Genomic DNA, 132,298 nt, shown 5'->3' with positions numbered 1-132,298 from the left:
TAAGTGGCACATGACTGCGTAGGCCTGGTTAGAGAGAAAACACATCCATACCTCACTAGATGTAAACATATTTGGATCACTGTGACAAAGCGGTGCCAAGCCATGTGTGTATTCAACATCTGCAAAATCATTCCTGCAATTTGGTCTGAGCTTCATCTGAAACCTCTAGCTAGGACTTTTCTCTCTGCAGATGCAGAGGCACTTTGCAAGGCACAAAAGTCCAACAACTGAAAGGAAGATTGACCAGGCAGCAGAGCCCAAGCGTCAAAGCTAGGATCCTGACGAACACCTCCAGCTCGTCCACATGCTGACAGTGGAGTCATCTAGGGCAATGTTTAAGCAAGCCTCTGTCACCTCAGTGCTCTTGTAGAAGCATCTGCCTCTGGGGGATGGTATTATGTCATAACAGTGTATTTTGGGCACTTATTCTGAATGATTCTAATTTGCTTTTGTAAGTATACAATTGAGTTACTACAAGTCTAGAAAGTAGAGCTTGGCATTGCCTGACTTTTGAGAACGGAGCTGTATCATATCTTCCCAGTATTGCATTTCATACATTGGCCAAATTCTGACAGTGGCAGTCTTTGTGCTTTCCTCAGTGGGACCATGGACATCATTAAGGCTGAAGTCTATCTCTGGATCCCAACATTTACAGGTTTAAACGCATGTATTTGTTAAGAAGTGCACTGATTCACCGTTGGAATAGTTTCGGTGCAGCCTATTCAATTTCAGCTTTACTGAAAGTTAAGCTGGTTGTTCAGCTCCTAGGAGGGCTGAGATGTTTTGGCCAAAATTCTGTGTTTCAGAGTTTTCCTGAAGACGTTTTGGGGGTGGCTCCTCTGTACAACCAGAGAAAAGAAGAACTGGCAATGTGGGAAGTGTTCCAACCCTTAAAAGCCACTGCACTAATTACCTTCTTTTCTTACCCAGTTCCCGTAGAAGAAAGCACCTCATCTTAGCTCTTAACTGACGTAAGCTCTTCTCCAATTGCTGCCCATAAAGATATAATTGACTACAACCCTTGTGCAAAGCCGTCACTACCAAACACCAAAGCAATCAGCTCCTGGCACCCAGAGCACCACCGGCACATTCCCCACATAGCCCAGGCTACGGATTAGGAACACAAACGTACATCTGGAGGTCGTCTGCTTCCAGCCAAGTCTCTCATCACAGTAAGAGACAGATGTGCTAAATCATCTCACATCACACCTGAATAAGTGCAACTAGAATAAACTTTGGTGACCTTGGGAATGCCTCTGTAACCCTGCAAGAGCCCCAGGATATCTAGCCTTGTGGTCCAGATTCTTTCATGGCTAGTATTTCCTGGATAAACATGTAGAAACAAGTTTATTTTATTTTTAATTCTGAAACTACCCAGAATGGCAGAACACACTTTCCCTTCACACACAGTGTTTCCCTTCTCTAAGCACTTGCTGATCCCAGAAAACACTTAACGGTGATCTCTGCAAAGCATCCATCTCACCTAGAGCTGCAGTTTTGCCTTTAAAAAGTAAACATTTACTTCATTGCACTGAGATACCACAGTATTTTAGAGCAGGAAATACTATTTTCTAACTGTGCTGTCCATTAGCTCCCAGGGACTGATTTCTGTTCTTTCAGATGACATACCTGAATTTGTTGATGCGTACTTCAGCAGTGACTGACTTCATGCCAAAGTCTGCACTTTTATTGCTTATTTTGGGATCTTTGCCAGTACGTGCACAGTAGTTCGATGGTAATTAATGGAAAATATTGACTTCTGTGGTTTCTGTGGTGTAGCTCTCACCTGTCACATTCTAAACATATTTTGCCTGCCTCTTTACCAGGCTGCAAGATCTGTGCCACAGTGCGTCTCTGACATTAGACAAGAATGAATTTATAAACTTGTGTTTGTAACTGATTAAATAGAAAAACAGAAACACCACCTCAACTCAAGAAACACTTGCAAAGTGGTAACCAAAAAAAAAAAAAATCTGTTGGAGTATACTTTGCAACCAGTGGAGACTAAGTTCCCATAGCCCTAGAGGAGCAGGAAAGGGAGCTGCAGAAACAAGGCATATTTGAGTAGAACTGAACGTGAGACAGAAGTCAGGAGGCTGTTTCTGCTCCTTTGTAAGGCCATGCTAACTTTGTATTTAGGAATGCTCATGAAATCAAATTCCAAATTTCCCTGCTTGCTAATATTTGGGATTTGATAGAAATTCAAAACACTGCATTCAAGACAGTTGGGTGAATATCTTAGTAGATACACCATACAGCAAGGGGACCAAAAGTCTGACCTAATTCACATAATAGCAAAAGCAATACGAGTCATAAGCAACACAAGAGAAATTGGCATCGAAACAAGGAGTAGAATTCCAGCCTAATGGTTGTTAGCAATGTTTTAACAATGTTTTTCAGATTAGCCTAATTGTGAAATTCATTTTAGCAGATAAAGGCCACATCTACACAGGCATGTCACACAGCTCTTGATCTTGCTTGCTGCTTTCAAGAAAATAGTCCATGTCTACCTATAGCAGCTTACCGTGCACTGAAAGCACTGTGTGACAAGTAGTTTTATGCTGCTAACAACCATTTTGTGTCGAGACAGCGTGTATAAAGCTGTACAAAGTCCAGCCAACCAGTATTGCCTTCAACAAGAAGCAAGACAAAAATCCACGTGACTATTTTGCTCGGTGGGTTTTCCTGGCTACTGTAGGCCACCAGTTCTGAGAACTCTGTGACATCTTTATTTTCCTTATGTGCCCTTTGCACGTAGAGATTACTGGTGATGTACTGTGATGGGTATTGGAAAGGACATTACACTGACAGCTGTCACTCTGGGAAGGCAGCAAGACCCTCATTTCTCTGGTCTCCTTCAGTGTACTTCCATACCAGTATGATGGCGGGAGGTTGGGGGAATCAACATGTCACTGTCTATTACAGAGATGATTGGGGCCACTCAACAGAGTTAGGCTGGGAGAAGACGACAGCGTTTTCAATCGTAAGGTTCTTCTTAGTATCTCTTAGAGTAAATATAAGCAAGGTAAACTAAGAAATGAAGTTGGCACTTTGGGCCATTTAAAGCATATTACAATGCTGAGGATAAGACTTCAATTACACTGCAAACATTGACTAGTAGACAGATTAGATAGCTTTGGTTTTGACACAGTAAAATTCATATACCTACAAGAAACGGGCAGGTGTTTGGCAGGAGGCCACGCTGATGCTGTGCTAGCACAACTGTACAGGCATTCTCCAGAAGACAGACAGTAATTAATCATGCCAACAGATATGCCTACGTTATTTCTGATCCCTGCCTACAAGTAGTAATGCTCTCTTGTGACGCTATAAGCCCACACTGTTATGTGAAGCAGTGTTCAATTTGTTGCCTTCAGCTCCCAAAGCATGTTTACCTCCTAACTTGTGATACTGAAAGGAGGCTCTAACTAGGGCCAAAGGAAATTTTAGGAGGAGGCTTTTAGTTAGGACAAAGTTTGCTATTGAACAAACAGAAGGAGACTTGCCTGCGGATGCAACGGCAGAATAGCTTTCCATTTTTCATCAGCACTACTAGCAAACTGACATGATGTTTTAGCAGTGAGGCTAAATCTGGTAACAGAGCTGCAGATGGAAAGAGGGAACATTAGTGGGGGTTTCCTCCCACTAGCACAAGGGAACAGGAACACCAGATCCCTTTTAATGCCAGAAGAGATTTCCAAGCCGAAGCCCGGCGCAGCACGCAGGTCAAGCTAGCCCACACGTCCCACAACAGCGTCTCCAGCTCCGTCGTTAGCCTTCGCCGCTAGCAATATTCTTCCCAGGCAACGTCAAGCCGTCCCTATGCTGCAACTTAACTAAACTTCAGACCAACACTTCTTGGTTTACATTATTGAGAGAAAACTTTGACTAAGCTGCGGACAGACTCAGCTCTCCCTCCGGTGAGGGGGCACGCGGGAGCAACGCGCCCTGAGCGACGTCACGCTGCGCCCTGTTCGAAAATCAATGAGTAAAGTGGGGGGAAGCATTGGGATTGCTGCACACAGACTAGTTTTACAGGCTAGTAAACCAGTGTTTCCACTGTATTTATTGTGATACGCTTGGAAACTCGGCCTTTTCTCTGAAAGGCAAGATCCATGAGTGTATTGGGAAGCAGTGTGAGGACAGAGGTTCACAATTAGCCGGGAGGAAATGATTTGCAAGCGACATGACGCTGCAACCCATCTGGGAAGCCCAGCCTGCTGCAGAGGCTATGACGCCCTCAGGTATGTGTGATTATTTGCCTGTGCCTACTTTTAGCAAAGGTGCTAAGCTGAGCTTTGAACGTTTTTTTTCTGAGCTATGCTGTAGCTCATGCAAAATGTTGGTGCTGTCTCGCCCACTCAGCAGCACTCTGAGTGGATTAAAATATAATATTGGATTTCCAGTATTTTACTGGAAAAATGTCATGCAAGTAACTACACAGTATGAACAATATATATCCAGCATTCTGATGCTGGAGAACATGAAAGAGGTTAAATGAACAAAAGTAATAAAAGGAATCTCTCCCCTGACCCCAGCAGAGCAGGTGCTGCAGACGAGCAGTGAGCAACAACGCTGCACTGTGCTAAATTCTTCTGGGTTTAGTGTAGGATCCTTCAAGTACGCTTTAGGATGCACCATCATATTAGTATTAATCGACAAAACGAGGAACCGTAATTGTTTGGACAACCCCGTCTGTGTTACTGACACAATTACTTAGTAATAAGGTATCAAAAAAGTAGGCACAGAGAAAAAACTCAAAATTCAAACTCGAGAATTCAAGGGAAAGGAAGAATTAGAGGCAATACAACGTTTGAAAATGAATCCTGGTTGGCTGCCAAATGTAATTTTCAAAACAATTCCTAATTGCCTCCGGAAACACATTAATCAAAGGATCCCAGAGGCCTAAAGACCATTTGCTCCAATCCACTGAGACAGAGCAGTGATAGAGACCTGAGCAACACAAGGAGCTACATTCGTCCCTGAGACAAAATACATACGTGAGACCTAGGAAAGGATACCTAACTAAAAGCTCTTAAACCAATTCCTCGAGCAGCTTACTGATGTCACTCTTGGGAGAAATCAAGTAAGAAAAAACCCCCAACCCTCTGACCATGAAACCGGCAATAGGAGTCAGAGCTGTTCGTGAGCCTGCCTGTCTAAACGGTTATGCAGAAGGTGGCATCCGGCAAAAATATCTCTGCAGCGTAGCCCAGATCTCAGAGAGAGCGAAACAGGGCAGGGTTAAGAGACAGTCAGACTGCAGAAGGGCTCTGGAAGAAGGTACAGTCTGAAATCCCCACGATCCCAAGGCAGCCTGTGCCTTGGCTAGTGGAAGCTGAGCAGCGAAACCATTAAACTCCCATTTCAGTTTTAACTTTCTCTACAAACCAAAGCAAGTTGGGTCTGGGACGCGAATATTGCCGCAAACAGCGCACGATCCCACCTCCTCTGCTCTCAGAGAGGGAGAGGCGGCCGAGCCGGTGGGAAGCGGGGCGCACCACGGCACTCGCCGCCGGGCCGACTTCCCTCCTCGTCTCTGGGCTCCGTCGGGGCCACGGGCAGAAAACCCCTGAACACCCCCGGGTCAGCCACAGGCTGCGCCTGCCTGCGGCTCAGGAACAAGGCACGGGTTCGCTAAGAACCGAGGAAGAATTACACCATTTGATACGTATATACAGCTTCTGGTCCGCACTTGAGCACAGAGCGGCCAAATTTCGTTCATCACAAAATTAGCAGCGCTAACGAACACAGCGCTGGGGAGAGCGGAGCCTGCGCTTCCCCCAGGCCCCCCAGCAGCCAGCGCCGTGCCCCGCGTTTCGCGGCTGCGCTCTCAGGCACATCCCTGCTGCTGCTGCTGCTGCTCTCCTACGCTCCCGGGAGCACGTGACCGAAGCACAACCAGCTCTCGCCTTACATGGTTTGCTCAGTAATCACTGCGACCCACTACGTACAGCCTAACCCTCGTTCTCTTACATTACATAAGCTTTCTAGGTCTGATGGGCAGTTGCTAAGCAGTAATTTTGCGTGACTAAAAAAGAAATCCATGATTGCTAGGTTCGCTAGATGATTTTTTTTTCCTCGTTGCAATATAATTATAGCTATAATAAAAACATTTCGGACTGTTCATCAGCATGCAAAAACTGGGCCAGAAACCGAGAGGAGATATCGTATATACCTTTTAGAGCTTTTACTTTGTCTTTTGTGGGGGGTGGGGGGAAGGAAAGGGGTGAACAGGACAAATTTGGTAGTGCACCAAGTCATACATAACAGGGTTTCCCTCCTACCAGCTTAATCTGACATAAGCAGAAGCTCACGGTCTTGTTTCAGAAGGCAGCTTGCCTGAGTTTTTCTTGGTGTAATGCTGTCTCTCCCCTCTCCTGAACCGGGCTGCGACCAAACGACCTTTTTACTACCATGCTGGCGGTGAGGTGGTGCCGGTGTCTCCGCACGGCCACGTGCCGGGCTGCAGACAGACACCCGGGGCACTGGAAACTATAGGGTTAATTCATAAACTACAGATAACTCTTACGAGAGATCAGTTAGTTTAGAAAACAAATCAGTTTAGCGATGGCATTTACTTCTTACAGACCTAGGATATTTGTTGTACTTTCATTTTACTCATGCAAATATTAAGAATACTAGCTTTCTGCACTCAATTAAAAAAATCTAATAAATGTAGATCAAGTCATGTAATTATTATAGGGGTAATTGCTTCCCAGTTAACAAAAAGTAGTGTTGAATTTACTATAAATACAACATCTATTTGTGTGCTACTTGCTTTAACGGTTACCAAGCAGAAAAGATCCAAATTTCATTAGAATAGTAACTAAAATGAAAACAAGGTTAAACTAGAGGCTTTGAGTACACAACTCTTAACGTAAAAATCACAGAGATATTTAAAAGGAAAAGTCTCCTGATATAGGACTCTGAGGATTTAGAGTCCAGGAAGTATTTAACTGGCTGTTGTGGTGTTTTGTCCCATGTACCCTGTCTCTAGCGTAAAAGACGACCTGAGTAGTTCAATCTGAGATGCAGATTTCTAAATGAAATACTACAGAGATGTGAGAAGCCGGGCAGCGTCCAGTTTGTGTGCACATAATACATTCTGACAAAGCTTAACAGTAAGTTATCACCTCTATGAGTGATTTTAGTTTTATTATTAAAACACAGGCAAACACTCTAAACTAAGGAACGAATCAGATAAAACTAAATCAAATACCCCCGGCTTCACTAGAGAGCACTGTGCATTCTGCAGCGGGCAGTTTTTGTCCCTATTAGGGCAAGTGGCACAGTTATCAGACACTTTCAGACGGTCTTAATTATTCAAATACGATCACTGAGATCATTTGGTGTTAAACATGTTTTGAAATTTTATCATCACTACTTGGCATGCAGTTTTCTTCATATCTCATCGGAATTTGTGACCCAGGGAAAATAAAGTGTGCTTATTATAGCAGAGACTCAGCTACCTGACCTCCAGGCTCCCATGCCTAGTGGTTGCAGTAACCGCTCGTTAGCTTGCTCTCAGGGGAGGAGGGCATGTATCGGCATTAAGGAAAAGTTACGTTTCTTCAGCAGTTTTTCCAGAGTTGATCAGCAAACTGACGGCTCTGCTCTCAGCAGTGGGTCCCCATTTAGCTTTTCTCCTTTTCTGCAGGAACTTTCACGATCATAAGTTACTTACTAAACTTTGCTATGGGCTGTGGAACAAGTTGCACTGAAATAAATTTAACCGTACCTGTGATGCTGCGAGATAGCCCCGGCAGCGCAGCCTTTGGAGACTGTCCGTTTCTAATCGTGCTACCAGAGAAGAGGCATCTCCAGCAGGACGCAGGGGCTCAGTAGCAGCTAACAAACCTTGCATGCATTGGGAATACTGACTATCTCCAGAGCGAGCCTAGGCTTGCTATTTTGGGTGCTTTTTCCCTGACTCACTTTGGACTTGATCCAATTTTGCACCTGTCAGTGGCCATCGTTGCTCCTAGAGGCAGTCAAAAGCATCTGCAAGGTGAGCTGAGCGGCCCCTCTCTGGAGGAGCTGGGTATTTCATACAGTAAAACACTGATTATCCTAATTACTTCCGTCTACCAGTTTACTACATGCTTCCTGCTATACGCTTTAAAAGAGCGTTTTTGACTACGCGATTCAGGTTTGCTCACACAGGAATGAAGGACAGTGGATGCTTTTTGCTGTGTGCTCCTAAAACAGGGCCAAGTGCTACTCAAACTTATTCTGGCTGCCAAAGGATGTAACGTGTCATCCCAGCGGCCTGAACTGCTAATGCAAAGCCGTCCCCTTTTCTGGCTGTGCCCCCATACCAGCTGCAAAGTGCTACTGAAAGGTGCTTTGACAAAAGGATGCTTTTGCCATGGCTGGCTGCGATGGTGTTAGGTGTCAAGGACAGGGACGCAACAAGTAATGCAAACTCTAACAGCATATAAACGTGGCAGTGTAACAAGTGGGTCAAACACGTGCATGCAAAATCCTGTAAGCATTTTTAGAAAACAAACAAACAAAAACCCACACAGCTGCTGATCACAGCCCTGATGACGTAGGAGCACAACTGTGGGAGAGTGCCACATCAAGGAGTTGAGAGCAGAGCACTTGGCAGAGCACCGTGCGAGCAGCATGTTAGGACATTTGCAAAGGGCCAACCAGAGCCACAGAGTAATTGCAAGATAACCTGGAGGGACTCAGGATACACAGGGCCACTAGGCAGTACAAAACCAAGGAAATGCATCACATGCTGTTGAGACAGCCCGGGGAAATGCAGCGCACCTAGAAACTGGCTTGGAAACAGGGTAGCTGTGAACATATATGGTTGCTGGAGAGCACAAGACAGATGTGACTTGGGAGCATATGGGCCGTTGCTCTTGGGCTGGGGAGGCAGTTCTCCAGCTGTGTCAGCTCATCAGGGTAAATAAGGTAATAAACATGTACTAATTAATACATGAGTTGTAGCAGTAAGTCATTTTTAGTACTGCAGAAGATTAAAAAAAAAATCATGCTTTAGATCCCTCCAAACCTCTCCCAGTGCAGCCTCCCCATCAGCCCCCACCCCAGCCTCCTAGCCTGCAGCAACTCTCCCCACGTGCTTACTGCTTGTGTGCCCCCAGCTTCACTCCTTTTCTTCCTGGGCTTCTTTATTCCCCATGTCCCGGGCAGCTGCAGTAGAGCAGCCTTCCCCTCTCACCTCCTGTCCCTGGCTGGGCAGGCAAGGGAAGAGGTGGGATGCACGGCAGCACCTTATTGCTCACAAAAAGGAGGAGCAGCTGGTTATAATTGCCAGGTAATTCCTCCTCCTCCTCCCCCTTCTCTGGGTGGTGTTGGCTCCCTGATGTGGGAATGGTGACACCTCCTAGCTGCCTGACCAACCTGCTGTCCCTCAGGGCAGGTGTTTTGAACAGGTGCCCAATCGAAGGGATGTTGCTGTTTCCCCTCTCTTTGGGCCCACAGGAGGTTTCGTACTACAACTTTCCAATGGCTACAGGCCCTGCTGGAGTCTCATTCCCTGGCAAGGAAGCTGAGTAGAAACGTTGCATTTACAGAGAATGACACCCCATTCCTGGCTGCAGTGACTGTGCCCATACCTATTGTGTGCGATACACAAATACAAAGACAGCGCAAGTTCTTCAAGGGACCATGATTTTTGAGTGCTCTCATTCATGGTGTTCACCGAATATACCAGGGCTCCCTGCAACCATGTTTCCTCTGCCTCTTCTGTGGTGCTGGCCATTTCCCTCTGTATTTTGGGAACAACTTGCAAAGCCTCTAATCTCCTCCATTACATCAAGAGAGTTTATATCTCTGTGACTGCTGTTGCACCTTCACAGTGCTGCCCCGTGTCCTCCTCATCAGCATGAGACATTACCTTTCTGGTATCTCCCTTAGCCGTTCTTCCCTGCAGGTCTCTGCTTATGTGCCCCACACTCAATGACTCCTTTCCCTCTTCTTCTTTCTTTTGTTAATAAACCTTGAAGCTGGGCCTTATGTCAGTCCTCAGTTCCCCTACTGCAGCTACACCATTTTTGTAGGACCCGCTGCTTCGTTCTCACACCTAATCTTCCAATGGGGTTTACCCCACTTCCTCCATTCTAGCTTGTGTTACGGGTTTCCACACCATCTTGTTTTATAGGTGTCTACTTTCCTTGATGATTAGACATTTCCAGTATTTCACTGTTTATCAACAGGCTCCTAAACATTCCTTGAAAGTTTTGAATTGAATCAATGTGCCCCTTGCAATTGAGCTGACATTTTCACATATACAAGGCAATGAAGAATCAGAGCTGGGTGGGTAAAATGGAAAGCTAATCCAGTTACAGGGAATGCAACTGTCTTGCCTACCATTCCCAGCTGCAGCAGTGGAGCCAGAAACCCTAACATGAGATGGTTTAGAGCTAGGATGAGTACAGCACAACATATTCTAATAATGCCAAACAAAATTCAGCAGTAATACTATTTTTGTCAGAAATGGTAGAAACCGAGAAATTAACATTTGTAAGGGCTGCAGACCATGCCAGTATAGCACTCCATATGAGCCCACAAAGCAACGTCTACTATACTTGAGTAGATGTTTCTGCCACACTAAGAAGCATTTCTGAAAATACAGTGACTGTATGGCATGTCTAGATCACAGAGGCTGCAGAAAGGTTGAGAAGTGATTTGTATGCATTGCTTTATCAGAGAGAATGAGTACATTATTATTTTTGGTCATTTTCCTTTCATTTGGAGGATACAGCTTTGCAAGGCAGGCAAAAGTGCTTGGGTTAGTGTTGAACAATTTAAGCACGAAGTAGTCCGTGAAATATTTGCATTTGCAATTCAGTGGTGTGTTCATCTACTCTGGGCATCTGCAACTGTGCAATGGTAAACTGCAATACTAGTTTGTATATAAGTAATTATAACTACATATGTCATTTATGGAGTAGTGGATGCCCTGACAGTATTTTTTTGTTTTATTTAAGAGTTTGAGCTATTCTTGAGAAGCATTCTGGAGAATGACAAAAATTTTCAAATAAAATAAGGAGAAATTAATGAGAACCTTAATAAAGCTGTCAGGCCCCAAAGTACTTAGCTTAGAACGGTCTCGTCAGAAAACACTAAAACTCTTCCACTTTCTGTTTCGGCTGAGGCTGTCCAGTATTAAGAAATTACCAATGTAAACAATGAAACAAACAGTATTTTAAAAACATTAAGTAAAAAGTAACTTCACGGTAGAGTTCTAAAGCAAATTTTAATAAATTAATATATGCATGCCAGATAAAAATACAAAATTACAATTGAAATAGCAATAATAATAAAGGAACACTGCTCAGCATTGCAGATTCACTGCAACCACCATAAACATCATGGAGAATTACTTAAAATAACATTTAAAATACACATTTTGTTTCTGTTAAAAACAAATTACTATATGATGAAAAAACAGAAGAAACCCAAGAAGAAATCAGCCAAAAAAGTGGCAGAGAATGATATGAAACGTCAATGAGCTGCCAGAGGCTCCATTTCACGTAAGTCGGTGTTCTTTTTAGTATCAGAAACCAATTACATAGAACGTAAAAGCAAATTCACAACAGGTTTACACGGAGAAACATGCTGTATTACAACCACAAACTATCCAGAACAAAGATGCTGCACCAGTTCAGTTGTTTCCTTCATGGAATGATTCTCACCAGAACAGGGAGAACAGGGAGCCAATCATGCAATAGCTTTAGTTTTTTTTGTTTTATATTTTAACATGATAAACACCCAGGATTACTAGTACTGGAAAGTATGTGTTAACCTTTTTTCAACATCAGCTGAATGGCACTACAGAAACGACAAAGAGTTCCTTCATTTTTATCCTGAATACATCAAAAGCTCTAGCAAATATGGAATTCAGCTACAAGAGCCATTAAATTACTTTAAAATATTCCTTCATCCATAGAACACTGTTGCTTCCTTTTTTATTACAAAACCCCCAAAATATTCAAAATAAAATGTCTTCATTTTTTATAAGCATCTCCACCACAAGTCTCTGATAACGGATGTCATTCAATGCAGCCATCGCATCCAGTTCTGGCGCTCTCATAAGAGTTGGTCCGAAAACTATGCCCAGATTCTCTGCACTCATGAGATTTTCCTTTTCATGAAGCGTTACTCTGCAAAAAAGGACAGTTTTTCACTGACTGCAAGATTCCTTCCATGCCAAACAATGCCAGCATATGCTGAAAAAAAAAAAAATCTAGGGAAGGAAGAACTAGAAACCAATTTTTGCCTTTCCCAAAAGCCTCGGAGAGGCTGCCCTTTGTAATAAGATATATACTGAGGTGTTCTGTGAAACATCCAAACGCTAGCGAGTGCGGCAGCTTACGGTGAGTCAGATGTCTCTGTCCTCCTACCACGCACACAGGCTAGGTTTACTTCCAGAAGGAGAAATATGTTGTAAGGGAAGGGACTGATGATTTGATTTGGACAAATTAGAACAATTTTGCTTTTGCACCACTTGAAGGCTACTTCTATGGGAAAACCAGACTGTACTCCCAATATCCTCTGCAAGTTTGTTACTACATTAGTAGTTTTGCAGTCCCCAGACATGTACCTGCATACACAGGATTCTGCTTAGACTCCCTTGATTACATGACTCTGCATGGTCAAACTATTTCTCGCATGCATGCTACAGCTATGCAGGGGAAGCGTATGTGAAATCACTGGCTTTACACATTACCAACTAACCATGATAAGTTGGACTGAACGTCCCTGATTCCTCTTTGATACAAATTACATCCTGTGGCATATACTAAAGCAGCTCAAAAACTGTAACTTTGGGGCAGCTTTGAAATCATCAGGATCTCATCGGAACCTCATTTTCAAGGCAATCTGAGCAGGTTATTAAACCTGTGCTCTGACGGACCTACTTCGACCCTGTCTTCTTCCACGGTCCTCAGCAGCTGCTGAACCCCTGCACTCCCGACTCACGGCAGCCTTCCACTGCTGGGAACCTGGAACCTGCTTTCCATCTGCAGGGATCAGGGAGCAAGGGAGGCCACGTTTTGTTTCACCACAGCACTCCAACCTTTTCAAAGCTGTGGGGTGAGGCTCTGTCTTGGGGCATGTTTGCGGGCTACCTGCAGAAATATAACTCTTGGCCAAGAATTACACCCACAGCAAAAACATCCTCTGCTGGGGCTATTGCGGAAACACTGTCTGCTCCGCAAATAGCGGAACAGTCACTGTTGCCCAACCACAACAGTATCCAGGGTCACAGGATGGTATTATTTCTTATGTGGGTACGCAGCAACTTGTGCTGTCCTATGCTCCTCTGTCACCACATACATGGGCAACAGAGTATGCAGTGCTACACGGGGAGCAGATGGAGGGACTTTGCACAGACAGATAGCATGGCTGGGGTGTCATGACACTGGCTGTGCCCATTACTGCTGCCTATTGCAGTGAATAGGAAATACAAATGCGTCTCAAAGCCTAAGCTTCTGCTTTGATTATGAATTGCCTCACTCAAGGAAAAAAATTTAAATTATGCAAAAGTTTCAATACACACTATTACTTTACCAAGAGAAACAAATCCCCAGTCTCCCTAAGGATTCTCAGAAATAAAGTATCCAGGGACTGTAACTGCTAGAGTTAGGTTATTTCTGTTTGCACCACTGTAATCTTGTGTTGCATAAAAAACAACCTTTGACATTAAAAAAAGTTGTCGAGATTCTTCTTTTTTCCTTCTGCCTTCATTTTTATTTTTAAAGCAAGTTGAACTGCTGCTTTTTTAATTTATAACTATTCCAGATAAGGGAGCAGTGTCTGATTACCCAAAGTCAGCAGCAAGACAATAGCTCATCCTGCACTAGAGACCTTTCTAGCAAGCATATTAAAATCACGTTTAAAAATGAGTGAATTATGCCACTCTCATCATTCACCTATACCAGAAATAAGATGCATAAAAGGAACTTGCTAATTAAGTCACCCATGGTAACTCCTGAACAACAGTAAAAACCGAAAGACCAAAACCCTAACGTCCACTGACACTTCACAAACAGTAAGGTTTCTTCACTGTTTATTTTTTTCTCCTTTAAGTACTTTGTCACCAAGTCTCTCATCCCTGCATCTGTTCTAAAACCATCAACTAGAAACATCACTGAAATAAATGAACAAATCAGACAGAAACCCTGTGGCTGAATTTTGCCACAGCAAATCAACCCAATTTTGCCCAGCAGAATCAACATATTTCTACTGTAGAACTACAAAAGGGAAAAAAAAGAAAGAGAGAGCTTAAAATAAAGCCTTTTTTCTAAAGAAAAGTAGTGATTCTCATCTATTGACAACAGGCTTATATCACTTAAGAAACTAAAACGGATACACTAGCAAGTCACATTAATTTTTCCCCCTACTTTCCTAAAGTAAATAGAACTTGGGTAGTTGTGCTCAGTACTCATCTGTCAGTCTACCTCTAGTAACTTTTTTAGCCTACTGACCAATTTCAGTCATATCCGAGGGAGAAGGAGAAGCCTCAGACAGATGTTATGTTCCTCTGGTTTTGAGGAAGTGGCAGGTGGAACAAGGGGATCCAAGTTAATGCAGAATGGCTGGCAGACTATACGGCAGGTGTGACTGAATGGCCACACACTGTGGCTAACCAGCATCAGCTGAAGTCTAGGCATCTTTTTTAGGGTGTCAGAGATGATCAGGGTTGAGGAAGCTTAGAAGGAAAAGGCATACAGCAATTGCCTATAGCAATTAAGTTTTATTAGTTCCTTGGTCAGGTAATAATTTGCTGCTCCTGGAAGTACTAAAGGCAATTCCTATTTACTGTAAATATTTTACAGTGCAAATTTGTTAGGCAGATAACTTTTGCTTCAGAATTGTGGGTTTTAGCTTATATTCTTCAAGTAATTTGTGAGTGCTCTAAGTGGGAGGAAAAAACATGTCTATGCATCCATTATAATGCATCTATTATAGTGCAGTCTAACATTCGCCTTTGTAGTCTCCAGAAGCAACTCAGAATTTGCTGTGCAGAATTTTGTGGGTCTTGCCTAGACTTTTCTGGAGGTCCTAACGTGGATTTTGTTAAAAATAAGTTCAGCTCAGTTCTTTCCAGATAGTCCACCTACCTCTTCAGATGTGCCATGAGATACCTTAAAGTTTCACAGTGTGCAGGTGGCAGTAGTTTCAGTGCCTCATGGAGAATTTCCAGCTGTTCATCCGGATCGGTGGTTTCTGAAACACAGACGTTTAATTGGTGCCACATACACAGCCAGAGCTCAGAAAGAGAAAGCCAAGAACGGTGGCCCATAGAGGAGATGGAGACCTCCTAGATCAACTGGACTATTTATTTCCAGAACCTATCCAAACCTCATTTTGGAAAATTTACCCACCTAAAGAGGTGCCCAGAGCAGTCAGGAACGGCACGATGGGTTTTTGGACAGAGAAAACTCCCCACTACAAAGCACACTCTAACAAAAGGTTCCCTACAGCCTACTTAAGCAAAAAAAAAAAAAAAAAAACACACCCCTGGTAGCCATTGCTGGCAGTTTTGCACATATAATCTACAGGTGCAATCCTGGAACAGCAGAAAATACTGGGAATTTTGCCACTAACTTCTTTGGCTGTGTCTGTATTACTTGGAAAGAACCTTCTCCAGAGCAGCAGGAAGCCTAGCATGCAACCCATCTTTTGTACCCATGGCTACCTCACACCTTTCCAGGTGTGGCTGATGTGTGCTAAATGGCAGGGCATGGTTCAGGCTGATGTGATGTTTGGGAGAGAAGTGCCAGCTGGGTGTACAGTCATGCTTGGTGGCTGACTGTCTACAAGGCTAGTCTTGAGGGTGGCCTTATGATGAGTGCTTCTCAGCATGTAAAGATACAGGCAATGGGACACTGAGAATGGTTATCTCTAGAAACAAATCACTTTTTATCTTATTTTTAAACGCTTGCATAAATGACCTTGTTTCTGGCCGCACAAAAATAAGAGACTTTAAATATCACTGTCAAGTACTAGGGATTAATGCAACACATGCAAAGCAGTATGTTCCACAACATGTGACAAAAAGGAAGCGTTCTTGATGATAAAGCAGAAAAAAAATGTGACTGTGATCATAGAGTGCCACAGAGTTATGTCAGAATGTGCACTGCATATTTAGTCCTGCACTACTCAGTAAATAGGGCATGCAGGGCAAAAGCTGATGGAACAGCTATTAAATCCATAGGCACGTCATGCACAAAAAGGAAAGGAAAAGGACCAGGATGAAGAACAGGAGGAAAATGCTTTATACATACTTGCAGACTCTATAAACTTTGGGTAGGCGTCATACGTGATAAGTGGAATTGGCAAATCCCTGAAGTACAGTTTAAGTGCACCAGTGATAATATTGATATCTTCATACATATTCACAGAAATATCTGCTTTTTCCCCATCTGTGTGGAGAAGATACTGACATTAAAGCCTTGGAAACATAAACAGATGTAAAATAGCATTCAAACGGAAGACTGTAAGTTGCTTAGGCATTAAAATGGGCACAACTACAGATTTGGGCTTTTATATGCAAAACACATAACGACATTTGGCTGTGGAGTTCATTGTTTCAGGATGAAGAAAGACCTCAAGCCTTTTACACAGAAACCTACCCTTCCTTCATTTCAAATGATTACAAAAAATGCTGTGGAAAAAACCTGCCTGCCTGTTCTAACAGTATCTATGTTGGAGAAATGTGTGGAAGTTCAGCTATTTCTGTACACATCATGTTGCCAAACAACACATTTGTCAGCAGTGAATGAGAAATTAGGGGAGTCTGGGAAAAAAAGAAAAAGGAAAGGAAACCAGCTTAGTACATAGCCTCCTCATTTTATAGGAAAAACGTGTGTTCACCATTTAGCCTACCCACTCCTGACCGCAGTGGACACAGCTCCAGAGCTTGGCTTCTGCAGCACCTCCCGCCCTGCTCGTACTGCAGAGGGGCAGATGTTCTGTGAAGAGGTCCTGTCCTCCACAGCAACGGAAAAGGGCTAGTTTCCAGCATAGATTTTGGCCTTAATTTCTACTGGGATGGGGGAACTGCAGCTGGAAAGCCTTTGCTTTTCCCACTGCCTTTTGTCAGGGAGGAGATGTTTGCTCTCATTGACTTTTTTTTTTTTTTTTAAACTGTAAATATTCACAGTAACTACAAATAATTCAAACTTTGTTTGCACTCTTGCATTTATCTTAACTGTTTTGGAGCTTTTATCTAGAAAGCCGAGATTTAAACTGCACAACTCTTTTCAGGCACTTAACCCATTGCCCTATCCTTCCCTCACCTCTGAGCGTAGTTTTACTTGTAAAAGTAGGGCAATAATTGAGAAAGCTTTGTTCTTTCTTATGTATAACATCATTATTGAAATACGGATCCTGACGGAAGGAAAGCAGATTTTGACAATACGGGCCACAGTGGGGTTCACATACTGCTCTGATGTGGCGCTCTCCTTACCCCCTTCCAGACCACCAAGCCAGCTCCTTCAGAAGGGTGATGCAGCGGAGCACGAGGCAGATGGGAGCTGTGCGGAAAAACGGGGTATACAGACTACACCAACATACAGTTAGAGCACATAGTAAAGAACCTACCTCTGTCAAATGCCATTTTGACATCTTCAATAAGATCACTGAATCCTGAGACTCTGTATAGTCCTTCAGAATTAAGACCTGCAATGAACATTTTAACAAGATTAAAATAAGTATCAATGTTACATTTTCCTTCAAACCATTCTTTCTTTACCATGTTCTTCTTTTAAAGGAGAAAAAGCAGACTGGTTTTAAAAGTCTTATCAGGCTTTACTTTCAGAGTGAAATCTTCTCCTGGCCCTTTTAACCCTGACCCCTGCATTAGCTGCCTTGTTATATCAGCACTAAATTATGTTCATGCAAACAATTGCAGAGCTGAAGAAACATATGAAACCCATTACAACCTATTTAAAAATAGATAACTGAGGTTAGCATACTCCACGTTCAGTCATTATTTCAGAATGAAAATAAATATTCTAATCCTAGAAAAGAATACTCAGTGTGGGCTAGGGGAACTACCAGGAGGAAACATCACTAGTTAACATGCATTTCACTTAGTTTTTTAAAATAAAAATACTATTGGCAAGATAGCTGCTGGTATGGAACTACAAGGCAATAATTGTCCAAAATGCTTTCTTGGGTACTGGGCATTATAAAACATACATGACATATGTCCCTGCTTGCTCTGTGCTTTAGTTAAGATCACATTAAGCAACTTCTAACAGCGTTTGTAAAAATTATAAAAGGGTATATGAACCATAAAATAATACAAAGTATGATATTAGCTCTGCAGGGTAATTGGCAGTCAGAAAATGGCTTGTGCAAATCTGTTTTGCGCCATCATATGCTCAGCAGAAACCCAGATGACCCAGATCAATCTAAACGGATTATCAGTAAAGTAATCAAAGGCCATTAACTACGCCTTACCTCTAGATTCAATTTCTCTAATGCACATGTCTACTACCATTGGTCTCTTAGTGAAGTGTGCTTTTACTAGCGTCGTAAGGTCACAGCTGTACACTTTTTTGACGTGCTTCAGGTCTGGCTTGCAGTCATTTGGGACCATCTTGGAACATTGCTTGTGCACATTTAAACCACAATCTGAGAGAAAAATGAAAAGATGATCGGGCTACTGTCTTGTGAAAATGTGTAATGAAGTCAGTATGTGCGGCTCCAGCAGGATCTGATCTGATCTTGCAACTGCTACTCCTGTACAGACCTTGCAGTCATCAAATGCATGAGGCTGGAGCAGACCTGAAGTAGCATGTAGTAGTTGTCCATAGATTTTCTATCCAAAACATTTCTTTTAGCCCTAGGAGATTTCACGTAAAGTGATAAGCTCTCCATAGGGTTTTTTGAATCAAGACGTAATGCTCAGTGATGCTCCCCTCTAGTATTTTATGTGTCTCTGTCATGATCTGAAGTTTCTTTCCAAGTCGTTACAGATATCCTAGCATTTACACTTTTAATGCAGTGCTAAACTGCGGCATTTAGACACATTCTTGAGTAAGCTTGGGGGAGATGAAGGTACAACCCCTTTGCACTGTACATTGGCAACACAATGCTGAAATCTTAAGCAGTTCAGGAAACTCTACTGTCTTGCCAGGTGAGGTGGTCCATGTTTAACGTTGTTAGTGACATGGCCCATTCTCCAGCTTGGAGGAGAGCTGCTAAACAGATGCAGAGATCGCTGAACTGGCTGTTTTTTGCTACTGAGCAGTTGACAAAGGAATTTATTACGTCACAGTAGTAGCGGTTCTGAGGCAGTTTCATAGGGTTTTTGAAACAAAGTGTTGGCAGTCACTAAACCAATTCTATTTACTTTAAAAATGACTTACAGAATATTTGTTGCTCTAAACTTAAACAAACAAATCTGCAGCTTTATTGTGAATATACTAAGAATGAGATTTAGTTTAAGTAAAATTTAATTGAAATCAGATTACAGAAAAATGTTTGTTCTGTCCACAACCATGCAAAACATAATAATCAGGGTTTTGGAAAAAAACCTAGGAAAACAACACCAATTATACAGTAAATATGGGTAGAACATTAGAGTCCCTTTCAAGCTAAGCAAACATTGCAATCTATGACACCAGTCACTAGGTCTTGTGCAACGAGCCAGCCTTCTGCATTGCTTGGAGCCCAACGCAGTTCCAAATGACTTGATTTGCACTGAAATTGCTCGTATTTCGCAGTGGAGACTCCCAAGTGTTTCCAAGGAAATAGCAACCAGCAAGAAGTGTGGCCCTGTGCAGACACAGCTCTTGCCATGATCTATCAGGCATATTGCATTCACTGAGGTTCCAGTTCTGCAAGCATTTCTCTACACAGCTTCATTGTCATAAGTAATCCTGTGAATTTCAACAATAACAGAATCAAGGAATGGAGGAGCTTGGACGATCAATGCCTTGACGAAAATCTGCACTTTCTTCTCCCACTGTCGTATTGAATATCTCTCTGTATATATTCCTTTTCTTTTTAAGCTGCTATTAAGCAAGTATCAGCCATTTGATTCCTGTTGATTTTGGTGATACTTGCATTTTCACTAATGCCCTGTATATTATTTGACTTTGGTCTTTATGAAATAGTAAAACTATTTCACAGCCAAGATTCCCGCTAGTCGCCACAGCCTGCTGCTAAAAGCACTTGTTTACTTAACAGGCCTGTAAAGCAACCAGCTTTGTCACTTAGACTTCTCTGTAAAACACTCAATCTCATGGCAGCAATTAGAGTTCGGCATGTCACCTTCAATCAGTCAAAACTAACACAAATCCTGCTCCAGATGAAAAGGCTAATTAAAATTCTCTTTAGCTATTTCTGTGCAGGAACGACTCCGTTCCTGGAGAAGAGTGATTAACGCGCAAGACTGGGAGCTGCAAATTCTGAATTTAACACCTGTTTGTGATTTTTGTTTTGCAGACAGAACCCTGGCCAAGTCACGCAATCTGAAACCCTTCCCCCTTCAAACGAGGCAGTGGTGGGGGTGCTGCTTAGGCCGCTCTGCTCCACCTCCGTGCCCCAGCTCTGGTGCTGGCCGTGCTCCACGGTCCCTTCCAGGCTTGGCCACGGAAGCCACATCTCGCAACTGCTTGCAGAGAAGTTCAGTTTGGCCACTTAGGCTCTTTAATACTTGTTCTGTTTCTCCATTTGTGACATGGAGGAAATAACAACAGCAAACACATGTGCTTTCCCCTGGCTGTTCAGTTAAATCCCACTTTTACTCAAATGCTCTAAAACCCTTACTTGGAAGGTGCATGATTAGAGTTAATAAAGCCAAGCCTTTCAAATGCAGTCACTACCTTACTTACGGTTCTGGTGTGTGGAATGAAGAAACTCTGAGCATAGCAATCAGTGAAGTCAACAGGAGCTTTAAATATGACCAGTATTATATTTTGTCTACCAATATTATATTTTATCTGAACCCTGAAAAATCAGGTCTCTCAGTGCTTTTAAAGTGAGAACTCGAATTGATTGGAAACATTTGACCTGAATCATTAGTTCATCAGTTGTAAAACGGGAAGGGGAGTATGGTCTTCCCTCCTCTGGGTGTTGTAGAAACAAATTCATTACAAAGGAGAAATTTCTCATCCTTCAGAGTAAAGTTGGAATATTGTGACATTAGTAAGACCCATGGTCACACATTTAGCAAGGAGAAAACAAAATACTGAATAGCTGCTATTAAGCAAGTACCATCCATTCTGCATTCAGAATGCGCATGAGGTCGTGGAGTAAAAAATAGTAGTCAAATAATTAGAGGCAGTATCTTAAACCACACACAGAAGGGAGGCAAATGAAGAAATTTGTGAAAGTAAATATCATTATTATAGGTAGAATTTCTATAATTGCTGCAAGAAGCACCTATTCCAACATGTATGAAAAGTTTTAAATATTAAAACATTATACAGGAATATTCTCATCTGTATGTCAGAAATGATATGCAGAAGAATGCAATGGCTGGGTCTCACTTACAAGAACTCACCAGCAATTTTGCGAGTGCAAATTAGTTACTTCACGCAGATAGCAACACACAGATAGCTGAGAGTTATGTTTATGGGAATCCAAGAATAATTAAGATTAAACTACATTAAAAGAGGAAAAATATGCTTCCAAGTATCTTATACTTGACTTAAAACTATCACTGGATTCACTGAGATCATCCTAATGGTATTTGTATACAAGAAAGGTTTATTTCATTAAAGTATTTCCCTTACAGAGACATTTTCAAACTGAAAACCTTCTTTCTGAAAACAGTTATGTTACTGCTAATCCCAAAAATTCAAAGGGGTTTTGGATGTGACCCCATTAATACCAGAATAATAATTACTAAAGGAAAAGTCGACTTTCCTCCTCTTTTGTTCTTCCTTTACACTTGATTGAATTTTACACATCAACCTCCTCCCTATGGGGAGGACACAACACTCCTGAGAAATATTTAATACCTATAAATATTTCAGACACTCAATCCTTACAAAATGCAAGAACACTATTTTCAATAATAGCATTGGGCTGTGCAGCATCGTTACAATAATCAAAGCTCTTTTTTACCTCTTACATAAATGTAGAAGACCACCCTACTTCCTTTAGCAATTCCAAATCAATAAATAATTCTTGAAGATTTCAGGGAATTTGTAACAAGAAGTTTTTATTTGTTTCAATAAAGAAGCTGAAACTCACCAGCGCTGTGCTTTTTAACAGGTGGATCCTTCTCCTGAGCTGACAATACTTTGCCAAAGGTAGAATAGTCACGTTTCACTCACTAGTCTCTGATTTAAGTTGATAACCACAGTGACACACTCTGATAGAAGGGGGAGCATCTGCCTTGCAGGAGGTCAACCCTCTTTTCCCGTTCAATATTGTGGAGTCCAACAGAACGTGCCAACCTTCTACTGTAACTGTACTCAGCTTACTTGTCTGTACTACACAACAGGAATTATACTGCAAATTGCATATTTTTAAATGAAAATGCCTTCTGCTCTCATTGCAGATGTTTCACGACATCTTAGAAACCCACTATTTTAGAATCAACTAAGAAGGAACAAGAACGCTTAGTCCTGAATCTCTCTGAATGCTTCCACGTGGACAGGCCTTAAAACTGCTTGCCTTACTCACACACGAGCGTCATTATTTGGCTCAGTTCCTAGAGTAAGACCAACAGGATTCATGTTATTTCAAATTTAGAGTCTACGTATTTTCAGGTACATCAAAATAAATCCGCAATAGCTGAGTTGACTTCAGCAGCTCTACTCCTGATCTACTCTCTAAAATAACCAAGGGTCTTATCCATTTCATAAGGAAGTTCATCAGAGCTTATCCACTGACTCTTTATAGGATTGGAGAGGAGCTAAACCAAAATCTCCCTGAAGTGTCATACCTGCTGATAAATCCCATAGTGATACAGAACTGATTTAAAAGATGCAGTCATGGCCCATGGCAGGTCAATAGGAAAACTTCTGCTGACGTTGGTTAATCAGAATTTCACTCTACACAGAGATGAATTCACAGGACTAGACTTGCATACTACTATTTTTTATAGTACCAACAAACTGTGGCTTTTACCAAAAAATACAGCCAGACCTACAGCATGTAGGAAGTTTGGAAATTTAGGAAAAGAGGAGTAATTTTGGATGACAGTTTTAAAAGTGTCATATAAGCTACCCTGGCTTTAATAGCATATTGATCTAGGAGTTCAGGTGGGCTGTGACATTACTTCTATGAGAGATAATAAATTTAAAACCAGCCTGACAATCCTTTCTTATGATACCTGGAAAAAGGTTTTGTAATGTCTTAGAAACAGCTAATATTGATGTTAGTCCACTGAGCCGAAAGAACACATAACGTGTTCATATTAATGCATGAGCAGAGCCAAAAGATGTATGTACATTAATAGCACCCCATAAGCACACATTATAAATATTTGCAGAGACTAAAATATACTTACTTAGTTGTCACTTTTTGTTATACTGCCAATTTGATTTAAGTCAGTTTTAGATTTCCCTTGGTTTATGATTTACTGGTTAATGTGGCCACTGATCACGCTCCATAGGAATGACATCATATGCTATAAACATCACTCTAATTATAATTTTTGCATTATGCTAAAGGAAATTTATGCATTTTGTCACTCTGAAGAGCAGCTTTACGAGCTAAAAGGTATATTTAAATTATCTGCAAAAAGTTCCAAAAGACTATTCAGAGGTTTATGCTAAAGAGTGTGGGAGTGGTGTGAAGCATGGATCTGAAGACTCTGGTTCCCCTCCTAATTCTGGCACAGTTTGGCATCCTGGGCGAGCCACTTGAGAGTTGTGGCTCCGGAGCAGTACCTGACAAATGGGGTAATACTGTTACCTTTGGAAAGCAATCTTCGTTGTGAAGGTGATAGGTTCTACACAAGTACAAATTGTCAGCATTATTACTTTCGCAACGCTGAAAAGGTTAGAAAACAATTTCTCCCTCATAAATCAATCATAAACTAGTAGCTTTCCTTTAACAATCAAAGGTCCTTTTCCGTAGTAAAGAAAGCAAAGCTTATTATCCTCTCAGACACACTGTGTGTGGACAGGGACATGAACGTAGGAGCCCCACCGACACTGCGTGCTGCATTTTGTGCTTCCAAGCTCGTGGCAGGGGCATGCGACGAAGGTTTGCTTTTTCTTCTTGCCAGAGCTCTCCCAACCCCAGTGACACCCAACCATTTTGGAATGGCCACACTGCATTACACTGTTAATGTGCAACGCACATCTGGAGGCAACCTTGGCACCACCAGCATCTCCAGCCACTTTGTTAAGCCGTGTCATGGCAAAACTGCTTGCAGACATAAGCAGTAAGCTTCCACAAACCTGCCATCATCCATATCACTTTATCATGCGCTCCAGGGTGCGTTATTCTTTAAGAAGGAATTTGTGGAGGGCAGCTAGTTATTCAGCAACAGAATTACCTAATACTACATAAAAATCTAGGCTTATTAAATGCAAAAAAAAACCAAACTAAAAAGCCAGTACCCCCTTATCCCAAATCAAAATAACATGTATGCCTGTGCTTCCAAAAACTGGTTGGAAAACACAAGTGAAATGCTCTTTCAGTAGAATTTGTTTGGTGGAGTTGGTTTGATTTTAGGAAAGTTCTGAGAGATCCCAGGCAGTTTGGTCCAAAGCTTCCACAGCTTCCTGCCATGACGGCTGCCGGCCTCCTTGACAGTCCCCCGATGGGCTGCTGCCTTGGTCATGGCATCCAGGTCCACGCAGGCCTGGAGCTAAAGCTATTTCTGGGGCTCACAGTTTCAAGACGATATGGTTCCAGAATAGCCTCCCTGGGGGAACTTTGCCGAGGCAATGTTGCAAGAGCATCAGCCTTTTGTCCCATCACTAAAAACACGGGCACTGTGCCTGCAGAAGTAATGCCTGAGGAAGGGCAGGCTCCTCTGTAGTCTTCTTCATCCGTACACACCAGCGGGGCAATGATGAACTGTCCAACACAAAGGATTTAATAACAAAACAAAACAAAACAGCAAAGGAAATGGAGCAATTGTGCATTTTGCAATTGCTGGCGAGAGAAACTGATGAAATGGGGAAATTAAATATTTAAGTAAGTCACAAAACAATGCTGCTTTGAGGCCATTACTTTAACTTTTCTGAAAATGAGCTCCTGGGGTTCACTGCAGCCAGTGCTGGCAGCAATACTGCTGGGGCTCAGTCAGTGCCAGCTGGTTACCCCCACAGTGACAGGTGACCTGCAAGTTTATTTCTATCAGCTCTTCAGAGACAGGTCACCTACTCCAAGGAAAGCAAAGACAAGCAACTGGCTACATCGGTGGCAGGCTGAGACACTTCATAGCAAATGTATCAAGGCAGCATTAATAGTGTTTTATATACAGCCTCAGAGAGCGGTGCTGCCTCATATTAAAAGGAGCAATTTATTCATTAAGAGCAATAAGCAAAAGGATACTGAAGAAGCTGATTATACAGTACCTTGAACAGTTGTGATGGGATGGGGAGGGGGAAAGGACAAGTCTAGCTGGGTAGTACACTGACGCTGTTGTTAATGCCATGCTCTAGTTTCTAATAATACACACTAGTCTCCATTAATGTTACTGGGCATTACATGTATGTGTCATTCATAAAATGAACTTCCTGATCTTTATCTGCAAGTTTTCTTTGGATTTGTTATCGTTTCTCTCCTGCATACATTTTGGGCAATGGAACAAGCCTTGTAATCACAGAAGAGCCTTGCCTAGGTGGAATGTAATTAAGAATACATTTTTTAGGTTTATGAATCTTGAACTGGGATAAACTCTTATGTCTTCATTAGCTTCTGCTGAGCTTCAATATTTAAACAAGCTGGTGGCACAGTAACTTCAAACACGTCTTCAGTCATTTCTGCTTGTGGCAAAGGCCCCAAGGAAAGCACCCTGGAGATGGAGCACTCCCTCAGAAAAGGCAGATTGCTTGCATACAGATGAGTCTTCATTTGATAAAAATTTTAAGCACCTGTGGTTAGGATGCAAAAATTGGAAGCATGACCGCCAGAGGCAGGTGCCCATTATAATGATTCACTCTATGAAAACAAATCTTTCTTTAAACAAGCTGATGAAATAAAGATAAAATTTCAGGGAATAAAATGTAACAAACAAGGAATGATTTCTGTTTTGCTCTGGATATGCATCCAGCAGAAATCAGACTAAGTCCATTGATTCACTTCCTACAGGATTCAAATCCTAGACAGGAGCCTAAGTCTTAATTTTGGAAGACAAGAAAATCTTCCCGTGTTTTATATCCTGCATTAATCCCGAAACGTCTGTACTTAGGATGGCCAACATCTTTCGTCAGCCAGTAACACTAACATTCCGATGCCATTCAGATGGCAGTGGCTACCATTATCTCTGGTCTTCATGGTAGGGAAGAGACATGGAAGAAAAAAGCTCTTCTTTGTCTGCCATACGATCTGCATATGGTTAAGCTAGGGATAACCTATCTTCCAGAGGATACCTGTATGCAACTGTATCTGAAAAGATCCTGAACATACCCATATTTTGGCTGAGGAGGACACACTCAGTCATGCTGCACTGAAATAAAGAATAGTTCAAGTTGCTAAGACATTCTAGCTGGTTGCTATGGCCTGATATGTATTGCTACAAATGTTTGGCTCTGGTTTATTATTTTTCAAAGGATCAGCTTGTTTGTATAACATAAACTAATCTATCAGCCATTAGAAACAAGCTCTACTTTTTCTTCCTGTCCCGCCTACTCTTTTCTGAAACAGATGACATTCATCTTTGTTGTGCAGTTTTGGACTGTCCCACACTTTTATTCTTTCGTGTTTTCCATGCTTCTACTGAGAACAGGCTTTTAAATGGTTCAGCTTAGCAGTAATACATTTATATTTGTTAAACTTTTCACTTCTGTACAGCTAATATATTTCTCCTGAAATGTGCAATTGTTTGTTTTAAAAAGGAATGCTCAAAAAAGTATAAAATTACATATGGCAAGTGCAGTTTTGCTCATAGGTGTTTTCAGTGATCACACTGACCACAAAACAAACTCTGTGGATTTCTCTGGGGCAGCATTGAACCCTACCTGAATGCTCATGGCCTGCCTCCTGCCAAAATCTGTAACTTTTTAAAGTAAGAATCTGTTCTGAAAAGCAACGGCCTCATGTGGCTCCTTGCTTATCATGTCTCAGTGTTAAAATTGCTCAGTTCAGGAGCAAAACAATTATTTTATTCTTTTTTTAAACTAACAAACACCCATGTAAACTCAGCCAGACCTGTGGCACTCAGCCTGGGTTCTTCCCTGCTTATGTATTGCCACCTGCTACAAAGGCCCTCACTGAATCTGTGCCCCTCTGACTTTCCTCGGATATGCTTAGACCTGCACAACTTCAAACTCTTACAGTTCCTACAGCCTTAGCTGACAGCAGCAGGTAAACACTTCTGCAGATGAGGCACAAAAAGTAACACTGAAACTCAACTGTTTGGGTGAAATAAACCAGGACTAAAATAAATAAATTAAAAAAAAATCTAACCAAATGAACCTCCTCCCCCCTCCCTCCCAAACAAGCAAAAAATTAAAATCCATAACCCAGCCTAAACCACACCAATTAACAACCAGTCAACCAGCCTTCCCTCACTAATTTTCAAAAAGACAAAGCGAAACCCAAAGAAAAAGCCTACTGTGAATATCTGCTTCTTATTTAGTTGCTGTTCTTCATTTGTACCAATGTCCTATATATGCCTCCACCATAACACGTGCCCGGGCTGCCTCTGAACTGCTAGTGCTGGTGGCTTGGGACAGGGCAGATGTGGCAATGGCTGAGCCTGTCCTGCTGTCTCCCCCTTAATGGGGCCCTGATTGGATTCCTTCTCCTCCAACCAGCTGCTGATTTTCATGAAATCTTTAAAAAGAAAGAAATCTTTAAAAGAATAAAATAATCTTTGAGGCCCCAAATTCTCTGTTAACTATTGCTGAAGTTGGCTGGTGGCTAAAAGTTAGCCAGGCGGTGAGGGCAGGACAAAGGAGCTTGACAGCCAGCTGGATGGACCAGGCTTAGGAAGTGGAGCGTTTATAAATCTGCCTTTCAGAGAAGCATGTTTAATTAATATATCTTTTAGGGAATTTGAAGGCATATTTCCACACCTCTCAAACAATGACATTCAACATGTGTGCTGGATGCTCCTTTGTATTTCTCCCATTTCCTCCACATCACTCTCTCTTGTCTTGGAGAGCTCCTTTCCCAGCCACCATTATTCTTGCTGAAAAAGATGAAATTTGGCCTCCGTTCAGAATATGCAGTCCTGCTGTGGCGAGGAGGTTGCCGGTGAATGACCTATGCCACTGCTCCATCCGGAGAAGGGAGCTGAATGTTTGGCTGGTCAGGGGCTGCGAGAGCAAGGACGGTCCCGTGGAGCCAGCAGGCGATCTCAGCACTGCAGGTCTTGCCCTTTTTGCTCTTCGTCACCCTGCCGGGACTGTCCTGCACGTCGGGAATTCACCGCAGGCTGCAGGTTGTGCGCAATGGCTCTGGCCATGGCCTGAGAAACCTTCACCACGCTGTGCAGCAACTCTCATAAATGCTTTAGCAAGCAAGTGTGGTCTTGCAACATGCGGTTTTAAAATGTAAATAAGATCACTGAAATTACTGGAAGCTATCAATGCAAATAATGACAACTTTAAACAAGAAAGAAAGCCCTAATTATAGTTTCTGAAACTATGAAGTCATCTAATACGCATATATTCCTGTACACTGTAAAGGAGGAAAAAGAAGTCACACAGTACTTATTTACTGTCCTCATGAGAAGGAAAGAAAACCAGTTATAAGTTTTTGGAAAATCACGATTGATAATAATCTGCATAAAAACAGGAAATCAGCTCTATTGCAGTTACCAAAAAAAACCATAAGAACTTTAAGTGTAATTATAAAAGTCATATTTTTTGCTCGTTCCACAGTGCCATGTAGTGTTGTAAACCTTCATACTGTTCATCTTTGCTGACCTTCTGGATCAAAGCTGCTTAACATAAATCTGAATACACCTGGAATTTCTCCTAAATGCCAAAACTGAGGAATCCACTTCAGGTGAGAAAGGAAGAGAGTACATTTTTGGGGTCATGTGCCATCAAAATATAAATACTTTAATGTAAAAACGCAACCAAGTAAGTCTGTAGATGATCCAAGAACAAAATCAGGCTTCCTCTTTCTCTTCTAGCACTGTACACTCTGTGCAAAACCAACAGCACTAAAAGGTGCTAAAAATCTTGATTCACATTTAATTAAGTGAAAGGCATGGCTGCAACCCTAAATACTTATGGCGGTGGGGTGGAATACCGAGAAAGGGATACGCCATTTTTACATAATCATTTCCTAAAATAGAACTGCAGTCTTGTTCAGTTGTTTCTATAGTATAACATCCTGGACCGTGCAGAGTGTATTGATAATGGCACAATATTGCATTTCACATAATTACAGAGGAAGGACTTCAAAATATTTCAGTCACATGTTGGCTACAAGTTATTTTAAATTTTACATTATTTTGCAGTGCTGCGATAAAATGCTCTCTTATTTGCTTGAGACAAGATTCCAGAAAGCTTTAGACAGAGCAGATTTTCTTAAATTAGCTTGAAAATTCAGTTTCCAGGGCAACATATGCAGGTCTTTGTACATCAACATTTCTTTGTACCATTTTTATAAATGTGGCTGCTAGAATGTCATAAAATACTTTTTAAATACAGTAAACTATTTTTGATCACTTTGATCCTTTTTGCCTTTAAAAAAGCTGACTGTCCTTTCTTTTCCGAGCATATCAATAAAACCGTCAAATTTTACTTCAGAGAGGCTTAATCCCAGAAATGCCTGCAGTGACACCCGTGCGTGCAATACATCTGTATCAGCATCTGACTGTTTATGTAACATTTCTGTACACATCTCTTATTCATCATATTTTTTCTTACAACTATTTTAAGTTTGCAAAGATGAGATATGACTTAGGGTCTACAGCACACTGGGAGTCTGCTGGCTTACACATAACATTAACCTGAATATCTGCTTCACAACAGTGATGTTAAATCACTGCCTACCTTGCACATCAAGACCCGCAGTGAGTTTTTCCCACCTGCCAATACACACAACTGTTATAAAAGAAATAAAGCTAATGACTCCTCTACCTATTTTCTCCTCTATTCTGAGAGGAAAAAAAATCCCTCAATGATGATTATTGTTATTTCCCCTCTGGGAGCACTTGAGAGGTGCTCTGCATCATTGCAGTGATGTTACTGAAATAGATACCTGAAATCATCTGCAGCAGAATTAATACGCCTCCTTCTTTGATTTTAACAGGGGTCAGATCAGACCCTCGCCACACGGGTTTAGGATGGAGCAGGCAGCAAATTAAATAGTTACAACATCAGGACTGTCTTAGGAAAAGAAGACTGAATCACTGTTACCTGCACATTTTACTCCCTGAGCAATGAGGCCCCACATAAAGTTGGCGCAGTATTCACACCAGTGCGGGCCCCTGAACGTGTGCACCTGGAAGACAGTAGCAGAAAGGAAAATTACAGAAAATGACCCAACTGTTTCACAGACATCAATATTAATGTGTCGAAACAAGCCAAAATTCCTCTTCTGAGAAGGTACCACATGCATTCACTGAAAGTTTTTCTTTCTGTTTATCACCGCAGGAAAGGAAGAAAGAAATATAAGAATGATTTAACTGCCAAGGCTCTTGCAGCCCTATGGAAAATGTGAGCTTTCCATCCCCAGAGCCATGCGGAGAGCAGCACGGAGCTGGAAGGGTTTTGCTGCAGGGCTGCGGGGAGGTTCCTCAGCCTCAGCTGGCCTGGGCTCCTGCAGCTGGATGAGTCCTCGCTGCTGCGTGCGTGGAAGGGGAGCAGCCACAGGTCACAGCCCTCTCCCTCCATCGGGGTGGGATTTTAGCCCAGTTATCAGAGGAGCAACTCTTTCGCAGCAGCGCAGCCCCAGAGCGGCAGAGCGCACTCCTCTCAATTCAGCATGTCTTCTGCTTTGCCCTCCCCCCTGTAAGGTGCTGTGTGAAATGCGTAGGGGACTGCAAGATTTGAGAGTCTCAGTCAGAGAGTTCAGCCAGGCAAAAATACCTGTGCAACACAGAAATACTGAAAACACACTTAGGAGCCCTCTGGTTTAGAGTAACTATAAAAAGAAATTAATTTTCTTCCGATTAATGCTATATATTGAAAGTCTAAATTAATCTAATAAATGGAAACAAGAACGTGCTCAAGGAAAAAATTCAAAGCTAAGGAAGAAAAAGCCAATGCTCCTTTCAATCCAGGCTTGCCTGCCAGTTACAAATCCTGCAGCTACTTTTGATTTTATTCTGAAAAACTTCCTGTTGTAGGAAACCACAAGATTCTTTGCAGAGAAAATCATGACTTTCTTAACCCATGTAAAAGCCTCGGAGTGTCTACTTCGAATAGTCACTGACTGAGGAAAAATCAGTAACTGATGATCATGAAGTAATGACATTTGAAATGTAATAAAAATACTTGACTGAAATGTAATAAAAAACACTTTAGACTTAACTCACTCGGTTCTCCAGAGTTCTTAGGGGGTATCAGAGCAGGCAGTAATCTTACGTACATGCAATGCCTGCTCATATCAGTGGGAAGCAAAAGAACTAGCTGAAATGCGTGTGCCTCTCATTCACACCGTGCTCTGGTTATAAATAGCCACATGTGAAGTGGCCCGACCGAGGTGTTGAGCATCCCCTGTGCCGCTGATTTAAAGAGCAGCTGGATCCCAGCTGACACTTACCTCAAACAAGTGACAACACAGAGCAGCACACAGAAATTCAGATAAAGCTGCTTTTTTGGCTAAGGGAAGGTCTGTAGCCTTTTGGACACTTGCAGCCCATAAAGAAGCAGCAGGAAGGTGGACTGCTGTATTAGTCTGGAAACTTACTCTTGAATTCATTGAGCAGCATTTCACATGTGTGTCTGTGCTAAGCCAGGCTCATAACTGCCTCTGGCCCTACGCTGCTGAGTACCTCTGGAGGAAGCGTTATGGTACAAATTTTTACGTTCTTCTAGCACTGGCCCCAGCTCTCGTCCTTTCGCCGTGCTACGTGCTACGCTCGCTGCCACCCTCACCCCCCCTCCCCTGCTCTCCTCTGAGGCCTCAGGCACTCCACAAGCCCCTTTCTCCTCGCAGGTCCAGCTGACGCCTACAAAGCCAAGGAAGACAAGACTGTAAGCAGCTGTAATCTCCATTTCCTTTCCCTCTCACCACAAAGAGATTTTTCACACCTTCTCCTCCATTACCCCATCTGCACTACCCACATCCTCTTCGCTTTCTTCCTCAGCCTTATATTTTTTTCCAGGTCTTTGGCAGCTTTCCCTTCCCAGAACAAGCACACTCTAATATCCTCAAGCTAAATGGTGTGTCACAAAGAACTAAGGGAACTTCTTTTTTTTTTATTATTTTTTAAGGAAAAAGAGCTTCCTTTCACCTTTCAGTCAGCATCTTTTTTTTGTGATCAAATGAACATTTCTGAAAGAAAACATTTATTTATTTTTTGAAAATATGTTGAAGAAAATTGAAACAAAAATGATAGTTCACATTTTAATTTTAACAAGAATCTCTGTTTCAGAATTCATTTCAATTTTATAAAAGGTTTTTTTTTGCCTTTTTGTTTTAGTATTTCTGACTGTAAAGCACTGGGACTTTTGTCTTGTTCCTTGAAATGCTCCGACGCTTTAACTTCTCACTCTAAGCAGAATATGAACAAATTCTGAAATGTTAGTATTTCTTGTAATAAAATAAATACAATAAAAACAATACAATACAATAAATAAAAACAATAAACATTCTCTTTACCAGAAATGGTACTATCACGTGCTTCTCACTGTTGCCACTTCATCAAATTGACTGAATGTGCCATTTGCGAGAGCATTTCTGTGTTATGCCAGCATCCCGTTCTGGCTTTTCTCCTCTTCACTGCTCCCTCCAGTGATGCGAGACTCCCCACACCTCAAGGTGCCCAGTCCAGCTGAAGCCGTCTGGTGCCTTGGGGGAGAAGCACCCCCCCCCCCTTCCTGACACCTCGCTTTCCCTATGGTTTGCATGATTCCACCTTCCCCCTCAGCATCTCTTGTGTGAGGTCCACCACATCCCAAATCTGCCCCTCCAACCCTTTGCCTCCCTTCACATTCATTTCATGTCTCATATGTTTCTAACAACAGACACCCACTTAGATATAAAAAATTCATCTTTCTACTACAGCCTGTTCCCCTGACGTTGTCCTAGCTCTCGGCCCACCCCTCAGACTTTTTCTGCTCCTTATCAACTTAGACATGACATGCCCAAAACAGACTTCCCTCTTTCCTCCCCTGCCTTGCTTTACAGCATGTACTGGTCACTTTTCACAAGACCAAGAACTACTTTGCCACTCAGGATCCTTGTCTGGGGATCATTATCATTTTCTCCTCCGTTCCATACATCCACGCTTCATCTAAAGTCCAAAATGTCTTTCTTTATAGTTTTCATAAGAAATCAACTTCTCAGAACATTTATCCTGAGCCTCCTTAGCTTTACTCTGCCCCATTCAAATTATACTTTTTTTCTCCGTTATCCTGATTGCAAATTCAAAACAATTAAAAGCTAAAGGTAGATTTATCTGCTTTTAGCTTGCTTCCTCCTTTATCTGATGTGCAGTAAGATGGTTTTCTGGCAATATTAATCCATAGGTCCATAACTTCCTTCAGTCTCCAGTGTGCAGAACACCCGAGGTTCAGTTCTGAAGCCCCTTTTTGAGTTTCTAAGCATTGCTGTCTTGTCACAAAGGTAATGGCGCCAGAGCGTTCATCTTCTCACCACCTAGGAGCAGAACTGGAGTCTAGCCCTGTACAGATCTGCTCATGACCACTGGAAATCAAAACGGATACAGTTCTCTGTCAAAAATAGAGAAAAATTGGCCTTTAGAGGCCAGAACAGCACTCCAGTTCTGTTCCATCCCACAGAGTGGGACCTTGCAGCAGACTAGGAGAAACATGTTTGCATCCCTTTTGCTGGTTAAAGAGACAGCACCTACAAACAATACTGCATTTATTACATGACACTTTAATGTAGCATTCTGGTTTTTATATTTAATTCTCCATCCTAAAAATCTGCCAAGTGACTTGCTTATTTTCAAAACTAAAACATGCTTTCCAGAAAAATTTCTGTAAACTCATCCAGCAGAATTCCAGAGATCCTGACTTAAATTATAAGGGTTTTTTTTCCCTTTTAAAAAGAGCATCTGCCATATGCAGATTTTACTGTCTTATAAAATGTGAGAGAGCAGGATTGCCAAGTGTGGCTTTATACCTCCTATCCACTCCATTCTCACTCCCACTCCTAAAATCTTTTTCTCCTTTTTTCCATAATGCTTCAATCCTGAGAGATCTTTTAAGAAGTCTATAGAAAAGGAGGGGGGGGGAAGGGGAAGAGAAACTGTTTTTTTAATCTTAATTTGTAAAATTCCAGGGGAAACATGAAATTTAAAGGAAAATGGTAATTCTAGATAATTTTAAAGCAAAATAACTACTTCAAAAACTAGACAAAATCCTATTGCCAAATTGTCCTGCAAGTCTGAGATAAAAAGGAAAGCCTCCCATTGGGTTAACATTTAGGCATTTCAATTTCCAACTCTCCCACAGTATCAGTGAGGGATAATAAACATAGAACTACTGTGATTTTATGTAGGAGGAGAGTTTTCTGCTTAAGTTTGAAAGACGTTTTCTTATATACAGAGAAAAATAGCTTAACTCCTGTGATTAATAACTGTATGTATTACAGGATTTTATTTATTTTTGTTCTGCATTTAATTAAAATAGTGCTTAGAACAAAAGAGAAATTTTTAGGAAAACCGCATTAAAAATGACTTGACGACTCTGACAACAAATTATACCACAAGTTGTGAACTCTCCAAGCAATGTCTCACAGTGATTTATTTCTAAGGCTCTATAAAGGTCACTGCTGAAGTTAGTTACCTTTATATCTCATAACTCCATTTATTTATAAAGCCTTTTGTATTTACTAGGCAGTTTTTCAGACAGCCTTGATTGCTATCTGAAAGTCAAGACTGAGCCAGCATATAGTAGTCATAACTGGGAGACTTATGTTATATAACTTGTCAATAGGGGGGAGGAAAAGAATGAGGAAATATCAGTAAATACTTTGCAAACATCATGTGAAAGAACATGACAGATGTGCAGAGCTTTAGCAAAGCCCGAGAATGGAAGGTTGGATCTGAGAAACAATGTATATGCAAAATCAATGCTGCAACAGAAAGCAGTCTCTGTGACAGCACACAAAGAAGTCTTCCCTATTTAGAGGCTGCTGCCACGGTCTCCCAAAATGCCAGTTCTGTCAGACAATATCCATCCATTCCTTTTACAAAGCAGGACAGCCTTTTACATCACCCATCCACACTCAGCTGCTGTTAAGAGTAACGGGTTTTGGAAAATCCTGGCACTATAGTCTGTGTTGGGATGAAATACGTTAACTAGAAAAAGGACATAAAAAATGTTGCAGATAGGCCTTCTTGAACTACAGTGGTCAGTGGTCAGGCTCAGTCATCCTAGCTAATTTGCAATTACAGCAATTAAATTCTGTCTACTGGGACTTTCCCAAGGTTTTAATTGGATACAGGAGACATCATAAGTCTCAATTAAAACGATGAACTCGGTCTGCAGTACTAATGACTGTCCTCCCTGTCACAGTTGATTTTATCAGGCACTGAAAGAATCCATGCTGGCACCCAATAGGCATGCCCTCTTCATCCACCTCTGGTCTGGACAGCATAGTCACACAGATGCAAATGTGTAGGAAAGATATCAGAAAAAAACTGAGTCGAGTCAACTCAGCTATCCGTTTGGCCTATGCTTCAATTTAATTTTTACATATATTACAATGATTACATAGTGCCTCTAAAACAAGGCTCTCAACTACTCTAAAATATTTTAGTAAATGACATTCCTCCTGTGAGGCAAATATTGCTGCTGATGAATAATCTGAGAAGCGAAAAGACTACCATGACAACACATATAGCAGAGCTGTATCTACGAGATAATCGCCCTCATACGAAGGTATAATAGAAATTAAAGTAATGGAGAGTATTGGAACATGCCTTCTCCAAAGAGAGAGCTGACTTTGCCTGTCCTAGCTGTGGTGTTGACTATATTGAGCCAACCTGGATCTATGCCAACAACTTTGTTCAGCAGCTCTTGAGCTGTGGGGATATTGTGTTTCCATGCACCATCATTCAGAGAGTTGAATATAAATAGCATCTTTATCAGCAGTGTGTACACTGCCATGAATTTTGAGCAGGCAAACTTTCTTCCAGGTCTTCACTCGTTTGGAGCCAGAAGCACTGTCACGTCTGGTTTACTTTCTGGTTTGTGCTGATCGTGTCAGCAGAAATGAGAACAACTGGAAATTGTGTTTAAGCTGTGCTCTAAGAGAGCCACAGCAAAAAATAGAAGAGAGAGTAGCAGGTTGTTGGCTTTTTATACCTGTAAATCCAATGAAAATGGTGAGTTTTCTTTCAGAATGGAATAGCAGATTTTCCGTAAATTGATATCTAGAAACTGATACATTTTCCATTTTAATTCCAGGACCGAGTTACTTAATACCTGTATCTGTGTACCGAATTCTGAAACTGGAGGTGAAAACTAAAATAAAACTATTAGATTTAAAATTATATAAAAAAATAGGTACATACACTATATAATATTGTACATATAATATACAACCCTAAAAGATTCCTGAAGAGATGCATTTGCAGTGATGCTTTGGCTAATATGGAGGAAAAGCAGCTGATGATGACAGTGTGTGACATGCTATATATTCTCCTTGAGGCAAATGCCTAGTTTGCCTCAGCAAAGCGTTTGTAAGCTTCACCACAGACATGAACTGGTCAGTTCTTGGGGCTGTGCACATGGAAGACTCACAAGGTAGGGAGGTATTGGGCTACGGGTGCAGTGGGAAGGGATTGCAGCCTAAATAAACTACGGATTTAGGAAAAAGCTTTTTTTTTTTTTTTTAAATAGAAGCAAAGCTTGAAACCAGAGACTAGTGCTTAGAAATCAGAGAGGATAAAATAATTTTGTGCCACTGGGAATCTGCTTTGGAAAAGCCCTGGCTTTTCCAAAAAAAGTAAAAAAAAGTAGAAGTAACATTAAATAAATACTTTAGGTGAATACAACCCATCAATGCCTAAAACCTTTTCTGGCCTTAATTGCTTTATGAAACACAATGAGTTTCAGGAGCACCAATACAGAACTGACAAGATCTTTTCAGAAGTTTTGGGAAAGTTTTGCTCAAGTTTTTTCCTCCAGATCCTTTCCCTGCCTTTGAACATTTGTTTTTCAAGTACTAGAAGTCTAAAAGAAAACTCAAATTTCCTGAGGTTTTCTTATCTCTGAAAATGCGTAGACTCTCTCTCAGGAGACTATGCTAGAGACATCCAGTTCTCTTTCTGAATATTCATTTGAGTGCGGTGACTCATTTAAAGAAGCTTAGAAAATATGTTCAGGGCCAAGTCCATACCTAGTGAAAATCAGCATACTCTATTCAAGGGACTCAGGGCAATTTACCCCAGATAAGAATCTGCCCCAGTTTCCAGAAGATCAGAAACAGAAACAGAAGTGTTACAAGTCACAGAAAAACCGATCTGCTTAATAGAAATTTGTTATAGTTTGTGGTCTCTTTGCAGTGTGTCTCCTGCATCCCACCTTCCAGTTCTCAGTGTTTAGACAAGACCTTCATGAGGAGCTTTTGTTAGAATAATACTATTTGGCATGGAAGTGATTTGTTATGACTATTTACACTGACAAAACACCTAGCACAGATGCAATTACGTTGCTAAAATATGGGACAGGACCAGGTGAGTGTACTTGTTTCAAAAATGTAGTAATTTCACTGGCATAGTAACTCTTGCTACTATCAGCAGTCAGTCTCTTAAAGTGATTTCTGAGTCCATCTATACTGGCAAAGCCTTTCTAGTGGGGACTTGTCTTCACCTGAGTCTTCAATTTCTGGACACTTCTAAAGCTATAATCTACCCCTAGTTATCTCTGGAAAAGCACATCATCTCTGCTCTGGAGAGCAGTGTCCGGCCTTTCAAATGGGTCGTCCTCAAAGAGATAGTTAGGAATTTCCTTCAGTATAAGAGAGATACAAGGGAATCATAACAAATAAGACTAATCAGCATTTCTGCTGACGTAGTTTAAGCAAGAGTGGAGAAACTCCTCTTCTCTCCAGAATAAATGTTGGTTTGAAAGGGTTATGTTTGAATGTAGATCACTGATTCAACAGTCTCGTAACTCTTATTTAACATAATTAATTGACTGTGCTTTCTCAGGCATTAGTGAGATAGTGACTAAGAAACAGCGTGGCAGTACCAAATACTGCACAGAACGCTAACAAAAAATAGCCTTCTGGAGACATATTTATTTTGTGAAGAGTAAAAGAGAAAATAAGACAACATCCTAGGGAAAATGATGCATAGAAACACAGATTTCAGTTCCCCTTTGACAGGCATGGACACCTTCTTGCTTCAGTGAAGCAACACAGCACTAATCTAGGTAGAAAAGTGTTTTTGTATCTATCTTGGAGTCATCAGCACTTACGAAATACCTGCAGAATGCTCTCCTGGCACAAGTTATCTTCTCAGCGATCAGAGAAGCCTGATGGAATACCCAAAACAAGTCAAGGGAGCTAAAAATCCTCCAGAGCCCATGAATCACACAAGCTGGAGGGGAGTAAAGACCTTTACGGTTATCTAGCTCATCTTGATGCTGTAATATGTTCCATGGTCATATGCAGGTGGTTTAAATCTGCCAAGTAACAGGGAGGTTATTCCACTGACTAATACTTTTCACTACCAGGAAAGCTTCCTACTGTTCATCTCAAACTTTCCTTTTCCTCTTTCTTTTAAGCTTTTATCCCATAACTCCTGATTAACGCTCCTCTTCCACGACTGCCCTCCTTCTCCCTAGTTTACATCTTTTAGATATGGTTTTACTGTTTTCTCCAACCACATACAAACAGCTTGTTTTTCTCAGCAGGAGGCAAACGAGTGAGGTCAGTGCAAAAGCACCAGAGCGCAGCGCCCGGGGGGAGAAGGTGCAGAAAACGTTCCAGGTCAGATAGGAATGGAGACAGGGCATAAGGTCCCTCCTTAGGAATCTCTCTTTTTCATCAGCAAAAAAATCCCTCTCCAGGGCCACCCAAAGCCCCAGGTGGTGACAGCTGTCCCTCACCATGTCCCCTCCATTTCATTAATGTGTTGGCTCCCGAGGATTAAAGCAAAGAGCCCATCCAACCCAGAGGCAGATGTAGTTAACAGAAAGCTGCCTGACGGGGGTTCTCAGGGCTGAAAATACAGCGAAGCCTTGGCAAATGCGCTAATACCCGTTTTAGGCCATCAACATTCCAGGAGGTTTAGAGAGGGAAAGTATTTTCAGGGTTTTAAAACCAAGAAAACTAATGAAAAGCAGATCCACAATCTCTTATTTGAATACAATAACATCTCAGTCTCGCTTTATTCAGACATGCAGGGCCTATCTCCTACATTTGTCTATTCAAAAAAACAGCTTTAACAATTGGCTTTAAGAGTCTTATCCAAGAGACCTATTACAACTTGCAGTGGCAGCCATTGTGCTCCGTCTTTTGTGGACAATGTAATTCTTAGTCTTAATCTTAAAATTTTTGAATAGATCATATCTCAGTTATGTAAGAAATTGTACTCTCATTTACAAGCTATCACAATTGCTGCACATTTAGAGCAAGATAAACAAAACATGAGGTTTACAAGGGATAGAAAAAAAACATTCTTATTTGAAGGGTCCAGCTGTAGAATAAACTTGTGGGAGTAATTAGGTATGAACTTACTCTGTCCACTTCTAGGAAACGTTAGAAAACTATCCCATATGATACAGCTTTTCTGCCATAAGAAAAACAGCAACACTGGTTTCAGCTACAGCCCTCTTCAGATATTCAAAGAGCAGCCTACACATCTCTTAGAGCTTCCAGACAGAAGATACTCTTGTTCCTACTTATTGGTGGAAGAAAAAACTGGACATCCATCACATACACATGCCCATATAGAAACATATGTGTTTTAGAGAGTGTGCAGTCTTCCCCTGCAATGGGTAAGAAACTGAAGCAGAGGAAAAGCCTTTCTGTGATGGAAGGTGGGGTTGAAGGGAGTCAATGAAGGGATAGTGAAGTTGTTGTCCCAAAGCCCCATACCTCCAACAAAGTAACTGTCCTAGTTTGCTCTGGTAATTTACTTTATAAGAGAGATCTCGTTCAGTGTGCTGGACTTCAGAGGGAAAGCAAAAGAAATCAAATATGCAAAGAGACAGACCCAATCAAGTCACACTCGCGATCCCATCACTATTTAATCACTCACGATCCCAGCTCACCTTCAAGTCCTGTTATTTAATTAGAACTAAATAAAATGCTGTGTCAAACACTGTAAACAAAAATCTCTTTTAGCTGATATATTTGAATTAATAGAAAATGATTTTTTTATATTCAATTTATAGAGGAGATTTAATTAATACAGAAACATTAATAGAAAAATTTTTATAAAATACAAAAAGCCCAAATGCACTTTAAAAAAAATCACATATTTTTAATATCTACCTCTCCTCCTGACATGTATGCATTAAAAACTCAGTTGGAGCTGCCATTTATAAATCATCATCCCTTTCTTTACTTATGGAGTTTAATTTAACAGAACTCAGCCCCTGTGTATTTGCATTTGAGATGTGCTCATATCAGACCATAACTTCACAATCAGGAGAGCATTATGGAGCTTGAAAAGATCATTATCGGCTCGCTCTGCCCACAGAGCTCAGAATCACCCTGGCTGGTCAGGCTACCCACTCGAGGCAGAAGATAACTCAAATTCCAGCAGATTCAAACAAGATTAAAACCTCTCAGAACCCAACCATGTCAGCACTCCTAGCAGAACTGTCTTTATATTTTTCTTTCAAACAATCCCCTGAGCAAAATGTAGATTAACAGAATTAAAAACAACTTTTGCGTTTGTCCTTTCTCTAGGCATATTCACAAGTCTCCAGTTTGTACTTCTGCGGAGGACTATTATTATACGACTGCTTCATTGCAGCATTCCTCTACATGATTTAAAGTTTGCTAGGGGCAATAAATTTCTGAGGGTTTAAATTCCACCTCTGTCCCCATGCCTGGTATTTCCGCCCGGCTGGTGCCAGCCTTCTAAGGCACCTAGGGGACGGGAACACAAGGTGCAGAGACTGAGGGAGAATGTTGGTCTCCTCTGTGGCCAAGCCTCTTCGGCGTTTTGCATAGCCCAGATCATCTCCGCAGCGGCTGTTGCTATGTTCTTCTCTTTTCCAAGACAACAGTACTAGGTGTTGGGGATTAATGATGCTTCATCTCTCCTCCCTCTACTGGGATGTTACAGCATTTTCAGTAGAAAAGGATTTCTAAGATCCCTCCATTTCTGTGACTAATCAGAGACAACAAAGGGTTAAGGGTCCCTACCTGTTGCCCAGGACCTGCATAACAAAGAGAACATCAGGCCTAGGGGTACAAACCAGCGGAGGATACCCCTCCGTTTGGCTGGTGGAGTCTCTGGGGACTGCAGTCACTGTTGCCTAACCGAGATATATAAATTTATTTAATTTCTGGGCTTTTTTACTTCAAAAGTCAAGTGCTAAGAAAAGGCCTGGAAAAGAATCTGCGACTGACATTTCCTTCCCTTCTACATGGGTGGCACATTTGCTACTTGGCAGGCAACCTAGGATACTTATTTTGACATTTTAAATGATGACGTCTATAGATTTGAGGGAAAAAAACTGACATGCAAGGAATGATAAAGCAGAGAATCACATGAGCTACGAATGGCCATTCATTTCATATCTATAATGCAGTAATTATGAAAGGTTTATAGTTATTTGTTTAAATGGGACAGCGGCCAAGTTTAGAGCTTGTTAACATCAGCAATATTCCTTTAGCAGGTAGGTTGGCTGCTGCATATCCTTTAAGATGTAAGGGTTTTGTTTTGTTCTGTTTTCCTACAGTAAAAACCATCCGAGTGAGCTGACTCTGTTTTACTTGACTTGAGAAAACAGTACTTTAGAAGGTATATTTTTCTAGCAGCTGCATGTATAAAGGGACTACAGTATAACTGTTACAAAGAAAATAATCTTTGTGGAAAGTTTGTACTGCATCTATGACTTTGGATTGGTCTTACAGTTCGTTCTTGAAAAAAGGATGGAAAACTCACAGCCTCAAAACTTTTTAGAAACTGTTTCTGGAAAAAAAACCCAACAAACAAACCGAAACTAATGAAAATCCGGTTATCGGATTATTTTCAAAACAGATGTATTTCAGACTGGTCAAGGAAGCCACTACAAAAGAGAGATGTATGCAAAATTAAATTCATAGTACCCTCCATATGCTGTACTACATGGAAAATCAGTATCTATGAGCATCTGCAGGAATTATCTTCAAATTCTAAGGAAAAAATGAAAGTTGCAAGGCACTTCAGAACGTTGTGAAAATATGCTTGGGATTTACTTGACAGCCAGCAGGGTTATTTTATGCCAAGTGTTCATATTAAATGCTTTTTTATATAACATTTTGTACATGGTTTTCAAACTTGTGCTTTACTGAAGAACTCAAGTCAAACAAACCATCCTGATCATATAAAGTTTCCAATTTTAGTGGTCATTTGAACTCAAAAGCCAGAAGGTGGTCTAAATAAAATCAAATGGACTATAAATATAAATGCATGCATATGTGTACACACGTGTGATGGAAATCAAAACTGAAAATAAGAGATAATTAAAAGATCCTTATATGACCAGATGCATATATTATATTAATGATTCCCCCTTGTCCTAAAATGAATTTAAAAAAAGCTACATAGGAAAAACACATTTAAGGTAAAATCGGGGCTTCAGGTACTACATATGAAGTTTGCACTGTCGCCTGCATGAATTCAGTAAAACAAATCACTTAGTTTTGCAAATAAAGAGTGCCTATTACATTATATAATTTGACTGAAAAAGGTTGAATTACCCGATCCTTACTGGCCTTTTTTTTATAGATACAGGCACAAAACATGCATATATTGTGTTGACATGTGTCTCTCTTAATAATGAGTACAATTTAGTTAAAAAATCAAAATAGTGATTAGAAGCTATATAAAAGACTACGCAAATTTTAGTAAAAAAAAAAGGTAGTTGCAAATGTCAGCAGCTCTAATAGCCCCATGGTAAGCCATGCTCCTTTCATCACAGTCAATTCATTAACAGAGGAGAAAAGCCAGAAACTAAGGGAAATGCAGACCATCTGCTTAATCCAGATGCGACAGAACATGCCTCTTATATCCAAAGCTATTTACCAGTGACAAACTAGGATAAGTTTAATCCTCTAATCAAAGATCTAACGAAGATTTTTCAACATCATAGCATCATAAATAAAACTGAACTAAAATAATAGGAATTGAAAGAAAACTTTCCCAGTTTTTCCCAATATTAGCATCTCTCTTTCCATATAAAACAATTTTAATTAATACAGATAACCTAGATACAGCAAATAATATCAAAACAAATAAATGCACATAAGCACTCAACAGAAAAATCCTCATTCTTTGTTGATATGTTTTAAAAATGTCTAATTGGCTTAACTGGCAGTAAGATTTAATTGAAGTATTTAAGTTTTCAGAAACTGCATATATGTTACTTCCATGCAATCCTGGACACATTTTAAAATGAAAACCTAGCCTTTGTACCTTAAAAAGAAATAAGTTGCATAATTTCTTACCTTGAAGTTATGAATCTTCTCATATTTTGGAACATGTTCATTTTCTTTCAGAGTTGCTCTTCTGACAAGTGATGTCAACTGCGAATAAGCAAAGAGTTTAAGAGGTTGCCAGATTGTCACAGATGACTTTTGAGAACCCAGTTTCATCCCCAAGGCTGCTATCAATAAATCTTGTTGACGGCTCTCTTGCTTTGAGTTGTGAACTGTAGCTCTGTTAGCTTTTTGCCCTGACCAAGGCTCTTTGGATGGCATTTTGGAATTGACAGGAAAGAAAAACAGAAGCCTGGATTGAGCTGTGCTCTGTACTTATCGGACTCAATTTAAGAAATCAGAAATGAACATTTCAGAAAGCTAAACCGCTCTGAAGAATGGCATGATCATCACAATGTACTTTTTGGCAAAAGGCTAACTTAACGAGACAGGTTCTTCTCGCTGCTTATTTTTTTAAAGGGATCTGGTCTGATCGTGAAAAACTTAAGGGTCTAAAATATGGATAAAAATCGGAGTCAGTGACAGCGTGAGCAAGCCCAGAGCCTCTTCATCCATTTAGCAAGTCACGTTACTTAGTCAAAAGACGCATATCTAAAAAGCTCAAGCTTCCTACTTAAGAAAGACCCTGATGTCCATTTTGAGTTTGCGCTGCTGACATGCTGCGTGCGGAGCGGTGCAGAGCGGGGGGGGGGGGAGCGCAGCGCAGCGCAGGGAGCGCAGCGCGGGAGCGGAGCGCGGCTGCTCCGCGCCGCCGGCTCCGGGGGTGGCTCCCGCGGCCGGCGGCAGCCAATGGAGCCCGGGCGAGCGGCTCTCCCCCGCCGCCTCCCCCCCGAGCCTTTCTTGCTGGCTTAAGGAAAAATATCAGCAGGAGGATAACGAGCAATGAATGAGTCATGCGGTATTACAAAATGGCATCTTTTTGCATCCCAAAGCTAGAGGATTTCAATAAATGTTCAGTGGCGCACACGCAAGGCTAACACTGTGAACAGAAAAATCAGGAGACATTAAAAAAAACCAGCTCTCTTCTGCCCTCCCCCCAGTCTGACGTGGGTATGGCACCTGGAGGTAAAGCTGAGAGTAGCTCTAGCATCAGTTAATGTGACTGCTGATGCTCATTGTTCATCCTTTAAAATTACATTTTTCGGCGTTTTTCTTATAAAAAGATGCTCAACCATGTGACAGTCTCCTCTACTTCCAGTAGAGAGGAGCACAAAAGCCTCTGGAAGTTCTTTATACCACTCTTTCTACCAACGACCTAAAACTGGATTTGCTATGGCACCTCTCTGTTGGGATATATGGACATTGACAGAAGGTGAATGACAAATAGTCTCAAATCATACTGAAACCTACAGACTGGACTGATGCAACTGATGACGAAACGTGCACAGCACAGGACCATCCAGTCCTTGCGAGCTCTACTACAACCAAAGGAAGCAGTATTTCACACAAGCATAATTAAATTGTTGAACTCATTGCCACAGGATGAAGCAGAGGCCAATGTATAATGGGCTCAAAAGGGATTAGATGAACGTCCGGAGGATATCGATACCCATCGGGAGCTATTCATTGCCACTGCCCAGCTCAGGAAGTCCCTATTAGCTGCCTGTTGACGGCAGAGCGGTGTGCCACTAGGAACACTTAATCATGCCCTTTTTCTTCTAGCGCTCTCCAAGCATTTACTAACAGTCCTTGTCAGAGACAGCAACAACGGACCTTTGCTCTGACATGCGTTACACTGTGGGGCTGCCCAGCGTTCTGCGACGCTCAGGGTTCAGCAGGGACCTCTCCATGTATACCACCGGCTTGTGCAACTCGCCACAGCGCAGCCCTCCTCTCCCTTTCCTCAGACTGCCTACCTGCAGCGCCACACTTCCCCCTCTCCAGCAAAGGCGACAGAGGTATTTTTATCCCTCATGACTCAGTAACAACCAAAGACAAGCAGTTTGTCGCAGGCTTCGGGGTGGAAGTGGTGTGTGTTCTGCAGCTGCATCACAGTGTTAACATTTAGCTCAGTCCCGCAGACAAGGATCAGAAAAGCAGCGTTCTTCCACTGCTTCCTTGCGGGGCCACCAATACCCTCTCTACAGGTCTGTAAAATCTATGAGGCTTCAACACAGGCGTAGGTTGCAAGGATTTCAGTTCTACAAATACACTTCACCAACCACTAATTTGTATTGCAAGTTAATAGCTAATGAACAGAACACCAGCTATAGGTTTTATAGGATGAAGCTGTCAGGCCTTAGTAGCTCATAGGCAGGCCTTGTTTCCATACAGACAGGAAGTGGTTAATAGGACGTTGAAACCAGCTTCCAAACTATTTGCAGCGTTGCCCCGGCCACCATTCTGCTGAGAAATAACTTCCCACCTCAATAACCTTAATCTGCCTCTCTTGGTTTTAATCACTTATTTCTGCTGCAGGTGAATAGACGGTCTTCTCTCACATTTCCCTGCATATCCCTCTATATATATAGTATAACCTTACATTGCAATAGGAAATAAAAAAAAAAGAGGTAAGCAGTAAGATATGACAAAAACTAGCTGCAGCATTTAAGCGGAAATAGCAGGAAAGTAACTCAGTGGAGAAGGAAGCAGATAGGTTTTCAAGTTCGTTTTCTCTCTTCTTTCTAGCTAAAGTCATTTCACAGTTTTGTTCCCAAGCACTAGACCAGGCAAAAGTCCTCGTGGAACAACATGGACCTAAACCTGACTCGGAAGAGCACAGTCATCCTCTCCAGAGGGCAACAGGTTCAGGAAGCAAACTGTGAAGTTCTGGAAGCATAATGATGTTACAGGCTTGTCTGGAACCCTAAAATTCCTCTTTTTTTCACGCAGTGTTAAAGGAGAAAAATAAATCACCAAAACTTTGCATTAGGGAATAAGTTCTTTGAAGACTGAATTTGTTGGAAAACAATGTATGTTATTGTTGAAATAAGCCTACCATGTTTAAGAGTACATTTATGCACAGATACTATCAGAATAACACCCTTACTAGCTTTTGTATAATTTCACTTAAGCAGCAAGATAAAGCATTCTGAATTTTCCTTTCAATCTTTGGTAAAGTGCATATTTGTATCTTGACATACTTACTTCCTTAATCGTCAACTTCCTTTTCCCTAATTCTGAAGAACTGATTTATTGTCAATGGCACTTTAGAATCACGTTAGTAGAAAATGATTTCTGGATCCTGGAAAATTAAATCCTAAGAATGCCAACAAAAAGGTAAGCAAAACTACCCAACAGGGAAAGGACATATCATGGCTGTAATCATGAAACTGCTTTATAATCTGAAAAGTTATAGGATTATGAATTTTAATTCTACCAGTAATTCGTGTTAGAGTAATCTAACTAAGACTGTTTATTGGTTTTACATAAATCCACTTCACATTGTTCAGTGTAAACCATTTTCTGATGTTTAGAAATTTAGGAATACTGTGCATACATTACAGCCCTTTACATGTGCTATATGCATTATATTTGTGCATGCTGGAAACCTAGATTAAAAGAAAGTTAGAGCCATGAAGTTAGCCACTGAAAAGTTCTGAAAAATATATAACCTTCCTATTTCCCTAACATACTGTTGTAATTAAAATTCATCCCCATATAACAACTTTCAGATTACAGAATACATACTCGTTCTTCAGCCATTTCCTAACTTTGGGAGTTTGGTGTTGCAAGCTAATGCTCTTTTTAACATGGCCTTCATCTTCTTTAGTTTTGACAACTGAACTGAAGAATAAGATTTGTGTTGCGTACACCTTACTGACTGCAGTTTGGGTCAGGCAGGTCCAGATCTTTAGATTAACACTACCTGAGCTAATAAAGTAACGGAGCGAACCACTGTCCTTCAGGAAGTCTCATCATTACACAGATGAGTGTCAATCTTTCCCAAAGCTGTTGAGAGCAAACAAATGAAATGAGGGACCTCTGGGTTCAGTTCAAATTCTGTGGGAAACGGTTCTCTCCTGATGCCCTCTTGTGCCCAGGAGCCCTATTCGGTCACTGCTCCCAACCTGCAGATCTTTAGGTCCTGCTTTTCTTCTTACACCCTTGACTGATTCGTGATTCTACCTCTGCTCTCTGGCAGCGGCTCCCGCACGCCTGCCCTCCATCCAAGCCCCCTTTCAGCAGTCCTTTTATTTTCCAGCAGTTACTTGCAGAACTTGCCCTGCCTGAAGTCTACTTTAAAGGGGACAATTATTAGACACCGACTACTATGTACTGGATAAAAAGGAGGCAGAAATGTAAGGAGGAAGATCTTTTCCCTTCCACTTTTTTAAGTTTTGATTTTTTTATTACTTGCTTGTGACACACATTTGCAATCACTTGCATGTTTAGGAAGCAATATGCTGTGCAGACTCCAGGAGGAAGGCAAGTGGAGGACTGTATCTCTTTAAATTAAACTAAGGATGTGATTTCACGAGATTGAGGTGAACTGAAAATGGAACAAGTGGAAGTTACAGACAAGCAAATACTCAGTAAAGCTCACAATCTGAGCAGCCTTTTAGTCCCGTACCTTTTAGTGACTTAAACGAGCACTGAAAAAACCAAAATCAGCAATACAACAACTTTTAAACCAAGACAGATGTCCAGAAGTTGTACATATGGACTCAAGGAAAAAATAGAAAACAAAAGACTACAACTTGCTATTTCAAATGTTCTCATTTGTGATAAAACTTCAACCACAACAATGTTTCAGTCTAGCGTCCTACAGTGACACCACTTTCTTTACTTTTCCCTTGAGAGCAGTCCTTTAGAGCGTGGTAGAAACAGCTGTTTTCTTGAGCACTGTTTGTTCTAAGTGTTATTTGGATAATATGTGCATATTTTCTGGTACGAATCTCACAATTTAGTAAGTCTTATTATGAAGACTCTACAGAAATGTTTTTAAAGTCAGCCATGGCTTGCAGTAAATTCTAATGAGTCACCCTCTGAGCTCTTTGAAACAGTCACATTATGTAAGTTTAATCCAGTCATGCAATTCAGTCAGCATCAGACAAATTATCTCTCTAAAAAAGCAAATCAATGCATTTCCCATTTGTTGAGTAATAAACTTAAAATTACTCCAAAAAAAACCCAGAACATTCAAGAGTCAGGATAGCTCGCAAGTCCTAAAATGCCCAGGTCAGACTTGATCAGACATCCTGACTCCACGTGCATTTCCAGTGTAAAACAGTTTTTAGTTTCATGACCACCTGTCTCCTCTCTCAAACACAGTATAATGTTTTCTTCAGTCTCGGAAATACACATGCAATGTTTTCATTCTCATATGGTATTTTCATATTGTGATGACTAAATGTGCCTTTATGGATTCAGACTTTATGTATAATACAATCTCTTCCCTCTAAGGAATGCATTTCAATAATAATATTAGCCACTAGTTATATTGCATGCATTTTTTTAAAATCAAAGATCATACCCTACTGTACATATGTCAAAGAATGAGATATTTGACAAACAAACCTGGACTGCTAGGCAGTTAGCCACTGTATGCTTTGTAGCCTTCTGTTTCACTGTACAATTAACTTAGCCAAATGCATATGCTCAGAAAATCCTTCCTTGCCTGAACACTTTATGAGCACATTTTATGGTTTCAGTACCCAATTTTCAAAAGCTAATCAATCAGATTGTGAAACTAAGCCCAATTTCCTTCAATGCATTTCTTCTTGGTGAAGGTCTGTTCCATGCTAAATATAACTTTCCCAGTCATTACATTCACAGAGTTGTTCCATGGGGGAAAAACACCCCAAAATTTCACTTTTTATTTAAAATCAGTGATAAGCTATTTTCATTTCATTTTTTTCCCACTTAGAGACATGCTAATAATTTTCAGGCACAGTGCCTATCCACAGATAAATTGTGTGAGTGGAGGGTGGGAATAGTATTAAAAAAAAAAAAAGCTGAACCTGAAAGCTAACATTTCAGAAACTTGATGAATGGGACCATCATGCAGTCTTTACTAGCACAGTAATATTTCTCTTGCTGCCATTTCAGCACAGCCTCATTTTCGTGGCACATGGAAAACATCAGGTTTGCACAATGCTCAGTGTACGCTGAGATGCTCATTTGACACATATTAAAGTCAGCAGAGCTACCCAGAGGTGAGTGGAGGTTTACACTTAGGCTGAGTGATGAAAACTTACTGCTGAGAAAAATTCTGAAAATACTGAAGTTATTTTTTACAAACAAATTCTCCAATGGACTTGTTGCAAAAACTGAAGAAATAGCTATTTATATTTTCCGACTTTTTTTGATAAAAGTGTACGTAACCTCCAGAGCAAGTAATTTTAATAAACATTTTTATATCTAGAATTTAAAAAGTTTTTTAAAAAAGCCATGTTAATTAAAATCTTAAGTAAACAAACTCAATCAATGTGCTGGCTTAGTTTAACGCATGTTAGTTAAATAAAAAAGAACATCCAAACAGAAGTCAAATTCCTGAAAAAATGTTGCCCAGTATTTCTAGGGATAAGCTGTTAGAAATTTCTGCATAAAAAGTGAATTAGTTCGGTATTGTACTGTGCATTACAATTAGAGAATATGAACACTGCTTGTGAAGAGTTCAGGTTCATACTAATGCGCTTTCCAGAAATACCCTGAAGGACCCTTGTTTTCACGACAAGCAAGCGTACACTTAAAAACAGAGACCTTTGCGGAAGCCAACATAACAGTGCTTTTTCTGTAACCTACCAATCACTGCAGCTGATTCAGATCTAGGACAGTCTGGCTGTCACTGCTGGTGTGACTGGTTATAGATTTACTTCATGCAGTTATCAAGATGGGCCTTTTGGAAATGACAAGTGGAAACTGCACACTGGCAAATAGCATCCACTATGACCATTTATCTTTTTCAGTAACTGACTCCAAGACAAAAGCAGTTAACATTTTCTTTTCTCGATAGTGATACAAAAGCAAGGTACTTTTCAATGGCAAACAAAAAAACCACATTTCTTTCCTTAGGAAGGGGGGCTATTTTGATATATACCCATGGATCTAGCAATGGTAAAAATAAAGTAAAAAACTCAAAGTATCTCCAGGACCAAGTTCAGCTTTTGTTCTGGTTCTGGAGGACTCTGTTAACATCAAATGACTTAGCATTTGGTGAGGTTAGCAAGTGGCCCAGTATGTCCACTGATGCGGGAGGGGAATTCTAGAGATTTCCTTAATATTCCATAGATATAAATATCCCCAAAACACTATGTGGGTTATGTTTAATATAAATGTCCGTCAGACATTCTCAGAGCTACAGGGATCTATGTGGATATGTGAAATTTTTAACAGATAGGGACTTGGATGTTGCAATAAGTAATGCTGCTCAGTTGCATTTTAAAAACAATAGGTACAACTTTATTTCTCCTGTATAAATAGCCACTAATAAACTTCAGCACAGGGTAGTGTCTGAACTAGATGGACCAGATGATGCTAACTTCACTCCTCCCAGGGCGCCTGCTTTTGTCCTGTTTCAGTCCTGGAATTGGCTGAGTCCAGGAGCTCAACTACAATCAGCGCACCGCACAGACACGGGACGTCTCCCACTCCCCTGCCTGCATCTGTTAAAATAATCAACTGCCCCAGTCCTTCCCCTAGAGTCGGAGACTACCAGCCCGCTTGTAAAGGGGGGAGCCACGACTGTGGAACAAAAGCACAGCTGTTACCAAGCTGTGTGAGAGGGAGGCAGGATATGTCAGTCAAACACCATGCAAAAAGATAGCCAGAAAGCGAAACACCGAAATCTTTTCACTCCTAGCCCCTACTGCGGTGAGGAAAGTATTTCCTTGCGGCAGTGGGTGCAAGCTGAGGTATCACCCTAAAAACAGTTTTTCTCCACTTTTTGCAGCTCATTATTACAGCTTCTTTCTTTCCTTGGGAAAATAAGCTGAATTAAAAGGGGGCCAACTCCAGCCAAATCTGGTAAGTACAGAGGGGACCCAGGGCAAGTACAACACAGAGGACACCATCTCCCTGCCTCAGGAAGCCTGCAACCTCATAAAACGGTTGCATGAGTGAGGAAGCATCAAGAAACGGCAGAATTGGTCTCCAGTAAATCCTTCAGACGAAGCCTGTCCTTTACAGCTTTCTTTTCAATCCATTCCACCCACCTTTTGTCCTTTATAGCTTTGGTTTTTGATCCATTCAAGCTACCATTCCTCCTGCCACGAGCCTGGGCCAGGAAGGCGGTAAGCTAAACGGTGGGTTAAAGCAGCTGACTGCAGCCCCTGTACTCTTCTGCAAGGAAAAGGCAGAAGCAGAGGGACAAGGGAGGACTACTCACATGCTTTAAGCCAACCATTACCCTGGTGGGCACCGCTCTGGGCGCTCTGTGTCTTACAGCGCTGAGGCTCCGGGGAGGAGAGGCCGGCTCGATGGCAGCAAGGAGGTCTGCCTAAAGAAGAGACTCTGACCCTGACCAGCAACACGCAAAGGCTGCTCTGGAAAGCGTTTAAATGACAACAGTTCCCTTGAACGAGCTCTTTCTATACCAACTCCTGCTCCTGAGCAGCTTCTCTATCTCACTCCAATTTAATCATTGTTTTCTAGTTTGGCTAAAAAAGACTTCCTTTATCATAGCCATTTAAAAATCATATTGTTAAAAGCATTTTTCAGAATGAACCTCTATACCTTTTTGTAACTGAAAACACATACATATACTTAGATATAACAACAATCATGTAATCCACAGGGCCTTTCTGTTATTATATTTATAAGGGATTTTTACTCATGGAACAAGAGATTTGAATATTGGTATAACATGGGCAAGGGCTACGGAAATTTTTTTTTATGTCTCATTAATATTTTCTTACCTGATATATAATATTCATTTCACATTAGTCTTCTCTGACAGTCTAATGTCTCTCATATTAGCCTTTTTAGTTCTACACAATAATTCAATTTAGAATGATTCAATACATGTTCTAATTGAAAACTGCAGCTCATTAATTTCTAAACATTCTTGGTATTTTAGACTACACCTGTTCCTTTGGCATATCCTCTATTTTGAATTCATCCACTTCTTCCTGAATAAGCTATGTTGCTATGATACAAATGCTGTCACAGTTTCTTTCTTCAATATACTCTCAGTACACAGTCATACTTATTTAGCATAAATAAGACTGAGAGGGCAAAGTTTCCTAATCCTCTTTAACTACCATTTGATTCAACCCCATGAATCAAGGTGAAAATAATTTTTACTCTAAAAGATTCCTGGAGTTGTGACATTGACATGAAACATTCTTGCAAAATTTCTAACGGTGAAATCATACTAATGGATCACCTCACTGTGGAAAAAATTACAAAATGCGGTAATCCCAAGCGTCTGTTAGCACTCCTTGCAGACCCTGATAACAACCTTCTAGCTGCACCCGTGTCCATGGGCATAGCTGCGCCAGTGCTGCCGGTCAAGGTCTACATTCATTTTATAATATAATTAGGCAGACTCAGAAAATGAAGCAGCCTGCTCATCCTTCAAAATGAGTCTCCCACGTAGGCTCCCAGTATCCTTGCATAAATCCCTACTTAAATTAGGATTGATTTAAAACCTGCAATGAATGAAACCAGAGTCTGGTTCCACGCTTTTGGCAGTGGAATTACACCCTGAAGAAGTCCCAAAGTCAATTTACCAGATTATTGCCACCCACAAATCTTCTAATCCCTGACTCAGGAAGTAACACATGCCTAACTTTTTCACCAAGATAACCCACAAAATGTTGAGAGAGGACTAGAAATAACAGGCAGAAATGCCTCCAGGGCACTCCTGCGGATAGACTAGTCAATATATGCCTTCAGATTTCAAAGTAAGGGAAGTAACATTGAAAGAAAAAATTGTTCTCCTTTTAAAAGAAACATAACAGAGACGAAAACTTGAAAACCACTATGATGCATGGAATTAATTTTTTTTTAATTAGATTAGATTTTGTTAAATTATTCAGATGCAGTCCTCTGCCTTTGTTTTCTTACACTGACCACTTCTATGAAAGAAGTTGCTGCCCTGGAAACCAGGTGGCCAGGCACTGTTTGCAGTTCGCTAACAGTTCCTCCTCCAGCAGCACATCGGTTCCTGCTAGGAGCCGAAAAGAATCATTCTATATCCTGTTGGCCAACTTTCCAGTCTTCTCATTTCTCCTTTTCCACACACGGTTCATCTTTCCTATTTACACCCTCTTAGTTTCCTAATTAACACTTATAAATGCCTCTGTCGTGTGAAAATTTTCATGCAAGGGTAGGAAGCATCCCATTTCCCTGAAGGAAGCTGTGGCTGGTAAAAATTCTTAATCAAGACAGGCATTCTAGAAACTACTGTCTCCAATGGCCAAACTGAGCATCTCTGAAACACATGTAAGTAACATATTTATTTGAAAAATGGATCATTTTGAATATGGGCTGGCAATGCAATTCCCCATAATAAATGTGGGTTACACAAATTCTTTGCCTTTGGGGGAGAAGCAGGAATTGGCATGTGGCCAGCTTATATAAACACTACCGCAGCAGAGGGACTTTGGGTAGTTTTTTTTTTTTTTCAGCAAGTCTGTGACTTCTTGTAACATAATTTTCAGTTGATGTTAATTTTTAGTTGAAATCTACTAGTCCTACTTCCTAATCACTAACTCAAAGATCTGCCATTGGGAATTTCAGAGGCATGTGATCTTCGGACAGGAAGATTTTCTTTTGAGTACAGGACACATCAGAGATTGAAAAAAAAAAAAAACCCTAAGCTTGGGGTACATTTTCATTTCTTAAATTCAGTCATTGAAAATGAAGAAAATATTTGGCCAGCATAAGCGTTTTCTTCTTATTTAGTCATGTTTTCTATCTCATCTTACCAGGCAATTTTTAATTTGTACTGCTAGCATCAACTAGCACTCTAAGTGATATTGCTTATATGACTTCTAACATTGTTACTGTTTGTATTTGCAACGATAAAAATACCCCAGGACGATTAACTCATAAGCCCCGAGACAAGTTATCTAGTAATCTCTCAGCATTTCAACTTGCTGAGCAATGAGTCTGCTGTAAAAACTTCTGTTTATGACAAGGTGATTGTCAGCTTCCAAGCAGCAGGCTGCAGCTCTGAGACAAATGCTAACGGGGATTTGGAGCCTGAAGTGAATGTGAAGCTGTCACTTAGAGACTGAACACTTCCAGTTCTGTGAAAGATACAAACCTACATGATACTCTTGGAATTTTTCACTATTTGTATTAAACACATTCCTACTCTAATCCTCAGCCAAGTCACAAAAATGCCTGAATGCAAATGTAATTCACTATCATATTAGTTTTGGTAAATACTTCAAGACTTTTCTGGCAACATAAAATCACCAGAAACCTTCTTCAAACAATACTCTGTTTGATAGATAAGGCATAAAGCTTTTAAAACATGTCACAATTACATGGAGAATGGAAACGGGGAATATAACCTATCATATTTTCACAGTATTCATTCACTCTGCTCTCATTTAGGAAAGGGAAAAGGTGTTTGCCTTCAAGCGCTACTAATCTAATCCACAAATTGGAATCCATAAAAAAATGTATTAATTCACATACATGTACAAGTAAGGTTTAATAGGAGACACTATCCTTTGTGATTCCAGCTTTAATGTTCCTTAGGCAACCTATTTCAACTGCTTTAACTCTAACCAAATACAATAATAATCCTCACTAAAAATATATATAGGCTAAGTGCACTATAATATGATCTTTGCTTCTAGAAACACATGATCTTGCAGTTATTCTTGAAGTTGTGTTTAAGTCAGGAGTATCAGTACTAATATGACAAGGGTTAGAGCAAAAACGGTTCTCAGAATTAGATTTTTCAACTTGATGGCTCTTATATTGCTTAAATATTAGGACTATAATAACAGCAAATGCCAGAAGTAGCACAGTTCCTAACTGCTGATGCCATGCAGAAAAAAGGTTAAACATGGAAAAGTTTTATGTTCTAAAAGTTAACATTCTAGCTAAGACTTTGCAAAACTGTCAGAGTTGCTGCCTTTGCTGACAACTAGTGTGACAGGTTTGAAGTAATAAGAGCAAGCAGTTTATTGAGCTTAGTAACAAAACTGCTCTCCTTACTTCGCTCGTATTCAGAAGAAAAAAAAAATTCAGCTAGAGATGAAAACTAAGCATGAAAAATTTTTATCTGAAAATATCTTTTTCTTGTGAGAGACAAAAAGGAAAGAAGCAAGGGGTCAGAACAGATCAATTCCTGCAGCATTAACCACAGGGTAAATTATTCTTCCTTTTTTCTTTCATGGCCTAATACTTCCAAATACTTCTTTAGCCACCTCTAGCTACTTCTCTTTCTGCTACCACTTCTAAAACAAGCATTTTTCTCGTCGCACGTTTTAAGGGTTTGGTAACCACTGTTATGAATGGGCAATTATTAGTGGACCAGATGTGCCTGCCTGTCATGGGATTATCCAGTTGAAAAGGGGATGAGACACCAGACCGCCAAAGCTCTGTGGCCTTTTGATCTTTGTATAAAGGCCAAATGATTAGGATTTGTATGCGTGAGCATGAAAACAGTCACCACTGTAAAACTACTTCTTTCCCCCCTCCCATCTACATGAAAACCAACACCACGCTGCAAACAGTAAGAAGAGAACGGAGCTCGTATGAGTAAGGATAAGTAAGAGGAGAAAAGGCACGGAACGCAGGCTCTCCTCGCACACAGTTACGCAGGGTACAGAGTTGCAGAGGGTATAAAACATAAGACATCTTGGATCTCAGTTCACAGCAAAAGGCGCCACTACCAACGCTTCCTGCCACCCCGGCTTTTCCCTGTGAGTCTCATATTCAGCTAGCGACCAGACCTGACCCTGCTTAGTTTATGAGATTAGACACAATCGTAGCCCAAGGTGATTATCACCAGCTATACAGCGTCACATTATAAAGTCTAAGTGAGGTAAGAAACTTGTAAATAACAAAATTATCCCTTTATAGGTCTCTTAATTCAACAGTCCAGTCTGTTTCCTGGAGAAGTGATTAGTAATAGAAAATAATTAGGAGACGCCAGATGGGAGGAGGAGTTTAAAAAAAAAAAGACTCAAAACTCACATAGCTTAGGAAACAGAACAACAAACGACAGAGCTGCCAGCTAGCAACCCACTGCAGTCCCGCACAATCCTGGAAGCTCTTGGCATAAGCAATAAATGACAATCACATGCCTCCTTTAGGAACTGCTCTGAAAGGAGACCCACCTTCTCTTTTTGTGACCACTGGAAAGATTACGCAGTCTTGAGAAGACACAAGAAGTCATGGAGAAACCACAGCTTAAAAAAAAAAAAAAAAAAAAAAAGCCTTCACCTCCACGTATATGGATGTGAGGCTTTCCCTCTGTACATGTAGGCAGCCTTTCTGGAAACCACAAGTATAAGATCCACAGCAAAAGGGAAACAGCAGACTCCTGCAGAACATGAAGACTGAAGCCATGACAGTTCTCCCTTGCTCATGAGGACCTGCGGTGGATCTCTGTATTTCCCCAGCTAAGGTCTGCCAGGATGGACAAATCTCTCTTCATCTACAGAGCGCCTGAAGGCAGTCATTCTCTTCAAGAGCTAAGGCACATTCCCCCTCCCTGGGATCCTTTTTGCACTAGCCAATTAAAAAGGAAGGAAACTTCTGCCACTGAAAAAGAGAAGCTGAGGACATATGGTACTTCTTGAAGGACACTTGGAAGAACTGCATTTTACTAGCTAGGGCCTCACACTGATTTACCTCTCACAACACTCTGAAAAATACAGGAAAAGAATAATACCTTATTCATCACTAATGGTTTCATTTTATCAGTAACAACACACCTAGTGTTCTTCAGGCTTAACTGCACAGCAGCTGTACTGCTTTATAGTCTTTCTGACAGCTATGCCTGGCATTCCTTTTCCAAAGGCTTGAGGAGGCACGTGGCATATATCGAGGGCAATGACTCCCAATAGTTTTGCTCAGGGCCTGGTCTGTGGGTCCGAGGGGGCATTCAGGAACTGAATTCTTCTCCCCAGGACTGGACCCCTGACTGCTCACAGCAGCTGGCTATTCTCAGTATAATGAGACACTGGATGAATGTATCTCACGTGCCAGATCATGAAAAAAACACACTTAAATGATAAAGCACAAGATCATATGACAAATCATCTCGACAAGTTGTCGAGTGACTTCTATCTATGAAAAGAAGTTGAAGTGCGGTGCTTATCCTCAACTGTGCATAGCTACAAAATGGTAGGGAAACATCTCTGCAGGAGTAGCAGCATGACAGAAGGTGTGTTGTGCATTTGAAATACAACCTGACTCAAACCCCTCCTAGATGTCTGAAGTTTGTGCTGCTTTATTTATTTTTAACTTTGAAATACTAGCGCAACAGCAAGCACTCGGATTACCAGGCATGCAACTTTCATTTCGCATTAATACCACACCTCACTGTGTGGGCATTAAATTAACTGTGCTTTGGAGGCACAAGCAGGCAGGTGAAGGTCCTGAGGGGTTAACTGGAATCAGCTGGGATTCTGCTTGCATAGTGAGGCACTCCCAGAATACAGCTGGGCACTTACAGGGAGCTCCCAGGGAGAGGGAAGGAGGAATTCAGGCCAGGACACACAGGTGAGCCACAAACTGCAATTAGCACTGGAGCCAAGCTCCAGCTCCAGTTAGAGACTATTAAAAAAAAAATCTGGCTTGCTAATTTACCCTTGCTAAGCATGAGCTATTGACACGAGAAAAGCTAAAAATTCTGTGACCTGGGAATTACTCTTAGCAAAGTTTGTGCTTCGTTTGGGAGCTCTGAATCTTAATATCAGTTTATATAATCTTTTTAATGCGTCAATTTTACTGCCACACCGAACATAAGTAAGGGCTCAGTTTAAATGAGTATGAATGGAAAAAGTACTCCGTAGTTTGTAGCAAAGAAAATTTTCTTCATGCTGATGCCTGCATGCTGGATACCAAGTGCAATTAGTTTGCCTTTCTTGCTTAATGAATATATAATTAAATTAAAAACTTATAAAAACGTTTCATAATTACTTGCAGTCTTATTCTGAAAGATATATATGGCATATATATGCCATATACAATGGCATATATGGTAACAGGTCCCTCCCACTCTAAATGCTAAAGCACAGACAGTGAAGATGAGGAAGACTGAGGGTGGGGTAATCTATGCCGAGTACGAAACTGCTGATAAGTTGGAGTAGCTACCTAAAAAGACTTGTCTTCCATTGTGTTAGGAACTTTCTTGGTATTGACAAAGTTGTCTGTGCTTTGAAGTCTCTGCTGAAAGATGGGCTAAACCCAGAAGAAATAAATAGAAGTTTTTGCCTTCCACAGAGTTATGTTTTATTTATAAATTACATTAAACTTACAGAGTGATTGTCATGGACACCCGCGCAGGGACTGGTAAAGGAACATTTGTGCGAAAAAGAGTTGACAGTCTCCCCAAGTTAACCCACAGGATTCTTCAGTGCTCAGTCTTTAAGTGTACTTTAAGGTAAACATTTTTCAATTGTATTTTGAACAGGATTATTGCTTTGTTGCTAGCCTTGTTCTGGCTACAGCTGGTCTAGAGTTTTCTATGTTACATGCCCATCTTTTCCTGTTAAAATTAAGTTAATTCTAGTAAGTGAAAAAAATGCTTCAAACAACTTCCAGCATCAAGATTTCTCCGCTCTCAAAAGTATACCTGCTTTCCTGATAATTAAGACAGTGTCTTCTTTTCACTCACCATCAGTCCTAGTACTGGTATTACTGGACACCAAATAATGTTGCCAAAGGCTATCTTCTTCCACCATGGACCTTGCTAAGAGGGCTTACGCTTTTATGACAGACTGTTGCAACTTCCTCTGTTAGATTTGCTGATGCTCTTTCACCAAAGATAAAATGAGCCTTGGTGAAGGAAGCTTTTTAAGCAGATCTTACTGACTAGCAGATTTGAGTAAGAACAGTAGTAGTAGTGTCATTAATGAAAATATACAGCAGTTCAAGGTTGGAAAGTGAGACCGGTCCCTCTGTGAACACCCATGACTACGACCCTTGATTTTGTATGTGGAGCCTGTTATGAATCCATTAGAAACATACACAGAAACTGCAATTCACTTTGTGCTCTGGATTATCTTTGGAGGCAGGCTTAAAAGCATGTTTTGTACTGTAACCACACAGATTTGTTTCCAAATCTCCCTGATCAGACTTGTGGACAATCAGACAGAATTCATCATTATGGAGGACAAAATGGTATTACCACTGTAATCATTAGAAATATAACAAAAAAGTGCTTTTGTTGGATGACTGCTGCTATGACAAACCTTCTCTCAACTCCTTCCATCTTTAGGAATTTAATTGGATGTAGCAGAGTCTAGAAGTTTTTTTAATTGATTTGCAGTTACTGAAAAGTTTCTTGAAGAAATACCACTTATCATCAATGTAAACAAGAATAAATGTGATTCAGTTGCTATCCTAACATTAACTTCAGCATTTCATTCTGAAAGAGTGAATAACTCATAAGTGAATTTTTCATTTTTTCATAACTAACACTAAAACTTGGATGAAGCATTCACACAGTCCCTTATGCCAATATCTTAAAGGTATGTCAAAATGAAAAAAAGTTTTAATTTCATGTTGCACAGGGCTTTTAAGAAGAATTTTGATGTATGTATCTAGCTATTTATTAATTTCAGAGAGCTACCATTTTTATAAGGTATTTAACTGAATCAAGTCATCTGCTACAAAACCACAGTTACCTTTGAGGGTGAAGAATTTGCAGGGGCCCATCAGTATTCAAGGACATGGGAAGAGCAGTAAATCTTATGATACTGGGTATTATTTCCACTTCCTCATTAGGCCATACAGACTGAATCTGCATGGGAAGCCCTCTTTCAAAAGGATTTCAGACCCCTTTCTTAACAGACCACGCAGACCATGATGACTGCATAATTTTGAGTTCTGAACAATCTGCAGACTGTTTTGGAAACCAGCATTACCTTTTTAGTACAGTAGCCACAACACCTATTCAGGGCATTTGAGCATGACAAGCACTCTCCTGTTTTCAATCTCTACTCCTCCCCTTATCTGTGACTATTTATTAATTTTTTCATAGGTCATGGAAGTCATAAATCATTAACCAAGAATTATTTTAATATATACTTGCAGATGGCAAGCAGTCAACTTCCTTCTCATAATCAGTGAAGCACATGCTGGGTGGTGGATTAGATTTTCATGCTTTTCCCATTAAAACTGTATCTTAAATCACACCACAATATGGTCTCTTGCAGGACTCAGTAGTTACGAGTACTGCAATTTGTGTCCTACAACCCTCATTTAATGACTACATAATTTTTGTCTTTTCATCTTTTACCATCTTTAAGTCCTTCCCCTTTTCTAAGGCTCATTTTTAATGCAATACACGTGACAATTCACCCAATGCACATTGAATTCTTCTACTATAAACTAATTGCTGAAAAGAGTGGGGAACAAATGAGGTAGTGTTAATGCACGCTAGGAGACATCTACCATACCTTTGTGGCATTCCCAGCCACTGCCTCATACCAGATTCACTGCTAGGCGAAGGGCTCTTTAATATTTCATTTTCAAGTTTTAGGTGTGTTCTCTGGCTGCCCAATTTCATCTACTTGATTTTATGACAGATTGTGAAATTACATCCCTACCAGCTGTTCCACAGTTGGAGCCTGTGTGTTTCTCCATTCCTTCTTCTCAGGAATTTATCTTTTATACACCACTTATATAACACAGGATTGGGCAACAGTCACAGTCACAAAGTTTAGATTCAGATCTGAATATCCTCAGAATCTGCAAAGCTGAGAAACTTATTTTAGCTCAGAGGGATCTCTGTTCAAGACCCAGATTTTTTTCCTCTGCTTCCTGAGGAAGTAGCAAAAGGTGTAAAGTTAAGAAGACTACAATTTAAAATTCATAAAGATGCACAACTGCCAAATACTGCGCCCTGCAGAAATTTTCTTCAACATCAGTAGGATAATGTTGTAGCACACAGCTTAGGCTATTTGAATCATAAGACAACATTTTTCTTGTTGTAGTTTGGACAATTTTCTTTGCATTCTTTGTTAGAATTGTCAATATTCATTCAGTAATACATTTCATATTGGATAACAAGAATGCACTCTTCCATCTCTCTCATCAAAGAGAAAGAAAACTACTCGACCTATTTAGAAGTGTCCTACAGGAAAGCTTTTTATACCCTAGTTAAATCATTCAAATGACTGTTCATAATAAGGTAAATAATATATTATAAATTCAAGCTTTCAAAGAAATATCATTAACAATCAGGAGCCTGCAAAAAGACATTCTGAGCAATTCAGCAGAGCATACGTATCTTTTTTCTTATTTCATTTTATGTATTACTATTTTACCCAAAATACTTCTAATCTAGCAGAGAGCTCGGGCCTTCTATTTAACTGGAGATTTGTAATCTCTCCTGTGCTCCTCTTTGATAAAGTGTTACTGTTTTACAGTATGTAGGCTTTTAAAAAGGTGAGAGAAACATTTCCTGTCATCTAGCACTTGGAATCATGTTTTAAACGCAAATTACTCATTATGCAAGCATATATATCATGACTTCAGTGTTTTTTATATAATTAACTGACACTGGGAAAGTCCCTCCAAGTGTGATGCAGCTGCCCGTTTGTACAGTCCTCAAGTCACTCAGCGGCATTCATCCCATTTGAACCTGACACAGTTCACCCAGGCTGTCACGGTGACAGCGTTAATGGGTGTGCAAGTAGTCAAGCCCCCCTGGCGAGTGATAGGAGCATTTGGACAGCCCCCCGAGGGTCTCCTCTCCCCTTTCTTTTCCCCCCACACCTGCGTTGGCTCTCAGTGCACCAAGACACGCTCGCCATAAGATATCCGGCAGGGCCACTGCTGGGTCTCTCTCCCTTCCCACTCTCCCCTGCTTTACGACGTGCAGAGGAGGGAGAGAGAAAGGATTCGGCAAGCTTTATCTGGACCCTGGGGCTTATTCCAAGTGCTGATGTTACCCTAGGTGCTGGTAACAGAGCTGAATGCCTAAGGTATCTTCCTTGGAGATTCGCTGGGTGAAGGGGCACGCTGGACTGTGTGCCATCTTCCAGCAAGGGCCCTGAGAGGCATACAGGCAACGGAGATGTGCCCTCTGCTCCCTTACACAGTAAAAGGATCACACAATGCCTTCCCGGGTAGTCTGGGGTAGTAATCTCAACTGGATAATAGCTTTGAAGTTAAACAGAAATCTCTGCATTTAATTATACTGTGATGCCTTATTGTTTCCACATCAGTACGTTTCCAGGACAAATAAAGTGAAAAGACTCAAAAGCTGGGCTTCAGGCCAGTAAAGACCATTGCAACTGAACTACCTTGCACATGAAGCAAGTTTAGTTGTTTATAACTTCTGAACAAACGGTGTGGGATGCTGTAATTAAATGACTAATCTATCTAAAGGTTTATCATCTAAAATTTCTATCTGAGAGAACTACTTAGTAATTCCTGTGCTATCTCATGAAAAATGTTTCAAGAGAATATATATATTTTGTTGGTGAGTTTGACAGAACACCATGCATTCTACAGAAAAAAACAGTATCCTTCAATAATAAACATTGAAATCCCTTTACTATGAAAACTTCTTCACCAGTCTAAAAAATTGTGATAAAATAAAAACAAGTGAGAAAAGCAGATATTTAACATGGTCAGCTAGCATCAATATGCCTACCAATATTTCTTTTGTCAAAAATCATCTGATCACAATAGGACAAACAGTGAAGATCCATACTTTAAGTTGGGCACTTCATCTCTCCATCCAGTGCAGGATGGTAGATTCTGCTAGAGGAAGACTCAACCAACGTGATGCGCTTCCCCTCTCTGTGGACACTATCTGGAGCTTTACTATCACAATTTAGTCACGTATGTTGGAAGCCCTCAGTGTGACCTTTCCTGCTTCTCTTTGAGGGTGTCAAGATAAGCTACACATACATAGGCACCTAGCAAAAAATTTTTAAAATACATTTTAAAAAGAATTTCCTATGTGGGCTTTTCAATAAGCAGAAAGTAGTTAGTTTAACTTGATGGAATTTATATTATGTTTTCTTTAAGTTTAGTCTCTGCCACATGAAGAAAGTTTCAGGCAGTTGCTTTGTCTGCCTGATACTGCCACAGCCTCCTTTAATGTTTCTATTTTTCACTGGTTCTAAGATTTTTTTTTTGTTCATTTTTCATTTTTTATCCAGGATGCAGTTAGTTCTCAGTTGATAACGCAACTCTCTGAAGAGAGCAATCCTTCTTCATAAGTCTGGCTGAGGCCAAAAATAGTTCTGTCAATTTCTGACAGGCTGAACTTAGTCAAGTGAAATGTTTTAACATTTTATCATCTTAATGAACAGGCTTATTTATAATGTGGGCAACTTTACTGTCATTGTATGGAGATAGCTGAATAGATTATGGAATGCATTTTGTTTGGGGCATGCTGAAGAGATTAAAGAATATATTTTTGGATCAAAGGGCAACTGTCTTAGACACTGTAAACAATTTTTTAAGATGAAACATCCTTAGCCCATTTGAAATAAAGGAGTGGCATAATGGTAACACCTGTAACTGTGAAAATAACTGAAGAAAGGGACCTGACAATGATAAGTAACAAATCTCTGGCTCACAGAAATTTGCAATATGCAAAAAATTACCACTGGAAAAAACTATAATCATTTTAAATGTTACTATTAATACAATACTTTGCACAATTAGGTACACTAAATATCTACAGATACTTTTAGTATTTTATAGTGGGGGGGTTGAAAGTATAAAATAAAAAGTCTAACAAAAAAAAGTGTGGGTTAACAATTGCTTACCCTCTTTTCTGCTACCTCATCCTCTCCTGTAGACTCTTTGCCATCATGTGCATCTCTCAGGGTTGGCATATGTTTTTTGTGTGCTGGCTCTCTGTTTAAAGTTGTATATCCTATGTGTTCATAAATTGGATTTATTGTCATCTTGGCAATGTATTCTGCTGCCTTGGTTTCAATATAAAGAGTAATCAATCCATCTGTCACCAGGTCATGGATGGACTCAAAACGTTTCTCCCCAACAAAGTGCTTTCCATCGTAGTAGAGTCTGAAGTTTCTGGTTTGACTTCCAAATCTGCCTCAATGAAACGGGAAAGTATTTTTTAAAGAACAGTAAGCAAGAGTAAAGAAGAGTAAGCAAGCCTTTGCAAACAATAAAAATACTTTATCACTTAAAGCTGTGACTATGCTCTGTGTCTGGTCCAGACGAGAACTGCAAAATTCAACTACTAAATACAGATAGGAAGGAGAGAGTAACAACAACTGCGGATATATAGCCAAACCAGTGACTGCCCCAGAAGGAGCTGTTTGTTCTCTTATTCTTTTAGACCTTCCATTATCCTGTGGAAAAACTGAAAATTACTTCACACTCTATATGGCTTTTTTTAGTACTTTAGTACTGCATCGCTGTACTCAGTTTGCTTGGCTCTGATATGAAGAGTTCTCATAATAGAGTCCTCTATTACAGTTGATCAATACGGAGTTTTGATGCAGTCTTAGACCTCTGAACCCCTGCTTTTTTGCAGGAAGAGGCCATTCAGGGTTCAGTTCAGCTTCAGTGCCAACAATTACACTGCAGCAGAACTGCTGCCAGAACCGGAGCAGCACAGGACAAAATGGCACAAGGGCAAGCATTCTTTATTGCTGGCCAAAGGCCAAGGACTAACTCTTCAAGCTTTGTACAAAAGTTCCTCTGTGTTATGCTTGTTAAGTCCCCAGCTTCAAGCAAATCTTTGTAATATACAGGATATATAACCCATAAGCTATCTGGCACTAGCAATTCTGCAGTCTTGGTGAAATAGGATTTTGATACAACCTTTTAACAACCATAAATAAGAATGTTGATTTTACCTGAATATTAACATCTTTTCTGAAATTGTACTTTGAATCTGGAACAATTTTCTGCCTGGAAGCAATCTAAACATGTGAAAACACATCAGTGTTTGCATTTGGCAACAACCAATGCCTTCCCTGCAGAGAAGATGGAAGCAAGAAGCTGCTTTCACAGCTCACTCCAGTGTTATTCCTTGGTCAGACAGCAATAAGCGTGGCTGCTGAGGGTACGGGGCCCTTTCATGCGGTCAGACGCACCAAATAAATATTAAAAACTAAAAAGGATGGATTGCTTTTATTTCATAAACAAAAGCTTCACAGGAGATTTTTTACGAATAAACTGTAGCTTTGCTGAAGAGGTTCCTTTTCAACAGGGCCTTGCTGAATAGGGGAAAGCATAAATTTTTATACGTTGCCTCAGGTGGAATATATGTATTCTTCTTCCCAAAAAGCTACTATTGGAAATACGGGCAAAATCATTTGTTCTCTTGTTTTATGAATCAAAATGCCAAACCTTCCTATCCCCCTAAACAACCATCTGACACTGACTGTAATTTCAGGAGCTGCTATTTTTAAAGAGCGCTCACATATGAGGCAATGTTCTCCTGAGGGGGCTGTCAGCAGAATTCACATCCTGTTCAGTAATAAAGGAGGACACAACGTGTAGAAACTAAATGGGCATTTGACTGGAAACGAATCAGGTACTTCTATTCACGTTTGTATGGAACACACACTAAAGGTTCCCTGAATGAAGCAGAAAAGCAATAATTTACAAAATGATAAAAAGAAATACATTTTTATCAAATGCTAGTTTAATCATAAGCTACAATTTGGACTGAATACATGGCATTCAGAAAGGTGAAAGATAACGTCCTAAGTTACACTATAAGGCATAGGAACATGTTCAGGTTCATTCTTTCAAAGCATCTAACTTCAATTCACAAGCCAGCCACACTATGTCTTTGAGAAGACTAGGCACAAACCAGTCTTAACTGAAATGCTATTTCTTTACTGAATTTCTTCTTCCCTCCTACAGATTATTTTCTGTCGGTTAAATCTGGAAGCTGGATATGTATTCTTTGTCTGTCCATATCCACCAATTTTATCTTCTTCCATTACAACAGTAAGCTTTCAGAGGCACGTATTGTCTCTAAGTTTTGTATTCATCCAGTGTCAAGCACAATAAGGGACTAATCTATATGGATCTCATAGTGGTATAGCAACATAAATACATAGGTTGCTGTACAAAGCAGCAAAAACTGCTCAACTTAAAAAGCATGGCAGGCTGGTCTTGACCATGAGATGGATTCCTTGCATGCTCTCCCTCCACTGTCAGTGGAGTCAATACAAGCTAACAGTGCTCAGCACTTGGCAGCCCCAAAGCGAGGAACCTTCATAACCTTCTGCCAAAGTCAGTGGGAATAATTCACATGGAGCAATACAAGTGCTATGATGTCAGGATTTGGCAGGAGAAACCAAGGAGGTTTGAAGGTAAAGAATAGCAGGCCTTAAATAATAAAAGGCAATAGAATAATATATATATTTTTTTAAAAGAGATGTAGCAGGTGAAATGCCGTTCTAATCAGTAACATATGCTCCAACAGTACTTATAGCAGCAGAATCTTAAACAAACTGAAGGTCACTTATTGGTCTTCTTGGTTTTCTAGAAGAGAAAGCACTATACTAACCTCATTAAGAGAAGATAAGGCACAGAAAAGCTTCTCAGAGCCTATTACTAAGTACACATGATGTCTGGATTTAAATAACATTCTTCAGGGTCTAAAACAAAGTTCTGAAGAACAAGACATCCAAATATGGAGAAAGAATTTCTTCAACTTTAGATTAACCCTTTTCCCATTAAAGTCAGTAAGTGCATGGCCATATCCCAAGTTTATGTTTTCCTGAGAAGTCCCTATGTTGCACAGCTGATCTGAATGCTGTACACACAACATGTCTTAGAGAGAGGTATTACAAGGAATAGGATTGCAAAAAGTACATAACCTGTATTCCACTACTCCTGACCCACATGTCAGCACACAAGTACTTCTCAGACAACTTTCCACAATTTTAATTCTTTAATAGCATCCTATTCCTAAACTCATCTCTCCTGCACACCTCACAAATAGACTGAAACTTCCTCCTGCATTCATCTGGGGAACTGCACATTTAAATTTATTTTGGCATGTGTGGCCTTCTCAAGGTATGTTCAACATTCTCAGTTTAAAAGATATTAATCTAATTTAACAATTACCATTTAAAGATATTTAGATAAACTAATCTAGTCTGCCTCAGGGTCATAATCATTTGCAAAAAGTGCTTGTGTATCAGCAGCAAAAGGTGAAAATTTAATGTTTTTTCTTTATCTGTTTTCCCATTTTTCTAAACCAAACTGTTTCTTCTCTATTCATTTTTTAATGGATACACTGTAGAAAAATAAATTGTTTTACAAATAGAATGGTATTAGCAACGAGGGAGAAAAAAATGCCACACAAATCAAAGAATGACCAATCTCCTTTTAAAGATTCCACCATCAATAACATGTCTTTAACAATCTTTAGTTTTATTTCTCTCAAATTCATTAAAATTTCTTTCTGACTGCACAATGATAATATTTTGATTAAGTTACAATATAAATGCAAATGTACACGATCAATTAAATTTTCAGTCCCTTTGGTCTTATTTAATATTACGGGTTAAAATTTTCCATTAGGAAGAATATTTCTTTATGTTTACCTTTGCTATAATATTACTGCAGCCTGGTTAATTATGCATCACCGTGGAAACTAAGTAGAGCCAAGATTTGATATTTCAACTTCCTGAGGGTCTCTTCCTAAAGGGAAGCATTAGTCCCAGCTGGTTTTTGTTTAAGAAAGAGAAAACAGGACACAGACAATGTATGTTCTCTTTTGGTTTAAACAGAGGAAGATTAGATGTTTTTACCAGAAAAAGAAGTAGACCTCTAACATGTCAAACAGTCTTATTGTATCTATTGTGCACTTGTTTGCAAGCAGCAGGACCAACGATAAAAGACTTTTTTCATTCCAAGTTGTCTGAAAAGCAATCACTCTGTCTAGTCCCTTTGGTTGCCAATCGGGCAGAGTGGGTAACAACGTGGGAAAATGGATTAAATGATAGAGCAAATGCGGCTAGTAATAAAGGACTGAAGAGTTGAATTAGGTATCATACCATGAGAAAGATGGGGTTCAGACTCTCAGCTACCTACTCTGTATGCACCATTCACTGATGGGACAAAGGGAAGACATGAAGGACTAAGAGCCCATCTGCACTTTCTTACCCTTTAAGAAGATGGATTTTAGAGTCCAAATACAGAATTGCACACCAGCTATTCTCTCCTTTCACAGGCTATTTTATGATGAGAAGAGTATCTAGCCCAAACTAAAAACAAAAGCATTGTTTAAAATGCATAGCTGAGGCCAGACCACAGTTAAATTTAACACCCCTCAGGGCTACTCATGTCCTCATTACTTTCAATGAGTTTCACTGAGCTGAGAAATCTTAAGTTCTGTTCATGTGAATGAAGGTTACTTGGACTTAATCTCCTTGTGGAGAAAAAGTGTCTTAACTTGCTTTGTGACCAAAAGGTAAGAGTCTCATTTAAAACTAGCTGTCAGGATTTGAGTTCTAACCTCTGAAAACCCTTAACCAATTTTTAAGACTAAAGACCCGACAGCCTATAAAAAGCTATGAAGATATAAGCAACGTTGTAAGTAGGAATGCCTCCCGATCATGCTGTGTTCATATGAAAGAAAGCAAATGATTCCATGGATCGTCTTTTGGCCCGTGTCCTTGTCAAAGAGGATCTTAAAAACGCAAGTGCTTCATGCTGCCGAAACCTCTTCTACAGTTATCTCAGAAGGTCTCTGACTACTGAAAGCAGCTCATTGCTTCCCCCCCTGCCTTTTTTCCCCCCCCCCTCCTACTGGGGCTTGAATTTCTGAGGATGGCCAGGAAATTGTGGAACTTGCCATAGCCCCAAAGTGCCTGCTGGAGAAATAGCATCATCTCCAATACCTGTAAGGTAGCAGTGGTTTTCAAGAACACAATAGACATAAATGAAATCAAATGCAATAGAGATTGAAAGTAAAGGTGCATTTTATAAAAGGGGAGACAAAAAACCCAGAGTCACTGGCAGAGAACAGTCACAATAGAGATTTTCCCTGTGCCTTTTGGAGGGGCAGCATTGGCTGGGTGGCTGGGGCATGATGAATGTTAGTTAGATATAATGTTATCCCCAAAACCTCTTCAGACCTGTAGAATGGGCAAACACACGATAAGCGGAAAAAATGTGGCACGCATCAGAACAGAAAACAAGTTCCAGAGCTGGAATGGGCACGTGGCTATCCCCTGCCAGGCTAGCCCAGGGCAGACACAACCTTTGCCTCACTCTGTCTAATTAGGATCAGGTAAAAAAATTAAAACCGGTGCTGTGTCATTGACAACAGCCTCTCACTTGAGAGGGAAGATTTTTTTCACTGCACCGTTCCCTAGACTTCCTTCTCCAAGAGGGAAACAACGTGTGCAAATAGCATGCTGCAAATAATATAATCAGCACGTGCTAGAGCAGTGGCACCTTCCTGTGGATCGCGAGCAATGTCAGAGACAACACAAACGAGAGACAATGCTCTAGGGCAACAGCATAGATAACGCCTGCTAAAAACAATGAAAGCTGAAAGCGTTATCACCTTTTTGGACTATAATGGTGCACGTTTCACAAATAAATGTAACAAAATAAAAGTTTTCTTTATTTCCCTCAATGTCTTATTTTAACAACTTCACTGATTTTCATCATCTCACACCTTGAACAAATGTCAGCTGATCAAGGAACACATATGCCATTAATATGCAGTTAGATCGGTTACCATTTAAGATCATGCTTAAGTATGTTCTGGATTACGGACAGAATATTTGAAAATAATATGGTTGGTTTTGAAATGCAGCTCTTGTACAGTTGTATTACCTGTTCTTGGTACTGTGTTTTGATTCCTTCTAAACTGGATAGAAATTACGGGAACTGATTTGGTAACTTAATCAGAATCAATATCAAAGCTTTGGGCAATGTTTTACTGCCTTGTCTACTGGATGTGCCTCCTGGGAAGAAAAGGATTCATTCCTCACAAGGCTAATTCCTTATTTGTTCCTCACTGTAGTTAGTGATTAAAATACATTTGAAGCTTATATCTACATGGGAAAGTAGTAGAAGCTTGATATTTTTTGCCTTAGATGAAAGCAATCCTTTAGAGATTCATATTGACATGCCTGGAATAAAAACCCTCCGGAAACGTTACCAGCAGGAATGTCAGTGACTTTTGCAATTTCACATTAAGCAAATAATTATGCTCCTTTACCAAAAATTTCAAAGATTTAATTTTACTGCATGACTTCACGCTACTGAAATCTTCTCTATTCCCTTAAAATGGAACTTTCAGGTAATACACCACCTATTACCAGTTTCTGTTCAGCAAAGTTCAAAACGCGCATACAAATTTTACTCTAACGACATATAACATTTTTATTTTGGGTCATATATGATATTCTTTTCCAGATAAATTCAGACATAGAACAACATCAGGCCTATAATGAAAAGTCCACTGCAATCCTTACTATGGAGACGAAATTGCCATAGCATTATGCTCAAATATGTTCATTTTTGTTTCATTTACAGCAGTTTCTCCTACAGGGATTTAAATTACTCATGACTGTCGTACTACTGTGCTTGTACAGGTTTTCTCATACTAAAAGTGACTTGCTCTTACAAATGGATCTTACTAAGACAACACATATATTTTAATTCAGTGCATCAAGAAAACCTAAATGGATGACATGAAGTTAAAATACAAAGAAGTGTCCTTATCATAAAATAGCTTTACCAGTGCAATTAGTTTATACCATTCAGGCATTATCTATTATCTGCCAGGATGAAAAACAAAGGACTATGAGTTTTTGGAGAGGGGAGTGGGGAAGTATGGTTTTGTTGTTGTTGTTATTGTTTTTTAAATAATGTACTCTACAGGGAATTCTTCAAGGTTTCAAAGTTTATATTGGAACATATCATAATGGATTCTTTTTCAAAGTTTCCTCTAGATTAAAAATAACCACAGTAAAATTTTTGTTCCAACGAGATTTTGTCAAATTTGAACTGACTTAAGCCACCGTTAAGCCCAAACTTAGAATGTAGGTCTACTTAAAGTTATTACACAATGTGCAACTTATCTAAAGGTCATTTTCTGAATGTATTCTACCTCTGATCTTCTAGTAGGCACTCGTCTTTTTTTTTGGAAAAACAGCGTGATTTGCCAGCACACTCATCCTGCTCTCCAACATGATTTTTCTGCAAAGCTGCATTCCTTGGCAATAAACAAGCACAACAATATAGGATGAAATACTTACAAACATTTAAAAAGTCAAAAAAAGAAAAGCTTTCTTATTGCTATGTGTAAAAATGCAACCTACAGACTTGGTTCTAGGTATGGTAACGCAAAAGATGCACTGAAGCACAACTGAAAAAGCCCTGTGTAGGTAGGCACAACAGTAGTGGCAGGTACTTTCAGGCTGAAAAATCTGAAGCACTTTTGTTACACATAGCAATATTTGATGGCTCACAAAGCAAAAATCCTTTGTGGAAAAGGCTTGTAAAGATTATACTGTATATAAAATAAAAGGTGTATAAAACTGAAATAGCATTTTTCATCAACAGATTTCAGTGTGCTGCCTCCATTTTCATATAAAGAAATAGAGTGGTTAAATAAATTGACCACAGTGACCAAATGGTCCAACATCATGGTGCAGCACCCAGGACTCTCGGTTCCTGTGCGCGCTCTCAGACATTCCCAGCTTGCAGTGCAAATGTACAATGCAAGAGGTACAGAGACGGTAGGCAGAGCCAGAAACCAGTTTTTGTGATTTGTCAGGGCAAGTTGACACACAGAGGGAAACAGCCTATGGAATGACTGCATATTAGTGATTTGTGACATGATATCTTGCACACAGTAGTCTGAATACACTGTAGAACATTTGGACTATTATATGCATGATAGTTACTGAAAGGAATCTAGATTGCACTATATAGAAGCAACTGAAAAAATAAAAGCTTTGTACTATGAAGTCTTTTGAAATAATGTTTCATTTTAATGCACTAAACTACAATCAGAATTAAACTATTAAGAGAATATATTAGATGCCTTAGTATTTTCAAAACAGTGTTATGTTGCTAATGAAATCAATAAACTGCGTTATATGGGTAACCTCGCATAATCTCTCTTGTCTGGAGTTACTATTCCACAATGTTTTACCATCTATAAGAATTTAATTATCTTAGGAAGATGCCTGATCTGCTGTTAAAATGTTTTGTAAATTTACAGTGGGAGAGAACAGATGATAAACACTCATTGTAAAAATAATATGTCCAATAGAATCACCTATCACACCAGAGATTTTTCATTTTAACAGGACTCAATGAAACAGAATAAATCTAAAGGACTTAGTCCAGCTGGTACCCAGCTTGTTGAGAACACACGTAGCACATACAAATACATACACGCAACTAGTTTGGGTATCTAGATACTGTGAGAGAGAGCAGGATTTCTTTTTGGCTCCTAACAGCTCAGTAATAAAGAGTCACAGTTTTTCTATTATTATATTCTGTTTTTCCAAAACAATATTTCTTCCTGGGTGTAAGTGCAGCAGCAGCTAGGGAAGATCTCAGTTCATTACTGAAATGGTTAGAGTCCATTTAATCATCTCAAATTATAAAAGAAAAACAAATTACCTTGATTCTCTCTTCCTAGCACCTATCAAATCGGGAGGAGCTACACTGAGCTCAGCTGAGTTACATCTCCCTCATCGAGAGGGAAAAGGAAGAGAAAAAACTAGGCCAAATAATATGTATTTTGTCAGTTGTTTTGGTGTTTGCATAATTCATAAATATTTTGATTAAAATAATTATGAGATTAAACAACAATAATAAGGCTATTGGTGTTATTTTGAAAGTATATTTATACAGCACCCATAGTATTTACAGCCGAAGGACTTTTTGTGCTTATTGATGAAGTGTAGGAAAAAAGTTGTTTCTCCAAACACACAGATTTATAAACATGCATTTCAAAAGCATAAAAAAAAGAAGAGGCCAACTAAAGGACTAACTCAAAAATATGCTTCTAACTAGCACTTTCTAAAAGCAGTAGAGCAAAAAAGGCAATCCAGTAGAACCTGCAGAAGAGAGAAAAGAAATCTCCTTTTTTAAAAGCGAGAGAACCGGGAGAAGGAGGAGAGCGCAAGGCCAGGCACACTATGCACACGTAAATATATACATACTCATGTTTCATTATCAACTTACTGTATCATATTTTGACTTTTTACTACTTCAACTGTGGAGGCGCCTAGATGCCTCAATCCAGACAGACATTATGCACCATGAAAACAGCACAGTAAAGATTCTTTCTGGAGAGCTCTGCCTGAGGGTCTTCTGAGAGATGGGGCACAACGTTCCAACTCGTTGCCTAGGCTCCTCCTCAGCTTCGTGCTGAACGGACACATGAGACAACATGGGAAGAAAGTAAGAGGCTCTCTGATGCAGAACTGAGGCACAGAGAACTTTAAAGCCTTGAGTTAAGTCATATAGGAAGCCAAGAAGTGAAACCAGACCTTCCCGGCTCCATCACAGTGCCTAAACACAAGCCCAAGCATCTTCAGCATGCAACAAGTTATGGTAGGTCTCTGTGGCTCAGCAGGAGCCACAGTCAAAGGTGAACAGCGTGCTCTGCAAGGACACGGCATAAAACACACACAAACTGCGTGCGCTGAATGGACAAGCTCTTGGACAAGTTACCAAAAAGTTTAGAACACCACCAAAGCAGAGAAAACTTCTTCGAGAGGTGCTAAACTTACACTAGCAGGATAAAGTCTGCAGCAAACTGAATTGCCAAAGATAAATTAGACATTTTAGCCAAAAGAAAACAGCTGACAACAACAACAGATGGGAAGAGGAGGGAAGGAGAACAGGAACACAGCAAGAAGACATGAACCGTAAGGAAAAAAAGCATTCTCGTCTGTGGGAGGGCCTAAGTAGCCAGTTAATTACTCATTAAGGTTAGTATCTCTTTATTACTGTTCTATACACTTAAGCAAAGCCATCTCAGTAGTGCCCAGGTGCACTTACGTAACATGACAGATCCCGAGCAGGACAGCCATTCCAGCCGCTCCAGTCTGCACCGTCTACAGCAATTATCCTGTACGAATCGCCACATTAACAAAAGGTGAGGCGTGCACAGAGCGCTCCAGTTTCCAAGGGGAGTATATTCCAAAGCCAAAGACTCCACCTAACACTATTCTCTTTTCATCTTCTTTCCCATCATCTTTTTAGCTGCTTTGATCTATCCCCCATTGGGATCAATATCCAAAATACTCCAGCCAAAAAATGAAAGTAACATGAGAAATAAACCCATATGGCAGAAATAAGCACTTTCTGAGCTAGCGTGAGTGAACCCAGGAAGGACTACTCAAACCCAGTGCAATTTCCGTTTTCATCTTATAGCTTATTGGCAGTTCATGCACAGAGCAAAATGCTGATGCAAGTAGTTGCAGCAATCTGCCCTATATAAACGGGGCAGATAAAGATAGCTTTAATTTGCATCTGTTGAGTTTCATCTATCTGCCCTCTTGAATAGTAAGCCATTTTAGAGAGAGATTGGGCCTTCCTCTGCATATTTCAGACACTTACAGAAAACAAAGTACAGGACAGCGCACAAAAACAATCCAAGCAATTGTGATGTGAATTCTAGATCTCAGTGGATCATACCATTTAAGTTCTAAAATATCAACTGCAGATCCTTTTTCCCTTGAAGAAAATTTTAAGCTTACTATTTGCAGTTTCATTTTCCTCTCTCTAAATATTCCTCGATAACCTACAAACCCAGACCTGAATCCTCAAATCAGGTTATTTACTGGAAGCTGTGCATTCCATTTTATTTTGAAGTAATAGAGTAGATATTATTTAACTTGAAGTTTTATTTAGAAAAAGAAACTTCCTTTAAAAATAAGCTTATTTAAATACATGACCAACTGCTTTATATCAGAGCACAAAAGCGCTCCAAAATTTATCAGCACGCTCAATTCCCTGAGGCTAGCTCTAGCTCGTATGATGTATCCAGCCAACAGGATGACAGGTTTAGTTTCAGCAGAATTTAAGCTTTCATAAAAGAAGTATCTGGCTCTTCACAAGGAAAAATAAGCCCAGCACATTAGCTGGCATACCTGTTGTGTTAGCCTGTTAAAATAGCTTTAAGCACGAGCTGTTTCCTTCATTGAAATGAAGCCCCAGATACTGAGAGTGCCGAATTTTGAAACACTCCCTGAGCATTGTGTGCGTGGAAGCCCGGAGGGGAGGACAAGTCCTTCCCCAAGAACCACAGCTGCCCACAGCGCCTTGGGCATTTGATACTGAATAAAGGAAATGGACCAAAACGGGCCACGCTGAAACACATTTACCCCACTGATAGCTTTTGTCACGTTTTGGAGCAGTTCTCTTCAACCTAGCTAAGCTTTAAAGTTGGGGCATGGGGGTGTGTGTGTGAATACATACATACATATATATACACACACACACACACACACACGTACACATACACACGTATGTAGAGTTTCCCAGGTTTCTCAGTCGGGGACCAAGAGATATTGTATAAATATTTTAGAAAGGTTTCTAGAAACCTAAATCAGCCCTTGTTACTGCCAATCAGTGTCTCGCAGTAGGGCTTCAATTCAGGCAGAACATATATAGACAGAAAGACAGGCAAAGTCTAGTCCTTAAAGTGGTCTTTTTTTTTTCCTTCTACCAACTAACATGATGTCAGAATACTATTACTAAGATAAAGTGAAGGGATGTACTACTACTACTGCTATGCAGAGCTCCCTGTCTGTGCCTATTCATAGATCAGCCGTGGATTCCGGATAAGGTGTGGCCAAATTTTGCTACATTCATAATTAAAAAACGTAATTCCACTTTTACCACAAAGAAAGTTGCTTCAAATAATTTTCTGTCCCTGATTCCTCTCCCATGTCCCAGCCTGTATAACGAGGCTTTCTAGCAGAGTGCAGACGCGCAGTTTTGACCTCTGAATCTGTAGCCTTTTGCATACATGGAATTTGCCACACGTTAAGTAATCGCAGGGGAGTCGATGCATGTTCTGGAGGAGCACTACATGGGTGTCCCAAAAGAATCTGCTGAAAGGGAACAGCACACAACTATCAAAGCAATTGTCCTCTAAAATTAAAAAGGTTTATTTGCATCATTAAACTCTAACAGTCTGTCAGTTATGTCTCCTTTAAAACATTAATGGCCAGTTTGTTAATGTCATTTCATAATTTAAGGAGAGAGAGACTCAACATATCAAGTTCTTGGACAATACATAAAACTGGTTAAATAAACTAACGATTAATAATTCTTTACATTAAGTCTGCCTTCACAATTCTCTCCTGATGCCACATCATCTTGAATTTGTGCCCTAACCCTCAAACATAAAGAAAGTGTGATTCATAATCACAGCTAACATTACTACTTTTTTTTTTTTTAATCATGCTGCAGAACCTTATTTCAATTCATTCTCAATATCACAACAATAGAATTTGCAGGAAGGGAAACCATGGTAACCAACTAAACGTGCTACAGCAGATATCTGCTCAAAAGAACATGCAGTACCATCACACTTCAACGCCTACCACTAGTACAATCTCTACCAATTTCCTTTTTATCCTCATCCTAATTATTAAACAAGCTTTCAACCACAAAAGGCTACATTGCAAACCATGTCTTATTGTTACTGTTATTTGCTATGAGTCCTAGCATTAAGTACTGCCCTACTGTTTTGCCAAATTTAAAAGCAGACCTAATACCTCCAGGAGTTAATTAAGAATTTTCAGTTCTTTTCATCCATTTGGAACATCTAATTAACATTACAACATATTTTGTGTATTTTTATAGTCATAGATACTCCCTGATATGTATGGGCACACATATGTACCTATGCTAATTTTCTCATGTTAGTAATTTTTTTAAACTTTGCCTCAGGGTTGCAAACAATTTTCAGTGGCATTTTTTGATTTAAAATTAATTAGTAAATGCTGGTGATTTCTGCTCTGCTCTTTTTTAAAAATAAACTGTGAGAAGCCACATTCATGATTAAGTACAGGCATTTAAGACAGCAGGGTTCTGGTTTTCATGCTCTTGTTTGTGTTTATGCTTCATTCTCTTTCATACATACAGTGTCTGAACTGATATGATTTCACAGGCCTTCTTAGGCTCTGAACATCAATTTTATCTGAAGGACAGCTTTGAATATTTAACCAAACTCATACACTTAAAACAACATTTAGATTATCACTTTCTTTTGCTCTTATAATATATTTCTGTCTTTGTGAGAAATTCTGAGCAATTCGTTTTCTGGAAAATAAAACGTCTTTTGTTTCATATTTCAATTTAAAAGGGTATGTGTTAAAAAAAGATGATGCAAATTAATTGAACAATAACGGAGGAAAGAAAGTAGATGAAAACAGCTAATCAGAAGGTAGTCAAATGCAGTTTCTTATGTAAGTGGAAAGCAGATTTTATAGCAACTCACAGATAACCTAGCTAAATGAAAAGTTTATTGGCGTGAGAATCACTTGCTCCACCTTATTAAAAAAGAAGAAATATTCAAAATCTTAATTTTGAACTCAGTTAACTGTTCCACAGCATTGCACTAAGAATATTTGACTGACTTGATTAAGACCTTAAAAGCTATCATTTTGTCCTGTCCTCGTATCTGTCATTTAATCTGTGTTAGGCTATGCCTGTAGCTGCAACTCAAGAGTAAGATCCTTAGATTTACTAAAGCTAGTTCTATAAAAGCATCAGCCTAATGACATTAATAGGATTTTTTGACACAGGTCAAGAAATAATTTAGAAAGGTCTAGAGAACAATGAGAGAAAACTTCATGGCCCTGCTCATCCTAAACAGGTTGTGCAGTTCTGGTCACCTCATCTCCTAAAGATCATCCCAGAATAAGAAGAAGGCTCAAAGAAAGATGACAGAGATGATAAGAGGTATGGAACAGCTTTACTGCAAAACCTGAATTTATAGCCTAGGATTCATTCTTCTCTTTACAGATCGATAGGGGGAATGTGATTGGCATGGAAAAGGTAAATGGAGATCAATTGTTCACTGTTTCTCTTAATACAAAAACTAAGGAACATAAAATGAAATTATGAGATAGAATTAAAAAAAAAAAAAAAAAAGGATGCTTTCACAGTTGCGGACAGCAAAGTCTGCAAGAGTTCAAAAATGTGTTCAGAAAGCCACAAGACAAAAAAGAAAAAAAAATTATATCCATTACAGACCATTAAATACCAGAGGTAACAATTCTGCTTCAGAAGTCCCTGAGCAGCAAATCTTCAGAAGCTGGGAGTGTACACCAGAGAATTATCACTATATGTTTATCTTATTCTTATACTTTCCTTCCAACATTTCCTATTAATAGCTATCAGACAGAGGATCCTGGGTTGGACCGTATACTGTTCCTTTGATCTGACTCATTGTGTTCATAGTCAGAACTTACTCATATTGTAACAGAAGTTTATAATCTGGGAGAAACTCTTTGCAAACAATTACCCAGATCTCTTCCCAGATTTTCCCATTTCATGTTTGCAAAACAGAAAGGCAAATCAGCAGATACGAGAGAACCACTTCAATCACTAGCCCATACACCCAAGGATCAGCCAGAAGAAGTACAAGTATTGAGTGACATACTGATATAGGGTCTACTGCTAACATAGGAGAAAAAAGGGGATGTAATTTTGATGCCCCAATGTTATTTTGAGAGAAACTAGCTTTTTTTGGCCTTTAATGTTCTCAATCAATATATGCACAACCACGAAATTCAGTTTGAAACTGAAAATTAGACAAAATAGGCTATGAATTTAAAGCATAGACAAGTCCTGACTTAAGGCATACCTTAGAATAACTTAAAAAGAAGTGAAACTCCAAAAAGCCGCCTCAGGAGTAGAAGGGTGCATAAAAGAACCTTTGTGCACCAACTGCATCTACGTTCTGTGCATTTTGGCTGTAGCTGAAGGCTGTAGCTTAGTATTATTGTCCAATCTGTTCCAGATTTCACAAAAATACATTTTCCTATCTGTGAATTCTGTCTCTCCACAGAGGAGTAATGATTTCTGATGTCCACAATTTATTCTGTATCTTCTAGTAAGATTAAGTTGTTCAAAAAGTAGGAACCTTCAGAGCAGAGCGAAGACAATCCGAGTATCTCTGGAAGCTGCCCTCTGTTAAGCACAGCCTAGAAGTGAATGAGCAAAGAGGATAGAGACAGAGCAAGAGAGAATGTGGGTGCTTTCCCCCTATAATATAGAGTCAATGGGTGCTCATCAAGAACCTAACAGATTACTTTCCATGTTTTACTCAGTCTTCCATGTCTTTTTCAAAGTATGTGTGAAAACCAAATAGAAAACATTTCATCTTTTTTCATTTTATGTTTTGCCATTACGTTACTTATTGCAGGATCAGAATGCCTCTTTGCATTGCTGGATTCAGTTCTTAAAATACAGTGAAATCTGTTCTACGCCTGTTTATCTAAAGCTAACTGTTGACCAAGTTTTCTTTCCTCCTACACCTTCTAAAAGGTAAAACAAAGGTAAAGAAAGGAAAGGAAAAGTCATACAGAATTCACCTTGGAATTAACATGACTATTTGAATGACAGAGTATCATTTAGGACTAGCATGAAAAGATCAAATGGAGTCCCACAGTTAGACAGAAAGCATGCAATCTGAGTCAACAGAAGTCTTCTGTCATACTTGGAAAGGACTGGGGTTTTGCCCATACATACCACCTTCCTGTCAAACTTAATTTCTGGCATTCAGAAATTCTTACCAGGATTGCCTATGTTGCAGATGAAGCTACTTCTCCCTCATTGCACTGTAACAACACACACCCAAACAATGGTCTCAAAAAATGTGTTAAACTACAGGTAAATTTATGGAAACTTATCACAGCACTCATAGCAAGTTTCCCAAAATCAGAATGAACAGACAAACGCTGCAGAAATTATCAAGTCTTTAAGAGACACTACGGTGAGAGGATGATCATGTTAGATACAAGCATATTAGACTCAACACACTGAGTGGGAATATTGGCTAATGGGTATAGTCTGAGTATACAATCCCAGGGAGAGGAAGAACTGAAACCGAGCAAAACACTGCCTCCAGTCAATGGAAACACAGACTTCTGCACGGGGGAAACAGCACTGCAGAAAGTTCTCCGCAGTTCAGCTAAGGAGCAAGAGCGTACAAAGACCGCATTTGTGTACTTTAAAAGCCAACAGCTAGACAACATAGCATTACTTGCTGTGGGATGGAAAGCGACATTCTAGACCACCACCCTTTCTAAGATAAGAGTCATCAAGCCAGAGCGTGAACAGTGAAATGGCTGCAACAGGCTGCAGTTTCAGATTCTGAGTTGTTTTGCCAAATGCTGAATTTCTTCAAAATAAATCAACAGTAACAGCTTTGCTACCATTTGAAACTGTTTCCCAAATGATCATCAACAGCTATCCATTCTCTTTTTTGTTGAGTGCAAAAATACATTTTACTGCTTTCAAAAAGCTTTTCCAGTTTAAAGAGATACCATGAAACCTAGAAGACACTCATCTTATGACTTGTTGGACTGGAAGAGCATGTGCAAAAGCAGCTATACCAATACATCCTGCAAGATGCTCAACAGCTTCATCATTCACAGCCTGCAGACTCTGTACTTTCTGCAACACCAGGAGTGAATGGTAGGAGTTCCTAGTCTTCAAGCCAGATGTTATGACACCTGTTTTCTTTTTAGTTTTGAATGAACATCATAAGAACAGAAGTAGATGAAATTGGTATTGCTTACCAGACCTTGCTTATTGCTTCATCGCAATGTATTATTTTAGGATAGTCTTGTTTTAGTCATAATCTTACTTTTCCTATATAATGCTTTCAGTAATTGTTTCTCTTTCAATGTTTTCCCGCCCTATTTAGATTTAAAACCTTGCTAGCGAACAGTGTCTCCCACCTACGTTTTTCCAAATTGACATATGGTGCTTAGGTGCACAACCCAGACCAAAATAACCTTAATTACTCTCAAGGTGCTATTATTCAGTGGGGATATTATCTTATTCACTTGATAGAATTTTACAGAGTGAGTGCAAATAGGTTAGGTAACAGGTGTTCAGACAAACTTACTGATTTATTGGCCAGTGACAATGACCTGAGAAGAGCAAAGGAAGGAAAACTATGCAACAACACAATTACAGTTATCTTGATGGTGCAAACAATAACGGAAGTTAGAACTTCAGAAATGGTTAAGAAGGGATAAAAATACCAACCCCCTAACCAGGCCACAAAAATACAAGTTCGTTAGAGGTTGACTATGGTTTAAAAAAAAAACAAAACAAAACAACAAATTTTAAGCATTAAGATCAACACCACAGTACATTCTTTTGAATATTTTATAAATTTAAAAATTAAATATTAATTACCAACCTTAATGCCAAAGTGTAGGTTCCAGGTTGCCGTTGGCTTTCACGAATGAGATAGCTTCCCTCTGCAACACTTAATAATTGGTCAGCTTCCTCTCTTGAGATCATACCATGGAATCTAAGGAACAGAGGCATTTTGAAATATACTCCTTTTCAAAGTTTTAAATTACCTTTTCGTCTTCTTTTGCAAAGAAATGGCTATAAAAATGACTATTTTGCAGGAATAGACGCCTTAAACTAATCTCCCTTTCTGCCTGCATTTGACTAGTTCTAGCCATCAAAGTCATTTTAAATGGTTTAGGAAGGCTTTTCTTCACCTACGAAACAAGCATATTGCTTTAAAATACACATCCATCACTTTAATATGTAGAAATCAGTCCATTTCCTGCTGTGGGCTTAATGGTTTGTGCCAGCAGTAACCAATACAGTATTTTGCAACACTCAGGGACATTATGCAATTTGCTAAAATCTTGGGGATTACATATGATCTCAGTAATTAATGGTATAAAAACCTAGCTATGCTATATATTTTATACCAAAATAAACACAAATAAAATCTGCTTAGTTTTCCCCCACAAAATCTAATCATCATTGCCATAACAGTCTGAAATAGGACAAATATATATCTACATGTATAGTATATTTATATTACATCTTCCGCATCTTTTTTTTTTTTCCTACACAAAACGATGTTGCAAAAGCCAGCATCTAAGGTAGAATAGGTAAGCCTTTAGAAGTGCAGCAACATGCATTTTCCTCTAAGTAGCATTCAATACTCTTCATATCCATCAGAAAACACAGCTGTAATTTTAGATAGACAAATAGCATTACTGTAGTAAGAATGTAATCCTGCAAGGACATTGAGCTGCAGCAGCCTGGCAGAAACAACTGAGCTGAGGTGAAAATGCAGTGACTGCTTGTGGTATATCCCAGAAAATGGAAAATCTGACCTTGCTGCGATCATGCATGCAGAAAGCTGAGCAGCTCGTGGAATGAGCTACTGCAAGGGAAAACAGCCTGGGAAACAGGGCCTGGGGCGTCCAGCCCCTTCTCCTTCTACTGAGAAACAGGCAGAAAAAACACAGTGCCCACAGCAAACACTTTCAATGTTTTCTCTAAATATTATCAACCAACAAGTCACTTTCAGATCTGTATGTTACTTACTCTCTTCCATAATATTTGGGTCTGTTCTCTACCTATTGAAAGAAACAAATGGAAACTGTGATGTTACATTTTAATAAATATATCAACATAGCAAGCATAACGTCTACAATACAGTATTAGAACAGAAAGGCATATAAACGCACTTCTGAAAGCACAGATAAAAATGCTACGGCAACTGTGGTCTGAAAAAACACTGTGAAAGCAAACAGAGAACTTCAGAAACGTTGCCTTTTGGAAGGCTCAAAACAGAGCGCGAAGGAACGAACTGCCCCTATCACACGTCATCCCTGGGGACTTTGCTCATACAAACTGAGAATGTCTAAATATTGCTTGTACAAATTGCCAAAAAATGAAACACCACCATTTCAAGGCGTAAATGTATTATATTGTTAAGCGCAGTAGTACAGTAAAACATCCACAAAATTCTTACACTTACAAAAGATTTACCAGATCTCTCCTTAAAGAGCTTAAATAGATAGCTTAAATAGATAAAGCTATTGGTGTCACTGTCGGGAAAAAGTAAATCACTATCATATCCCACCAGAGTGAGGGCAAGTGGAAGGTTAAATGATGAGAAAGCGCTTAATTCTTGAACTACTTGACCTCACAAAACTGTGTGATCTGCAATATCACCTAAATGGCCTGTGTATATACGTAATGCAAGACAGTCCATGCTCTAGAGAGCAGATAACGTAACGGACACAACAGGTGATGGGTGTCGGAAGAGGACAATTGGCCTACTAAGAATCTCAGATGAAGTAACTCCTTTGCAATCCTCCAGGATGCTGACAGCAGAGTAAGGAACTGCAAATCTCCCACAAGTTTGCTCAGTAATCTAAACCACCAGATTATCCTTCCTTGCCGAGTTTAACGGAGGGAAATCTTTTGGGAATGAAATTCAACAGTTGTGCAGCCGAAACTGTAAGTCTAAAATGATTCAGCTGTAAAAAAATGCCAAATATTCACAGTAAATTATCACCACAGTTTCATTTTCCTATCTTTCTAGAAAAAATGCCTTATAAATTAAAAGTAGCCTTTTTCTCCAGTTATCTCAAAGTAATATAAAGTTTTCCGATGTCCAAAATATCAAAAAATATATCCTAATGTACAGTCAAACAACAATTCTTCCATAATCCCAGAAAATAAAAAGCTGTTGTGATGCTTCATCACTTTAGAAAGATCACTCCATCACCAGAAAGACTAATAAAGTTCTAAAATATTTCTTTTTCCTACATAAGAACAAACAAGAGCTGACCAGTACGAGAACTGTTTTCAAAGATCCTGAAGAGACTAGATCATTTCAAAAAAGGAAAAAGCTTTCAAGGTTATCAGAGAAGTTTATCTATTCTCTGCTTCTTCAAGAATGTTAGGCATACAAATATTTCCGCTCAACTGGCTAAACAAGCCTAAAGATAACTGAATGCACAAGTCCTTGAAAGTCTTGCATATTTTCTTGTTAAAAGCAGGGGATTTATTCCATAGGAAGAGAGAATGTGAAAGCAGAAAGTTGAAAACATTTTATTATTATCATTATACAAACCTGCAACAATTAATCTTAGCAAGTAAAGCTCAGTTTAAAACTCTCAAAAAAAGACACTAGTCTCAGGCAGTTTATTAAAAAGAATCTTGTCATGAATTACATTTCCTATACTATACACACACAGACACACACACACATATATATATATGTGCACACAGACACACACACACAGTTACACCAACTTTACTCAACTTAGCAACTTAGGCTTAGCATTTTTCTTACTTTAGCTGTCCTTAACCAATTAGAAGCAACATGGGGCTTTCTGCGTCTTTTGTGTCCATTTGGACTTCAAAAAATTCCTGCCACGCTTTATTTCCATAAACTAACTGGAGAACCCAGGTTAGAAAAAAGAACCTGGGAAAAGAAATACCTTTTTGTTTCTGTTTAAAAGTGCAACTAAGGCTGTTAGCTGAAAATACAGTCCAACTGTTCTCTGCAGAGCTTCTTTCTCTTTTGACTATATTTTTGGGCCACAGTATTGTTAGCATGAGTAAAGGTAGCCTTAGCTAGGTGTAAAGCCAGTAAAACCAAGTCTGTGAATAGATAAATGGTGTGAACTTGGCAAGCGCCTTACAATAATCAGTCCTTTTGCAAAGAATTTGCTTACTATAAAACTTGGGAAGTCGTTCTGGATGAGTATCATCCATATAAAGCCACCTTCGAGAACAGCTCTAACAGAGATGTGTATTATATATGCTCAGTCTATGCTATGCTTCTTGACTATTCCCCAAGGCCATTGTGACAAGACTACATACAGACTCTGCTTAACAGGCTTGTCAACTATTAGCACTGGGTAAGGATGAAGCCTTATCACAGGGCTGAAAATGGCAATGACCTTAATTACCTCCATCACTTGACAAGTTTGATATCTTTTCATATATAATTATTCAATACTTATCTGAAGTATCACATGACATTCAAGGATTCCCTAAATATGCACATACACAGACACATATATAAAAGATTATATACACAAAAACAAATACAAATTCCAGGAAGGTAATACAATATTATTTGGAAAAATTTATATTATCTATGCAATCCTAATGCAGAAATCAAACGTCCTTAAAATGTTATGGTATCATCAACTTTGAAGTTTATAAACAAACATCATGCAGTGTTAACAGCCTCGGCTCTGCTGCACGTTCACAATAAAAAAAATCCCAGGTGGATGCGACGCTGTTTTTGTCTGACTGTAACTCCACTGATCTGAGTGCTACTCTGATATGAAAATGGAGTAACAGAGTGGAAACTTGAGTTGTCTGTATTTGAGAAGCATTTTCAGGTTAAGTAGGTCATTCTGTTGGCTGCATCTCTGACTATCAGCTATTGTATAACACGTGTCTTTACACCTTAAATAAAAGGTTGAGTTTTTATGATGTAATTTCCAATTATTGTTTAACAAGTGCTTTTTCCTCTCATCATCACTCACTCTTGCTTATTTCAACAACTGGAATACAATAATACAAGAGGAATAATCTATGTGCTAATACATTACAGAATTACATGTTATTCCCTCCCACTGACCTCTTTGATGTTCTCTGGACCAAAATTCTCCTCCTAATATTTATGAATTTGTTTATACAGCTGAATAATTCAACCACTTAGGAAAAGATTCTGCTCCCCACTGACTCACGCACGGCTGCTAATAGAAACCCAGCCGAGAAAGAGCAGATCACAAAGCTCAACACTAGCAGCAGAGGCTGAGACCACAGAGGAAGGTTAAACACGTTGCTGCTCACTGAATGTATTTTCACTTCAGATTTGGCTCAGCTGCATACAATGTTCAATGCTTATAATGAAAAACACTTTTAACTGTATTATAATGAAATTAATGTAGAAGCACAAAAATGCACAATGATAATGTATTATTTCAATTTTACCTTTATTAGTTAATACAAGCTTCAAAGAGCTGTATGTTTTGATAAATGGATTCTTTAAGAAAATGTGCTTTTAATATGTTCTGTTCTGCAGTTAAGTATCTGCAAATGACTGATTCTTACATAGGGCTGTTTTATTTAGCTCAATTCTTATTAATTTCTAAAAATTGCAGATTTTATTTCTGTCTTTACAATAGTGTTTGTGGTGCAGACGTAGATTTACTCTGCAATTCAACGGCTGGGATCAAACTATATTAAAATCAAAATGTCTTTCTTCTTTCTTCCCTCCCCCGGCACTTTGTACAGTCTCTTGAGTCACCCCCATTGATTCTAACAGATTTTTCTCCCCCAAACAGTCTAACTTTTCAATTTGCCACCTGTATAATAGCTAACAAAATTTTATAATAGTGATAAAACTCAGTGATAATGAAGATGAGAAAGCTATAGCGGTCAGGATGAGCTGTATATGAAGAAGCTTTACAGAGAGGCTTTTACATTTGCCTGGCACGAATAGGTAACTTGTTTGATTCTGAAAATAAAGTAATCTGGGACTGGTCAATACCTGAAGGACTTCCATCACTCCAGAGACAGGAGACCTTTTTAATATTCAGATACTGTATATACATCTCTGCTTATTCAACTTGATAAGCTAATATTATTCTGAGAAATATGGAAGAGAACTTGGTATAAATTATGCTTCAGACTTCTCATCACTTCAGGCATAAAGACGCCAAAAGACCTCTCCGCAGTCACACTAGTATGAGATGTAATGCCAATAGATCATATATATTCAATATGCTGGACCTCTTCAGTCATTTTACAGTTTCTCCCTGAATAGGTTGGACATATGCATTGTTCATATCTACATGCACAATTGTTACAACCATTACTTTAGCTGCTGTAAGACTTCCTTAATGGTACTGGTATTTTCCCAGTTCTTATATTTCTTTAGCTTTTTTCTTTCTTTAAGAAACTGAAAGGTGTATAGAAAAATTAAGCTTCTAATCCTGTCAGAATTAAAACAGTCAAACTTGTGGCTTCCAAAACTTCTAATTGAAGAAATGCTCATCACCACAGGAGCCAGGCAACTTTATGAACACACATTATAAGAAGGTCTGTCATTGCATGAGTAAACAACAGCAGGGCGCTGTGAGATAAGATTCCTCAAATAAAAGACTGCAGTGATTGCATAGTCATAACGTCAGCACCTCACAGTGAACACTGTCAGAAGGTTACCAAAAATCCTTTAAGTATCTTACAAGGTGCATATAGACATATACCCACACACACAGTAGCACTTCTCCCACCTGTGAAAGATCTTTGGAGAGGGAGAAAAAAGCAGCTATTTAACAGCACTTAGGAAGAGTAAACATAATACATTGGAGGAAGAGTGTAAAAAAACTCGTCCCATCCAGGTAAGCACATGCATAACTTTGAATACAAAGGTAGGTTACTGTTCAAGTGAGCCACACAGGACACTGTCACTTCCTAACTGCTCTATATGCCTGTTTTGTTGCATGCTCAAATTGCTCCGAAGAGCTTACAAACAACAGTGGAGAGGTGTGTATATGAGGACAGACAGAACACACAGAACTGGTGAGAAAGCCAGTGGTCTTAGCACTCTATTTTCTGTCAAGGTTTTTGTAATAATTTTTCTCTCAGAGATCATCCTTCTACTTCCTGAATAAACAGTCCAAGAGGAAAAAGCAGGAGGGGAAGGACACTACACGCAGTAAGACAAGGAAAAAGAAGAAGAAAAGAGAAACACCAAGAGAAAATGATGCTCCTCCTAATATTGTGCAAGGTTCCAGATGGCGTGGGGTCCACCCCCATTCTGCACAACTGTTAGGTAAGGCTTAATCAGATCCAACAAAACACTTGAATGGACTTCTCTGGGAAATGAATAATCCCACTGAAGTCTATGGGAAAATCTCCATGCATGCCAGGAAGGCTAGCTTATTATTCTTGAACTGGAAAGAGTCTTACTGCTTGCAGTGGACATTCATACTCTTTAGTTATGAACATGCATTAGAAAACTAAGATCCTACAAGACTTCAGATATTTTGCATAATAATGTACTGAAAAATCCTAACACAGAGAACACAGAATGGAAAAGGACCCTGCTAATAACATTGCAATGTGAATCAAAACCTGGAAAAGCTTTTTTTTTTTTTCATAGTTCAAGTCTGGTCTTCTATAAATCTGTTCCTCAAATCTCTGTCCCACCTTACCAGATGCATGTAAGATCTCTGCACAACAACCTGAAGAACCTCCCTTTGCATGGAGGCTCATTAGCAGTGGCAACACTGGTTAAAAAGGAATCTTTTTGCCACGTTGTTCTTGTGTCGTCTTTTGTTAATTTGATAAATTTGTATTTTTATAAAAGATACAGCTAAAGCTCCGTGCAGTTGAGCAGGATGTAGCTATATGAAAGAATAATGCACTAGTTCTACGAGTGTTTCCCCTAAATGAAATATTTCACTTCCATAAAACCTCTACTTTTTATCCTAGGAGTTGACAGACTACTTGGTAGAATCACAATTAGGCATTTGAAATGAAGACAGCAAAACGCCTGTTTAATTCGGTAAAGTAAACCTCTTCGTGAACTAAACTGGAAGCTATCAATGTTCCTGGAAGTACTACGTCCCCCTGTATTTAATACTATGTCAAAATGACTAACATATTTCAAAGATTAATTTCCTTTCTCTTAGCACGTGATAAAAATGATTATATTTTATTGCAACAATTTAATAACCTCCAGTGGTTATTCAGTATGAGCTGTGTTTTGTAATATTGTTTAACAAGTCAAACCTAACATTTCAGCATTTTTGAAATTGAAATTGATCTTTCCCAAGTTCCCAACTGAAGCTGCAAGACAGATGCAGGTATGAGCACAAACTTGCTGGTATGGACGTTTGGTATCTGTTAAAAGCCACCACAGTTCTGAAGAGGTGCTACTCTTCTGCAACGCTGCCGAAGGCGCATGAGCAGCTCTGGGCCTGTCCCAACAAGTGACCCCGTGAGCAGATCTCAGCTTTTGTATCACTGCGTATCGACAGGATCCCATCGCTATTGCCTGGAATCTTAAAAGCGGTGGCTTTGCATAGCTTAGTTACTAGGATTAATAAGCCAAACTACTACGGATCAAGTAACAATGAGAAGAGGTTTCAGCTTTCTATCTGCTGATTTATTGCATGCATTTAGCAGCAACACATGTAAGAACAGATGCATATTTCCTCTGCACAGCTCTGCTCTTGCTTCTGTGAATTTCTAGGTGCAGAAAAAAACATGTTTCCAGTTATTTAAGAATCAAAAACCAGTAAATGATTCTCAGGTATACACATCATATTCAAAATGCGTCTTAATTCTATTTTTAGATTAAACGGATTTCCAGGCACCATCAATCGCAGTGCCAAGTCTCCCACATAACAGTTGTTTGAGTTGTACAACATTTAAGTATAGACTTGGAATTCAAGGACTGTATAAAACATTGAATCTTTATGATACCTACCTCACGAGTGCAGGTTATCCTTCTAGGATGAGGAGCTTCCTGTTGCAATTGATACACTGAGAGAAGGCAGAAGTTAAATTCTTATTAATACAGAATCACTGTATACATCAGGCATTTTAACATTGAAATTTGCTGTTTAAAAAAAAAAAAAACCACAAGATTTCTTGCAAGATTTTATGCAGGGCCCAAGTGATAGAGAGTCACTGGGTAAGGGTAGGCAAGCTTCACTCACGCAGATCGGAAAAGAAATCAGGATAAACAGAAAATTAAATGTTATTATATGTCAAATCATGCAGCTGTCAGACTTTCTTCAGTAATCAGCTGGAGTCTCATCCTACTACGTTAGGCACACTTTCAGTCACCAGAAATCTGTAGAAACTTTACAGGAATCACTCAGAACTTTGCAGATTCAAGCCCTCTGCTTTTGCCACTACTCAACACTAACCTTTTTGAATAAAGAAAAAAATGGCCTTTGCATTTGCAGATCTAAAGACATTAGGCGTTGAGTAGCAGGGTCAAACAGGTAAGGCTCAAGTTGTGGGGCCTTACTAATATCTTCCAACCTCCCCCCCCCCCCTTTTTTTTTTTTCTTAAAAAAAAGCCCCATCAGGCCAAAATAACTCTTAAAAGCCAGTTATAAATTTAATGGTACTAATATGCTGACATAATAATGTACTACCAGAGGACTCTCAACTTCTTCCACAAAAGGAGTCTGGTTTGGCAATTCACCTTCAAAATGAGGCTGTCAATACTAATTTAATATCTGAATAGTATGCTGGAAATTATCTTTCTGTCATTAGTACTAACACCGAGGTCTGATAACAAACGCTGTCATCTCCTTCAGACAACAAGACTATACATTAATTTACCCAATAAGATTTGATTTCATTATGCTTGTCATTTGATCACAAGTCTTCCACCCACAAATATTGTATTAACATTCTAAATTACATGAGAATGGAGAAAGTGGCAAAATGCCTGATGATATGGCAAACATAGGATTGGCTGGAAAAATTCACTTCCTTTGCTCCAAACAAAAACATCAACATTTTACGTTGCTGTTACTAAAAATCAATGGGTATAATTCTGTACTGGTATTACAAAAATGTTTTTTGCGAGTGATGAAAAATAGCACATTAATATATAAAACAGCAAGCTTCATTTCAAACATAGCAAGACCATTTATTTGCCTGGCATGCAGATTCTCTAGCTTCCATTATAAAAGTCCTATTTGATGGCACTAGTCCTTGTCCATGTCCAATTTTGAGAACTGCAGTCAAGTTCAAAATGAAAAAAAAAATCACAAAGTGAGTAGGGATATCTCTGGATGTCATAATAGAGCACTGGAGAACCACAATCAGCACGCTCTGCACAAACGGGCTAAAAAATCACAAATTGTTTCCCACCTGACTTCAAGCAAGGCTGAAAAGATTTTCTGGAAGAAACTCTTCAACAGACAGTACCTTTTCTCCCTTTCCACTCAGAAGCACAGTTACATCACAGAACAGGCTCCCTATCCTCCTCCCATGATTGATGTTTGCAGTTCAAACTGTTCAACACCAGCTTCCTTGCTGCAACTGTTGCCAAGGCAGTCAAACAAGACATTCCTCTTCATCCATCACGAGACAGAAACATAATCGAACTCTATGATTGTGCACTTAATTCTAAATTATGAAAAAGGCACACCATGGTGAACCATGATGGCGTAGGAGACCGGGCGCACAACGCATTTGCGCACACCTATGCCTTCTGGTCCTGACAAGCTGCCAATGGGGCATAAAGAGCATATAAAGATTATAGATTACGGCAAAAAATAAGCTGAACAGAGGCAGTGCTCCCTGAGTTCACAGATGTTCAGCACTGTGGTTCAATATTAATGCTTACAACTGAAAGCAAAACACACAGAAGTCAGTAACAAGCACATAAACATGCTGCAGTCATGATTAATGATTTTTAATACCAGGGAGTGAAAGTGTATCAATTTTATCTTTTAGCCATCCTCTGTAAAACAAAAGCTTGTTCCAATCATTGTGTGTGCAACTGCTTTAATATTAAGCAACTGATGTGGCATATGACAAGCTCCTGATGCAATAAATTATGATTCAAAAGGCACAGACAGGCTTTGCCACTAATTCGCAGACGGACTAAGGTCCCAACCATCTCACCAACTGTATACGTTGGCAATTGTTAAAAATCGTTCCGACTCTAAACAAAATACTGAAGACAGACAAATTCAAACTTTTTTTTTTAAAACTTGCTGCCTTTATTTTTTTCACTTAACATAAAATGCATTTAAGAGACTGCAACATTCCTAGACTTTTGAGACCTATGCAGTTTTGTCAACTCCTGCAATTTTTATTACAAATTTCACAGTACTTGATTATTTACTTAAGTATCATCTCCATGAAACTTCTCACGAGATGCGCTCTTATTTACAAAAGTATTTTAATCCTCAAAGTTGCATAGAAGATCTTGAACGTTTAACTTTTCACTTTAACAAATCAAAATTCAGAAACCAAAAATCAAAACCAATATCAAGGCTTGTTTATGACTGTTCAGGCCTAACTGTGACTGATAAACATGTGAGATTGGCAACAGCAGGGACAGAACAAAAGCAACTAAACTCCATGAGACCTCAGCAGAAGGGTGATTTAGGTGGTGGAAAAGCTCTTTTGCCAATGCCCATTTTAATTCTACTACATATTTTTAGCTGACTGAAAAAAATCTCATCTGCTTGCTTACGCTCCTTTTAACGCAGAACACCAAGCTGTTAAGACCAAACTAAAATCTCTGATTGAAAAGAACCTCCCGTTCCTTTTTGAAAGAACTGAACTCTCTCGGATGTTAGCTCTCTCCAACCTATAGGGAACAATACTTTCATCATGCAAAACGTTGCTTGAGTAAACACCTTGAGCCAGCCTCAGGACACCAAGCCTCCAGAATACATACAAAAGAAAAAGTAAACGTAGGTTTGACATGCCGCCAAGTGCTGTGTGTTAAACAAACAAACATTCTGCTTTCGAAATCTGCTTTTAGCAGAAGACCTCTTTCCCGCTTTTTTGAAACCTCAAGACGTCTAGCACCTGCCCTTACCTTCTCTATTTACAGACAAAGAAATGGAGTTTACAGGCGGGACACTGTGGGAAACTACGATACTTTACTACGGTGCCTTTTCATACATGCATTTTCTTCAGCCTCCTGGAACCTCCACCAGCACTGCTGAAGAAAGATTATCCTGTTACATGGAAATGTTTGTACCTCATATTTATTTATTTATTTAAAGTTAGGAATGAAAAAAGAAAAATTGTGAAATTCTCAGTGGAAAGGAATTGAGCTCTGATCGCAGCGCAGTGTGTCTGGGCTGTTGCCCTGCGTACTTGACTAAGGACACCTGCAAGTCCAGCTTCCGCAGAGCTAGGGCAGGCCCCCAGGAGAGCTGCACAGCCAAGGCAGGCAGGCTGGTAGGAAACCAGGCCCTTCTAGGGGGACTTCAGAAAATCACCTTGTGATTTCATCGGCACTCCACGTCAAAAAAATGCTCTTATTTTACTGCATCAGCAAATTCTGAGGAAAAACTATTTATTTTGAATTCTTTGCAATCGGCTCTAGTCTCAACTCTAGTGACATATGTTAGCAAATCATACGAGCCCTAGCAGTATCCAAGTGATAGTAACTGTAAGGCAACAGCAGAGTTTACGCAAGCCCCAGTCTACGCAGGCAAACCAACATAAGGCAGCCCCACGAGCCCCAGGAGCCACTCACGCTAGTAAGGTGCGCACAGTCTAGCCCTTAGAAAAATCTGCATCCATTTGGCTTTGACGATAAATGACTGCAACTGTCTCTAGATAATAATGAACCTTTTTACTTTTGATACCTCTTAAATTGATATTCTAATGAGAAGAAGAATTATGATTACTTTGAAGCACTGAACTGAAACTTTTTCAGCTCAGATTTGAAAAAAAATCAGTGGATATACTTACAGTAAGATTTCCAAACAGGTGGTCTGTATTCATCAGTATCTGAAAGAACAACGACAAATCTTAAGGATGTATTAGAAGCATTTTAGAACAGAAATAAGCCTGCAGAAGCTGTTGCAGATTTATTGAGATAAATACTGCACCTAGATTCTACAGTTACTTTTACCAGTGGAGTAGAGAACAGTTGTGAAGTTCCCTCCTCCTTACTTGAAATGAAAAACAAAAAAGGGTATGTTTTGAAGACTGACAGAATAAAAGCTATATAAAACCATTCGCAAGATGGCAAACACACACAGATCAGAAGCCAAAACACTAAAGACATACAAAGGAGGGACATGTATTGTTTTATTATGTATATACTTGAAAGTTCGCTTTTAAATTACACTGAAAAGATATTTGATCTCAATTTATACTCCAATAAACCAGTTTGCACCCAACTCATTCCTGCCCTTAGCTTTTTCTTCTTCTGGACAACAATTAAGTAATAACTCTTAAAACAGTATCACAGCATGTAAGTACTACTGAAATATTTTGCAGAAGAGGAGCGTTTCTTTCATACTGAGTACAAAACTCTACTTTGAAGGAGTCAGCAGGTACTAAAAGCATACACCTAATCACAAATTTTAACTCTCAAATAGAAAACTTTGAGAATTTTTTTTAAGTTCTGTCTCGCTTGTGAATTGCTGACAATTGATCTGACATTTTGAGCTCAGGGCCCTGTCACTAACTTCATCTCCAAATCACTATTTCACACTTCTGACCACATAATCCCAGCTTTAATTCTGATCCTGCAAGGGGCTGAAGCTTTCTGCAAGATGCTGTGCTTATCTGTCGTGAAACTGCTGGGAGTTATTCAGTACTCACGATGTCAAAAGGTCCATAGTTGAGAAAAAGCAGTCTCTTCTCACTGACGCATTCATTTCTCAGCTGCGTTTGCACATGTCTGTTCACATTGCTAATATCTGCTGCATTCAACCTAACCTTAATTTCTACATGTTATTATGAGGTTACATTAAAGGACCATCTAGGAACCTGTTCGTTCTTTTGTTTTGCCTCCCCTTAGCATAAGCAAACTTTCTCTGAATACTTGCTTTAGTCCATCTCTCCTATCTACAGTCAAAATACCTCTAAGTCAGAGCTTAGCAAAATTAGATGCTTTCTAGTTTAACTGGTAAACTTTTGCACTGAAGCTTCCCAGATCCACCCCAGCATGCTGTCCACCCTGGCTGAACTACCATTTCGCTTGATTTTTTTATCTTGTATTTTACTGCTACATACAAAGAGGGTGCAGTCCTTATAGCCTGCCTTGGTGTTATAAATTCAGTTTTTTGCTGTTATTGAGGCAGCACTTGGGTCACACTGCCATTGCCAAGAAGATTGTTTGTTTGATCCTTGAAAGGCCCTGCAGATGTGCTCCAACGTTCTGGGGATCTGACAGAGCACCTCACAACCGTAGAGAGGTCTTCAGCTGCCCACACTATATTGTCAGTGAAAGAAAATCACCAGCAACAGATGCACCAATGGTTATTCATTCCTACCATGATATTTTTTAATTAAAGCAGTGCAAGTAGATTCATTCCAGAAACATGGTAACATGATCCCTTAAGCACTGTAATGTCACATGGATAAAAAGGCAAAACCTTTAAGTAAAAATAATGGGTTCAGTCCCAGAAGACTATTCTTGCCCCATTAGTTGATTTTTTTGGGGGGGCTATAGTCTATTTATAGGCAACACATGCATCACTTTGATTTACAAATAAATGTTTTAAGTAAAGGATAATATGCACTGTATTTGTAAAATATGAGCTGACTGTTATGAAAATACACATATCTTGGCAGTCTAATCTACCTTTGCTTGCACTCAAGCTGTATAATTGTTACAGCTAAGGGCAGCATGATTATAAAACTGAAAAGCAACAATATTTGTGCCAAACAGAAAACCCCAAACCTTGTTAAAGCCAGACAAGAACAGCAGTAACTTTCATATAACAAACATTTAACATTCAGAAATTGGAAGGAATGATTTTATGTTATGCAGCTGTGCACAAGTATTTGGTTAGAAAATCTGCCTGTGAGCTTTACTGCCTTAACACTGTTAGAATATCCTTAGGCCATCCCACATGAGGGAATGAAAAACAAAAGGTCATTTCTATTGTAATTTAAAAATACATTATCTGATATAAAATACTATAGCAGCAAGTAGAGTGCTGTAACAACAGTGAAGGAGTGAGTCTGTAGTTTTTGTTTCTGCGCAGGAATACTTCTATCATTAAAACCACTCTGCTACATAAAGATAAAATAGAAGGACTATTAACACCAGATTGGTCTAATGGCAGTTATCTGTTTTTCAAAATTAATTGTTGTTGTCCCATTTACCAAGTCAATCATCAGTATCATGAAAGGAAAAGGGCTTGATTTTCATATAATGCAGGTTTCCATGTACGGCATCTCAAATTAAGCATCCAAAGTACCTGAAAACCACTCTAAGGCATGATAAAAAACTAAAGAAAATGCTAAACCCAAAATACATTTTCTCACTAACACTGCACCACCTTCTAATTAACACAATAAACTCTACTCTGTCAGTTCTCAGGTTTTTCTACAGCTCCCAGCAGTGAGGTATCTAAGCTCTGCTAAATGTTTCCATGATAAGATAAAATCGTTTTCTACAAGCTGTGCAACATGTTTTATCTTAGCTGTATTTTCTACCTTAAGTGAACCTCAGTTCAACTTAAAGCTGATCCTCTCCAAAAGTCTGGAGTACCAAAGAAAATACAAACGCATAAAAAGATGCTACAAACTCTATCCAGATGTGATCCTACCGACAGCAGTGAGACTTTCACCGACATGAAGGCCACACTCATCAGCAAATAGGTTTTTAGATCAAGCATACTGTCCATGTACGTAAATTGCAATTTTAAACTGAGCCTGGATAAGCTGATAGGTGCTGAATAATCTTCCTAACCTTTAAAAATGAAAAGGTTTGATTATTTCCTGCCATTCCAAGCAGTGACAGCTTTTGAATTCTTCAGAACTTTGCTCTGATTAGAGGGGAATACCTGTAAGGTTTTATTTTATATAATATAATGAGATTTCTTCAAATTCTCTACCCTGAAACCACACCGATTTCTAAAAATTTTCCAGCCTGGCACAAATCAGAAAGAAATAACTGTCTGCTCAGAACTTGCACTGACATTTAAGCTCCTAAATAGATCTGTCATATTATAAATACATATGTATCTGTAAAGAAAAAAATAAGAATATCTTAAACTGACATAGCACTTTAAATCCCACTGAGACCCAAAGCAATTTACAAGGTAAGGGGGTGCAGAAAGTATACATGAAAATATACTCACAGGCCTTTTACCCTGAAAAAACAATTTTTACTCTTGAACCAATACCAAAATCAAGCTAGTCTTGAAAACAAGCATCTTATCACAGACCTAAAATAGCTCATGTGTCATGAGAGCAGGAAATCACTGTAGTGTTTCTAGTTCAGGCACGGACCTACGTTTCTTAGGTAACCTGCATGACAGGTTACCCATTTCTCAGCTTCTTCACTGGCACAGGTTTGCCAGCCCAGCTCTCTCTCCAGCGCACAAGGGCAGCCAGACATCCTCCATTATTTCTTAAATAATTCTCAGCACTTTCTTGCCCTCACCTTCTTTCCTCCCCAAAATACTTTCCCCCTCTCTCTTCGAGGACTTGGCCTTCTTCCGACCTTAGTGGTTTCCAGCTCATGCAAGACCACCAGTCTCACTGCAGAGCAAGGCTGGTCCGTCTCCCACAGCAGCCCGGCGACGACTCATCCACCTGGCCCACGCTACCTGCTCAGCATCTCCATCCCCAATCACCTTGTCACCGGTCAAGGCAGGCAGCCTTGAAATCTGCCTCAACTCAGGTATGTTCTCTCCTTATTTCTCTGTGTGGGGAGAAAGCAGAGGCAGAAGAACCTGAAATAGCTCAGTCAATAGATCCTTTCCAGCCAGAAACGCCACAGCAGGAAGGAACATGCTTTTGGGGCCCAGCATGGCCTCCTCCAAGCACACAAATTAATGAAAGAAAAAGGAAACTACCTATCTTGTGAGTGAGCTGTCTGCAATGAAGAAGTGAAAAGCAGAGCCTGATTTTCAGAAATACATGCCAGCACCAGAAAAGGCCTTCTGCCGATAGGAAAGTTATACAGCCACTTAGGAGAAGTTCATATACAGATACAAATGCTATGAGAGCATCTCAGATTTTTCCATAAATGCACATTTGACTAATTGTGACATTGCAGTGTAGTATTTCCCCTTCATTATTTTCAGTCTTTCTTACTCACTTCCATTTTATCCTTTATATAAATCTGGACAACTTTAGCACTTTCCAAGTGAGCATTTTAACTGCAGATATGAAAATCGTTACTACTGCCTCACACTGTTTAGACTGCTTGTCTCTGTGTATTCCTTTTATAGAGAGAATAAAAATGTTTACCTCTGTTTGAAATGGTTTTTTCTATTTTGCCATTGAAGATCAACCAGCTCTAGGGTAGAGCAGCAGTGGCCTAACCATGCATGGTAACCCCGAAAAATAGTTTAGGACTTACTGTGACGTTCCCTATAGAACATTCAGTTTTATTTTTCTGTTACTGCATATCATTCCTGGCAGCATGGTGATCTGCAACACCAGGCCGGAGATTAGATTAGCGCTGTCTGAAAGGAAACAATCAGCTTTCTGCTGACACAGCAGCTCTTCCTCCAAACTTTGTTTTTATCTGGCAATATCCCATCCAACACAGGTGAGGCCTCAAGCAGCTTACCTTGTGGAAGAGGTCAATTCTTAGCCTTGTGCACTAAAAATGAAAGTGGTCAGAAGAAGAAAATCTAATTTATTGTTTTCTAAACAAATCGAGGACAACAGAATGGTTTAGCTCATAAGTAAGAAAAGAAGTAAGAAAATATAAAACATTCTTCTATATCCTGTGACCTGGGCCCTAACCAGCAAGTGTTAGTATGTGTTTTAAGATGCTGTATCTTGCTTTGTATGGCAGCAACATGCGTCAAAGTATAACTCCTGGAGAGGCGCCTGGTGAGCAGATGTGCCCATTTGCTGACCCATACAACAGGATTTCTCTGGGTGCCCAAAAAGATCTTCTAGGAAATTCCTCCTCAGCCTCAAAGTCTTGCTTATCACCTTCCAACTGCCCAAAGGGCGCATATAAGATTACCTGACCAACAGAAACAAAGTCAGAATTTATTTGCTGATGAGATTCTCAAGTCACAGAAACAGCCAGGAAAACGTCGTTCCCTCTCTGTTTTCAGAGCACAAATGCCAACAGCACTGCAGAGACGAAGCTCTAGCCATCACAAAACGTTTTAAGCAGCAGCCAAACAGGCCCTAGCAGTTAGGGCTTTTGTGCACTCCCAACTAAAATAAAACTCAACTAGCATTACGGTAATTAAAGGATGAATATAGCCACCGTCCGGGACAGCAGGAGTAAACCAGATGGGCTACAATACCCCGGTTTCAGGGTGAACATAAAAAGCTGATCTCTGGCTGTCAGCACTTGGTGGTGATCCAGCAGCACATGCAGCATTTCCAGCGGGAAGCCCCCACCACCACCAAAGTGGGGAAGGAGGAGGGAGAGGAAAGGCAGAGGCTGCTCCGGGGAGGACAAGCAGGCAAAGAGGGTGCAAATCTCTCATTGAACTTGGTCACTCCTGGAGAAGACAATGGGATCACTGCTTTTTCTCCTCAAATTGCCCGCTATGCCTCTGCTATTAGCAGGCAGTGAGTTAAATGATGGTATGTACTAGCGGGAGGCAGAGGCAGGGTTTTGACCCCAAACGCAAGCTGTGCTGACTGCTGGTCCGTTGCACAAGGTGCTGCCCCAAGCCCTCCATCAGCGCCCGGCACACAGCACGTCCAGCACCCGGCAGCCAGAGGCTCACCCCGGTTCGCTCCGACTTGCGCTCGGTTAACACAGAGAGTCATGTTCAACCTTGCTGGCTGACATGAAATGTCTTCCTAGGATCAAAGACTTCTTTAGCATTTAGTTTCTTAATATGAATATGAAAAGGAAAATGATCCTCTGACTCAGTCATGCCCCATCTTTATTTTCCCACAGCACAGAGGTAACAAATTATTTCTGACCAAAAAGCCTCCCACAGGCTTACAATATGCTTTTTAAGAGACCTCAGACAAGTTTCCTTTCTCTTAAAAATTGTTATATGGCTGTGTTACACAAAACATTCTCATTTTATTTGGGTTTAAAATTGACTGAATAAAAACCTGTCAACTCAAACGTAACCTTAATCTGTTTGTCCCTAAAAACAAAGACATTAATTACAAGAACCCTATGGTACACGTGACCCAGATCCATTTGGAAAACACAAGGGATTTCATTACCACAGCAATTACAACATCACAGAATTTCCTTTTTTGACAGAAAGATACCTGCAGGGCTGAGGATATTTCAGGCAGTGAACATTGTATTTTTTCAAAATTCCAGTATATACAATATACTGTATTACATTCAGCAATAATGACTTATACTTCCAGATTTCTTTCAGTACTGAGTCTCTGATGCTACTCTAACATTGTCCTTGGCACATTAATTCCTTTGCATTAAGGGCGGGGGGAAGCTTAGAAAACTTTCAGACATGTCAACACCCTTTCCCAAGCAGCAAACCTCATCACATACTGCAAGGTAATTCACTGTAAAAGCTTTCAAATACATCACAATACATCTCATACATCCCATCTCCCCATACATCTAGGCAGTCAGAGTGGCATTCACTTTAACATCGAGGTAGATGTTAGCAGCTCACCACACTTCCCAGATGTGCATGGGCCACTAAACCGTTCTTCCCCGTGGCAGGTCTCCTGTTGCACCCTGTCCTGACTGAAAAAGCCACTTTGCGGGGAACAGACATTATGTGTCAACTAATACCCAGGCTCAGAGTAGGGACAAATGGCACCAAGAAGGTCCTATCTGCACCTCTGGCCAGGCCAGCACAGCTCGTCTCCCTGAGGAGATGGCATCCTGCAGGTGCCCCCAGGAGCCATGTCTGCTGCACCAAGCTGCATCCAGGGAGGCCTTGGAGAACCTGGCAGGCATGTGGGGCACTTTGCCAAGGAAATGATCCAGCTCTGTGCCCACGGCTGCAGGCATGCCACCAGCAACAACTCTCCTTATGCAATCACTCTTCACCTTTGCCTTGATCTTCGGCCCAGGTAGCTACCCTCCTCAGTTCCTGTATTACCCAATGCATGTGGGTAGGTTTGGACTTTTAAACCTAAACTATGTTTGAATTACTTGAGCAAGAAAGCAGAAGCAACTGAATGTATTTTCTTCACATTTTCCAAAGAAATTCCCATCTGGGAAGAGGAGGAGAGTACAATACAATTTGAGGAAAAGTTAATAAACCAGTGAAAATAGGAACTCAGAATAAAAGCATCCCTTCAGCTGCAGCACGGCACTAAATCACTCAGACTATGCAGCAGGAATTTTTTAATGGGACAAAATTTTTCTTTGCTCTTTCGTCTTCACAAGTTTTTGCTTATACGATTCCAAACAAACATAACTCGGCTTCAGAGCTCTGACACTGGAATAAAAATGGTTAAGGGGAAGCAGCTGTGAGCTATACCCTTGAGAGCTAGAAGGGCCACTTCCATTTCTCAGCTGAGCTGACCGAGTGATTGCTTTGCTCGTGGGAGCCAAGAAAGCACTCTTAGCCAAAGCAATGGGGCTTCAAGAAGGCCATGCGCTGAATAATTCAGTCAGCCTTTAGGGGGAGGGGGAAAATCACACTACCTTCCTCGTTTCTATGAATGTCTGATCTGGAGACAATAAATTCAATGGAAATGCTTCTAATGGGGTTGAATAAGACACCCACTGACAACAGCTAGAGTTCAGTGCCTTTTATTGGCAGGTTTACTCTTACTGTGAATAATGGGGAAACTTTAATGAGTAGTCTTCTGTTTACCATAGTCACTGCTGCTGTTAAATAAACTCATCTTTTAAGTTATTAGACCAGGTTGCAGAAAATCTGTTTTCAGATGTTTCGTTTAATTGAAGCAAGGAAAGTACTTGTTTTTCCTTCCCCTTTGCCAGAAATATACAGTGGCATCTAACTACAGGGTTATTTTATAAGTGGAAAAAAGGGGTTAAAAATCCACTATGATTAAAAAAAAAATCAGAATTGAATTTTACTTTGAGGCTCGTAACAGCTGGAGTTTTCATGTGTGCAATGATAACAAGCAAAAGACACAACTGTTGTCCTCCCTGTCTTGACTCTAGTTTAAAAGGGATGAAAATCTACTTCCTATGAAAGCATAGCTGACTGTTTATGAAAAGTTTCAAAAGCTCTAAAATTACTTCTTAAGGCAACCTTAAGAATAAAAAAATATACCTCAAACAGAGAGGTAAAAAGTGCCACCTTGTGGACATTTAATAAATATAATTTAATTTTACTTGCAGCTTACAGCAGCCTTGCTCAAACCTCTGGATAACATCATTCAATTTGCAACATTTCTGGTAATACCATTTTCTTTTCTCCCATAAAAACCATACCATGGTAATCACTACCTAACATGGCTCTGTGGGTTGAGTTATGGCTACTGAGACAGAGTCAGACTGCCAACTGCCTACAGCCCTTGGTTTATATCACTACAGGATCTACATTAGCTCTACAGAGCAACAGATATTCTGAAACGTCTGGTTTATATAGCAAAACAATTTTCTACTGAAAATGCTGTAAAAATTAAATATGTCTCTTAAATTTATCTATTTCAGAAAAAAATAGTCTGACTTTTTTTGTTTTTAAACCAAATATGGTAAAACTGAATGTAGTTGCTGCCCCAAACTGCTGAAACAATAGGGGTTGGGAACAGTTCCCTGTACTTAAGTGTTATTTAAAAGGTCTTTCGCAAATAAATTTTTCAAGTTCAAGAACAACAGAAATATGCTGTTCCTAGATGTATCACACTCTTTAGATCTGACAGATAATTTGTCCAAATATCTTGAATATAAGGATGGTAAAGTCTTAGAGCAATTCAGAGTAATAAAAGGTAAAGCTAACTTGAACAGTGTAATCAAACTTCCCAAGTTAAAATTCAGGCCAGTTTTCACTGGAGACACCATTAAACTCATTTTGATCATGGTGAAAGAAGTTTGCTTGAAAAAAACAGAAACACCCGTCAAAGCTATTTTTCTTACACTGCTTTGCTTGGAGCCTAGAATGATAGCCAGGATGTATTACAGCAACGGATCAAGTAGGAGAAAACAACACTTCCCCTTCTGCATTTTGCTTCCTGCTTTTGTTTTGTTTTCAAAAATTCTTCTTTGTCTCTTATTTTTAAAATCTTCCTGCTTCCAAATATCAATAAAACTAGCAAAGGCACATCAGTTTTACCACAGCTTCCATCCAGCCACAACTTGTAGAGCCAGAACTTGAAGGCTTTTGCAAAAATAAATGCTTCTGTCTTGATTTCTCTAACATAACCAGCAGGGAAATTTGAGTGGAGCTTGACTATTCAAACATTCTGAACAGTCACACTCATAATGATAAAGGAACAATATGATATGTTATAAAAATGTCTAACTGTAAATTAATCTCTTCCTCTGAATAAGAAGTCTGTCCAGTCAAGTTCCAGTGGAGGGGACCCTAAATAAAGGAAGAGCTTTCAAGCACTGCTGAAATATAACCCCTCTATCCATTGCATAATACTCGAATTCAGTGAATGGCGAGGTATGTTTTATCACTGGTTGCTTTGAATTTTTGTCACGTACAGCACCAAAATAATGAACATACATTCACTTTCCTGCTCTAAAATTTGCTTTTCAATACAGCGTTGTGGTTTAATACAAGGTGAACCACAACAAAGAGCACAGTGTTGATGCTGCCTCCCTATCCATTGGTAAAATCTACCGGGAACTTGCCACCCCTCGCATTTTAGACCAAGATAGCTGCTATGCATCCATTATCTTACTGTGGGAAATCAAACAAACAAAACAAAATAAAAATCACCCTTTACCCACCCAGGCAAAAAAGAGAGTTACTCAGAGAAAATGAAGAGCAGATCGTGACAGACTCACATACTTGTCTCAAGCATGTCTCCTTTTTTCCAACTCTGTCAGATAGTCTAATAGATGCTATTGCCTCTCTTTCCCCAAACTTGACCCTTTTATATTCTTCAACCATCAGAGTTACAGAAAACCTATCACTATTAGAAACAGATTTTTCATGTTCTAAAGTAATTGTCAATAAGACATGCTATTGCTCATGCAAAAATATAACTTGTATTTACACCCTTATTTCCAGAACAGATGCAATACATCGACACTCATGGTTGGAAGAAGGAGGGCAGATGACCAGGTAAAGTACCTTTGCCTGGAACCAAGATCATTTTATACTATCATGACGGAAACTCCTAAAAAATATCATTGGTAGGCTCAGAGAAAGGGAAATGGACACCAATGTGGTTAGTGTGGTTAGATGCCTTTTTTTTTTTTTTGGAATTGGAATTATGTTTTCACTCCAAATGTCTTTATGCATTTGCTGTGAGCTTTTCCCCCAATTTGAAAGCTAGCAGTGTCATTCCTCATCTCTTTTTGTTTTCATATATAACCCCCAAGAGGTGTCTGATGACATGAAGTATGATGCTCCAGCTAGGAAAGCTGAAAAATTCACATTTTCTTGGCGAGTCTATGGCTCACCAATATAACTGCAGTCAAAGAACTATAGCAAAAATATACCTCCCCATCAGCCTCTCCCATTTATTGTTTAGCCCATCTTTTTCATAAATCTTTTCCTCCTTTGCAGATTTACCCGCTGCACTAGGCAAAGCTAGAGAAAGGAGAGGGAGAGCACGTGTGAGCAAGTGTCCGGCAGCAGGGAAACACTGCTCCAGGCACAGAGCCGGCATCGCCTAGCGCGTTGTCAGACTGCCACCGCAGACAAAGGACCCTCACCAAAGCAGTTTTGCAGCTCTGAAAGCGCTGCAAAGAGCGAGCGTCTTTCTGCACGGATCCTCTGTGCATCTGCAGTTCTCCCTACATCTGCGAGGATGAAAGCAGAGCCCTGCAGCTGGGGAAACCAGGAACAGTCTGCTGGAAGAAGGGCTGGAGACAAAGGTCTGCCATCATCCTGTGGGAATAGGAGAGCTGTCTGGAAAACTCAGTGTGATCAGTGCTTGAAGACAACCTACAAGTCCTTTTCTGGGTAACTCTTGCTTTTGTTTTTTTTCCCTTTTTCAAGTATTTAATTCACATCATTTTCTTGTCTCTGTTCTAAGTTGTTTCTCCTTTTTCCATTAATCAAAAGAAAAATAAATTGATCTGCAAATAACATAAGCCTGGGTTTAATACCCCTCATGTTCTATAAATAAAATAAACCAGATACAGGGGACATTACCATGGTATTGTGTTAAAAAAGAAGTTTTCAACAATTATTGTGTGTATTTCTGGAACATCAACACATCCTTACTGGAAAGGACACCCCAGGGGAACAGGCACAAGCAAAAAGTAGACTTAGTCCTACCAAACTTGATGTCTAAATAGAAAATACAAACCGTGGCTGGCAAGAGAAGCAGAGGCACAGAAAGAGAAAGTTGCCCTGCAGGTCAGAGACCAGCATCCCTATTCCCAAATCTGGCCAACCCAATAATCCCCTAGGCAGCATTGTTTCTCTAGATAGCAGCTCTTCTGGTGTATTTAGAACTACCCTGACTTTATAAAAATCTCTATCACTGCATTTGACAGCATGGGAAAAGACATAAAAAAAAACAGACACTAAGAGCTGCAGTACGCGATAGATCAAAAATCCAGTCTGAAGGTAGAAAAGGGTTCTGGCCTACCTATGTGGCTGGATGGGGATTGCTGGGAGTCAGAATGCTGCAAAAAAAAAAAAATGTCAAAGAAAATTGCTAATATAGCTCTGAGACATGGCAAGTCCTGCTTGTACCTTCTGTGGTTGCTCTTGCACAGAAATGGAACAAGGAAGAAACCTTCCAAAAGAGGCAGAGTGAAATTTGTTTACATTTAAGAATAATGACTATCAACAGAAATAACTTGTCAACAAAACCTTTAAAAAACAGAAAAAAGTTCTTCCAGCTTCTCACAAACCTTTCCAGTAGGTGGAAAAAAAATGTCAAACTGAGAAGGCTTGATTAGCCTGTGCAAGCTCTCCTTTAGCCAACCAGCAGTACGTAACCCAGTTAGCTCAGAGGTTGCTCAGACACATCCACCTAAGCTACAGACACAGGAGCAGAGCATCCTCTGCTGCTCCCCCCAGGGCTTGCCATGCCTCAGTACAGCAGTGAAATAGGAGCTAAGCTTCACCTACTGTAAATTCTGAAACTACAGAAGAGCAAGTTTAGACAAAATAATATTCTTGATTTAGTCTAATGCAGACTGTGGCGCGGATCGAGGGAGGTGGTTTTTATACACTGCTGTTTCAATAAAAACCAAGGAATAAGAGATGCTCCATCAAGTTATTGATTAGCTGACTGCTCTATCATGTGGGGCAGTTGGGAGGGGGTCGTGACCACAGCTTTCTGTGATATCAAGTACAAGTGGGCAGAACTGCAGTGTATTAAGAAAGTATCCATCAACCACAATAAAACAACAGCATAGCTAAACTTACATCATCTCATGATTAAAATAGTCAACACTTTTCCCCCCCTCCTTCCTCCGTTTGCTTTCTAGGTTGGTAATTTTCCTTTGTATACTTATTTGCAGTTATTTTCTACTTTATACTACTGATGAATAAACAATAAGGAAGCACTTAACCTAATTTCTTTACCATGTAAATTCTGGCATGGGAATAATGCTCAACATAAAGTTTTCAAATGTCTTCTCATCAGGAAGAGGAATCACTTTTTTTACTTAAAGTATTTTTCTGCTTCCATTTAAACAGTGAAGATTTTTTTAATACCTTCAAGCCACGTTTATAATATGCTCTTTGGAAAACCTGAAAAGAAAATCAGTAATTTTACTGCTGTGTCAAAATCATGCTTCCTTTATTGTGTGCGTGTTCAGTCACTATGCCAGAGGTGAGGAAGAGCTACATCCTGTTTTTTTTTTCCTCCAGTGTAAAATGATCCAACATTGCACTGAAGCATTGTGTCCAGATTCATATGAAAGCCATAAAATCTACATGGAAAAATATGGAAGAGTAGATTTGGCCCTACCAAATAATTATCATCAACTTTTATAGTCTGCTCTGGATTGTGTACTTACCAGCTATTCATTCAGCACTGAGGAGACTGACTTGTACCCTGCCAATGTGAGAGCCAGGCACTGCACTAAAATGCAGGGTTTTTTTTTTTCCAGAATTGCACTGTTACTCCCTTTTGCAAGACCCCAATTTATCCTGCACTAAAATAATCTCCTAACTCCTCTTCCACTGCTACAGTAGTGCTCAAAGACTTTGCTGCATGATGCTATACGTGTTATATTTGCTGTATAATTTAAACGATTGCCATTGCAGGTGTACTCCAACATGTCTGGCTACAGCAGCCCGCCATTCGTGCTACTGCACACTACCCAGCGTACAACGAAACAATTTCACTATTTAGGAAACAGCATCACCTTTACTTTTGAGGTGGGAATTTTCCACTAGCAAGCTGCCCCAGGATATCCAGTCTCTGATCAAGGTCAGAAATTATGTTTTTATTTCAGCTTCCTGAAGAATAAGGCTACCTATAAGCAGTTGCTCTTGGCAAAGAAGGAAGCAGGAAGAAGTGGGAGACAGGAGCAGGAGTGCAGCGGAAAGGCAACCAACGCCACTCTTCAGCACGGGGAACATACAGCCCCAACCATGCAACGTGTTCAGCACAGCCAGATCCCATCATCTGCGCCAAAACAGACCATGCCGGTGGGCTTCCTCACAGAGATGCTGAGACCATAAGCACAGTTGTCTCCTACTGCGAGCAGCAAGCTTGCAACTTAGACTCCATGGCCCATGACCAGAAGATACAGCTTTCTAATGCGTTCTCCCTGGGAAGATTTGTTCTTATGAAAAGCTAGATCACATTCTCACACCGTATCAACGGCAAATAAAGTTTTATCCAAAAGCTCTAAGCAGTCCTGACTGCCGCAGCAGCCTCAGGTCTCTCCACAAAGCTTTATCAGGGAACTGCTGGAAGAAACAAAGAAATAGCTTTGGAGAGCAACATATCAGAATATATCACAGAAATCACGCTCTCACGGGAATAAATAGGATTTATAAGCACATTTTCCAGAAATTATGAAATCACTTCAGATATTTCATCTTTTCATTCAGATACAGGATGAAGGAACTTTGAATGCTGGAAATGTCAAATGTCAGTTAGCTCTTTCACATTCACAGAGGCTGTCACACATAAACTGAATACTTTACGCTTTCCAGTTGGATGTGATCAATCCTCCTTGCATTGACTAGAATTGGGACATCGGCCCACAACACCACAACATCTAAACTCTTGGGAACAGCGTGGAGATCTGCAGGAACTCTCCCTAGCATCTTCTAGCATCTGGCCATCTACCATTCAATTACAAGCCCCTACTAGTATTAAGTGCTTTACAAGACAAAATACTTCAGTGACTTTCTTACAATGCCTTGTATCAAAGACAGACTTGAAAAATGCAAAATCTAGAAGGTTTTTAATTTTCTACTATCATTCATAAAGAGGTATAAGGCAGACACAATCCATCCCATTGGTATGACAGATTCTCAGTGCCTTTGAAATTCTCCTGTTCTCTCATAGGAGACCTTTGATTTCTGATGAGTTACTAGACCAGTTTTTGATTTTATGAGGGAGCATCTCATGTTCTTCTAATAATTACAAAACTGCTCTTCGGCCAGGCCTTGGGCTTATTTTGTTTTGTTTCAGCTAAAAACACACTTCTGCTGAACAGTCAATATGATCTCTGTCCACAAGGTGGAGCAGCTAAATAGCTTTAGACGAACACAGAGCACCCACGTTTAGGAGAAGTAAAAAGAAAGCAACAATGCACTTTTGGAGAAGTTACATATGCTCACGCTCTTGAAGGATTCGGGTTAATATGCTTTTCTCTGGGAAAAATAACGTTGTCTCCCAAAAGGCTTGTACTACGTTTATGCTTCAACTTTACTGAACAAAACAGTATTTAAGTCATAGCCACAGAACTGCCATTTCATGTTGACACGCTTTTCTTGACACTTGGTACATGCTTATTATCACGCGGACTCTGCAATCTTTCAGTACACCTCAAACAACCGTTACGAATTTTTGGTAGAGAGGCAGTAAGAAAACCAAGTCCCCAAACCCAACAAGGTGGACAGGATCAAAACAAATAGAAGAAATAGGAAAACGGAGACTTATACCAGAAACAGCAGTCCTTGGCTTCTCCCAAGATCTGGCGTGAACATCAGCAAAGCCTGTAAATTTTTATTCAGTCTTTGGATCCAGGGTTTATTATACTTTGACCCTGTCTGCTGAAATGCTGTACTACGCCAATTGTTTCCACTTACTAGCTTATGAGCAGGTCATTTGATGCCAAGGAGGAAATTTGTCCAAACTGGTTCAATGGTATGCCTGCATTGTGCATGCAACTGACTGCATTGCAAGAAAATGTCTGAGATGTACATCTGACTGGAGAGAGCTGCGAAGAGGGGATGCACTCAGAGGGCTTGTAATAAGTGTCGTTGGCAGGAACTAAAATCTTGCCATGCTGCATTTTAGTTATTTATGAACACTTTCTTATTTACTTCCCTTTATTTAAGACAAAATAGTTCAATTATTGGCTATAATTCCATCCTCTGGTGTCTGGGCTGGTGTTCTGATATACTCTATTTAAAGACTAGCAGTAGTCCTGGAGAGCACAGAACGCACCAATAACATTTTCTACACCAATCTGTCTATTTGGATCAATTTCCAAAATCTCTTTTTAATTATTTACTTCTGCACACAATAGGACCTGACCATTCCAGCTTCAGCAAAAACCCCAAACGTCCAATTTCCTCTTTTAAAATTCTTCTACAATATTCACAATTAAAAGAAAACGCTGTTTCATACTAGCCACTCTATCAAGCACACTTCTAAGTGTGAAGTTGAGAAGCTACGACTGAAATTTTCCATCCTCATTTATAAGTGTTAGTGTCACTTCCCTGATATTTTGATCAATTGATACCAATTTACCAGTTAATAGATCCATCTTCTTTTCCTACTTCCTAAGCAGTTTTCCCTTTCGATTTTTTCCTGACATTGCATTGCCAGCAAAACCTGTTCAAGGTTGCTGTCCTTATTTGCTTCATTAGGTTCTATAAATTAGGTAAGGTAAGCACAGCACCTAGGAGAAAATAATCTTCTGATTCTCAGCACTTGGGCACCTTCCTTCCCAGATTTCTGAATGGGAGTCAGGAGATCAAGAGTTTATCTCTAAGGTGGTTTCTATTCACGCTTAATAAATCACCCTCATTTGTAAATCTTGTTAAAAAAACAAAACAAAACACCGGCCTTACCTAGGTCAGAAACATTTTACTAGTGTCCCTAAGTTGTTTTAATTGTCTCACTATACAATTTCAAGTTTCCAAAGTGACTGGATATTGACTTGTTTGAATCTCTGTCAAAATTTGTCTGTATCATTTGGTAGTGAATGAAGCTAAACTCATTTAAGCAAGAGCTAAACACTTTAGGATATTTGCTTTATCCAGTTTAAGTAGATTATTTTTAATTCACTGTTTTACTGGTGAAACAATTCTAGCCTAGGCAGTGCAACAATGGTGTACACATTCACTTTTCAAAAGTGCTTCAAGACCATAAAATGAGTGGTAAGGTTCTCTATGCATTTTTTTTTTTTTTTGGCACAGCAGCATCAGTGAGGGGCACTATTCCTCTAACGTGCCACATTTATATTCTCTGTAGCAACAAAAGCACTATTATAAATGCACTAATTCCTTGGAAAACTTCCATGACTTATTCCAATTAAGGAACAGATTCAAGGAATACTCTCTGATACAAAGAGTCTCTTCAGTTAATAGGCTCTGTCAATACGCTTTTACCATCAGAGCCAGCCGAAAATTTTAAGAGTAGTTCAGGGCCACGTATAAAAATACAAAGGAGAACAACCTCAACTGTACATGATTTACATTTACATCCTCTTCTTAGAGGGCTCTGCACATAAGGAAAGAAATAAGCAAATTCATTTCTGAGTATTTCCTGTCCCAGGGTGAATCCTCAGGCGTTACCTGTTGGTGAGCCACTTTTTAGAGGAACGCTCACTTTCTATGTTCCTTTGACTAAACTAACCAAGCACAGTAAAACTTACAAGCCTTCCCACGCAGGCAAAACATGTACTTACAGAACAATGAATTGATTTTACTTCTGTACAATATCTTTACTTCAAGATTTTCACATTTAAAAAAATATGTGTTTATATCAATATACACATACCCTACCTTTCAAAGCAGCAGTGAGACAGCATCTGTTCTGTATGGAGAACAGTAACCACATATGAATGGAACTGAAAATAGCCATTTGTTAATTAGCATTTCAAATACGGAAGAACCTATTTCAAAGAGTTTGCTTCATGCCCATAGTAGTAGATAGATTAATAGAAAATAATTTCTATTCAGTATGGTATTAGAGCTCATAGCTGTGGAAAGGAATCCTGTTAAGTGGGCAAATTAATACTTGGATGCTCTTTCAACTAGATACGGACATCTGAAATGAAAGTATAATTAGCTTCTTTTTCCCTATGCATCCTGCCTATAGCAGTGTATTGCTTACTACTTTTCATCTGATATTTTTCCTACAAATTTCTCTAAAAACTGTCCTTATTCACCATCTCCTTGAATAATCATAGCTAGCATTTTGACTGCAACTCTGTCGCTAATCCCATTCATCTGTATCCACTCATCAGAGTGCAAGCACTTCAAAGATGAAAAGAAAACTGTCTCATTCCTTATTTCTTAGCCACCAGTATTTAGGATGGTGAGTTTTCATCCACTGGAGTGCTCTGAGCAAGGAAGCATGTGAGCAATAGCATGAATAACTTCTAATAAATATGTTCATGAGGAGCTCTCCTGGCCGTTTTGAAATGTCTTCCTATGTCTGCACAAGAGAGTTGACAAGCAAACAAATGAACAAAAAGCGAATTCATGAAACATAAGGACAATTCATAAGTATATAAAATAACATTAAAAACTCTCCTTTCAAAGAACAATGCTACCTTCCTTGAAATGCTTATTGGGATATGCAATGAGGGATACATATATGCTCAGCTGCAGCAGTGGGATAAGTTAACACTTTCCCCCTTTCCCCTCTCCATTGTTTGTTTTCTTTCCCATCATTGAGTCCGTGAAGGGGAACGGTAGCACACACCTCAGTCTTGTCACTGCAAGACCCCACAGCTTGGGGGATCAACAGGGGGCTCTAGTAAGCCTAGCTATTGAAACACAACTGCTTGTTCTCCCTCTCAGAACAACTTACTATCCCTCATGGAGATCCAGCAGGGCAGAAGCTGTGGGCATCCTTTAGCTGCTTCCACAGCAAACCCAGCAAGTAGCTTCAGCCTACCTCCGCAAAGGCCATGAACGCAGCCACTGCAGGCCATGCTGCAACAGCAGGGACGGACACAGGCACGTGCCCCACTCTGGCTACTGTCAGCAGGCAAGAGCAAATGGTTGAAGAGAGAAAAAAAGGGCAGCACCTTCAGCTACCACAACCCTTTGGTAAGTGAACACACATCTGCCATAGGAGCAAAAACGCCACTAGAATTGGACGCCTACTCAAGCTCCACGCATTTTTACACAGTGGGTGTGAAAGCCTTCGCTGCTCTATGGACAAGTAAGTTTCTAAAATCCCTGTCAACTCTAGGAAGGTAATTCACAAACATGGGTTATCAAATCCATTACATCTATTACTTGCAACAAACAACAGGCTCAACTAGCAGTTTTCCCACCTCTCAAATACACTGACTGCCTTTCAGTCCTCTGCTGGCGTGGTCCTAGTACAAGATCTGCTTTCTTCTGTTAGATCAAATCGGCACTAGAAGTGCATTGCCACTACAGCAACACAAATTCAACGTACTGGTGAAACCCTGCTTTCTACTAGTATCATAAAAAGCCAGGCTGCATAGCAGAAACTACCTGTGTTATGCTCACAACAGCATTTTTGCCACCATAAATTTGTGCAACTATAAGCTTTGTTGGAATGACGCTCTTGATCAAGGTAGCTCAGCTGGCTCCAATACGTAGTAGAGGTATGTTTTCAGCCAACAACTCCCATTCTCCCCAATTCTTCCAGCAAGCTCTTCCTACCACCCACGGGGAACAGGCTGCCTCCTCCCCCTCACAGCACACACTCTAGACTCGTCAGCTGTCCCACCACATTCTGGAGACACAGACAGCTCCCTACAATCTTCCACGTAGACAATGGTGAAACACAGAGCACGCTGGAAGGTCGTGACTGGTAAGATATGACAAGAGAAAGAAGAGAATCTTTAAAATGACTAAGGCTGAGAAAGTGAAGAGTCATTTTCTTTCTCTGAGCTTTTAATCTTGTGTCCTAATTTGTAAGTAAACTGCAATTCAAAAGGAAGAATAAGTCAGGATAAACACATAGCCCAGGCATAACAGCCTTTTATATACCAGAATACGCTGATATAGCAGAAGTTGTGTTTTCTCCGATGAACTTTCCAGAGAGTCTCAAGGTGTCACCTCTAGAGCATGAACTGCAGGTAGCAATCCAGTGCCTACGCAGCGCCTGTGAGGACAACCATAAACGGCATCCTCCAACAAGAACAGAAAACTCCCAAACACCCTGGCAGGTAGAAAAAAAACACGGCATACTTGGCTATCTAACTGTCTGATAGCCACAAGTCTGTTTTAATCTAGAGTCCATGACAATGTCACCCCACTTTCTAGTCCTGCCCCCTTTCAGTAGTCTTTTGACTACACAGTGAATTAGCCATAGTACAATATCAAGACCATGGAGAAAGCGTATTACAACATATTACCCTTAAATACTACCTTCCCAGTCCTTTCTTCCCTCTTGCTGTGCTCACACACATTAAATGAAAGGGACCCAGCAAACTTGGTGGCTCTTTTTCCTCAAGCTGACATGCATGGCAATCGTCTCAAACTGTATATGCTTTGTACCACATACTATCAGAAGCAGCCTTAGAACGTGCGAAATGCGATTCAGTGTGATATACCATTATGTATTAGAAAAAAAATGCAGTACCACACCTAGAAGTTATATGAATTTGCCGAACCAAAGCAAACATCTCCCCCAGCACCTGTATGCTTAGGACAGTTTTACTGGCATAAGATAGATGTGAATTTAAAATAGTACAATTACAGCTGTTTAATCCCTCAAACAGATACATTTATTCAGGCCCATTTACTCTTCCTTTCCCCAGATTTGCTGATGATGCTCTGGTAGGGGGCTTACACTGAAACAAATGAAATATTCTTACAATGAGTTACCTACCATAGGTCAGCTACGGTATAGAAACTGAAGACGCAAACACCAGCAGGTGGTCAAAATTCAAGGTAAAGGTTGAAGGCTTTTCTTGAAATCTAAAGCAAGCATGCTTTGGTCTGTCTTTGTTAAAGCTACCACAGCTCAGAGGACAAACGGCAACACGTTAGGTTGTAATAACTCAATTGTAACTTAATCACAACTTTGTGTCCAAAAACACTGCAGGTATTTTTTGTGTTTATCCAACTCCTGCGCTTGCATTCACACCTCAAAAGGAACTCCAAGGCTCTTCCATTTCCAAGGAGTCACATTCATTTATTAACATTTATTAGTCTCACTCCTCCCCTTAAGTTACAGGGTTTGACCCCTATCCTGCAACTGACAGCGTGCAGGATGCCTATACCTGCACTGACCCCTCCAGAAGTCCAGGGACTCACCAGCATTCAAGATCAGGGCCTGTAATGACTGACATGATTTGTCTGCTCCATTGTGAGCTACGATTTATCATCTTTTGCATCCTGAAAACCTGAGGCAGGAAATATAAATTTAAACGACAGCACTGTAGCTAAATCCAATAGCAGATAGATTTTATCTACAGAAAACTATTTACAGCGTGTTCTGAATTTGTTTTTAGATAGGGCTTAATAGACCACAAGAATATAACAGGTGTCAAATACTAAGAAAAACTCATGAAACTGTTTTTATGCTTTTAAGAAATTTCACCAGCCCAAGAATCATGAGATAAATGAAAGCAAGTTATTTATTTACACAGGAAGTAAAATCCATTGTCTAAACAATACGAATGCATTTCAGGCAAACAATATTTAGGTAAAGCTGTTTACTCGAAATCACTTCTGATATCAGAGCTTCTGAGCTATTTATAAGAATAGCTATACTGAGTCTGCTAATTTTGTACTGATATTAATCATGTTAATTCTTTCTTTGCCTTCCATTGTTGCTTCTAACATAATTAGGCAAATCGAGCTTGTAACTTTGCAATGAGAAAGATGCTAAGATTATACATAGGAAAGCTTAATAACCTTACTTAAAAGAAGCCATATGTGCAACAGTTAAAACTACAGTTTTTACGTTTTTGTGCTCCACTGTGCTATCTCAGGCTATGAAAGTAACCAAAGCCAACATTCACAACCTCTTCAAACCGCCCTTTCTTGCATTTGTGTTGTTAAACGCAATTACAGAAACGCATCTGATTTTTATGGGCAATTAAGCGCTATACCAACACGCTCCCCGAAGAGCCGGGCTCCTCTCGTTATCGAGCTTATCATTTCGCCGCCCAGCTCCTCTCGCGACTAGCGCACTTCTTAAAGGCAGCATAACTTTTACCGGCGTGTCGGTCAAAGCCGGGCTCCGCACGCCGCCCTCCGCTGCGCGCACCGGTCGCGGCGAGCCCAGCGCAGCCCAGCCCAGCCCAGCGCAGCCGCGGGCGCAGCGCAGCGCGGCCGCCGCACCCGGCCGGCCACAAAGAGCGAGCGGCGAGCTGTGTCCTTCGCCCCTTCCCAAACCGCCGCGCCGCCAAGGAAAACTTTAACGCGGTGAATCCTCGCGGGGGCAGGAACCGGGAACACCCGCGGCCCCCGCGGCGCGGCCCACGCCCACGGGCTCTGCCTGGCCGGGGAACAATGGAGCCGCCCGCCGCCGCCCCGCGCACCGCCCCGCGGCCGCGGCCCCGCGCCGTACTCACCGAACAAGGTGAGGGCCATGGTGAGGGCGCTGCGAGCCCCGGATCGCGGCGAGGCCGGCCGGAGGGACGGACGGACGGACGGCGCCGGGCTGGCCCTGGCGCGCCCGCTCTCACGCCGGCGGCGCGCAGGGCTGCGGGCAGCCTGCGCCTGCAATAAAAGTTAAGACGCGACGCTGTCAGCGCCCCCGCGGGAACGGCCGCGCCGCGCTGCGCCCCCCCTCGCCTCCCCCCCCGCGGCGGTGCCGAGCCGCCGCCTGCGCTGCGCTGCGCGGCGGCCGCCGCCGCGGGGCCGGGCGCGCCGCCCCCCGCCGCTGCCCCCGCCCGCGCTCACACTGCAGCCCGCCGCCTCGGGGAGCCATCTTGCGCCGCCACATGACCGGCCTGCCCGCCGCAGCCGCGGGGTTCCCATGGCAACGGCAACGGCCACGGCCACGGCCCGCGGCGGGGAGGGGGGGAGGCACCGCGGCGGGTCCCGTCCACCCGCCGCGGCCCGGCCCGGCCCGCGCGTAACGGGCGGCAGGGCGGCGAAGGGTCCCTCCAAAACGGGGAGAGCGACCTCGCCTCTCTGCCCGCCCGCTGCTCCAGCCGTGCTCGCATGGCCCCCGCCTCCCCCGCGAACTTGAATTTTGGTTCTTTTGAGGTGTTACAAGGCTGAGGGGGGAAGGAACAAAAAACAGTGGCAGCGCAGGTGCTGTGCACGACGGCATGGCGAGGTGCCGGGCGGCGGGCGAGGCCGCGGGGCCTGGGCCGCAGCCCGCGGCCCTGCCGCCTGGGCCGGAGGCCGGCACCGCGCGGCGGGCACTGCCCCACGCCTGCGCTGCCACAGCTGCGCGTCCCCCCTAACCCGTCACGGAGCTTTTCCCGGCCCTGTCTAGAAACGGCGAACGCTTCGAAGGAGCTGCGTGTAGCTCTTTGGTTCTTTTGTGTCACGTTCTTCATTCCCAATAGGATTTTATTGTATCGCTCCAAGCCTATAAACTTAACAAAAACTCACTTCTCTGAAAAGCGATCTTGTGCAAGGGACATGCTTAGAGAAAAAACTATAAAAGCCTCACAAAGCAAAGAAATGAAGTTCTTCACTAGCTGACAGAGTCACCTTGCAGTTATTCAAATATTTATGTTTAAATACAAATATTTACAACAGTTCTGTGGTGTGCGGTGCTGGGCCTGTCATTAAAATCCCTGTAGCTCGCTCTCATGCCAGTTGGATGTGGTCAGTAACCCCTCCTTGCCATGGTCATGCCAAGTAAAGCGCCTACAGTCTTTTGTAAATACAATGAATGCTCATTTCCGATAATTTCTAGGTCAGTTAGGCTCCTAGGTCGTTTTTGTCACCCGTGAAACACACCTGCCGAAGGTTTCCATGAAAACCAACCTGGGGACAACCGGCTCGCTAGAGCCAGGAGGGAGCGCAGGGTCTCCCAGCGTCTCTTGGCTTCCCGTGCCGCGAGGTGGCCCTCGTGAACGCTCCCTCAAGGCTCGTGAAAGCCATATCCAGTTGGCATGTGTTTCCTTAACCTTCTCGGAGTCACGCGCACCTGGTACAAAAGAAGAAAGAACATTCTTGTGAAAAGCATTTCTTTTATAAGCACAATGAAAGGTCAATGAAAAGTTCCATTAAAATGTCAGCAAGCACACGCTCACTGCAAGGAGAGCAAAATCGTGGAATTCCCCTCAACATTTTTAGGTGCAAGGAATTTCAGCCAATCCAACTCTCGCTGTTTGTCACTGTCCGAGACCATAAGTTTTGGGACTAAAATTGTTTAATTGAGTAGACAGCATCATGCCTGAATAATCAGCGTAGTGTAACTCATTTATACATTTTGCATTTTTAACCCAAAACCAGATACTTAACAGTGGCCAGTTAGTACTCAGCAGGTCTTCCCCAGGCACGGAGTCACATCTGCTTAATTTGGTGACAAAACAGTTTCTCACTTGTTGGTGCTGCTTTGCCACTCAGCTAGAGCTCTGTGTGCTGAGAATTCAAAACCAGCCGGAGCACAATCAACAAAAATGATTTACTCAAATCCAGTCCGTTACAGCTGTGCAAACCCACAGCATTCAGCGGAGCCTTTGGAGACAGCCGTCAGGGCCATCAGATTGTACAGGTGTTTTTTATGAGCTTGATACAGCTGACCGGACCTTCCCTTGGGGCAGTTTGGTGGCTACAGTTTGCAGGTAGGAGGAGGCATGTGTTCAAGACAAAGTTTTTACCGTAGGGCAAGCTGAAGCAAAAAGAGCAGATACGTAGGCTGGCTATAAAACCACTTTAAGTAATGGCTCCATTTCTGTAAATACAGCTTGGGCTCAGCAAGCGTGTACAATAAATTTTCTTTCAACAAAGCAGCTAAAACTTGGTCGGCCTGAAAAATGAATGTTCTGTATAATACATCTCCACCTGACTTTTCGTACTCTTCTATCTAGTCTTTGTAGAGAACAAAAGGGAAAGATTTTGTGGGAAAAATTTCAATATCTGGTTTAATACACCAAAAAATACTTTAAAAGTGCCATCAAAATATTTTAAGCAAATGTCCATTTTTGCAAAGGTACGTCTTTTTCTTAATGACATGTTTTGCTTATTGTGCAATGCAAAGTTAAAAAATAAACATTTTATCCTAGAGTAATTTTTTCCATAGTCTTATTTCTTTGCAAACGAATGCTAGCATCGCTAACCTGATTTCACAAAACATCTTTATTTTCCAAGTATAAAGTGCCAAAGTGTATTGAGCAGCTGGACTATGGACAAATAATATTTTAACTGGAGGGCTAAAAGGAGATTGAAATCGGTGAAAAAGGTTTGGAAAAAGCGACATACAAACATCTTTGCCATTCGACCTACATAATTGATCTTTCTGTGCAAAAAGTGTTTTGCTTTGCTTTTTTAAAGTGAGTTGGATCCTTACAGTGATTTTTTTTCCTTACATTTCCTGGAATTGAATACCAACCTTTCACTCCAATTTCCTTGAATTAAAAGGCCAGCTCTTACTCTTCCACGACTCCAGACTCTTTATTGCTATCTAATTAACTGCTTGTTTACATTAGAAATGGTTTCATGTTCAGGAAAAGTAATACTAGCTTTCCTAAAAAGGATTATCAGTACTACAGTTGTTAAGATCAGTCTGAGCAATATGGTTTGTCTTATCAAGCATCTAATAGCATATTTGTGATTAGTGCCGTTATGGCTCAAATCGAAGGAAGCCTGTTGGTCATTTCACAGTAACTAGTTCCTAGTTCCCAGGTCCACTGTTACTAGTTTCACTACTTGCTCGCTGGGGAGAGGAATGAGCATATGCCAGCCGTACAGAGTGTATACTGTCTTATATATATATGTGTATATATATATGTATATATATATATACACATATACACACACATATATATATACACACACCCAGAGGCTGCTAAGGTTGATAGCCTTGACAGTAGGAAGAAATCAAAGACTCAAATCGGGGATGGGGGGGGGGGTAAAAACCAAAAAAAAAAAAAAAAGCAAGCCCCAGGTTTGCTCAGCCAAGATGCCTTCCCTCCACCAGCACCCTGGTTTTTGAAGGGACCTGAAATCATCATGGCGATTTCTGTTCAACAGCAGCATTATCTTAAAATTACATAGCGCCTTATCACGCCAGCACATCTTAGCACACCAGTAATAACAATGATTAACAGCAACTCTGGGAATTCTGTTACTTTCCTTACTGGGGCTTAACGAGCACTAACCATCCGCCGCCGGCGCTGGCGGGGCAGGAAACGCAGATGCTCAGGAGCCTCGGAGCCTGACCCCGCTCCTCGCTCCGGGGAGACCCCAACCCCTACCTGTGCCCTGCGCAAGGGAGGCCACGAAAGAGCAGCCCATCTTGCACCACCAACGTGCTTTGCCGTTGATTTACATGGAAGCAAAGATGAGCTTGGTATCTTGCCCCACTGGTTCTTTCGCCCTTCGAAAAGCCCCGCTTCTAAAGACCGGCTTTTTGCGCGAAAGGCGTTCTTATGCTTACGAGCGGAGAGGAACGTTCTGAGGCACTTCGCTAGTTACAAGGTGTAAGAATAAGGTAAGGACAGAGGACAAATACATGTGCAATATGCTATTCTCTGGCCTGCTCATTGCCCTTCATTTAGCTTCTTGCCTTGCCTCCCACGTTTCAAGGCTTTCTGATACTGCAGTCAGTTACTACTGCTTCATTCTTCACACAAAATTTCATGGCAGGAATTTAGGGTTGGTTTTCAGCGTTCAGTTTTTCATTTTGAGCCGTCTCCTTTTGTCTCCTCACTTTTGACCCTGAGCACTGGAAGAGCCCTGGCCCAATTTCCACAGCGGTCTTTCTTTGATCTATCACCTTGTCTAAGGGTCTGGTACAAAATTGTTTCTAATTACCAGACATTTATTCTTCAAACCTCAACTAATTCACTAATCATGTATTGATAAATGAGATTTTAAAATTAATCACTGACATTTATGAAGATTTATACACAATTGTAAATACATGTTTCTAGCTAGCACATATAAAATTATTTGAAGAAAAAAAATCAAATTAAAGTTGTCTTTTATTTATGGGAAATAATAAAGCGAAGGCATGGTGAAATGTCACCTGATGAATAGGGGTAGCATCTTGTCACAGTCACCATCGTCATGCAACAGGCCCCCTTGACAGCAGGAAAACAGCTCTGTAGAAACCTTGTCATGTGCAGAATTTAATTTAGCTTCTAATATGTAATTGCTGGGAGTTTCTGGAGCAGGCAGGGGAGCGGCAGCCAGCGGGTGCGTTCCTGAGCGCGTCCAGCGTTCACGTTCTTTTGCCGCGGAACGTTTACTCGGTGGAAAACGGCAAGGCGGATTTCTAGTACGTGTTCAGTAAGATAAATTCAATTGCTTTATCTAATTTAAAAGTCATCAATAAAAAGTTAGAAGACCGACTACCAACCTTCTAAAGCTTTCTAGTTGAATTAATACTTATGTAAATGATAGCGATTCCAACATAACATGAAGCCTACCACCAAATACAGAACTGTCATTGCACACTGCCAGTATTTTGGATAATCTTTCTGGCTCTAATGCGAGAATTGGCATTTGATCTTACCTTTTGGATACTGCTGCTGTTCGTTATTAACAGCAAAGTCATTTGAACTCAGTAATATTCAACGCTGTTCACACACGGGGAGGGACAGAATCCCTGCCTCAAGTACAGCAGCTACGAGCAGCCTTTGCAAACCAGACACAATAGTGCTTTATCCAGAGCCACGCTAGTCTGCAGGTTTCTGTGGCAATGACATCTCTTTTCTTAGCTGTCAAGATTTTTTCTTTTATTTACAGGGTGCAGACCAGCAAAGTAACAGTTTTCAGGAGGAACTTGTTTGTTGAATTTGATGCTCATTGCCAAGGAATGCAAGATATGCATAATTTTCCACCAATTCCTTCTGTTTTAAATCACAAATACCATGTTATAAAATCACATTTGGTATCACTTCTGGTCAACAGGAATTGCAGTAGATCTCATGACAGCTTAGAGCAATTGGATGTACAGTAGGTGATGCACATCAATGAAATGAAAAATGGGCTTGCTGGGCCAGCTTTTGACTCTTGGTCATGAAAAGCATATTGAACAAGCTAACTGACATCAGCCATTACAATGTGACTTTTTCTGGTTACATTGAAAGTATATGCCACAAAGCCTAAGCTGGAGCAACACGGGAGTATGCTCTTAATTTTTAAACTAAACTAAAGCTGGTTGCTTAATGTCTAAACTATTTGTTGTATTCAGATTGCTGTTATGGCACATTATGTTGTTTTTGAATAGCATTGTGTCAAAGGGAAAAAAGCTCCCCTTTGTCTATGCTTCCTGAGCAAAGCCCTTTCCAAAGTATTTCTCAAGGATTTTACATTACGGCTCCCACTTAATTGGATTTCCAAGACGGTTGCACAATGTGATGAAAATTATGGACAGATGCTATCTATGATAGTAGATGCTATCTATGTAGCTTATGAAGTCACATATGATCCTAATCTTTGAGGTAATTTCCATTAAAAAGAAAATTTGCACCTGAGTTTCTTTTCATGGCGACCTTTTCCCATGCAACAGATTAGAACAGCAGCAGCATTTTACAAAAATACCCACCTTTGCCCCCTCAGTAACACCTTTGCTCTGAAACTGCTGATGTAAGTGGACTGGAGAGCTGAAAATACTGGGCTAGATAAATCTTTTATCTAAAGTATACCTTCTCTTGCTCTGAATTAGGTGGCTACTTTTAGGTCCTCCAGTAGACATCCCTCCTTGTCTTCCAGGGCAAAGGTGACTTTCAAGTCAAAAAAATACCTCATTCTAATTTTTTCCAAGCTTTCACCTTTACACGAGAGTAATCCCTTTGGTTTTATAGTAGTGCTGTAAGAGTGAAATTAAAGATTCTTATCACACATAAGAATGCATGAGGCAGAATCCTAGGATGGTCTAAACATTTTAAGCCTATTTATTAAACAAACATTGCCCAACTCCTCTAATACTTTGAAACATAAATTTAAAACTGCTTCCAATGGTACACAGTTCTCAAGAGTTCTTCAGAGTTTCTTCTAATTTCCTGCATTTCTAACTATGGAAGCTGGAAAAGGAACAGAAAATGAAACGTGCTCAACATGTTGACGGTTTGAGCCAGGACTTACGCTGATGCTCAGAGCTTTCCGATCACATCCGTTTCCAAGGGATATTTAGAGCAAGCAATACCAAAGTAGGCAAGTGATTCTACTGATAATTGCAAAAGAGTATTTTATTTGCAGCTGGTCTGATTATACTTTTTAACACCAGACTTTTTTGTAAGCTTTCTTATTGTTTGCAAATACGGTTGCCAGCGTATGGTTCTAATGCAAAATCAATTATTAATACAATAATTAAACTATTGAGCTGTTTCAAAATTGCTTATGCTTTTGCTGAGATGTAACAGTAACTTACTCTGAGTTACATTTTTAAGTCTTGCATATGAAACACACATGCTTATGTTTTTGATTGCTTGTTTTATTAAGTGAAATGAACAGGCTAATTAAATAAATTCCAGGAAGTTTCTGCTTTCTATCTCCTAGGGACAAGCCTCAAGTGTCAAAGGAGATAATACTGATGGCTGTAAAACACCCAAGTGTGTTTATATTGGCTCTAAAATGCAGCTTACAGCTCCTATTTAACTTTCATATTTCCTTTTTTATACCGTGTTTAGAAATACATATAAAGGCATTAGCTGAAACAGTGATTGTATATGTTTTTTAAAAGCTGGCAATTACAAGTTAAAAAACAGAACACAAACCATTTGCAAAATAGTCTTAGGAATAAACTGATAGAGTATAATTTTATCCATAAACACTAAAAACAAGGTAGGCAGCAAAAAAAAAATTTGCAAGATACTCCTAGTCCTGATTTTCAAAATGTCCTTGACCTTGAGCAGAGGATCTCCTATGGAAAGCCATAGATTATGCCATAGAATTGGTGGTTGTTCTTCGTGCAATAAATTGAGACTTCCAGATCCACTGGATGGTTTGAAAAACTACTGAAGAAATTAAACCTTTTGATTAGCAACCCAAAGCCTGCAAAGCGGAAGTGCTGCGTAGAACATACACAAGGGAGAATTTTCTTGTGCTAGATCTCCTTTCATTTGCAGTTTTTATGCCCAGCAGAAGCTGAAGAGTTCTGTTTACCGTATGCAACAGCTTTAGGATAACTTTCCTTAAAGTTCTTCTCTCTTAGAGCAATTATCTGATCTTCTAATATCAGAGCTGTCAAAATGATTTCTCCATTCTTATGGAATCCAATGTTCTTATTACTAAAGCCATTCAAAAACAAAACACAATTGTTTCTAATCAAGGAATTAGTTATCTGGCAATATTCATGCAACTTCCTTTTCAGAGTTGCATCTTCTAAGAGATGAGGGTTTCCTTGAAATGCTGCTCAAGTTTAAGAGCACAAAATAATCTTAAAGGTACTATTTTAAATCTGAACAACTTCCTTTGCAGAAACAGACAGAGGTGTTTTGGCCCAAGTAAGGCAAAATTCAGCTCCGAATCTGGTGCAGCTTATGTGATATTTCAGAAAATATAGTATATTGAATAGATAAAACTTGAACTTTGGAAATCTTCCAAGAATTTCCTGCTGTATGGATATATCCAATCTAATTAAATGGAAATGCATGTAAGTGCCATTGTGGTAAACTTTGAACTTCAATGACCTGAAGATGTTTAAGTCCAAATCAAAGTGCTGAGATAGCAAAAGCATTTGATAACTAATTTCTAGTTCATCCAAGCTCTAGAAGAGTGATTTTTTTGCCTCCACCAAGAAGACTATTGAAAAGAATACAAAACCTCCCAAATAGAGCAAGAAAGCTCTGAAGCGTACTACTGGTGCCCTTCAGCTTTCCTGCTCTTACCAGCTAACTCTGCAAGCAATCAGGTAACAGTAGCAGAGAACAAAAAGCAGCATGGAATAACATTTGAAATAACTTTCAAGTGCGCCAATGGCTCTTCAGCATTGCAGAGAGATGAAGTCAACCAAAGCAACTTCAAAGAACTGAAGTAAATTTAAGTTTTTCTCTTAATGATTTTAAAAGTGTTATTGAAGGGATTAATAGCTTTTCCTGTTAAACAAACAAGCTGTTTAAACTAAGTTTTCCTGGAGAGGAGACAAACAAACCTTAGAAGTAATAGTGGACTTTAATTAGAATTTGAGATTTGCACTATTCATTAGCTGATTTGCCAGTCTCAAAATAGTTTTAATGAACTGTAAGCTCACAGCAGTAAGATTCTTTAGCAAAAGGACAGAATAATCTGATCTCCCTCAGAGCCTGAAAAAGCACAATTTCTTACATGGCCTCCACAGAAAATTTTTTTCTCTGATATCATTGTTTCTTTTGGGGAAGGGGTCGGTTATTTCCCCCCTTAAAAAAAAAAAAGTTATACCCCTTGACTGTGAGCATTTTGCTTATTGTCAAATGGGACATGCAGAAAGCCCCTTACAAAACAAAACCACAGTAGCAGATTTCCAGGTCTTAAACTGGCAGTGCCAGAGACAATTACTAAGACTTAGCCTGCTATTGCTTCTCTTTATAGGACTATAAACTTTAATGGTTACTTAAGCTCTGCAGCTTGCGAAAAGCAAGGTTGTACTACCCAGATAAATCTAAGTATTGCTGTGACTGTCTATGTCTTATCAAAATTGCAAAAGAATGTGTGGGTTTGGTTTCCAAATTGTCAAAATACATTTTGCTGCAGCAGGTCTCATAACCGGTACCTGTCGCTTTAAACTGATCCTCCCCCTTCTTTCATAGGATGTCAGGTTGTGTTAAAAGTCTAATCCTTATCTTCAAAGTACGGTAATCTGGGACCCACAAATATGATTGCCCAAGCCCCTGAGATGACAGCAGCTCTGCTGCCGAAGCTGACTGGAATTTTGCTCTGCAATAGCAAAGTTCACGCAGATGGAGGACGTGGTACAACGCTGGGGCACAAACGCTGTTGGGACTGAGGACTTTGACTCTCCCCAGCTGTTACTTCCAAGAGCCAAGCAAATGCCATTTCCCTGCTTCCTCTAACATGCAACATTGTGTACCCCCCATATCTTAATCAAAGCTCTGTTGTTCTCTGCCTGAGAAGGGAAATGGGGACAACCCGTCTCTGCTTGCCCATTCAAACACAGAAGAGAGAGGGAAAAATAGGAAAGGCAGGACTAGAACCTTATACTGAAATAGTGGTTCTTCCTCCACCCCATTACCTATAAAATGACCTATCATTGCCCACATGAGCTGAGATGCCGGGTCCTCAATCATCTCCAACCCCCACTGGGAACTAGCAGCGCTCCTCCTTTGCTTGTGAATGACCTAAAAGCCCCTTATTTAATTCCAAAAATTCTGATCACGTACCTCTGTCACAGTCACGTTGATTGTCAGGAGGAGTGTATAAAACACAAAACAGGCAGTGAAACTTTTGTTTGCAGGCTCATCTCTCACCCTATTGTGTCTTTTGCACTGCTGGAGTTATTTTCCACTCTGAAATCACTTTCGAATCCATGTTGCTCATAAAGTGGTCTGAGGTTTTCTTTGAACTCTGCAGCTATTCAGTGTACTTCTGGACTGGGATGCTGAGATTTAACAGGCGAAGAGAGCGGTATGGTTGCATATGTCTACAGGCTCCTTACAAGGGTAACCCTTGCTATCCCAGTGACAGAGTTTTGTTCCTTTATCAGAAAAGTGCATAAATTGCAGCTAAGTTACTCTGTATTTCAGATTTCTTCTCTAGGGGGGGAAAAAAGAGAGATGAAATGGAGACGAAGGGCTGCTCCTCTTTGCAGCTGTGTATGCAGCTGTTTTGTTTTAAACAAAACCAGATCAGGTTGCATAACTTTCATTATAGGACACGCCATCATTACATCTAACTCAAATCTGTGGCTAGATCCAGGATATACTCTTAAAATGAATTTCTGGTAAAGTAGGGACAACGTTAGGAGAACCCTGAAATGGCACAGACACTGTGAAACTGAGACTCCTTGACTATTTGTAGATCTTGAAGGTTCGTGTCTCTTTCTACAGTCCAATTGGCAAATTCAGTTAAATTCTCCACAAGGCCAGGACGTAACCAGTGAAGGCCAGTGACAAGCCCCTAGGCGAGAAGTATACAGCTAGAGAATTAGAAACATGTAGTCTGACAAGTGGGCATGTAATTTTTTTTTTTTTTAAAGCAGACTTCAGAATTCTAGTTAAGAAAAGGTTTGGAAACTTCCCTGCCTTCAGCAAGAGATCCTGAGCACTCAGTGCCCCTGGAAATCTAGTCACTTAGGAATTTAACCTCCCATTTTCAACTATAAACTTACACTATCCCAAATCAAATAGACATATAGGAAACTAAGAAGCTCACATTTTCAGTCCTTCCAAAATTCAGTTCCTGATGTTCTTCTACGTACTATGGAGACATATCATACCAATGCTTTCAGTCTATGCAAATGAAAACTTCAGAACTTAGAGTTTATCTGCAGCACTAAAGTAATTGAAACTAATGGGGGGAGTAATTTCCAGAGGGGATTTTTTTTTCCACCCCAGTAAGACAAGCAAATATGTGTTGAAGAGATGCAATCAAGCACAGCTCTCTCAGACAATCAGCATGTAGTTCTGCATGAGGAGGTGGGCTCAGACACTTCACAATTTTAGTGTCAGTGTCAGCAAAAAGCTTCACCTCTCCTTTGCCACCCATTCTTAGACAGCAGTTCTTGGGTCCACCAAGGGAAAACTGCTCTTCCTTCCACTCCCAGATGGGCATATATTTGAGAACGTCCTGTCTCAAAAACTATTTTAAAAGCACATAGGACAAAGAAATGTGATTAATTTATTCTAAGAGTGTCAAAATAAAAAGCATTAGTCCAGATTATCATATTATATAGCATTAAAATTATCTTCTCCATTGTTCTATATTTCCCTCATATGAAGAAAAAAATAAAGTACCATTGCCTATGCTCTGTCCAGTCAGTCCTTGGAAGAAATGAAAAGCATTGTAGGCACTATGCACTGATTCACTTACATTTGTACATAGCTTGATATCCTCAGAAAACATACTTGCAAAGTTCATTAAGACTCCTTGTTTTCACTATTCTTTCCCCTTTGCATCAAGTTTTGATCCCATGGCCATTTGCTCTTAAGGTTTTCTTTTTTGTTTCTCCTGTGCTCAGATAGAAGCAAGGTACTCTATTGTATGAAAAACCATATCCGCTTCAATGCATCCTACTGCTCAGAAAACTTAAGAATGAGGGGCTGATGCAGCCACAAGGATTGCACACCTGCAGTCTTCACTAAGGAAAAGCCAGTATTCTGGTGTCAAGAAAGTGCCCCAGAGCTATGCATTTCAGGGTCCATTTGCTAATGCTCCCCAAACTCTTCCTGTTCTGCTTGCTTAAATATGGTTCCTTGGCAATTTACTCCCACCTGAACAGTGCTGCTCTAGTCCTGCTCCTGGTTACATGCTCCCACCTCCTCCTCTGCAGCTGCATTGCCAGTTGTCTGATCCTATGGGACTGGCAAATACACAGCAGAAGAGAAACTCATCAGGAAAGACTTAAGGGCTGTAGTTCCCTGACCTGACTTCCTGGAGGATCAGAGGAGCGCCCGTGCTGCAATCACCGAAAGGGCTACGAGCCTGCAGCAGCGTAAACTATCACATTACACTGTTTGCTGTACTGTGCTGCGAGTGCAGTTGTTACTCGGACTTTTTAGTCTTCTGCAGTTTTCTTAGAATATCACAGACAAAAAAGAATCGAAACGAGAGGTTTCTTTATCCTTCCGCTGGCTTCTTCACAGCCATTCAAACCAGCATCATGCCATCTTCACTGTGCTCTACAGAGTGCCAGCATAGCAGACTAGATTTCTGTTTCGGTTTGTAGAATACGTTTTGGAAACCCTCAGTTTAATTACCACCCTGGTGACCACTGCAGTGAGTGTCTTGCGATGGAATAGGATAATAAGCACCAGGAGATGGAGAAATTCAAGGAGTGGGAGGGAAAAACAGCACCATAAACAAACAAACAAACAAAAAATAATCTCCATTAGGATGAGCTGCTGAACCATAGAAAGATGAAACACCACAGATCTGTCTTCAGTCAGCTGTGCTTATAAAGTGTGGGGTGCCCCAACAGTGGGCTCAAATCACATGCATGGCATGTTTCCTGTATCCTATCTCCAGTTTTACATTAATGGATGCATTTAAATATGATATTTTTTAAATGCTGATATTCTTCTCTAGGGAGTTGAGTAATCAAATAGCACTGTGAAGAGGCTTGTACAATTCCCTGGTAGTTCATCAGAAGAACAGAGGGAATGGTTTCCCCTTTCCTCCTTTGAGGATGAGGAACCACAGGGAAAAGCTTCCTGCTGGAACAGGGGCAGGCGACCTTACAGTCGGTGAAGCAGAAGTGGCTTTCAGCTTCTCTCCATACAGCACTGGCCACATCAGCATTTGTGTGCTACTACTGGGTAACACAAAGACGCAACCTGCCAACTATGTTTGAAAGTTTATTCAACTCTTAGCAGGGGAAAACTCCACTATCTGCACTGCTAGAAGCACAGGAAGGAAGGGAGCTTTCAAGAAATCCTGCGCTACATAACATGGTTTCACAAAAATTGCAGACTTAGGCTTGTGGACGCTGTACTTTTTACTGACCCCTGTCTCCCTCACAGAGAAGCTGTCAGCGTTCTTGATTTTCCAGTTCGGTGTTTTTTAACGCTACTATCTTTGCCTAAGGGGTCTCAGAGAGGAGCATGCACTTTCCTCACTTGGGTAACAATAATATTACATTAGAAGACACCTTAAGATCTTGCTACACCCTTATGAGTTCAATCAGCAGAGTCTGAGAAAGCTCAGGTGACGCAACACGCCGTGCAGGCTCTCAAACAAGCCTGCGTTTGTAAAGGCCTAACATTTTTCACTTATAGTCTTATTCCTGCGCATATATTGTTTTTAATCAAACAGCTTAAGTTCAAATAATCTTTTATGAGCATTTTAATTTGCAAATTTCTTGATATGACAGAAAAACTTAAGATGCTGTAAAATATGCTAAGAATATCAGGAAAATATGTAAAAGCTTCATGACACTTGATAGAAAAAAATGTATTTGCTCAAAATATTTAGCAGTTACCACTAGATGGCATTTTGTTTCTGAGAAATCAAAAACTCCTAGATTTTGAAATACTTGTTACAGACAGCAGGAAATAGTAGGAAATGGAATTACTTACCTCATTTGGTTAATAATTTATTATCCATTGTCTTGTATAAACAAGATGTTACTAACACAAGGTAATTTTACTTGTAAATTTACAATTCTCTTTATTTAACAACAGCTTGCGACTCTTCTGTTCAACGCTCTACTCAATAGGTAGAAGGATGAGCTGTGGTCAGCCCTTACTAAAAATATTTTTCACGTTTTTAAAATGTAAGACCAATATATGCCAGTTCAAAGACTTTGAATGTGCTGCAAAAATCTGCTAGAATGACTCATTCCAGCGATTGTACACAGCATTTCCTATGTTATTCTTGGATTAACCCTCAATATAGAATGTAGTACAGAAAAAGAATTCCTGTTTAAGATTAGAGCTGTTACAAGCACTGATTATGAATATTATACTTTGTGCCAGGTCATTTTAAGTTCAACTTGTAAAAGGAAGCTGGGATGTACAAGATGAAATGCCCATTCCTAATCTTTGCATGGTACAATATATTATACTAACTTCCCATTCAGAGATGCAATACAGTTCTACTATGGACACCCGAGAGTGACACGTAGGTAGCTTTTTCAATGTCCATAAGACTCTCAATATCAAATTAAAAACAGCAGCAACAACAAAACCCTTACTCTGCAGCAAAAATGGGAGAGTGAAAAGTGAACTATTAGCTTTTAAGGAGAAAGTCTACAATACAGCCAGTTCTTACTTATGAGCAATCTAAAAGCCTCCAAAGAACAATCTTCATATAATTTTGCATGTATGCAAATAAACAATTTTATAAGGATAAGTTTCTTCTCATTAGATTATCATAACAGGCTGCTGCGAGCATGTTCATCAGAACAAAATTCAGCAGTCAGAATAATGACATAACATCCAGCACTTTTATGAGAAATTGTGTTAATATCATTCATTTACGCAGGACAAAATATCACCATTTCCACAATGCTAGGGTGATCTGTGTTAGCATCTTTGCATATAAGGCATAACCCTATGACACTTGTGACTAAATGCAGAACAGACTGTGGACTTGTCTACCTAGAGAAGATATTCTGGTTTTCGCACCATTATAGAGATGACCCCAGACTAGAAAAGGCATTTGCATCCTATTTAAGCTCATTTGTGGCTTACTGCCCTCTCCCAGCTTTGTACGTTTTTGAAATAATTATGCAGCTTTCCAGATTGCTGACACAGTGCTTAGCTTGATGAGTAAGAGGATTTTGCAGCTGAAATTGTAGATTTCAGGCTGCAAAATGAAGTCATTTTCAACTCACTGTCATACTGAGCACCTTAATCCCGATCACTGCTGAAACAAACGGGAGGACTTCAGATATACTGACCAATACACCAAAAGCTTTGGAAAGCTTAGAAAGCTTTAGAAAGATTGTCAGGTAGTCATCACCCCTACCTTTGCAGTGCACTATATACACTGCTGGAGGAGAACCATCCAGTAGCCTGCAAAAGAAAGAAATGTGGCATGGAATAGCAATGGAAGGACTGCAGGTTGGAAGTCCACAACAAACTATGCTGGAGTAAGTTACCAAGCAAAATTGGGTGGGGGTGGAGCAGATGGTTCTAGATATAAACCATTTTATGTTAAAAAAAATAATTTCCAAACCAAACTCTCTATACACTAACAAAAATGCTCTGTACAGTAAAGAGCAAAAGCCTAGGTACTCCACAATACAGAAATCTGCTTTGGCAGTTCCTTATGCTCATATGAACCTGTCCCCAGCAAGGTTGTGCATAAGCAAAAGGCATTTGCTCCATAAAATTGATTTCTGGGCAGCAAAGCTCTTAATCCCATTATTGCAGTTAATGTTATTCCGCTCTGAAATTCTGAAAGAAAAAACAGCCTCCAAAACGGACCCCAAAAGATGGTCCATGCATGCTCTCTGGAAAACAATTGTGCTTATTGTGTAGTGTAGAACTGCATACCAATGTGGTTCAGAAATGTTTAACTTTCAACCATTAAAATAGATACTGGATGTATCTAAAATATAGGGTTAACAGCAAGGTCTCTTGCTGCTATTAACAGCTCTTCAACTCCACTGGTAACAAAAACGGTAACTGCAGCCAGCTGCAGACCAGGGTCTGCATGGC

At 40.2% G+C, this 132,298-nt stretch overlaps 1 protein-coding gene across 3 annotated transcripts; it reads right to left on the bottom strand.

Annotated features, from left to right (window-relative positions):
• Positions 1-11,217: 11,217 nt before the first annotated feature.
• Positions 11,218-126,570, bottom strand: CHN1 (chimerin 1). Of its 3 annotated transcripts, XM_068948514.1 has the most exons (15): positions 126,359-126,570; positions 117,855-118,017; positions 116,480-116,627; positions 94,351-94,389; positions 90,371-90,426; positions 83,440-83,471; positions 82,280-82,393; positions 64,662-64,950; positions 43,855-43,932; positions 30,456-30,540; positions 18,454-18,627; positions 17,590-17,667; positions 16,272-16,409; positions 15,105-15,210; positions 11,218-12,143 (listed from the first exon to the last, which is right to left on the bottom strand). In XM_068948514.1, exons 3-15 carry the CDS (start codon positions 116,496-116,498, stop codon positions 11,972-11,974), a joined length of 1,380 nt encoding a protein of 459 aa, XP_068804615.1. In that variant the 5' UTR covers positions 116,499-116,627; positions 117,855-118,017; positions 126,359-126,570; the 3' UTR covers positions 11,218-11,971. The 3 variants fall into 3 exon arrangements, with proteins under 3 accessions (XP_068804615.1, XP_068804614.1, XP_068804616.1); XM_068948513.1 differs by lacking the exons at positions 117,855-118,017; positions 126,359-126,570 and adding an exon at positions 116,811-116,880; XM_068948515.1 differs by lacking the exons at positions 116,480-116,627; positions 117,855-118,017; positions 126,359-126,570 and adding an exon at positions 116,122-116,259.
• Between the last annotated feature and the right edge of the window lie 5,728 nt (positions 126,571-132,298).

Source organism: Struthio camelus, chromosome 6 (genome assembly GCF_040807025.1).
Source record: "Struthio camelus isolate bStrCam1 chromosome 6, bStrCam1.hap1, whole genome shotgun sequence".
Classification (NCBI taxonomy): domain Eukaryota; kingdom Metazoa; phylum Chordata; class Aves; order Struthioniformes; family Struthionidae; genus Struthio; species Struthio camelus.
Note: the sequence above shows the minus strand (reverse complement) of the source record. Positions and strands in the feature narration are given on the sequence as shown.

What these genes read in the sequence shown, in the direction of transcription:
- CHN1 (XM_068948514.1), bottom strand. An exon ending in ACCTGTTTGGAAATCTTACT is followed by an intron (nt 90,427 to 94,350) that starts GTAAGTATATCC and finishes GCCTTCTCTCAG; the next exon opens with TGTATCAATTGCAACAGGAA. An exon ending in ATGAGGTAGCAGAAAAGAGG is followed by an intron (nt 43,933 to 64,661) that starts GTAAGCAATTGT and finishes GCTTATTCGCAG; the next exon opens with TTGACATCACTTGTCAGAAG.